Source organism: Buteo buteo, chromosome 3 (assembly GCF_964188355.1).
Source record: "Buteo buteo chromosome 3, bButBut1.hap1.1, whole genome shotgun sequence".
Classification (NCBI taxonomy): domain Eukaryota; kingdom Metazoa; phylum Chordata; class Aves; order Accipitriformes; family Accipitridae; genus Buteo; species Buteo buteo.
The window spans coordinates 46945767-47089527 of NC_134173.1; the positions used below are offsets into that span (position 1 = coordinate 46945767).

At 41.5% G+C, this 143761-nt stretch overlaps 1 protein-coding gene across 1 annotated transcript; it reads right to left on the reverse strand.

The window, feature by feature from the left end:
• Positions 1–26559: 26559 nt before the first annotated feature.
• ZNF704 (zinc finger protein 704) lies at positions 26560–121614 on the reverse strand. The gene is made up of 9 exons (XM_075023490.1): positions 121091–121614; positions 100407–100654; positions 51558–51661; positions 47257–47489; positions 43662–43762; positions 41342–41603; positions 36225–36329; positions 30691–30785; positions 26560–28953 (listed from the first exon to the last, which is right to left on the reverse strand). The coding sequence occupies exons 1-9, from the start codon at positions 121370–121372 to the stop codon at positions 28842–28844; spliced, it is 1542 nt and encodes a 513-aa protein (XP_074879591.1). The 5' UTR covers positions 121373–121614; the 3' UTR covers positions 26560–28841.
• Positions 121615–143761: the final 22147 nt, after the last annotated feature.

Consider the following 143761-nt stretch of genomic DNA (forward strand, 5'->3'; position numbering starts at 1 on the left):
GTGATTACCTCAGCAAACAAGATAGGTACCCTGGACATCTAACCCAAGTCCTGTTAATCTGGACTGTCACTTGCCCTCTAACAGCATAATTTGCCTTCCACGTAAATTTAATTCATGAAACTGAATTGCGTTTTAACTGGGACAGATCAAAGAAGTTGCCAGACACCTTTGTCAGATTTTTAAAAGTCTGTTTTTAAATCAGAAACCAGGTGACATAAAACATCTGGTGGCCTGTCCTCGGAAAGAATAATTTGCTCAGTTTACAAGGCAGAATTCTCTTCCTTCCCTGCCAGGGAAAGATTATAATATCCTCAGAGATGGTTTACACGCATGCCGGCCTTCATTGTGCTGGAACCACGCTGGTTTAAGCAAGCCATGTTTCCTGTCTGGTTCAAGACACAGCCTTTCCACTGCTGGGAGGTTTCTTACAAAGAGTTTTGATGAGTTTTGATCTGCACTTGTTGCAGTCTGGGCAGTGCCAGTTAGCAGCAGCCCTGCAGTGATGAACACGACCTGCTAGCCCTTTGAGCTAGCCACAGCACCCTGTTTTCTCAGTGGAGAACACCCTTTAGTCTCACACATGTGTTCCAACTCCCAGGTGACAAGCCCTCAGTCTGCACAGGAGGTTGGGTAAGTGAGGACAGCACCTGGCTTGCTCATCTGTGAATGCACTGTAAGAGAAGGCAAGCACGAATAGACTGCAGTAGGTTGCCCCTTTACATACTCTGTCAGTGTTCAAAGAAAGCATACATGCAATCCTGGATCTGTAACAGGGAAGGATGCTTCCTAGCAGGGCATGTTATAGGAGAAAAGACATCTTCCACCCTACTGCTTGGCTGCACAATCCAGCATTGGGATAGAGCTTTCTTGCTGTTGTAGTTCTCAATCTTTTTAGAAACTTTGACTTGAGCTGACCTCAGTGAGAGTTGCAGGTGTTTTGCTGAACAAGTAAGAAATCAGAACACTTAAGTTCTAATATTTCAACACTATGTTTTCATCTCAAGTTCAGGATAAAGACTGAAAAATATGACCACCACCCCAATGAAATATTTAGAAATGTTCTCATGTGGAAAGTTTCATTTTGACATTTTCCAATTCAAAACAGTTCATTTATCTCTTTGTTTCACATGGCGATGTATACTCACAGGTAGTTTTAGTGCCTCTGTTTTATAGGCCTCAGGATCTATATCCCATTCAACAGTCCCAGTTCTCTTTTAGTGCAATGTTCCATTCCAGCCAGAGAACAGAATGCATGAAGGGAAAAAACATCTTGAACAACCATCCCACAGAGGAGAAAGGATTAAGTACCTCAGATTACCTCTCCCAGAAATGTCTTGTGGGGCTTAAGGTACAAACAAGTTACTACCAAACTGATCCAGTTTGTTTCCAGTGTGTTCCGGCAAGCCATGTTTGAATTAAGATGATTGAGTCACAGACCAAAACCTTTGTTTTTCTAGGAAGAAAAAAATATTAACTTCCTTATAGTTGCATTTTCCTATAAAAAGTGTTTTGGTGCAAGTTTTAAAGCAACTGTAAAACTTAATATATTTTACAATCATCCTCTTATTTATGGACCTTAATACAGACTAAGGATACCCAGACTCAATTCTTCTTTGGGCAGGAAAGAAAGGAAAGTGTTCAAATGACTACTATAAACTGGATTAATCTCTACCATAGTTTTCCTAGACAGAAATATCACTTCCAACTTGATTCTCCCCTGATGTTGATCTTCCCCTCCAGTAACCGAGTTCCTGCTATCTGCAGCACAAGCAGAAGAACAGTTTTGCTGTGAAAGAAGGAAATCAGCACAGCCGCAAGTTCTGTGTCAGCTCAGAATAAAACTGAACTCTCAGAAGAAGGGCTGAGGTTGATGGATGCCATTCAGACGTTCCAAGAAGCCAGTTTAGTCTGAAATAGACCAAATGGCAGGGAAGTGTTACCGTGAAATTGAAGCAGAAGTCCTCAGTACTGCAGCTTTCACAATATAAAAACTGTATTTTCATCTTCTGTCACAAGTCATTAGGAAAATCAGTTCCTGTTCAGATAACCTCACTGCTGACTGTACCTCAGTCAGAGGTACCGCTTTCCTAATTTTACTCTCTTTGTCTACGCCTTAAGACAGCTGCACTGAATTTCCCGGAGACACCTGCAGTTATGACCCCTACAATGAGAATTCAATAATTCTTCCCGTCTGCCTGGATGACAAGCTACGGTAACCAAGTGTTTCCTCTGAAGTCCATGTGCATCCTTCCCCTCATAGCCTTCATATCTGTGCTCTGACACAGTGTTTGAAGTCAGCAGGTGAACAATACACACTGCAGAGTCTCCTTTCTGAATTGTGGGATTGCAGTTGCCAGCACACTCTCCCCTTCCCCCAGAAGTAACCTGGAGTAACAGGGAGGAGTCACGGCCCTATGCCCTGGCCAGCTTCCACTTTGGATGGTTACACCCTGCTTGTCTACATCCCCTTTGCAGATGTAACTAGACTCGGTGCGCAATTCCCTTCCCACCAGAGCTTGCCATGTAGTTTGCTGGGTGGTTAAGATACAGTTTAGCAAGAAGATGGTGGATAGCCTTTGTGTATCTGAAGTGTTCTGAAGTCAATCTACATGAAATATATAGGCTGTGGGCACCGGAGAGAAAACAGCACCTGAACAGACTGAGCACAGCCTTGAGTCTTTAAGCTATAAAAAACAAAAGCCCTTACATACGCTGCTGAAACCTGATTCCTGATGAAACATGCACCACACAGACTCAAGATCAAACCTTAAGATCAGAAGAGAAAACATCAAAACCTGAGACAGACCTCAGTATCTAGTGGTTCACTTCTCTCCCCTTATGATGGGAGACACCACACTCAGGGAATTGGAGTCTAGCTCACCCTAGGAAAGCAGGCCACTAAGGGATTTTTCTGCACACTGCAACTCTGGGGTCCGGGCAGCTGGAGGCTGCCTATGAAGTTCTGACACCCCAGGAAATCTGAGCTCCTAGCATAGCCTGGGAGAGCCCTTCTACTTTGTGCTGCTAACACAGGTAAGGCCAAACAGAGAACCCCAGAACCCACATCTCGTTGGAGCAACATCAGAAGTTACCCCCTAATGTATCCATCTCCCCTCTGTGAGTGTCAGACACATCACCACATCAGACAAAGAGTACATTTGCACACATATTTCACCAGTGCTCTACATATTCTAGATCCAGCCCCACAACCCATCCACAGCTTCTTGTTCATGTTGTGAACTAGCAGGCTGACCACGCATCATACCTCTTACCAGCTGTGGTGGGTTGACCCTGGCTGGATGCCAGGTGCCCACCAGAGCTGCTCTATCACTCCCCCTCCTCAGCTGGACAAGGGGGGAGAAGATATAACAAAAGGCTTGTGGGTCAAGATAAGGACAGTTTAATAAAGTGAAAGCAAAGATCATGCGTGAAAGCAAAGAAAAACAGATGATGTTATTCTCTACTTCCCACCAGCAGGCAATGTCTGGCCACTTCATGGGAAGCAGGGCTTCAGTACGCGTAGTGGTTGCTCCGGAAGACAAAAATGCCCCCTTTCCGTCTCCCTTTACTTAGCTTTTATAGCTGAGCTGACGTCATATGGTATGGAATATCTGTTTGGTTAGTTTAGGTCAGCTGTCCTGGTTATGTCCCCTCCCAAGATCTTGCCCAGCCCCAGCCTGCCATTGAGGGGGGGCAAAAATGTTGGGGAGACAGCCTTGATACTGTGCCAGCACTGCTCAGCAGTAGCCAAAACACTGGTGTGCTATCAACACCTTTCTAGCTACTGATGCAGAGCACAGTGCTATGAGGGCTGCTATGGCGAGTATTAACTCCATCTCAGCCAGACCCAATACACCAGCCTACTAAGATAACTGCTACCACTATTATTTCAGTAGTAATGCATACAAAACATTATTTCTCTCTGAAAGCCTCGGAAATCAGAACACCACTACCCAATAAAAATAAACCAACAGAGTCCATTACTTTTTTTCTTTTTTCAAGTCAATCATAAGAAACTTGAATCAGCAAGGCAAACAACCTAGTCCTCTCCCAAACTGGAAGCCTTTGAAGTCTGTGAGCTGGGCATCCAGCCCTGTAGAGTCAATTCATGTCAGCTGTGCCCATCCACACTCCCCAGGAGGGCAGCTGCCCTTTGGAGGTCTTAAAGGGCCTCCACAGCCTGTTATATATCCCTTACATGTAATGCTCTCCAACACTTGGTAGTCATTTGTTGGCTCGCTGATGTTAATGTTCTGTGAACTCTTATCAGATATATTTATTACCAGGGTTGTTAATGTTTTGGGAAGGCACAGGCTGGCTTGAGTTCAAAGGAGGACCACAAGAACTGAAAATAAGCCCTGAAGGTGCTTATTTCAGGAGCCTGACTAATGCACCTTACTAAAGAGAAGTTTGAAAAAGGCAATGTGATGAGTGGGTGTTGATACTTACAGCTGCAAAAGGTGTTTTAGCGCAGGGCTTTTCAGTTCTGCGTAGCAAGATCCAGTTTCTTGCTCTTGATGTTAGAACCTCCAAAAATATATCAAGTGAAATATATTTTTGAGGGGAATGTAATCACCAGGGCAGAGCACAGGGGGGCATCAATAAACTCCCCATTGTTTGAGATTTTGAAAAGAGAAAAAGCAAGCTGTGCTGCATCATCTAAGATATGCCAGTGTGTTGAGGAGAGTAGGGCATATGAAGGAAGTGAGGTAGCAAGAACTTGAGGTTTCTCTTTTAACTCAATAATATATGCAAATCGTTTGTGTTTCTGCAGTGTAGTCTGTGAAGGTGGCAGTGGAAAGCTGTTCAAGGTCATGTTGTGATCTAAGTATACTGGAAAATGAGGTACTGCATGTTGCATTATTGCTAGTGAATTTATTTGAATGCAGAGCAGCATAAGAAACAACTGTGGTCCCATTTAATTCCAGAGACACAATGCTGCATGTGCAAGAGCTTAAAGCAAAAAATCTAAATACATTTTGTCATTCCCATCTCTGCAGATCCTTTGTTCAGTGCCTATTAAGTGAGTACAAAACTCACGTGAAGGAAAACAAAACAAAATCACTTGTTGCTCTTTTAAAATCTCAAATAGTTCTCACCTTCAGAAGGAAGGTGACAGTGAAGACAGTATGGTGTTGGTGTTGGATAGAAATTTGTAACTGTGGATGTGGAAGTCAAGGAATGACCGAGAATGAATCTGGAAGGGAACTGATACTCTGGAGGACATGAAGAGCAGATGCTCTTTATAGCCAAGGAGAGTGAAAGTTTGATTTTTCTGGAAGATATGTTGCTTTGTGGAAGATTTGTGTAGGCCAGGATAAGAGTTACAGTTTAGGTGCTCTTCTAGCTCCTTTCTATGGCTCCTTTCAGTGGCTCTTTTTTTCCTGAGCTACCGGGGTGTTTATTGTAGCTGTTTGACAGGAATTCAGCTTGTGTGAACAAGGTAAGGAAGAAATTTTCCATCATGTTCTATGATTCTATGTTCCTTTTAAAATAAAAAGATTTAATTAAGAATATTCATGCTACAAACTGCTTAAATATTGTGTGGGCTTTGGTATTTTTTGACACTCCTTATAGCATTCAGAAATACCATTGACTATTTCAGACCATCCAGACTGTTCCTTCAGTGTTCTCTTTGAAGAAGAATGAAGATGAGACTTTCTTGCCAACCAGGGTCAGCGTGTTTCATACAACTAAAAGAATATGACCTAAAACCAGTGAGAAGGAGAGGAAAGAGAATACGGCTTCACCTGGCCTTGCCTGGTGTCAGCCCTGTGAGAAAGCAGCTGCTCCCGAGCGGGGAGCTGCCCTCTGCAGAGGAATGGGGCCAGGCTGGGCTGGGCAGCTCTGCTTTGCCTCCTGTTTCCCACCAGAGAAGGAAGCACCGGCCCATCCTTTGGAGAAGGAGCATCTTTCCTGTTGAATTTCTGAGTGAGTCTGCCCTGTTCCCTGTCATCTCAGGGCTCTTCTCCTGGCCCTCAGGTCCCAGCCTTCTTCAGTAATATCTCAGCCCTCCCAGCCCTGCTGTCAAGCCTGGTTTGCAGGCACAGGGGACAGGGAAAGCTGTGGTCCCAGGAGAGGGTGGTAGGAGGGAGGCCGTACCAGGAGAAGGTGGGTTGTTTTTTTTAAATGGAAGAGGAAGGATCAAGGGTCTGCCAGTAACAGGTTTGTCTCTTCTCACTGAACTCAGCTTAGCCTTGCAATGAAGGGCGTAATTAGATGTCCCTCTCTGTAGCTTGTGTTCTTTTATTGTATAAAATTATAACTGTAACTTACGTGCAAAAATAAAACAAAGATGTTAGAAGGAGCTTTCTGTTTGTAACATTTTTATTGGGAGCTGAATCCACCCTAACTGAGGTAAGTGGAAAGGATTTTGTGAAGGGGACGCAGTTTTCCCTAGACTGTATAGACTGAAACTGGAGACACAATGGGGAAATTAGGTTGAAAAAATATACGTTTTTACATATATATGCAGCAGTCACACAATCAGTCATATGGCAAGAAGGCGTGTACTGTGCTGGATCAAAGGGGAAGAGCCTAGCATGAGATTAAAGGGGGGATAATTGCAAGCAACCAGAAAGTTTTATAATAGAGGTGATAATAATATACAGCAGAGGAAGGAAACTGCAAGAAACAGAAATTAGGATAAAATGCAAATAAAAGAGATCTTTTGATCCTTCTGGCTTTCTCCCTATATAACAGAATTATTTTATCACCCACTTACTTCATTTCCCTTCCACTTTCATCTTGCTTTCCTCTGATAGCTTTCTAGTTCCCCTGCCCTGACACTACACCAGGTCTGCCTCTCTCCACATGTCTTGTAGCAGTGCAGTGCAGGATACATCTTTATCAAGTGCTGATTCTAAATACGAAACATCTTCAGTAAGAGACTATACTTCTCATTTTGCTGCTGACTTTGGGAAGCAACAGAGCTGGCAGAGGGAGGAGCTCTGAAAATCACCCCATGCAGGGTGGTACTCCACATAGAATAAGTTCAGCCTGAAATGCCAAAACTCCTGACCACCATTGTGGGAGAAAATGTAAACATTTAAAGAAAAGAGAAGGCAAGAAAGAAGCAGACTGGGAGTGGGATTTTGCAGGTATTTGGGGAAATTTCTGATTTTTACCAAAGCTGCGGAAGTAAAAAAACATTTTCCTTCCTCCTTCCATCCTTTACTCTGTATCCTGTTTAGTTTCACAGGTCAAGAGGTCTGTGACCAGAAGGAAGGAACCAGCCCTTTCTAAAGAGGACATCATTTGAGCTGCCTAACAGAAACCCCCACACTACAGCACTTCAGAAAGCCTGGTCACTCCTAGCTTAAAAGCTCAGGCTAAACTTGGTTACGTGAGTCACCACTCTACAAACGTCATACTTCAGGCATGATGGGAAATAACAGCGGTGATACTAATATACAACAGAGCAAGGAATGAGCAAGGAACCTGCAAGGAACAGAAGAGGGAAAAAAATAAAGAGGAGTGAAAACAAAGAGCCAGTTTCTGCTCTAAGGTGGCTAGAAGGTGTGTTGATGGCCTAAAAAGGACTAAAAAGCATGCCTGGCACTGATTTGTGCGGGTGGCTTGCTCTCTGCTCACTGTGAGGGGGGGGAGACTTTAAAGCACAGGCACTTCAGCTCCTGGACTCTCGTGTTCGTGTTGGAGTAGCAGTTCCAGCTGTGTGGGAAGGTGAAGGCATCCTTGGTGCGCTCCTATTTCTGAGGCTGCACTGGGAAGGCCTCCTTTGTATGTAGTGCTTTTTCTGACAGCGCTAAAAGAGCAAGGCTGCAGGAATGAATTTGTTCCCTCTTCTGAGGTAGGACTCAGTGCACCCTTTTTGTTTAATGCTTGTATGAGTATTGTTCGTGAGAGCCTTGCTGCTTTGAGGGCAGGGGATGCCCTGCATAGGCTGGAGAGTGGGCAAGGTGTATCCCGGGGAGTGGGAAACAGATCTAGTGGGACAGGTATAAGTGTAACAAAATGAAAGCATGCCTAGTCCAGGTGGACCTCACAGTGGGGTAAGAATGTGATTAATCTTGTCCTCCTTGTCACAGCCCACAGGCTCTGACAGTTCACTCTTGGCAGAGCTAGTAGTGTCTGCTTCCTGTGACCTTAAATGGGCTCACCATTGAGGGACATATTATTAAAAATATTTGGGTTTCCACTTTTTGACTCATTTTCTGATCCTCTGGTGCCTAAGTAGAAAGGGTAAAGTGATTTGAGTGCTTAGAGGAGTGAATAATGGAGATGTAGAGCATATATGCCTCACTGTGGCTGGTTATAGCATGCTGGTAGGAAACAGGGCAACAAGAAAGAGAACAGAAGAGAGACAGGAGACTTGGACTTCCGTAGATTAATTAGTCAAATGCACTCAACCACAAGTAATGAGAGAGGGATTCTCCATGCCTTGCACACAACAAGGTAGTTCAATATTTGTGATAAAATGATACAAATACAGCTCTGATCTTAAAGGATCTGTGATGCGATTTCTGTTACTCTCCTGCTTCCCAGCTAGAGCTGTTCCAAAAGTTTTGTGAAGAATTTAGATAAATCCTTCTCAAATTTAAGAACTGGTTTTACCTGATAGATTTGCCATGTTTCAGTATTGTGTAAGAAAGATGTAGGATTTTGTGTGCTCAAGAGTTAAAAATGAAAATTTAAAGGTGGGTGTGTTTGCCCTCAGGGATGTGCTCTTTGTGTTCTACCATTTCCCAGCCTTGGTCTGGAGGGCCAGCTTACTCCCATTTCTCCAACCTCGCCGTGGTATTGACTTTTGCCAATTTTTTGGCCACTGCAGATTCGTTGCTTACCACAAGAGGACAGCACTGGATAAGGTTGCACCTCCAATGAATGGTCTTAAAAAAACTTTCCGCTATCGAGAATGTGTAGTTCCCACCTGTTTCAACAAAACTGGTGAGCACCGAGTTGCTTTCAGTGACAGTTGTATGTAATACAATTTTAGCTTGCACATATTTTTAATGTCATCGCTCCTAAAAAGGACTGTTTTCTAGTTCTTTGCCCTTTTTCTGCATGTTCTCATTTTGAAAACTAATTTTGTGGAAAGGGTCTCTGAACCATATATATACACACTATATATATACACACACAAATATATATATTTATATACATATATTTTATATGTTATAATATATATATAAAATGCTGCTTATAGTATTATGAAGGAAAGCTAAAAAGCCTGCAAAGCTAACAGTTAAAAACTCTGGGAAGGAGGGGTAAGTCTGCTTTTAGCCAAAAGGGAATGTTCACGTATTACTGAGAAATACTGCAGTTAAAGTTTGGTGGACCAGTGATCTGCAGAGTCAAATCAAGGCACTTGGAGCTGTGCCATAAGGTTGGTTAAAACCAAGCTTGGTCATTTAACCCAGCCTTTGGTAGTGGTTCCTCCCTGTCTCCCCATCCATAAGTTTTGTTCTGTTTTGTTTTGTTTTTACAACCTGGCAAAAAATCAATGAAGTCTTGTTTTCTTTCAGAGCAAGACACTGTATTATAGTGACCACAAAGCAAAACTGAGACAAAGAGTAATGAGAAATTTGCTTGTCGTTTGCCTTGCATTGAAACAAATGGTTGAAAACTCTTCTTCCCCCAAAATTGTAAAAGAAAAAAAAAAAAGCTGCATCTGTTTATGGTGGCATCATCTGGTTATAAAGCAGGAAAATATAATTCAGGAAGATGCAAATTCTTTCTCTCTCTTTCTCCTCTCCAAAGCTAAATTTAGAACATAAATCTTTCTTAGAATAATGTTTGGGTTTTATTTTGTTAGCCAAAAAGAGAAATGTAGCTTAGTCTCCAAACCAATATGGCAATTTTTATAACCTTCTTGGCATCATAAAAAGAGTGGGTGGGAAAGGGATAAAAAATTTGGCAGTTTAAGCAAATAAACTAGAAAATAATACATTCAATTAAGGGCACCAAAATACTGTTATTGTTCTCTAAGTGGTATTTTCATTGCTAAAAAGTTGCTTTTGGTGCAGCAGGTTCCTAGTAGGACCTCACAGAAGAAGTAAGATTATAACATAATGATTCTGTAACGCCACATTTGGAGAACAGGTCTCAAAGGTAGTGGCATAAAATAAGACGATGGCAGCATTTGAAGTACAAAATGCACAGGACATTTCAACAAAACTTGTTTTCTTGCAGCTAAGAGTATTTGAAGCCCACATTTGAATTTACTGCATTATTTTAGCTAAAAGAAATGAGGTTAGAGGAAGTTATTGATGCAGGCAGAGAAAGAGTCATTCTGTCTCAAAATTTTCTAAAGTACATGAGGTGTGAAATATTTCTAAACCAAATGCACCTAAGGTAGTCAGTTCTTAAAACTGTTTAGAACTGGCTCAAAAAGAGACAAAGCCTGTGCAGGAGTGGAGAGGGGTGACTGTGGGTGTTGAAATTTGGCCTAAAATAAAATCCCTTTTCTTTAATGTACAAAAGTAGAAAACATGTTGTTTGCAAAAAGAGAACTGTAACGGTCCATCTGCCTGTCATCAGAAATATCAATTACAGCAGAGATTATTCTCTCTTAAAGTAGCATTTAATTAGTGGAATTTAATCTGAAATACCACTAAAACGCTTCCTGGCTAATTATATGACTTCAAATCCCTTTCTTTTTATATCTAGAGGAATCAGCTGTGGGATTACCTACTCTAATGATACAAGTCAGACAGCTTTGCCTGGCAGGAGTGGGGCTATGAAGACTCCTCCAACAGAAGCTACAAGTTGCACCACTCGCTCCACCAGTGCCTGGTATCCGCTGGATTACACGCACATTCAGGAAGGGACCGTTTGGACAAGCCCGACTGTGAGTGACGATACATGTTGTTGGGCAGCAGGGCAAGGTCTCTTTGCCTGAGCTGTTTTGCCTCTGGCTTAGAGAACAGATTAGAGATCTTCTTTACTGCAGATGGATGACCGAGTGTGTGTGTGGTGAGGAGGTGTTGCTTGAAGGAAGGAAAATGCGAAGAGAAGAGTGATTAAACCACTCATTAAATTTAATAGCCTTGCTATTTATATTGGAGTTGGCTTTGCAGCAGTGGGTAGGAATGCATTAGCGAAAGGAAAATCTATATACAACCTAATAAAGCTAGAAGGGGAGTTGAGAACTTGGGCAGAAATGGTACTAGTTTATACTTTCTTTTTTTTTAAAGAAACTACTTCCTGTTTGAGGAATGTCTCTCCAACTTGCAAGTTTAAAGCAGTAGCTTCATTAGCTTTACCATGAGAAATGCATATCCTGTTCAAATGAAGCTTCGCCTATCAGGAGTGCTCCTGGTTGTGCACAGGGAGGCTACTCCTCCACTGCCAGGCAAGAGCAGGGCAGGAAAAGAGTTGCTAGCTTAATGCATCAGGAAGGCCAGTTTTATAGCGTGAGCCTGGAAGTGGGAACCACAGTCACTAGCTAAAGGCTGCACTTAAAATTCACAGGGCCAAAACAAAATTCAAGGGCCGCATTCCTGTCCTGTGTGTCTTAGCTCATGTTATGGTGTCTAAATATCTGCTTTCAGATCGAAGGGAAGGAATCAGTCCTGCTTGTAATGAAGTCGATGCAAAGGCTACCACTGACTCAAGGTGGTCCTTGGTTGATGCTCTGACATTCATGGTTGTAAGAGAACTAAAGTTCACATACACAAATGGCAAAAGTTATACACAAGGGTTTTATTACATGAATAATTTGACATACTCCACGGCAGTCAGATACAAGTGCATTTAATTAATGTTTTGTGGACATCATAACAGTCGGAATATTTCAGCAGAACAGTCAGTATTTGGCTCAATTCAAGCCAGTGCAATTCATGACATAACCATAAACAGGAAGTTACAGGTCTACAATGAGGTTAGACTAGATAGCAACAGCATATTTATTGTCACATCAAAGCATTACAAAGTATGAAAGCCCAATATTTCAACTATCTCTAAAATGGTATTTGTACAAACCTGTCATCGATACCTAAATGTAAGGATTCGTCACATCAGTAATGGATCATGACTTTCTCTATTTTTGGGAGTTATTTCAATATTCAAAACTATTTGGGGCAACAAGAAGAAATGTAAACATCTGATGGTCCTTTGAAAGTCCCTTCTGAGAAAATACATTGTGTGCCACAGGAAAAGTGCATTCTAACTGGTGTGTCTGCTATGGCCAGTTTGACTCAAATTCACATAGCACCAGGTATTTATCCATTTCTGCAGTAAAAAGTTAGAAAATCTTTGTATTAACTCAGAAAAGAGAAAACAAAGTCAAAAGCTTTTTTCTTCTTCTTTCTTTAGAGGAACAACAATTAAATAAAAAAAAAAAACAACCAACATTTAAACAGTTACCTCTTATGTACAAAGGAACCAACAGCTAGCAAAGCGCATAGCTGGTGAACAGTCTTTATTATTTTTTTCTTCAGGTTCATGTACCTGAATATGAGATTATTTACAGGTGGACAGGTATCCACAGAAGTAATAATCAGAATACTTCTATTTGGCTAAAAGTTGTATAAAAAAAGACAAAACACTTTTTTCAAATTCTTTCCAAATATATATATATATATTAAAAGTATTCAGTATTTCCATTAGTGCCAGAATTGGAAGCTCTTCCTCATTTTAAAAAGTTAACTTTGTGGTAGTAAGTGACAGCAAAGGACTGATGGTTGCAGTCAAGAGCTTTGATTTGAAGGACTGCAGCTGGAGCTACACCAGGCCCATGGGACAGTTGCAGATTGCAGAGAAATGCAGTAGTGTCTTTCTGTTGCTGTTATAGGCCACATCCTGGTAATGGTGATCTGCCAGCTCCAGGGAGCCTCCTGTACCACGCTGAGCATCCCTACAGCTACCTCTGCGTAACCCTCCTGGGGGCAGGTCCTCCACCGATATAAATGGTCACAGCTATGGGAGATATGGCAGCTGATAACCATTGAAGACCTGCCCTCAAGCACTTTTTTCAAGTCATTGCGTTCTGTGGATCATGTTGTAGTGGCCCTGGTAAGGAATATGTTTTTCTATTAAGCAACATACAAAAAGCACTGCATTTTTTTCAAAAGGACAGTGTTTAAAAAAAAACAACCCCAAAACCTCTGAAGTTGTGGAAATATTCCTTATGCAAATGGACAACTAGCATGGACAGGTAGCTCAATAAATGGGAAAACATAATTTCCACACTAATTCTTGTAAAGAATATAAAATTAAAGGCCTTAGCCCATCAAATACAAATACATACTGCAAAAATATTTTTCAATTAAACATAACCTAGATGAGTGCACATCTCTGGATAGCTAAGAATACTACTGCCTTCATACTGGTATCAAATATTTGAGTAGTTTGCATATAAACAAAATCTTCCTTTGTTGTTGAGTCCAGGCTTGCTTTACTCTAAAGCAAGGATATTCTTAATACTTCTTTTTTTTGGTCTTTCTTCCTGTAGGATAAACTGTTAGAAACACACTTCATTCATTGACCAGGCTGGGCTGAAATATATTACAGCAACAACCCAAAATTTGTGTAAGAAGGTTACACGCAATACCTTTTTCCTTCATTTAATTACACCAGCTACAAGAGCAAGACATCTGTTTTTCATCTTTCCTACTCCCTTCCAACAGACGGTACACTAAAAACAAGGCCTGATCCTTCGTCTCTTACACACCCCAGCCCTGAAGTCCCGTCAATGATTAGGATGAAGGATTGAGAGTTTTGAGCAGTGTACCATCTGGGGCAGCAGGTCTCCGCCGTGTGACCACAGCCCCTAAGGAGCTGCCCACGCCTCCGAAGGGGCGTACTGCAGAGCACCGTGGAGAAGTGGTGGTAAGAACGAAACTGGGCTGGTAGGGTGGCTGAAAAGGCTCTCCCGAGGGGGAGGATCATGGTGGCAAGCCCAGTTTGCAGTGCCTCCTCCTCGGCATGGCTTGTTCTAGTCTTGCTGCAAACTCCTACTGACCCTGTGTGAGAGCAGCTGCTGGTCCCGCTCTGCTGCCTGAGCGTGCAAGATGCTGAGCCAAAGTGCAAGCGGTGCCAGAGCAGCAGCAGCTCTGGCTGAGCGAGCACAGGTACCACACGTCCCTCTGCTTGGCCCAGGATTCCGAACTGGTCCCCTGGAGCGTGCCAGGTCCCTGCCTTGGCCACAGGCCCCCAGCAACCCTGCTCCTGGGGCCCTGCAGCTCAGCACTCTGCTCTTCCGCGCCTCGGGTTTTTGGAGAGCAGAAACAAGACAGGAGACAAATATATGCTGGAGGACATGGGAGCACCTGCAGCCCCTGAAGTTTGGGAGTTGCTAACCTAGGGGAAAAGGCTGGCGTTGAACTGATTCAAGATACAGTGTGCAGCTGTATGAAAATGCATAGTTTGTATGTATACATTCATTTACAGAGATCAAAGGAAGGTTCTTTCTTTGCTATGTAGTTTAATCACCATCTGCTTTCAACAAAAATGCGACCTGACAAAGCTGCAGGAGACCCATTAAGCACACAGCTTGGGAGTTAATGGTAGCTGGATGGCATTTCCCAAATAAAGAATTAGCTTCTTTTTATTCTCACTTTTTGGAGATAATTTAAAGTAGTTTTTAATTCGAAGACTGTCGTTTCTGTAACAATGCAAAATAGATTTGGGGATTTCAGGAGATTCCAGTTCAACCATGGTCATCTGAGTATTGGCATACCCTGCTCTGAGGTTTATTAACAAGTATAAGCCCTGCAAGACAAACAAGCAAACCAACTGAAATAATGTTTTAACTATGGTGTGTGAGCTAGATTAAAACACAATTCTTTTAAAATGCTGAAATTCTAGTTCAGTAGCAAGTAGTGCTTTTTTGCTTTTTTGGCAATAGCTGAGCTAGTATTTAGAAAATTCTATGAGTTTGCTCACTTTTGCTTTTATTTCAGTTAACACTTTGGAACCTAGCTGCTTCCCATGAGGAATGTCTATTGTCCTGAGCATCCCTGAATGTATAACAGTAATGTACCAGGCAGGATGGGCTTAAAGACAAGGAGTAAACCCTGGTTCAAATGATCTGTTTTAATCTTAGTTTTCCATTTATGCTCCTTCTGAAGAAAAATTGCGTTCTCACTTGTGATACTTACTAAAACACAATGGTTTGCTACTAAATGTAACTTTAACAAAGAAAGATCACTGCTTTTTACTAATCAAGATGTTCTATGAACATTCAATTCAGCAATTAATTGACTTGGTTCATGATACTTCATATTTCTTCATGTTCTTAATTTTTACTTACGAAAAAAGTGGTTAATGCATTTATTATATGACTTAGATTCTCCCTCACAATTTTTACTCAACCATATCTACGAAAATTGCATAAAAGCATTTTTGAAGCTAGAAAAAAAAATAATTGGATAATCAGGATTCACATAGGGTAGAGTAAATTTATCAAAGCATATTTTGCAATCTAAAGGAAGAAACATTGCCTGTAGCTAGTGAACTGATTGTTCACTGGGAAATGAAAAAGCAGAAAATACTTTTTTTCCATACAAACAATGAATATTAGAAGTGCAAGAGGATTGGATTTGCTCATACTAAAACCCAGTGACCAGAAACAAACAATTCATTACCTGAATGACTTGAATAACTTGAGAAAAAAACATTCCTTCTCAATTTTTAGAAAAAGTTCCTCTGTCCAAAGCTGATTTAGTGCATTAATAAAAAGCAGGAGCCAGTGCTTAGCAAATCAGTAATTCAGTAGTCTTTCTTTCAAGTTTCAAGTGCAAGCACATACTTCTTTTAGTATTTTAAATAACTCAATTATTTTCATAGACTTTCAGGCATTAATATAAACATTGCTACTTTCACAGATGTTTTTAAGTTAAGAAAAATATTTGAAATGTTTGGAGCATTGTGACTTGTACCAAGAACGACTCCCTACATATCTGAAGCCTATCGGAAGTGCTCTTGGTTCAGCAGGCAGAATCGACTCAGATGCAGGCACAAAGATTTTAACACTTCCTTTCAGCAAAATTCTTAGAGGAGTTTTGGAGAGCCCAAGTCTGTATGTTTTTGATCTAGCACTAAAACATTTTCAGTCCAGTAGACTGCAGAGGCTTTTTGGCAAGTTGTGGCCAAGGTCCTCTGAATTCTGGAGTTCTCCCTAGCTGCCAGTGCTACAGGGAGACAGTGATAGTTTAATGAAGGTCTGCACGGTGGCATTTTGTTGTTCTGTGGGTTTTTTTATCTTAAGTAAAGAAAAAGCACCAGCTTCTAGTAAGAAACAGTTTTTTGCTATCTGCAAGTCACTGGCAGTGGAAGTACCTTATCTAAATCTGCTGTGCTGGCCCACAGACTGCCCCCAGAGGGCAGAATCAAATCAGATTGCGAAGGAGTATCATTGACATGCAAAAGTCTTCTTCTCTTTCAAGCTTTCCTTCAAACGTATACCAAAGCACAGAAACTAGTCAGGCAACAGAACTGTTATTTGTGCTGCCTGATGGACTGTCACCTTGGAGTAGACCTCTTGCTGCTCTTGCTCTTCAGCCAAACACAGAGTTTTCAGACACCTGTCCTTAGTGCAAAGGTTTTAAACTTAATTTTTCCACAATTGCAAGACCTCAGCAGTGCTGTGCAGCACTCATCTCTGTGGTAGGATGTATAGCTAACATTAATCTATGCTTTCTCTTCAGCACAGGTAACATGGTGCTCACCAATGTTAAGCATGAAGCTTGCACTGGTGGTGCGCTTGCCATGCTCCAGGGATGCCTGTTAGTCCCTGAAAGAACAAAACAGCTTTACAGCATGCAGAAATACCTGGATCTTGCACGTCTTTTGTAGGTGAAACTGAAGCTTGATTAAAAATGGGAATATGATATATTTGCAGCTCAAGGTGAGACTGTACTCATGCTGTTGGAGCAGCGGTTAGCTTTTACTTTTACCTATAGATGTACAAATGAAAAAGCAGAATGTCTGAAAGTCTCTTACAAGGAACTGGGGACTCTGGGAGGTGGTTGACAAAACACTTTTACAGGAATTTCACATGGTGGCATTGAGGACTTCAGAGCTGTGGTGGTCTGTGCACACATGCTCATCAGCCTGGGAGAGGGGAGCCCACGGAGGACTCACCCTGGGAAGGAAATGAGAGCATGCCCTCTCTCTCTCTCCTCTCTTTACTGCTGTGGGCTTTGTCTTCCAGTCACTGCAAACTTCCACTTTTCTAGGTGTGATTTGGAACAAGGAGTTTAGACAAAGCAAAAGTAAAAAAGGTCTTTATTTGTCAGTATCCTCCACAAGACTTGAAAGCATTCTGTGCTGGGGTAGAGTAGCTGTTCTTTGCTTAAAATGTTGAAACTGGCATCTAAAAATTCTTAATCTAGACTATGCAGAATAGTATTTTATTAGGGCTGTTAAGTTTAACACCAAAACCAGAGGGAAAATGAGTTCTTCATTAGCTCATTTAGGAACAAGATGATTGTTTTTAGGACAGTAGTTCCCAAAATTTGAGGGGATGAAGGCAGGAAAAAACAAATGGAAATACCATTGTCAACCTCAATGTGGGCCTGTAAATGCAAGAGTTTGGAGAGCTGCTGTTTAACGCAGGAAAATACATACTCCCTTATGGTTTCTGGTGGTGCCTTGTACTTGCATGATTTCAGCCCCTCCAGAGACAAGGGGCTTCTCAGACTGCCTGCTATACAGCATTGCATTAGCATAGTTAAAAATCTGTCTCTTTGGTAATTAAGTGAAACTGATTTCAACTTTTCTGTGAGCTCTTTTCATTTTAACCTGGCTTATTAAATAGCTTTATACTTCTTTAAACTACATTAGGCTAATTTTTTTAAGACCCATAGCAATTAAACTAATGCAGGTTTTGCATATAAGCAAATCCAATGTCTAGACCTTTGTCTCCTGCTTATTCATATTCCATTTTAAACCATGCTATCCATTAATGTATTGAATTTACCAAATGGTAAATCATTTCAGAAGCTATAATATTTCTCAATGTATCATTAAAAATGTCTCTGACCTAAATAGTTTATTATTTGCTGTATTTTATGGAACTTGCATTTTAATAAAAACATCTTAGTTTTATGGTTAACTTCTAGTTAAAACTAGATTAACAAAACCTTTATTGTTTTGTATATCAAAAATACCTGGCCCAACAAGTGAAAAAATATATAAAGTGCAATGCAGAGCAAATTAAAGCTCAGTAATTTTACACTGAGTTAAAGAGGATATGCTGTGGTTCTAAAAATAATAATTCAGAAAAAATGTTTTTGAAAAAGAACTTACTTTATATTCTCTAAAACAGTATTTGATAGGAAACAAAGGAAAAACAATGTATGTGGGCAGATATTGCCCTTTTGTGACTGAAGCCAGACAAAAGGGTGCATGGATCTAAATACTGCCGTCTTAGGCAAGCAGAGTGCATTAGAAATCCCATCTTCATAAAAACTGGGCAACTGGGCTTTTGTTTTCCTACAGCTGCTTAACATGTGCTAAATTCATCCCCTTCTATGATGGAAATACTTTTCTCATATGAAATAATATGAGTAGCAGATGACAAGAAAACATAATTGCTTTTTTCAGAGTTTAAAAAAACGTAGTGCAATTGATGCTGACATTTATCTTCCTTCAGTTACCTTATGAACCGTTACCATTTCCCCATCACTGCTACACTGATGCGAGAATAAAAAGAGGCTGAAAAACTGCGGTAGCAAAGCAGCGGAGGATCTTTCCTATTTGCTCCCAAGTCTGGGTAAGAAGTATACCCTGGTTTTCTGTGGCCCAGAGAACTCTGTACTACAGAGACCACGTCTCCCCACCCCCCAATAAACATTTTATGGCCTGAGATTACCTTGAAAAACATCAGGACACCCCTGGGGTCGGGGGGGAGCAAGGTCCCGTAAGGTTGCTTTTCATGTCCCTTAACTTCTCCAGTATCTGCTTAGCAAAACCATGGCACAGTTAAGATGTACTTTTAAGGCTCACTGCATGTAGGATTATTGATCTAACTCTTCTTTTTCCCCTACAGACTCCATTTCATATCAAAATCAATGCTGTTTTAATGGTATTCTAGTAGTGCTAAGCAACCAGCCGTTAGTAGAGCTCTCTTGAGCTAGCTGCTGTGGGAGTATGTGCAAGTCCAGGCCCTTAATGAGACTGCAGCCAAGACAGGGTGGGATAAAGGCAGTATTATCATGCCTGTCACATGAAGAGCAGAGGCACAAACCCAGCAAGCCATATATTGATCTAGCCTTCAGGCATTTTATACAGACCTACACTTTAGGAGTGCTTCAAGCCAGCATAACCCCGGACACTTCTCTCTAGAAATGCCTCTGCCAGGGGGTAGGAACAGCTCTTTCAACAGTAGCACAAGGTTATGCCAACTTAACCTGCTGTGGAAATACAGTGTTAGGTGAAATGTAGAGATCTGAATCTAGAATAATATTCCCTAAATCCCATGACTCACAAAGATAATGTCTGGTTCCTTGCAAATGCAGGGGTACCTGGTGCTGTGCTAGAAAAGCCACTGGAAAGTGATGGGGCAATGTCCCCTGTATAAAAGTCTACTAATAAAACACTTGCTTGGGAAGTGGAAGAGTTGGGAAAGAGTTGGAAAGAGCCTCCTTTACCTGGGGGGGTCAAACTCACATTGGTGTGGTTTTAGGGTTCTTTGCTGGGTTCCAGCAAGTCTTGGGAAAAGGATTTAGTTAAGGTTACAGGGCTCCACAAGAGCCCAGACAAGAGCATACTCGCACCGGCTACTTGGGGAGCTGCAGCATGGCTCTGGAAGGAGGGAAACCACCACTTCGGATTTCAGCCCTGACAATACTGTAATTTATTCAGTGACCTTCTGTAACATAAAACTTCTCCAACAGTTTTATTTTAATCCCTGAAAGAAAGAATATTCTTTAAAAGAGCATTCTGTACTGTGGGTCACGAATGAATGCAGATAACCACCGCGCTCAAGCTGGACACAACCAATGGAGCACTTGCTGCAGCTGACAGCACACGATTATGGTGGTAACTCCCTCCACAACAGCTTGGCTATCCTGGATCCCATTCTGAAAAACCTCCTCTCCCTGGACCTGGTATCAGTAGGATGGATTGCAGGCTGAATACCATGTGCTTAACAGCCCTTAAATCTGTCACTCAGTGATACATCCAAAGTCCTGCCACTTTGGTATTAGTAAAAACTGAGCCAACATCTGCCAACAGCCAGGCAAATGTGCCTCGCTAAGTATCCATCCCTCTCACAAAGCCTAACAGCAAAATTCTTTTCTCAAGCACTCAGGAAGGAAGATTCACAATTTCATACTCCCAATTACAGTAGAAATAGTCACACAGAGGAAAACCCAAGTGCCTTTGTTCTACAGCTGTTACCTGTGTGAGCAGTCCTAGTCAATGCACTTATTCACGGGAATAATTGCAACTCTCCTGAGAAAACCTGTAATGCTTTGAGGGCTCACCTAGTTGCAATGCTATCTGCATTTTGCTCTTAATTGTGTAACAAGAGTTTTTATCAGGCTTGTAATTTAAAAAAAAAAAAAAAAACAAAAAACTTCTGTAATTGACTGCTTAACACTAGTTTCCTCCTACTCGGATCCAATTCTGAGCAATTTCGTTTCAGGTCTTACTTGACTGACTCAAGCCTCTTCCGACTAATGTCTCTAAATTTCAGTTTGTCCTTTGGCCCTTTGCTAGAACTCAGTCAAACAGGGAAACAACCAAACTGTCTTCTGTTCAACAGATCTGATTATTCTGCCTTTCAGTTAATTCTGGATTCTGAGCATAAGACAAAACCAATAAGAGAGATGGGAAAATGACATGTATGTCATTATTTAACAGCAAAAAAAAAAAGGTGCAAGATACACCATACTTGGCAATCTATATTCTGTTGACCCCACAGTGCAGATGGAGAGAAGAAATATGTGAGTGGAGCTTTTAGTTTAATTGTTAAAACCCTTTTTATAACTGAACAACAAACCCTCAGCATAATCTTTTCCTATATAACCTGCTTGCATGAACTCTCCACATAAGTTGGAGCAGATCATGTTGTACAATTTCATTCAGACTGTACAGGATAATGAAGAAATTTCTCCATTTTAGAAGTTATTTTCAAAAGAATACAATTTCAAGCTAAGTATTGGTAATTTAGGAATATCTTCACAATCAGAATACAAACAAATAAAACCCAATAATAAAAAGGAAGAGACAAAGCAAACACTGAACACTGATGTAGGCATTTTCATGACATCATGGGAAATTTCAGACTAAACTATCTGTAACCAAGGGCAATATATTTTTTTTCTTTCAGTACTCCAGAATTTGTATAGCTTTGTAAAGGTGTTTTATGTTACTTCTGCCATGTTAAAAAAACATACTCCTATCCTATGTGATTTACAATTCCCCCTCTCCTCCTTTTGGTTCTTAGGAAATCCCAAATCCTGTTTCATAATGTGTAATAAATGGTTATAAAATTATACCAACATTATCATTTCAGAGAGGTAATAAGATCCCAGTGCTATAAAAGTCAGTTTTAAAAGAGTGCACGTTTCGCAGTGATGTACAAACACACACCACTTGTTTCCGTAATTTAGCCCTTTGTAAGTATTGCACCTTGTTAATAAGGCTACTGTCTATTTTCTTTTAACACTAAAAATTATACTTAGACAACATCATTTGTGGCTTAAAAGCACACTAAGTTTTTAGGTAAACTTAGTTATTTCCTTGCACACTCACCTCCTATGCCTTCAGCTGCCTGGAGGAGTGTTGAGCGTACAGGGAATACAGATGGAACTATATAGGTTTATATAATGTGACCTGCTTGTCATGCATTTTTTTTTCTGATGTGCTCAAGTAAGTTCCTTTGAGCGTGATGGCAAATAGACACCTTTTACAAACCTAAGCAATGCCTTCACATGCTGAAATGTACAGTTAAACTTGTCTTCTTTCTCACTTTCCCTTTGCAATGCAAAAAATAATTTTAAAAAAAGAATTCTCTAAGTTTGTCTGGTCTTCTAAATACAAGATAAATTGCATAAAATCAGAAAAAGATAGATTGTCTTACAAAGTGCTTATTTCAAACAAAGCCATCAGAGTATCTGCTCTTGCCAAGGCCTCATTTCAGAAGAGTGTAAAATTGTGTGCCTAACTTTAGAAAGACAGTCTCATCAACAAAATCCACAAGTGAAGTTAAACACATACTTGAGTGCTCTGATGAATATGAACCTACATTTTATTATTGGACTATCAGTGGTTCTAACTCTGCATAGCTGTACCTGATAATTCATAGGTTATGTGCACCCCTACCATGACAGATTTGTTGGCATCACTGTAAGAATTAATTACTACAGTTACATACTGATACTAAGAATTCTGATGCCATGTGCTATTTACATTTTTAGGTCCTAATATTGAAGATTCTGATTTTTATTCACTTCAGTATAAATATTTGGGAATTTGCAGAATGGAGTCCCTGGACACAGGAAAAAGAGTTGATAGGAAAAATTATTACGGACCAAAAATAATTTCTTTGCATACAAATAAAGAAAAATTTGAGAATTTGCCTATGTATTTCTTCAAAATACTAGTTAACATGGTTCAATAAAACCTTGGGCTTACTGAAGCTGATACCTCTGCAGATATGAAAAAAAAACCATGGTGGGATGTTTTCTTTTAATTTCACGTAGTATTAGCACTTTGCAAAGTAGAGTACTCAACACCTCCAGGATATCATGCTAACATATTATTTTTTTGCTTGCTGAAGTAATTTGGTAAGAAGTAATCCAATTATAGACAAAGAATGCTTTGAACAAGCAATGCTATGAACAAGAAGCCTTTATATTTAGAGTAGATCCTGAGAAGATTTATACAAATGTATAGATTTATATTATAATTAGATATGGTTCAAGCTCATTTTCTATATTTTTATATCATCTAACATTAATTTTTTTTTCTGTTTGGAACTTCATAAGCTATAGTGTTAAGTAAGACCATGTTCACTAATTAGTACTTCCTTCTAATTTTAGTAATTCAAGTAGTGACATACTGCTTTTTAAATTTTGCCTAGAATACAAAAAAACCCCCAATTTCTTAGCCATCTTCCATTCAAATAAACCTACATCCTGCCTTTGCAGCTCTCTTATGTTCCTTGAGGAAATCTGTATTAACTTTTATTTTTTTGTCTTCCCAAGGCAGTTTTTTACAACCATTTTAGTAACTTTTGTTTATCTGACCATTACACAGCATATACTAATTGCTGCAGGGTATAACATACTAAGATAAGGACTCCAAAGTCAAACCTGATTTTTTTAAGAGGACTGACAAATAGTAAACACTAACATTCAAACATTTTAAAATGTTCAAGTCCATCTTTAGCATCGAATTACATCAAGAATTCGGAATTAATCTTGAAACCTTACCTCGTTAGTATAATATTGTGTATATGCCCAAGTAATAGGAAAGCTGAAGCAGCATTTCTATTGCTAAATTAATCTCCCTCAAGGGTATATTAGAGATCTCACATTCAGATTCAACCACAGTTGGAAAAAAATTCTTGGTGTTGTGTTACAAAAAAGCAGAACACTGGCTTGTTACTAAAATTTATCCATTCCTTTACATTTCATCAGCTGACTGGCCAAACGAATTCTTGCTGCGAGTATGAGCAAGCACAGCAGCAAACCGTATTTTAATTTGCATGGTGCCATCAGAAACAGACTGATTTCTGTTTTCAGGGTTTTTCTGGATTGCTGTTAGAAATGCTCCATGTCAAGCACAAAGAACATGATTAGTGTTCTTATTGAGGAATAAACTCAAGAAGTTGCAAGTGGAAGATACACATCTTCTTTAATCTTGCATTTGGATAGAAGTGAGAGTGTGGTCAATGCAAAAGCACTGTAGTCTTAGACGGAAAAAACAGTTCAAGGGGGCACCATCAACTATAAGTGTACATTGGCTTTTTTGCAATCTTGAAGGCTTTCAAGCTCTACATAGATGCAGACAAGGGCCGCTTACATCTAGCAGATACAGAATGTATTTAAACCCTCAGCTTGATTAATTTTTGCTCATGAATTACTTTCTAGCTATTTTGCTAAAGGTGCCATAAAACTCTCCTGAACTTATACTAGAACAAAATCTACGCTACGGTGCTTTGCAACAGCCCGCAGTTATCTACTAGAAAAATCCTGACAAATGCAGATTAAATCCCATACTCTGTACAGGTTTCAGTTCCAGTGCTGCCACTTTACAGGAAGATTGAATCAAGTATAAATAATAAGATCAAGATCAGACTTTACAAACGTTTCCTTATCAAAATGTTTCTAAGAAAAGGCGCAGCACAACTTTCTCCAACAGATGACTGAAGTTTGAACTAACAGAAACAAGCCTCACTGGCAACCTCTTACATCTCTGCACATGGCTAGCAAGCTTCTAATTTCATGACCCGTTTCTGAGATGGTGTTTCAACATATTTACAGGCAGGGGAAGAAAAAAAATCACTTTGTATTACCACACTTACAGTGATTGTCCTGAATTCTTGGCAGGGCCACTCTAGATGGTCCCAGACCATAGCAGGAAATAAAAAAACATCCCGACTCACTGGATCAGAATGAATAAAAAAATAAGAAGTCAGTGACAAGAACATCTGTGATATTGCATGGAGCTGGAATCTGTTCTTACATGAAGAACTTTGGCTAAAGCTTTGCCTCCTGTTGTGTTGCTTACCTAGTCATTATCTTAAAAAATTGAAGGGGAGGAGGAATGAAGAAAGTGATGTCAGTGATGGCAAATGCGTGCAAGGAATCTGTAGATCATTAGATAGTAACATTCATACCAGGCTAATGATTTGGAAAAAGTAATTCAACAGATAGGCATTCTGCTCAGCTTATTCACACAAGCAGGGCTTACACGTCTGGCTTACATGACAACTGATACCTGCTAGGTGATGACTGGTATTGGTTAAAAGTGTAAACCTGCAAATTGGAATGGAAGAGTTTTTGCTCACTTTGCATCTTCTGTATCCTGTTACATTTGTGCAAGGCACTAGAAAATCAGGCACATTGTTTTGGGTGGAAACCATTTTACGACTAAGATGATCTGAGTTTGTGCTGTCCAATAGCTTCATACAGGAGCAGCTGGAGCACAGTCGCATTTTAAAAATTGCCATTAAAATTTCCCACTTCTAAAATTACCTCCTTTGCCAGATCTTTTGGGAATGGGGTAAATGGGGAAGTGGGAAATAGCTTTGTTACAGCAAGAAAACTCCTGAAGAAAAATATTTGGGATCTATACAGTTGATATCCACTCTGATACTGATGTTGGCAACTTCTGTTACCAGCATCAATACTAGTAAGTGGTTAAACCCGATAAAATAGATCCTTCCATTTTTGTATCTCAGGGGGAAGTTCTGGCTCTTGACATAAATGAACCCATGTCCAAATCCCTGCTGCACACAGAGACTGTGTGATGCATTCAGGCTGTTCTTTCCAACCTCTCTGGGAGGTCAGAGACAATGACCTACCTCCCACAGAGAAACCAAAAATAGGGGAAATGGCGTGTACTGATGACAATAAGTGACTACAGCATTCAGGCTAGCTCTTCCCTGGGAAAACAAAGAAATCTGACTTTCAGAGAGGCCGGTGCAGAAGTATGAGATGAGTCAGATGTTAGGAGGACAGTGATGCAGCTTAAAGCAACACAGAAACAAGAGACCGAAAATTGAAGAGGTTATTCCAGATTACACTCAGTACTGCCAGCACAGAAAAGGCTTTGCTGACATTTCTGTACTTGCTGGGTGTGTTGGGAAGGCGAAGGGGATCTCAGCGGGCGCTGAAGTGCTCCTGCAACATGAAGTAATCTCAGTTCAAAGCACGAAGCAACTGGTGAACGCTTCACGCCGGTCCAGGCGGCTGTGCCGTCCCGCTACTGCAGGCCATGGTTGAGACACAGTAACTCGAGGAGTGCCTACTTTTGAATCAAAATGCCATAGCCATAAGATGCAAAACTGATTTAATATAAACTGCTGATTAAAGGTTGTGTAAAAATACTGGTAATTTAGCTTTGTCCTGGCAGGATTTATCAAGTATCTTTTGTCCTCTGTTCTGTTAACACCAACTTTCTATCCTGTTTTGATGATTTGAGGCTTTTGTGCCTATATGTAATCCATATCAAATTTGTACCAGAGGGCAATCTGGTCTGGAGACAAAACCATTCTTCCGTGCAGAAATTCATAAAGAATAATCTTATTACAATAATTCGTAAAGTGCCCTCGGGAAAGGTGCTCACAATGCCATGACATTATAGAAACAATATACAATCTGATACATTATTTTCAAAAAATCCTCCAAAGCAAGAAAGGAAAATATAAAAGGAGGGGAACAACAAATATACAGGCAAATACTGTCAGTCTAACAAAAGTCAAATTAATTATGGAATGCTTTATAATTAGTCTTGGAGTGCTTGCAAAAATGGGGGGGGGCAAATTGGCAGGAGTATCTTGGAAAAGTCCCAGATTTTCTAAGTTCTACCAAAGTAAATACACCATCAGCAAGCTCAGTGTTTGAAGATGAAATGACTATGAATTACTATGAGGTATTTTACTAAGGAAATTGAAAAAATACAACATCCAAAAAAATCCCATGACCCTCATTTTATTAAGAGGAAAGAAGATAATACAGTGGCTATGTATATCCACTGACCTTTAGCGTCTTGGTTTTTATATTTATAAAGAAAACAATCTTCCTCCTCCCTGTTGATCCCAAATTTTATATATATATAAACCTATATAATATATATAATATAATATATAGTCTTTTATATATATATAAATGCTCATACACACACATATGTTTATATATTTCAGGGTCTTACTAGATTTCAGAGTCTATTTTTCTTCTTTTTTAAATGACTTAGAGAACACAATTGGGCAAAAAATCAAGTAATTGCGTGCACACAAGCATATCTTGCCGCTTGTGCATGTAAATTACACAATTCGTAAACAACTGCAGAAATAGCATGTTCAAATTAGGCATCTGATTGCCCAATTAACTTGTTCAAAGAAAAACAGATGATAATCTTCGGTAGCTCCTATTATAAATTTTACTTCTCAGTACTACTTTACTGAACTCATAGTGTATATTCTCAACAACTGCATTGTTATTTTGTGCTTTTACATAGGCATAAGCGTCAATGCACGCTTAATAAAGCTATCAAGTGAACTTTGGACCAGATTTTAGAAAGCTGTTTAGAAACTTAGAGTCCCCTTATTTCAGTGAGAATGAGCCGGGGCGGGGGGGTGGGGTGGGGGGTGGGGGAGATAAAAAGATCTGGTCTAATTTCAAATGGTATGGAAAAAAAACCCCAGGAATTTGCAGGCCTCCACGCCTCTGTTAATAGGCAAAATTTTGCTTCTGTGTCTTCCTTTGATTTTTTTTTTTCTTTAATAGGAAAGTATTGTTTAAGCATATACATTCATATCCTAGTAAATCCGTATTTTATTTTTGCATTGAAATAATCACTAATTAATGATAATTCAATATAAGTTGAGACAGGACACCAGCTTGCCACATTCCGGTGTATACTCTCTAATGGACAGAGAAACTGAAGTACCCAAATCTATCCAAGTACTGCAAGTAGAGAAACTTGTTAATTCGTATATCAAAATGAGTTAAGAAATGGACTTTTACCATAAATACGTTGCTCCTTTGCTGTTGTACTTCTTTTTCTGAGGTGATGTTGAGGAAAGGGGGTACTTTCTTTTCTCTACCATTTTTTTGTGTCAAATAAATCTTAGCCACTTTAATGGGGGGGTGGGGTGTAAGCTGAGCAAACCATTATCTTAACAACAGTCTCTCAAATAAGAGAAAAGGAAGCAAGAACAGAACTGCTGGGCTGGATCATGTCCCTGAATAGGTACTACATGTAATCCTAGTGGATGCATTTACCAGTTCTTTATAGGTCTCCTGCAGCAACAGACGTGCTGGTCCAACTGTTCATCCTCCCTCAGAAGTGGGAGAGTGGCAAGAAAAGCTACTGGCCCCCCATTATATTCTTACGGGTTTCAATCAAGCGTCACTGGATTTCTTCCCTCAACTTCTTGTTGCGACAATATCTGCTGGTGACTCTCCATTGCTGCTTTTCTTCCTCTAGAGGATCAAAATCCAATTTGGTACTTAAAATTACTTTGTTCCACTCCACTGGTCTGTGCCTGGTTTAAAAATCTTCCAGGAGCACTGCCTGTCCTTCTTGCAAATTCAGACTTTGCTTTTCTCCTATAAACAAACAAACAAACAAAAATCCCGACTCCTCCCCACACCCCCTTTCCAAAAATATAATATAATCATGATCATACGTATCAGGAGAATTATTTAGCAGTCTCCAGTCTTAGTACAGCTTTTTTTGAGAAAACTGTAGCTTATATGACTCTGAAGTGTTTATTAGAAAGCTTTCAAAAGGGATCTTCGTTTCAGGAAAGGAAAAATTGTTCAGTTTAGCAAATACAGGCGTTCACAGCACAGAGACTGAAATGGTTAAAAATGACCCTAAGGAGCAGGTAGCTCACAGAGTTAGCAAAAAAATTAACTTTTTCTTTCTTTTACAGAAAAACACTAATAGCTGCTCTGGTTTCCATACTTAGTAAGACAGAATTTTGTTGTATGTCCTTGGTTTTGCTTTTCTTTTTTTTTTTTTTTTTTTTTTGCTCTATTGCTCCACACAGGTTTTGATTAGTGCTTCTCCTTGGCTACAAGTGCTTCACTTTGAAATACAAAGCTCTTAAAAAAAACCAAAACACCCCAAAAAACCAAAACCCCCAACGCCACATCACTGGAGGGAAAATGGGAAGTGATACAGTGCGGCTGCAGCAATCTGGTTCTGCTGTTGTCCTCCCCCATCCCCAAATCCTCTGCATAATTCAATCTTTAGTCGATGAACCTTTGGCAGGCCTTCTTCCATCGGCAGGCAGTACACCACATATCTCTGTTCTCCATCCCATAGACCTTCCGACACTTTTTCCCCTCCCCTCTAGGCTTCCTGTCAGAGAGAAAGGGAAGCTTGTTAACGAGATGCTTTTGTAGCTTTAGCTTTATCACCCTAAGATCAGGACAACAATCTCAATGGAGTGAAGCAGGCAGAGAACCCCTGGAGTTTCAAAGGGATTTGGGTTGTTTTCGAGTCAACTGGGAGATGACGAAGCAGGCAGACATACGGCCGTGACTCCACAGCTCCGAGCGACCAGTCCCTCTCCTTGCCTGGCTTCTACAGCCCTGACTTCAGCCAGTGACTAAACCCAGTCTAGATAAATGGTACTTTAGCCACGGTTAAGTACCAAGGTGTAACGGATAGTCATCGCTATTCTACAATACAGCCCAGGTCACGTCAGGGAGAAGTCCTCTTTGCTGTAGAGCTGTGGTACGAATATTTTGCATAGCTCTGAGCAGCGGACCGTGACTACCAGCAGGGAGCAGCTATGCAAAAGAGGGGAAAAGCTACCAGCTCCTAAGCTTGCCAGTCCTTCCTTCATGGTTTGCTCTGAGCTCCTTGACTGAAAAACAACAAAGTGATTGAAAACAAGTTTTAACCCTTGCCCTCATTTGCAGCACGTTCATGTGTGCTGCTTCTCTGTCGTCCCCAAGTCAGCAAGGTAGGCAGTATCCGCTTTTAAAGCTATAACGATTGTCATGTTTTCCATCTTATAACCACACACAAAAGGTCACAAGTTTAGAAAATGATCAAAGTAACTGTTAAAATGGAACTTTTTTTATTCAACACATAGCAAGCCAGCAAACCTGAGGAGCAACGCTACAACAAGTAACCCAACGCTCGCTACAGCAACGCCATCTGTCCTGTCATCTTTAAATCAAGTAACTGTACAGACAGAATTGTTTAATACCTGTATTACATGCTGCGTGGCACACATGGGAATTGCCTGGCGATTCCTCTCTTGCGTACCTATATATTTTTTGTACCGAATGTTCATTAATGGGCACAATCCATGAATTGGGAAGATCCTAAGTTTGGTTTGTAGCATATGCAATGATCTGAGAGTCATGAAGGAAATGAAAAGCATGAAATCTTCCTTTTTTCTTGTTTTAGGGTACAGTCACCTTTAGGACTGTGAGAAACAAGGAGTTTCTTTACTGTAAGAAATTTAGCATGTCAGTTTGATTTTTTAACATAATGTTCTGAACGCTTCTAAAGCGGGCTCCATTCAAACATCAGTTAGCTTTAACAGAATCGAATGTAGCTTATGTCTAGGAAGACAAGGTATAAAAAGCTTTGCTTTGATCTAATTTATTGTAAGATACGGTCTCTTACAATTCAGTTGAAGCCAAATACCATACTGACTGAATGGTGATAAACACACAAGACAGCCCAGTCTTTCAGGGAAAAAAGCAAAGCCACATAATGCAGTTCAGGATGCTTCAGCTGGAGCAGTGAATCTGGGCAGCGTTGCTTTACAGGGCGATTTAGATCTGCATCTGAACTCCAGACACGCCTGGCAGAAGGCCTGCAGTTTTGCTACACAGTCTGCCTTTTTCATTTTGCAACAACTCACTTTTCCCCTGAACTTTACCTTTGATGGTAATGAAAAGCAAAACAGGTCCAGAACACTTACTCTAAAGGATTCTAGTAAGAAACTGCCTGACAACTGCAATCACAGTTGGCGGTGTGGTTTTTTTGTTTCTTTGGCCACTGACATCTTATTTACTAAATGCCCTCCAGGTTCTGAGGCTGCTGGTCTGTCAGCAGGAGCTAATGGTCCCATACCTCAAGCCAAATGCTACTCTAGGCGGTGATGAAAGAACTGTGTGGGACTGTTTCTGCTCTCCACTCCCTGCAGGACGATTATGAGTTGGTGAGACCTGTCAATACAGACAAAAAAGCTGCTTATGAAGAACATACACATATGAATGCAGTATAAACACTTTTGCCAGAAAATGCAATTCATGACGCATGGTGGCAAGGATACCCAGGGAAGGTTATTACGTAACATACAACATAAGTATGTTCTAGGTCTATTTAGAAAGATGACCATTTAGTATTAGGTACATTGTATTAGCTCCATTATGTTTCCCTGTATTTCCTGTCATCCAAACAGAGCAAACCAGAATACAGATCGGCATCATTTCAGAATTTGGGAAATACAGAAAATGCATTCATTCTTCTTTAAGAACTCTGAATAGCTCTTATGAAAACTTTCTCCAATTTAAGCAAAGAAAATAACTGGAAAAATAAACTTCGGCCTGTGCTGAGATCAATACCAGTAACCCCCTGTTAAATAAAGGGATTTCACATGTTGCTCCCATCTGTGACTTGGCACTCTTTGTAGAGAGACAGCCTTGGAGCAGGGGGTTTGCTGCAGGGCAGTTACGATGCAGCCCTCAAGGTTTTAATAGGAATGCAAGGCAGCCCCTCTGATCTAACAGCTAACAAGATGTACTGGATTATTTCCTTTATTCTGCACAGTAAACCTTCTCAGCAGGTGTCCTCCTTTGTGAATGTTCCCCAGTGAAGGGTGTAGTTTGGTCTTCTGAGACTTTCCAAATAAGCCTCCTACATGAGCCTGCAGGTTGGCAACATTATTTGAGTAATCACATGGCATAAAGCTTGGCCTTAAATAATTCCTAAATTATTTACTGCTAGGGTCTTATTTTGCTCCTGGGTGAAGGCCACAACCACTTTACATCTAAAACACCAGAAAAAATTTATGAACACTCATTTTTTGTTATGTACAGAACATAGCAAGCTTCATTTGGGCATCTGCCGCACAGAGTCACTGCCTCCTGCAGCCAGGAACTGCAGATACTGTCATAGTTACCTGCATTGCTATGACTTTTCACCCCTGTCCTTTTCCAGTCTCATAATACCTGGAAGAATGGGAACTGACCTGACTTGAAGAGAGTTACTGAATAGGCTTTGATTTTTGATATAAAGTCTATTTTATAGCTACTCCACAGTAGCAAAAAACTAATACTTGTAATGGAGTGCAGTCACTCTTTCAACTTTCACTCTTGGCTGGTAACTACAGAAATTTCTGATTTAACTGCATGTGCAGCTCACACTCTGAACACGTTTAGACCATTACTGACACATATCTCCAAAACTTGAAAGAAGTTTCCCCTCTGTCTGCCTGCTTACCGTAAGTCATGTTTTATACATCCAGAGACCACACTAACTCCTTCTGTCCTATCACTCCAGATTATTGAGGGCAGCTTGTTGTCTACTACTTTTTTCCTATCTTTTATCAACGACTTCTCTTGTTTTACCTAAGAATGATTGAAACACTGAAGATAAAATGCAAAGCAGTAACACTTTTCTAGTCTTTGGCATTTACCACACACTGCATAGTTTTCCAGTCATTGCCAGCAACATCTCTAGTCAATTCTGCTAGGGTTCTTAAACATTTTAAAAACCAGAAAATTTTTATAGCTACCACTACTAACCGATACTCAACATATTCCTCGGTTATTGTTGAACAAAGAAGTACTTTGATGGCCTTCTATGTTATAAGCAATTATCCTGATTGCTTCTAAACATAGAACAGGCTTGAGCAGTAATTGCAGCGTGCAAACTGTGTCTCCCCTCGCATTCTCCAGAGAGGGTGTCTCTGCACGATGGCTTCCACGGATTGGCATACCAAGGCAGCTAAACTGCACTGAAGTTTAGCTTTAGTGTATTTTGATACACTTTGCAGCAGGTCTAAACAGTACCACTTAGCTGTACTCCTTTGTAGGTGACACTAAGAGCAGATTAAGAGGAGGGTGTGAGAAGGCAATCCTTGCCCTCCGAGGCTTTTCACATTTGAAGTGTTGTCTAACACGGAGAATGAATGGGAAACCATAGTGTTTGTTTGAAGTGAGGACCTGGAGTTTCCAGTTACATGTCCTGGGGGAAACTAGGTTACAGAGAAGATTTGTGATCTGTAAACAACAGATTATTGAACTTAGATATCTTCTCTCCTGTTCAACATTTTGGGTCTTATCAGCAGGCAGGTAAAAATCAGTATCACACAGCAGAGATCACTCTGGCATTCAGGACAACTTTTATCCTACATTACATAAAAGTGGAACTATATGGTCATTATGTTAAGTCCTCCAGTAGCAAGAGATACAGACTCCACTGTCGCTCATCCTACTTGCATCATTTAATCCGTCTTCCTCGTCCATCCCCACGCTGTGCCTTATTTTTTCTCCTCGTTCAGTCTCAAGCGGTAGAGCAAACATGAACTTGTCCTTTCTGCTTTATGCAGAGAATCGCACTAGCAATGACTCACAGCTGTGCCAACACTCAACCTTCTCTTGCACCTGCAAAGTTATCTTGGGAAAATGGTAAGAAAAAGCGTATTTCCCATTTGCCTTGGGAATCTAACTTTAGCATGATTCAGAGCACAAAGTATAACAACTTTGGAGGTTCCCCTTATTCTTCCTAGATAAATGCCTATGGTTAGACACTGTGAATACCCCTGAGCCTAAAGCAGCCACATACTGAAACCACTGATCCAGCTGTACATACAGCTTGTTCTGAGGTGCTTAGGAACTCGCTGATAAGCACACTCATGTTCACAAAGGCCTTTTGGTGCTGCTCTGCTAAAGACTGCCCAGAAGTGAGGACTTAATGCAAGTCATGATGTCTGTCTGAACACCCCCATTCCCAGGACAGCAAGCACGGAGTGCTCAGTGTCATCAAAATTCAATGTGCACAGGAATGAATGGGGAAACACCTAAGGTAGGTGTCAAAAAAAACACAAAAGAAAACTATTTTGAAATTTTGTCTCTCTCATGAACTTAACTGCTGACCTACGGGTCTAGAAAGAAGCCTGTTCAAAACCAGGATTCAACAGCCCTCTAATGGGTCAAGGACAGAACGGCCCCATTCCAACATTACTAGTAACGTGAAGAAATGTGTAGAGCTATGCACTTTTGCAAATCTGTACCTAATCCTTTACTGCTCAGTGGTTCGTCCAGGCCAAAAAAGTATCCCAAAGCCATTTTAGAAAACTATTTGAATAAATATTTAGGGTCAGGCAGAAAGTAATGGTTTGGACTTACTCTCTGAAGTTCCCTTGGGTGCTACAGATGTGCACCTAATCTCAGGGACCATGTATGTATACAGTTGCACGAGTTTATAGTATGCTGGCTCTGTCACATAGTCTGGGCTTAAATAAACCTTATAAGAGAAGGAGAAAGTCCCCTATACTATAGCTTTCCTAAAGTAGTTACACTCAGTGTAAGGGTAGGAGTTGACAGAGCCCTGTTTTTATAAGGCAGTATATAATTGACTTTGAAACAGGAGAAATGAAACTTTCATTTAATATAGAGTAACATCGCTTTGCATTTGCACCCTCACACATTGCACATGATTTTCCACTGCAGGCAAGCCTTTGTAATTCATAAATGATCTCACTGATGACAGAACAGTCAAATGTGTGTAAACCTACAAGGTTTTTTGTTGTGTTTTTTTGTTTGTTTTTTTTTTTTTTTTCCTGAACAGCCTTATAAATGTTGTTAGGCAGAGATATAAAGGCAGTTCGTATGGTTCCCTAAGCGGTTTATAATTCTGCCATCATCACTGCTTCCCCAGGTCTTTGTATTGGGATTATTTTTAAATTGTACTTAAATCATTGGCATCTCCATACAATTCTCAGAAAGTGATTTGGCATTTCTTAAATTCTTTTGAGAACTCTCAACTCTACAGCCACAGATCAACATTGTTGCTCGAACAAGTAAACTCAACACATACGTGTCTAATCCTGTCCTCTTAAGCGTCTGATTTACAATGTGGCTAATTGCATTTTTAGATTCCCAATACTCCTGGCACCAATTTCTGCTACTCCACAAAAGGAGCCAGTTTCATAATTACTCCGTATCAACCCCATTGTTGGGAAATCAAATTCTCAAGGAACTTTATGGATAGCACGCTCTGTCAAGGCACTCTTGTTGAAATTGCTGCCAGCATGATGTCTTTCACTGTTAGTTGTTCCTTGATGGAATTTAATAAATATTCATTGGCAGAGTGCAGTGTAATTGATTCAGCCACTTTCATTTTTTTATCAGCCCTGCAGGATGCCACAGCCTCTGCAGAAAATCTCCAAGATTTGCCAAAGGTTGACAGTAAGAAGCTTTAGAGATTCACTTGGTGAAGAAAAGGGAGGGAAACAGTATCTCTTATTGCCATGTCTACTATTCACTGTCAGGAGAAAAAAAAGCTATATGGTTTTTGGATGAGCAATGTGCTGTATATAACACACTTTAAAATTCATAAATTCATAAAGTGTAATATTAAAGTGAGATGTTATGATATCAAAAAGGTTTATGATTAGAGAATATCAATTTATACTGAAAAATGCTTTCCAATAAAAATTAGGATACGCTACATTAATATTTATTTCTATTTATTGTACAGAAGACTTTCCATTACCCATAAATAGTGATTCACATTTACATTTAGTATTCTCCATGCTAGGCACTAGAAGCCTAGTCCCTTTGAACTCTTCGTAAAGGTTTTTAACTCCCCCTACAGTATCTACACTTACATTGTGTGACGTTTAGGACTACTGGAAGTCCATGTTTAAGCAAACATCGCATTTCTGCAGTGCTGTTCATGAAATTAGGCCTTGTACACCAGCTTTTTTGAGGAAAGGGTCAGAGTTGAATTTACATCTAATACATACATCTAATACATCTTCATTAAAAAGTTGTCAAACTGCAATATGTATTAATATCAAAGTACGATATGTATTAAACGTATTTTCTGTATAAAGCAACAATTTTCTGCTATCAGTAGGGGCTACGTATATGTAGCCTCCTAGAATCAGACTTTGCATTTTATCTTATTGTTTCTTTCGGTTGCCTTTCAAATATGCTTCATCTTCAGAGTTCATTTAGGTAACAGCCCTACTGCTTGAATCCATTCAGTCTGTTAACATAACCATCACCTTGCTGATTTTCCATCTAGTTTTGTAAGAAAACTTTTAGTGGCACAAGAAGGAGCATATTATAGTGCCACGCTCTGCACCTACCAGAACAGTCTTTTGTAAGCATATAGTTTAAAAAATGTATACTATAGATCCAATTCTCTGCTTGTAGACACTGATGCAAAAAAAAAGTAACTGTACTGAATTAAAGAGACTGACAAAAGTGTTAAAATCAGCCATGCTGGCAAACTAGGCATATATTTAATTTGTTTCTTTTCAGTATCTGTTATGTCCATTTTACTTCTATGGTGAAACAATGTGAAACAAAACTAAAAGTTCTAAAAACTTATTATTTTTTTCTTTCTCTCTTTTTTTGTCATTCACTTACTGGAATGCCGGTGAAGGTAACTGGAGGCGACTGCCAAGAGATGCTAAAGCTACTGCCATTGGGAGTGAATTTTGCTGACCCTGGAATGTTCACCGGAGGAGTGGCCTGTGTGAAAAGAAAATATTATTCCAGTAAGAAGAACCATTCCTCTTCCAAAGCATTTCAAGGGATCTTTCACTCCTTGAAACTGTAAAGCTATGAGAGACTTTCTGGGGTGGAAAAGAACTGCATGGTGACAAGCATTCTACCCTTATGAGAGCGATAATCATGGATAAGCCAGTAAGAAGGGACATATTTATATATCACTGTTCTTAAAACCTTGTTTAGAGAAAGACGATAGCTCTCATAAGAATCCGTGCAAAACCCTTAAAAGCTAGATCTGATAAAAACCCACAGAAAATTAAACATCACATACAAATAATTTTTAAAATAATGCCATCTAGCAGCAAAAAATATTACAAATGATCACCTGTTCCACAGTGATAAACAAGGCAGTATTTAAACTGATGGCAGCTGGTCTAAACAACTGAAGACCAGTTGGCAAGGCTTCTTGGACAATAGGGTTAATGATCAACCATAAGGGATGGCCATTTCTTGTTTTATTAGATATATATTAAGAATCATCCCAATTAAAACAGTCTTTCCTATTAAAGACAAGGAGCTGAAAATCACCCTTGGGATTCAAAAAACCAGCTCTTAAAAGACTAAGCTAAAGCAAGCATTTGAAGGACCCCTGGGCCCCTTGAACTCTTATGTTCTTCCCAGCTGGGCTGTAATACCCAGTGCTGCCCTGGGGTGCAATACCCGATAATGAACTCAGACTGTTGAGCATCTTTCATCTTGTGCCTTCCCTCTGGCTTTCTCACTGGGCTATGAGCCCTCAAGAATTCTTCCCTGACCCTATTTGAATCCCATTTAATTTACAGAGTCAGGAAATTCACACCTTTGCAGTCACCCTGCCTAGCCGGGGCACGAGTGGCCACCATGAACACAAGCTCCCTTTGATTCTTGAATTTCAAGCTTTCACCACAAAAAAGGCTCCTTGGTTTATAAATAAAGTGCTATTAAAAATCAGCTTTTACTTCTGCCTTTCAGTTTCCTGTGCCTGACAATAATGCAATACACTTATTTAAGTAGTGTTTGTGTTTGAGGCTGCTGAAGTTGTCTCACCACTTCAGGGAAGAGAGCGCTTCCCTGAGCCGCCAGGCAGAGAGAAGTGATGACAAACTACAACCTGATAGTCCCCATTAAAGATAATCTTCAGAGTAAACAAGTGCTGAAGCAATCCCTGGAGTCTCTCCAAGGAAAAGAAACCGAGACCACCGGATGCTTCCGTCTGCGGCAGCGATGCTCTGCGGGCTGCCGAGCCTGCTGACAGTGCCAAGAGAATCCATACAGACGTGTGGAGCTAACGTCCACTGAGCTCCATAAAACATAAAAACCTTGCTGAAAGGCATCAAGAAAAATTTGGCAACTCCAGATGGTACCAGTAGTGCTTCATCACAACCCTGTTCAAACGGGAAGGAGGGAATGACCACAGCACTCCTGCCAGAAGCCACTGGAGGCAGCTGGGTGGCCAGCAAGGTGGCACTGCCCCTCCTTAGCATCCCACCAGGACATCAGCTCAAAGCCGGGTCAGCATGGCGACTTCCTCACGTATTTGAATAAGACCTGCAAGGGAAATCCTCGATGCTGGAAGAGCCCGCCTGTAGTTCCTCTGTAGCTAAATTTAACAGGTACAGGCACTAGTTTCATAATGAAACATGAAGAATGAGAAATTAAAAATTGTTGTAATTTGCAGCTGCCTAAAATACCACGGTGCTCAATTCTTTTTTCTCGGTGCCTAAATATCTACCTCAGACATGATCAGATTTAGACAGTCAATCTAAATTGTTCATTTGATTCCCAGACGTGCATCTTTGCTGATCACAGTCACCTTTTTCAGGCTAACATTTTAGACAATTTCTTCCCTAAGGTAAGCAACCATAACATTACAATGAACTGAAGAGTTTCTATACCTTGATCGCACTTTGCTTAGAGACCTCCATCTGATTTCCAATCAAAATGTATTCATGGTTAATTTATAATTATTTATTTGTGCCAATTGCCCTTATATCCGAGATAGCACATGCTCATTCTCTTCCCCTCTCATGTTTGTCCTCTCACTTTCTTCCCAGGCAGCAATCCCATCCTCTCCTTGCCCCTGCTTTGCCTAAGCTGTCAGTCCCTGGGCTGCAGAGGCCCTCCGTGTCTTCCCTGCCCTCCCTCTTCACTCTGATCACCTTCTTTCTACCTCTTCTAATTGGAGCCCATCCTCCTTGAAGTTGGTTGACCGGAACTCTACTCAGGATCTCAGCTGAAGTTATCCAGGGGTCTTGTAAAATGGCTTTAAAAATCCCTGTCTCTCCTAGGTATTTCTTAACTAAGAAAGCTGACAACTTTTTTTTTTCCTTCACAACTCTATTGTTGTTGGCTCATGATCATTCTGTGCTTGATTAATGAACATAGGTTTCCTCCTCACGTAATTTTCTAACTACTCCAGTTTATAGCAGAAAAATCTCATTAGTTCCTAAGGTGCAGGACTTTGCATGTTCTACCATAAAACTGCATCCAAAACCGATTATTCTTAAGATCACCCAGTCACGTAAGCATGCTATACAAATCCCTGTACTGCTGACATCTCCCAAGTTCTTTATCAGCAAAGTTCATTATAGTATTTGTCTAGTACCAAAATGATTAATGAGATCAGGCCCAAATACAGCTTTTCATTCAACTGCACTAATAACATTCAACAGTCCTTTCAAAATAACTTACCACTGCTCTCCCTGACTCCCCAGCTCTCTCTCCTACACTAAATCTCATCTCTAGCCCAACAAATACGGCCTATATGTTTTAAGATCAAATGCTCTCCTCGAATCCAGAGGGATTTATTCTTCTATACTGCTTCTTTGTTGTTTACAAAGCTACCTTCTCCAAGGAAGATTAGACTGTTCTAGCATACTCTTTCTTTGGGGTTCCTCCATTGCAGTTCACCTCGTTTGCTGTACTTTCCACAATTTCTTCAATTATTCTTCTAAATCTTTCCTCATCCATAGGACTGGGTCAGAGAAGAGAGTCAGGACTAGCCTGCTTACTTCCCCTTTACACCCTTCTTACTACAGGTATTATATTTGCGATTTTCCAGTCATATGGGAAATGGCAGTTAAGAGATCTGTTTAGGATTCTTGCAACCCAGCTTTGGGTTCCATATTTTTTTCCCTTTTTTAACAGGAATCCTGGGATTAACATTATTCAGCCTCCCTTATCCGAGTTCCTTGAGCTGTGAATTTTCCCTCTTCCCTGACAGTGAAGTAATGTCCACCTTCATGTTCTCATTCATATGAGAGATTGTCTTCATCACTACATTCCCATTCAATACTTTCAGTTTTGATACAGATACCAGAAGTAAAAAAAGTTTTAAAATTCTGTATATGGCTCACTTCAGCAAGCAAATGGCAGGAAGTATGGTGGTATTACAGACGCTGTCGTCACCTTCTCTTCTATTGCCTTTTACACCACAGATTACTCCCCAGAATGCCTAAATGCTGTGAGTGAAAGCTGGGCTCAATTCCTCCTCTTGCTGGTGAGAGCTGAATCTCCAGCCTGCCTCCTGGCGAGCGCTCTTCTTGCTGGGCTAGAGGGACCCTCGCACAGGACGCCGCTGCCCTGCCCTGCAAAAGCTGCCTCCTTTCCAAGGACAACCGGAATGCTTGCGCAGGGACTCCACCTCCAGCTTCCAACTAGAGAGCCTTGAACAGCGTGGACTGTGTCACACCTCTCTGATGAAATGACGTATCGAAACCAGAGCAACGTGAAAAGGAGACAGGGATCAGACACTTGCAGTCTTGTGTCGTGGAATACATCAGTTCAAATCCAATTCAAGAGGCTTAAACATTTGAACTAGGATTTCCTTAGGCAAGTGCTCTATGCCAAGGCTGCTTGCTTATAAAAAAGGATTGAGTCTCCAAATTGCAGGGAAGACTGTCATAACTGCAAATCCCAAATGAAGTGAGACTCTTCTCAGCAGGCCTAGATTTGGTGCATCACTCTGAGAGGTAGGGCTTAAGCTAGACTGAGAAGAAAGTCTTTCTCCTAGCTGGCTTGATCAGTCCTGAGGTTGGTGTGCCACTCGATGCAGCTCCCACCTGAGATGCACCCATGCTTTCCACCATGCACAAGACTCCTCAATAAGCCTGTGAATTCTCTGTGGTTCCCTCTGCCCTTTTAGTGGGCCTGCTCCAGACACACAACAAAAAGGTTTCATCTGCACAATGCTGTATACAAAAGTTATTGCATCTGATAAATTTAACAGAGTTCAAGTCTCCGGTGCATATGCAGGTCATGGACCACACTACTTCAAAGCCTCCATTCTTCTTTTCTCATATGGTATCCAGACCAAAACATGTCAAATTTTAGTGTGCTTTTAAAATTAATGCTTTCTGTCTGAACTTAGTTGGAAGATTTTGGAACAGCAGTTTTTGGATCTGATTGGATTTTTGCCATTTGCAAAGCACTACCTCTAAGAGTAGGAGGATACCATATATGCCTTTTCATTCTTCCTGCTCTACTTCACATATGCAAACTGACATCTCGCACTGTACAAATAAAGGAAATTAATTGTTCCCGGCATCCCTTTGGTACTTGCCTACAGACACATCCAGTACAAGGAGGGCTGAAACGAAGACTCTGGGAGGGATTCGGCTGACTGAATGAGAATTTTTACAATGCCCGAGACCATATCTGAGCACATCACCTTGGGCCCTCTTTATGGTCAGTGGAGAATTAACTGCTGTAGGCAGTGGGATACACAGAGCAACTCTTCTCAACCTGAAGTATGCACCTATGTGTGGCTGGATAAATAGCACCCCAAAATCTAAGGGGAGCACAAACAAACAAACAACTAGCTCAGAAGTGGACATCTAAATTTAATTGAGACGAACCCCTTGGGCTACCCTGAAAACTTTTCAACTCATTAAAACTAGACTTAGCTTTTTAAAACCCAAACACTGTGATCTGACATTTCTTTATACATTAATGACATTAGTGTAATCAACAGAGTTCACTCTCACTAGCGTTACCTGGTAAGCATGGTCCGTGTGTACGAGGTAGAGGTTGGTAGGAGCTGAGCGGCTCAGAGGTGTCATCAATTTAGTCTCGGTTTTGGCACAGGAAGTTTCAGGACGGATTGCATCTTGGGTGGGAAAGGAAGGAGGAGATGCTAAAGATGGAGAGACTGGGGAGAGACTGCTTAAGCCATCAGCTACTGAGTCCGTGTTGAGCCTGATTTCTGTATAGTAAAAATCCTCCTCTCCATCGCTGTAATCAGACTCTCCTACACGTCTGTATCAAGACAAAGAATGAAGGACTGATTAAATGAAAGCAAGAACCCCAAGGTAAATTTTAAGTTCTAGATGCATGAGCAAATACATTCATACTGTCAATAAATTAATATTCCCAGTTTCAACCCTACCTACTTTATCAGCATTCTGGCTGCAGGGAAGGACAAGAGGAAAAAAAATCATCTAGTCTGAAGGGAAGAGAAGTAGGAATTAGATTTTTTTTCTCTCTGTGTTATTCTTGACTAATTCTTTGACCTTGGAGTAGATGTTTAACTTCTATCCTTGAGATTAACTATCAGCTTCTCATTCCTAACTATTGAAGTTAACAAGAAGCTCTATGCACTTTGACTTCAGAAATGACAGAGCAGCCACAGAAGGACAGGTAAAGATAACAAACATGGGCAAGATATACTTCACTAATGTTACGGCAAACAATATGTAATCTCATCGTAGGTTACTTAATTAAACCAAATATAGTTATGGCCACGGTTCACCGTAACTTTCCTTGGCATAACAGAAGAAGCTGCTAGAAAACAGTCTCACCATGCAACTCACTTGGACACAGGTAGAGAAAGGACATACACAGGCTGACTTGCCAGTGCTGGACTTTCTGGTCCTACTCTCCAGAAGCAGACTTACTGAAGGAAGAGACGTAAAAGGTTTCATTGCCCCTGCGTCCCTGGCACTACCTGCTGCGTGTTTGAGTGCAAGTGCTAGGAGTGAGGCAGCCCAGTCAAAGCAGTAATTCCCAGTAGGCTACACATTATCCTGAAGTCCAAAACAAACCACTATTTTAGCACATTCATAATCCACATGTTATAGAGGTAATTCACAGCTCATACATGCGTATTTTCTCCTGGATCTTCCATATGGGAAATCTGAGAGCCCTAAGCATCCTCCTGCCTGCATGTCCTTATCATGGCTGTATGCTGGGCCTCTCCTTTTCCAGACATGCACCCCAACACCAGCCCCATGACAGTTCTTCAGCCTGCTTGCCTGTATACCTCTACCTGTGGTCCTCTCATCACCTTACTCAATAGAACTCATTGAGAGAGCGTGGGTTCAGCAGGTTTGAAAGGCTCTACCAGAAGTGCCATCCATCAGACCACAGTCAGTCACTCACCAGAACTCCTCTCTCTGGCAAAGTTACAAACTCCAAATTCCAGGGAAGTTCTGCTGTTTACTTCTCCCTCTCCCATGCCACAAAAAGGATGTCCCCATAATATACAGGACAAAGCAACATTCGTAACTGCATTTTGAGAGAGGTTTTCTCTGTTCCTGATAGCCTCACTCTTCAAAGCCTAACCCCAAAGGCAATTACTATGACCTTTGCAAGACTCTCCTGGGCTCCACACCAGACTACTTCCTCATGGTCACTTTAATTTTTAAGCACTGGTTAACACAGACTTACACAACAGAGATGTATTTCCACATAACTAACAGGTGAAGACTGTGAGTCCCCGCTATAACTATATATGAGACAGCTAGGTCACTCAGTGAATTGCACAGATTTCAGTTGCAAACTAAAGCTCTGAAACAAGCTTGTGTTGTACAAGTTTCATTCACTTTTGCTTCTAGTCCAAGTAACTCATGGAATTGCAGCTCAGTTTCGGTTTCTTAAGTGGTTTGTTTGGGGTTTTTTGCATTAATTTGGCTCAGAACTAGCACAAGCACCTGATCTGATGTGAAACAAGGCTTGGAAAGTATTCACGCAAGACCCTGAAACCTGCTGTCTTTCGCACAGCGTCAGCTCGGATGTGATGTGCAGATAACACATACAAAGTAAATGCCACTGAGTTGTGCGGCCGTGAGGAAAGTGCAGTGTGACCTAGAGCTGTATTTGACCTTCTAGCAAAGTTCACAAATGTTCAGGAAAGAAAATGCCTCGCTGTTGGAATAAGTTCTTGTTCACCTTGACGCACTACTCTGCAATTTCCTCAGAAACCTAGGGATCTGAGACAGAAAAGCCAAGGACAACTCAGTTCATCTCCCCAGCCAAGTGTGACCGCTCCCCTTCTATACCAAATCCTTTAGACTTCCAAAGAGACTGCTCTCTTACCCAAGGTGAATGGTCCGTATGTGTTTCTGAATCCCTGCAGCTGTGCTCAGTACCTTCCCACAGTTTTTCCACAGGCATTTGAACATCACTTTCATGGAGTTCTGAAAATTACGAGTAAAGCAATATTAGTTTTATGGAAGATAGAAAGAAAACCAAACCACCCAAAACAGATATACTGTTACAAAACACTGTGAAGGTTCAGAGCCTCTAACTCCAAATTTGTAATGATGTAATAGTCTCTGTCAACAATGTCATCCTACTGAACTCAACAGAATCCCAGTGAAAAGCTGCAGGAGCAGCTTGTGACAAAACTTTACCTCTCCGCTCTTTGGCATTGCTTTTTCACTTACAAGTTCCAGTTTCTGTCTCCCCACTAAAGGAGGTAGACGATATAAAAATTTCCTACACTTCTTTGGAGCCTTTCAAAGAACAACTGATCAGGACTTCTCATTTAATGCAAGGCATCTTCTTAAATTACGATCTTCCTAAAGCACGCTCTTATGTATACTTCTGCTGATGAATTTTGCAACACATAAAAAATATTGTGCCAGAAAACCATAGCTTCTGCTATGACGATGTTCACCCATGAGCTGGCAAAACCTCCTTTTGTTTTGTTCAGAAGCTGCTGTGACCCTTACATGGACAAGAGAATGAGAAGCCATCTGGCTGTGTTCAGCATTTCTAAAAGAATATGTGTATAATCTCATTTTAATATTCTTGTTATATTCTTTAATATAACTTCATTGGCCTAAACTGAGTTATCATTGATTTCGAGCACAGCCAACAAGGCTATAACCAGCCCAATCTTCAATATTTTGAAGACTCTGGAGAAAACGTCTTAATTTAAAGCACAGTACAGGGTAACAAACAACACAGAAGGTGTAGAACTGTACAGTTTTTTTAAAAGCTAATTTTACCCCAAAATGAAATCTACTTTGTAAATTCTAAATAAAAAAAGCTAAATGATTTGTGCTTCTCAAAAATAATTTTCTCTATTGTTACAGAACACATTATTAAAGAAAACATGAGGAAGAGCTTCAAAATACTGTATTATTATCCTATAATTTCAGTTACATGTAAGATTAGAAGAATATATTCATATAAAGCTCATTTGAAAAGAAAAATAAAAGGGGGAACAAGCATATTCTTAGAGTTAAGTCCATGCTTCACTTTTTCTTGAACAAAAGTTGACTTGGTCCTTTCTTCAATTTGGACCCTTTGGAACTGCATGACAGTAGATGGTAAGTTTCAGCATTTGCTAGAAAGATGATGGTTAGAATATAATTTTTAAAAATCTCAGTTGGTGGGCTTTTTAAAATGTAAGTTGATTGTAGTAGCACATTCTCATATTTACTTGGCAGTCTAATATCTGTTTGAAAGTACGGATGCTAAGGGCTTTAAGATTTGAGGTACTTGATCATGCTGTTTGTGTGAAAACCATCTACTCTGGAATAAATTACACATAAATTCCCTCTATAATTTTTTGATCTGATAATATAACTACCATTCAAATAGACATAGAACTCTTTTTTCCTAAAATTAACTATAATCTATCTAGCAATTCTGATATGATACATTTCTTACTTTTATTATATAATACTAAATACTATCATCAGGTCAAAACCCCACAACCAACCACAGCAACAAGATGAAGACCAAGCTTATCATTTACATCTTAGGAATTCCTACATGACATCATGACACCATATGCATCTTTATGAACACAGAATGGTTTAATACCAATCTCCAGTTTGATGGTAAAACCAATCTCCTAGCTCCACTGTGTTTTTGGCTTTATCGTCAGTGCTAGGAGTCTGCAAAAACCCATGCACTTTAATGTAACCCAATGAAATCTTACTCAGTAGAAATACAGAACATATAACATGCTTCCATTTCTGACTAGTCCAAAAATTGCCTAATCAGGCTTAATGTTTTATTTAAGAAAATAATGGAACATAAATGGTTTGGTGAGGAGTAACTACATTAGTGGAAACCTTTAAGCAAACAACTTTCTTAATGGGAAGTGGTTGCTAACATGACATTTTCCAAACATGAAATAGAAGAAACTTTAATGACTAAAAGTAAGGTTACCAATCACTCTATTTCCAAGTTTATTCCTTCTGATTTTTGCAGCCTGGAAGAAGAAATAACCTGAACATTTTTATTTCAGCTTCTAAAGGTGCAAAGCTGTACTCAGATAAAGTACTATGCTGGGGCCAGACTAAAAAAGCCTGCAGGAAATGCAGTTCCTTTATAAAACAAAGTTTGGCAGGTAGTGTTATTATTTATCTAAATTAAACATTTGCCATACAGGGCAAAATCCCTGCAAACTGGAACAGATAGTGTAATAGATCTGTGGTGGGTACATAAATAGAAATATTTGAAAACAACTTAGAAAACAATAAAGATGGCAGCTGCAAACCCATTTGTCTCATCATAGCTAAGCAATAAGAGTGATGCTAATAAGCTGAACTTTAACTGAGAAGTAACAGGCAAACCAGCACACTTCTGCATTCCTACTCCTCCTGTCCCACACCCCTCAAAACCATCTCTGTCTTTAGTTTAACAGTCACCTCTAACTTCTAAATTATTATAGCAAAGGTTTCCTCCAAATATTTTTTTTCCTTTTTAGCAAGAAGCACAAACATTTTACACCCCTCTTCCACAAACAAGGGCAGAACAGCGTGGGTCGGCAAATAAGCAAATTCTGGAGCAAAAGATAAATCTGAGCAGGTTGAAACAATCATTAAAACTTCTTCCTGCTGGTGATGAAGCAATTAACTGTCTCAGACTGAGCCAGAAACAAAGTAACTATGAAGAATAAATTCTCTGTTTTTTCTCCTTACAAAAAGCCCTTTTTCATCTTGCTATGTAAAATCTGTCCTGTTGCATTGGGAGGGAAGGAAACTTGGACTAGTGCCATCTCTTTGTTTTCTTTTTTCTTCAAGAGGAGCTTGCTTGCTAGCATAACGGTGCTTTTGGGGGGTTAGTTTTGGACTTTTTTTTTTTTTTTTTACGTTGTGTTTTATTTAGTCTGCTTTTGCACTCCTACTAAGGATAAATTTGGCCACTGCTAATACTGTATCAAAAGCCATCAGGTTTGATCTCTCTCTCCTTTTTTCACTCCATATGTTTGCGCAGAGAAAGTTTCACAGTATTAAGGTATCTGACATGCTGTCAGACAAACAGCACTTTCAGGGAACAAGAAGTATTAAGGCCATATCCAGTTTTTGTGATGACATGTAAAGGCTGCCTGTTGCATCCTGCATACAAAGAACTTGCCAAAGTAGGACAGAAATCCCTTGAATGGCCAGAGGCAACACCTTCTGGAAATCACTCTAGTGTTTTCTGAGCAGGAGGCTCTGTAGAACCCCACCATCTGCCAGCAAATATGTGGTGCTGATGGCAGAACGTGTGTGCGGTAGGTGACTAGGTTGAATGAGACATAGTGACTAGGCTAAGTACCTATGTTAACTGGATGCCAACGAAGGATACACATACAGAGCTGTTTGGATGACCTCTTCCTTTCTCATGGCAAAATAAGTCTAGCAACATCCCACCTGCCCGTGCATATGGAATTTAACATGAGGCTAACCTTTCTCTTCCTAGGAATGGGTTCATCAAAGAGAAGGTTGCTTGTTTCAGCTTCATCAATACCATCATCTGGCTGAGAAGGTGTCCGAAAAGCTTTGAAGCTATCTGCTGACAGAGGTGGAGATGGGGTGGATGGGTTGGACTGGTCACTGGGAGCGTTCCAGCTCCAGTATCCACTGCTGCTGGTACTAGAAGGCACAAATCCTCCTTCTTTCCAAGATCCATTTAGGGATTCTGTCAAGTACAAGAAGAGCCATGATTACAACAGCATCATGTGTTAGGGCTAAGGAGCTCTTTTATCCAAGGCTTAGATGCCATGTTGGTAATTAACTTGAAGTTCAATAACAGAAAACAAAAGCATTGGGTCTAGAGAGGACAACCACATCTATCCCACCGCACACCAATTATATTTCCCACACTTGATTTTTCAGGGTTTTTTTTTTTAAAAAATTATTTTTCCTATAAAGAAACGATGGGTTTGGAAAAATAACCCATTCTGGAGCACAAACCGCAATAAGCAGTCAGATATTGCATGCATGATTAAGGGAAAACATTCAAATACATCCTCAACTTTCAACAGGAACACACCACTGTGGTGGGGCATCAGAGCAAGCTCCAAGCCACTGCACGGGCCAACAGGAGATCCCCTGGGAAGGGGACATACACTCTGAGCCCCAGGACACTAAGCAGACCTGCAAAACCATGATTGTCATCCCAGTACTAAAACACCAAAGAAAACCATAATTACACTCTGTCTTCTCATAATCTCCCAGTGCACATGCTTCTGCCTACTTTGAATCTCTAAATGAGGTGGTATGTATCCTTGGAAGGATATCCCTTTTTCTTCATACAGGTGTACTGTTGGGCATCTGGTTTCAGAAGTGGGACGCACAGACACGGGCACACATCCACACCTACTCGCTGGAGGAACCCCCTCCTCACTGCGGCAGTTGCCCTGACATTAGGTGGTAAGCAGACACTCAAACTAAGAGGTTACTCTACAACATGGTGGGTGGGAGTAACGGCATTGCTTTCGCAGCCTGAGGCACGGCTTGAGCCATGCTTCACTTCCTGAGGTCCTCAGGCATTAGACATTGGCGTGTCACTCTTCCCAATCCCTAAAGGGCTTCTGGCAGGAGAGGAGTATGCAGGTCATCAGCTCTGCAAAGGTATGGCCTGAGCGTGTCCAGCAGCGCAACCGTCGGCGGCTCTGCCGAAAGCTTCAGGTTCTCCCAGGGCTCGGGCACACGTGCAGGGATGGTTTAGGTGGAGCAACTCCTCAAGTCAGGCACTGGAAGCTTTTCCCAATGACACTGTAGGTGCCTCAGTACTGTGCAATACCCAGCTTTGGAGCTGGCAAGCAAATAACATCTTGTCTGTTTGTGAAACTCTACAGTGTGAGACAGGAGTCTTTTCAAGCCAGCGCCTGCCTTTAAGAGTTCTGCAGAAGTCAGTCCTTCAATCCTTCTCAATTTCTTACAGATAAATTTAACTAATGACATCAGCAAGAAAATAATGTCTACCACCTGCGACCAAAAGCTTAACCCAAAACCAATGAATTTTTATTTTCTTTCTCCTGATTCAGTTGGTTTTGGATGAAACCCTTAATCATTAACATCAGCTGCTCACAAAACAGAATGCAGTGCTCCATCACGTAAGCACATGCATGAAAATACCCCCTTGTGTAGGCAGCTGAGGGCCACAAAGCATAAATGGAATCAACCCTCCCTCCACCCCCAAATTCCTCTTTGGAAAAGAACATACACATTTCCAGTAGCTAATAAGTTAACATATGAAAATGTCATGTTTGCGTTCATGGTTACAGCCTTCATGTGACTGTAATGGAGGTGGTTTTTGTTTCTTGTAAGTATTTGTACTTGAGTCTTGTGCCAAAGCCAAGAAGTACATCTGGTATCAACTTGTGACCTTAGCATAGCTTAAAATTTCCATTTCTTCAGAAAAACAAAAGAAACGGCACTCTTTAGACTACTACTTTCTGACACATTTATGGTGGCACTTTGTATTCTCAGGGTTTACAGCTTCTCCTCACCTTGCTGAGAAAGAGATGTAAACCAAGAACATTTTTAAAGTAGTATGGAAAAGACTGAATGAGGTTGACAACAGAAAAAAAACCAAACACTGGTTCTCATTAATACTAACAAATCTGTCAATGTAAAGAAGTTTAAAATATAAATAAATGCAACTTACTCTTATTTTGGGGCTCTTTTCACATTGCTGGAGTTGCGTGAAAGAGAACCAGACCAAATATTACTCAGCTGCAAGGAAACAAGGGCCAAACTCTGATCCAGTTTACATGGGTGATCGTCCCCAGTAATTCCAGCACAGATCAGACTTTAATATTAATGCTGATGTTATTTTTTTTACTTCTAGGCAAAGTTCCATTTGTTTAAACAAATGTTCCTGTAATTACACTGCTACTTACTGCCCTTTTTTGGAAAAGCATGTAGAAAGAATTAATCATTAGTACACTTGTAGCTCATATTACTAAGATCAGAGCCTAGACTTGCAATACCAAATGAGCTTTAAATTATCAAATCTTTGCACTTTTATTTAAGTCTTTAGTAAGTCTTCACTCAGGCAAAGCTAAGATATTCAGGGAGAAGGTGCCTAACAACAGCTTCAAAATGTTGTCTGTGACTACTGAAAACATGTGAATTACTTTTTCAGGCTAGTCTTCCCAGGTTTCAGGAAACAAGCAGACAAGCTACCTGAAGAAACATCAAAGAGCACTCAACTGCATGAAGAAATATCAAAGGCAGTTAACAGCTACCATTTACCTATTAGCAATTCAAAAGGACTTGTTTGGAAGATCTTTCCAACTGACAGCTGCCAGCTAATGTGCACTATGGCTCCTGACAAGGGTCAGCTGCTCAAACTGTCAAAGGTGGCAGATTCTGCCTTGCCCCACACCAGAGCAGCTCCTCGTGACCAGGGATGGGACGTGGGACGTGTGCGTGCCTCAGCCACTCCAAATCCCTGCCTGGCACATCAGCACAAATCCATCTTCATCTGTAGTTTTGGCTGAGAGCTGAGCAGCTGGATAGCAGGTATGCTTTCACCCTTCCACTGGCCTTCCCTGGGGGCTAGCAACTTCCAGCCCTGAGACAAGACAGTAACTAGGGATGTCACTGCCGGAGGTTTCCCAGGGCTCCTCAGAGCAGTGGTACTCCATAAATATTTCTGGTTTTCAACATTGGAAAGCACACAAACAGGAGCCATGGGGGTTCATGGCTAGAATTCCAGCTAAATGGGTAAAACTTACATTTTCTGGAAAGAAATGGAAAAAACAGACTATTTGTTCAAAAATCTTTAAAGCTGGGACGTTTGATTCAAATTCCTTTTAAGTACATCATTCAGTGGATCGCCCCTGCTTCCATGAAGAAATGCAAAGACTACTTCCTTATTAATTCGCATCTGTAAGTATTCCTCAAAGTCGTCCAGTTATTTACAGTAGGAGGGCACCTAGTGCTGCTTAACAGTTACAAGCGAGTAAGAAAAGCCAGAGTCATACAAACAATGCTGAGACATCCTAACAAGGGTGTCCTAATTTAAATTATTCCTTAAAATATAACACTGTTAAAAATTTCTTGTAACTCCAGTCAAGCTTGCACAGAATAATTATATTTCATTATTACCACTAACTTTCTAGATTTATTTTTATTTGTCTATCTTCTGCTATACCATGAATGGAGTAGTCTTTCAAGGGATTATGGACCTGATGGTAGACCATCAGAGAGTTACAAAGGGCACAGGAATTGAGGGTCTAATCCTGCATTGGCAGAAACAGGCCTGTCACGGTGCAGACCGCTAGTGCTCGGCCTCTCAGCTGAGGGCTGTGGTCTGGAAGTTCTTTGCCTCGTCGTAGTGTTGAGTAAAATCTGATCCGATTTCCATGGGGTGGGGATAAGAACAACTGCTGTCATGTTTACTGCATATGTGTAAATGCAAATAAGCTGTTTGAAAAATTAGCATTTCAGTGAGGGTCAGTAGACCTTCTGCAGCGCTCATCTCCACTTATGAAACAGGGCATCTCCTGTTTCATAAACTGGAGCCGCTCTACAGTTATGGAAAAGACTCCTCCTCACTCCTGCCAACGCTGCACCAAAGACCTGGACTAGGCCAGAGCAAAGCTCAGGATGATCCCCAGGATGCAGAGGTCACGGCCCGAAGACAGCCACTCACCCTGTGTCCTCCACCACAGCCGCGACTGGAAACAAGCCCCCCCCCAGCCCTGGCACCCCTCCCTGCAGCCCCTGCCCAGGCACTGCTCTGAAGGCTTACCGTTGGGTCGGACAGGAGGGCTGCGGACCAAGGGGCTGGTGGATAAACTGGTGAGTACCATGGCTGCTGTTACTTTATCCATGTCCAGTTCTTCTGAAGATTTTCTGAAACACAGTGAATGGGAGGGCAGGAAACACATTAGCAAATATTTAACTTTTTTCTAGTGGTTTTGTTTTTTTGTTTTTTTGTTTTTGTTTTTTTTTTTTAATACCAGCCCAAACCCTAAGCCAGAACAGTAACGAAAGCAAGGTGCCAAGCAGAGTTCTCAAAGCTTTTGTCTTCTGGCAACCCGAGCATGTCAAGTGGCTACTTTAGGCAAACCATCTCAGTGTAAATAGGAAAAGCAGCAGGAAAAGAGAATCTATCTTTGTTCAAAATTGTCAGGATTATTGTGACCCTCCATAAGTTTGACTCTGTTCCCCTTTTCTTTTTCTTCAGAATTTCAGCTATTCATATCTTTAGAGCTAATTGTGTACTTAAGGTTTTTTTTTCCCTCGGATGAAGACATAGAGATGCAAAATCAGGTAAGATTACTAGTAGCATTAATAACATACACTGCTCTCTGTAGGGTGAGGAACAACTATGAACTGGAGCTAAGGGATGCAATTTTTTCTTTGTTGCTTCTGCTTAACGCTATTAACCTTCCTGTACTCTCTCCAAAAGACTGATCCTAAATTTTTGCAGGTCAGATTATAAACCAGTTATTTAAAATAATCAGCAAATTGGCAGAAAAACAGTGCAGGGGAAAAAAAAGAAAAAAAAAAAAAAAGAGAAGACTTTTTTTGCAGGTGTGACCGGCACTGGAGCCAGCAGGACAGTGCAGCAGGAAGAGAGGGACCCATCGCTGCCTTAGCTCGGTCTTGCTGGGAACCAGCCCCAAGTCAGAGGACAGGGCATGGGGAAGGGTAAGAAGGGAGAGGAGGATGGCCAGCTTTCCAGGGGAGGGAGGAGAGGATATGGAGAACAATGGATGCCACCAGAAACCAGGCTCCAGTGACCCATCACTCAAGGAGTCATGTTTTTTTTAGACAATGCAGGATTTTCTTTGTCTGTAAAAATGTATGTATTATCTTTTTTTTTCCCCCCAAAGTAACTCTATTCCTGACAATGTACAATTTCTGAAGAGTGAATGTACCAAAATAAAACTACTAAAGCCACTAGGTTTAGCAGACTTTTGCTTTCCACCCTTGTGGGACAATGGAATCAAAGCAGACAGCTTCTTGTAAACGTTTGCTTTCAAACATACAGCTGATCATCCAAAACCATCTTCTCATTTCCTAGAGATCAAGTTAAATTTGTTCTTACAAAAGGACGCTTTTCTCCCCTCTATTCTGCATTGTGGGGTTTCTAGAGTTTCCTCTGTGTCTTGCCAGGAGCTCTATTTAACCGATCAGATCAAGTCTTCATTTAAAGCCCAATATGAGAAGTGTTCAGCTACCTAATGTTTTCCATCAACTGTTGATCAGTAAGCCACCAAGAGGAATAGGACATGCTGGCTGCATGTCAGCCAGCCTTTCTAGAATCCCATATTACCCATCAGCTGGAAGGCTCATTAACTGGAAACTGTGCTACAGTCAAAGCTTCTTGATATTTTAGTGAGCAAACCTTGAACTCATCCATGAAATAGTTCACAGCTGCTTTCTGGCTGATCCAAGAACCCACACAGATGTCGATGAACACTCTCCCATGCCACACAACAGCTTAGCCTCATGACTGTCTTCTGTAACACATCAGTGCCTGGAACTGAAACGCTGATGATGGTTCCTGCTGTGTTCTGATTATATCCATAGAAATGATCCTTTCCTTCAGCCAAGGCTTTTGCAAAGAGCACAGCAGCCATATGGCCATCATCAAGTACTGGAAAGGTCCTGGATGTCTGCTGTAATCAGCTAATACCTGAATCTGTCACCCAGCAGGTCCTCTCACCTGAAGAGGAGTTTTTGACTCAGAATGCCAAATTCCTCTGGACTCAGAAGACCTTTCCCTAGGGATGACATGGAGATGCTACATTTTCTGGAGACCAACACTGCCAGATGATTTTCCAATTACCCAATATCTCAGTGTGAAAATCCACTCTCTGAGAAGGATTCAGCTGCTCTGTAGTCCACTCCTGCAAGACTACACTGACTGTCCCTACTCCTTTATCCTGCTGTGGATGAATCACTAATATTTGCACTTCTGCAACATATGAGGAAAAAAATGACCACAGGTTCCTGATAATGCTGGAGAAGCTGATCCTTAGTGTTTGCTATCAGCCTTCCAACAAGGCTCTTCTATATGTGTGGCAACAGGACTAACATGGTCCTGCCCAGGCCCTGGCACAGAATAGCAAAATCACACTACAGCAGTAAGCGTTTGCAAAGTTGGTGTCAAGATGTCAGAGTCTAGACCCAGAGCTAATCCCAAAGTTCCTGCAAATAGTCTGTAGTTTTAACTTCTTCTAGCTCTTCTGTATCAATGTTTCCCTTCACCCCCCCCCCAGCAACTCAGACTGCTGCTCTGAAAAACTAACATTTGCTCCAAATAATTTTGTCAATAATGCCCCCAGCTGTCGGCATTTCATGCCTAAGATGAAAGTTTTCACAGGTAGGCAAAGGACAGGAACAGTCATGAGAATCCCTGCCATTTCTAGCCATGCTAAACCACACTCTTGCAATTACTGACATGCTTTTTTCTACCCGATCCAATTTAACAGGTTTTCAACATGGAAAGCCCTAATAAATAAAACTTTGGACTTTTTGTCTGCCCATTTTGAATCACAGTCATTTTTACCACTTACCGCTTCTCAGCTGCATCCAGCAAACAAGGAATGCTCTGCTCATACTTCCTAGCCACAAGAATTTTAGCAGCTACAAGTGCTGGCTTATGTGACTCTGCTCCCAAACACATTTTTACAGTTTGGCTTACAAATGTAAACACACATATTTCATATATCACTCAGCCAGCACCACTGCAGCAACAGCAGTCTTTGAGAGAGAGGCAAAGCATAAAACTGAAGACAGGAACCACTTAAGCCATCTGCATTTAGTCAGCATCACATGTGAATTGATGCCTTAAGACTGCCCCAGTCTTTCCCAGCTTTCTCTGCTGGAAAGTTGAACCTGCACACAGCTGTTCAACAGTATTTGCACTCAGAGAGGAGAATAACTTGTTTGTTACACATCGATTGTTCACAAACCATTTATTCCACCATTGCTAAGGTGATTTTCTGCAGACTGAAGTTATAATCCCTGATGCTGCTTATACTGTTATTAGGTGTAATTAAATCTCAATAAATTGTAAGATCATCTCCTACATCAGCTATGAAGATTTCTTCTTTCCTCTAATCCCACACTCCAGTCTCCAAATGCCGTCTCCCCAACTTCTGGACGGATATATTTGTGTCAGCCCAGTCTGCACGTGAGACCAAGCAGTTTTGGATCCTTTATTTCAAGTCTTTGTAAATCCAAACACACACCAATAGCTGAATTACAATGAACCAGCTAAGACATAAGCAGCAGAAGTTAAAGGACCTTGGGGACAGATCTTTTACCACCACTACATGTCTCACAGCTTCACGTCTCCCTGCTTCCTCAGCAGGGAGAATGGTTTCCCTTGATCCCTGCACTACCCTAACCTAGCCAGCCTGGTATTTAAAAATTGTCCTTTTCTTTAATAGCCAAACTCAAATTAAACTTAGTTACTACCCTCACTCTTGCTCAATCCTCCCTTGGTTTTGCTGATGAATTTACTGCCTTTTTTATAATCATTTAATGGTGTTAAGAAACTACCACATCTTCCTCAGTCTGAGCTCTCTGCAAGGAAACGCTGGGTTTAAGCTCCAAAAGATGAGCAAAAGCAGGTCCAAGACGAGTCCAAGGCTACGCAAGTGTCCCAAATCAATACAACACCCACTCTCCTACTGTCCTGTTTCCTCAGCCAGCTGCTGACTCCCCCTTAGGACCTGTGTTTCCTTATGGGACTGAATCCACAGTTTAAGCTCTTGGTGCAATTCTGCCCTACTAACAACTTTCTGGTGAGGGGACGTCCTCCTGACCTCTGTTTGGGAAAGGTGCACAGGTCCTCTTCTGGCCACTGTCACCTTCACTCTCCCTATTAAGTGTTACTCCCATCTGGACACACCTATACCACACCTCTGGTTTTTCTTCTATCAGCCACACCATCATCTATGGTTGGAACTATTTTTTCAAACTTTGACTCAAAAAAGTCCTTAGAAATACAGACTTTATTCTACTTTTGAAGTCTGTAGTCTATTCTGTATTGTTTGCCTGGCTTAGATCAAAAAGCCTGCAGTTCTTCCTCTTGGAAAGACCACATCTTAGGTCAGTACTTTACCCAAACATATTTTAAGGGCTCTGGAGAATATTCTTAGAGCAGAGAAACTGGTAGTGATAGCAGGTGTTTTTGATAAAATTGACCTTATTCAAAAGGACAACTCAGTTCATTTTAAGCAAAGAAAAAATAAAAACCGAACAAATTTATTCTTCCTGCCCACAACTACAAAGCTTTCAGTTAATTCCCTGACCAGCAACCTCTAACTCCAGCACGTGATGCTCAAAGCAACGAGGCACGGGTTCACCACACGACGTGCCCTCCTGTGCTCCGGAGCTGCCCTAACACAGCGTGAGCGTGGACCAGGCAGCGTTTCTTCACCAGAGCTCCACTCCTGCCGAGAAGGTGAGATGGGGGAGCCGGGACAGCAGCATCCTGCAGCCAACAGGACCTGACTGCAGCGGGGTAGAAGCTCCAGCACCAGTAGATGAGCCCATGGACAAGGGAAGGGGAAGGGTATTTCCGATTACTTCAAGTGGTGGTTGGCTGCAGAAGTTGACGGTCACAGATCCAGCCTTATTCTCCAGAGCCATGTCCCTCTGCTGCTCCAGCAGTGTTGAGCTTGCCTTTCTTTGTCCTACTTTATAAGCAACAACCACCTGAGGCCCATATGCCCTAAATATTCAGATTTATTAAAAGGCTTACATTTTTCTTTGTTTTGGCAGAGATATGTGCTTACCTATTTCCTACTGCTATCGTCACCAGAGGGACACAGTAAAAATAAAATAAAACAAAAAGTTTTAACTAGGATTGATCAAGAACAGGGGAAGTCAAGCACAAAAATGCTAATATGCTATATTACCTGGCTACTGACCTCCACCCCAAAACCAGCTTATGACAGTGGTTCACAAAACACCTTGATCTTTTGTTAAGAAAGTACCATATAAATACGTATGCATTAATATGCTACAAAATGACTGTATATTGAAATTGCTCTCTCCCTCCCATACTTGTAAATGCTCATAGAGACCTCCGAAGACTTACTTTGACCACCTGATTATAAACGCATCACACTGATGCTGTCCTACTGAGCACTGTATCAATACTGATAGATAAACATGTTGTTACAGGTTTTTGTACACCAAAAATATGATTCATCATATAATGAATCATTGTAATCAGTGCCCTAGTATTAAGAGAAGTACTTTGAAAGAAGGAAAAATCCTAAATTACATTCTACAGGTAAAATAAAAAGATTTTAGGTTTCTTCAATTCATCATTAATGGCAAAGGCAACTTCCTAACAAGGAACCAGCAAGAAAAGCCATGCATGTGGCTGTGTCTCCAGATACCTAAAGTAACTACAAACACTCTCTGCTGTCTTGAGCAAAAATCTAAAATATTGTGCAGAAAATTACTATTAATCCATAAAATACTCTACACTTACAACAGTATTTGATTACCATCTAACAACTCAAAATACTGACAGTACAGATAAATAAATGATCTCGCTTGTTGCTGTTATGTCTGGTTGTTAATTACGAAGATTAAAAATTAACCCACTTGCCAAAGACAAAAGCAAAAATTATAGAGAGAACGATCCATATAAACAGCCCGAGGTCCTCAGCACTCCATGGTAAAAGCTGTAACTTTTCACAATAAAGTAAAAAGCAAAGCAAAGTATTTCCAAAGTTTGTATTAAATCAGTACAATACTATAATGATACATCTGAAAACATAAGGGAGCATTACTATTTACACATTGTCCTGGTTTCAGCTGGAAAAAAGTTAATTTTCTTCTTAGTAGCTGCTATAGTGTTATGTCTTAGATTCACTATGAGAAGAATGTTGATAACACACTGATGTTTTCAGTCAAGGATTTTTCAGCTTCTCATGCCCTGCCAGCAAGAAGGCTGGAGGGGCACAAGAAATTGGGAGGGGACACAGCCAGGGCAGCTGACCCAAACTGGCCAAAGGGATATTCCATACCATGTGACGTCATGCCCAGTATATAAACTTGGGGGGGAGTTGGCCGGGGGACACTGCAGCTCGGGGATTGGCTGTGCATCGGTCAGCAGGTGGTGAGCAATTGCATTGTGCATCACTTGTTTTGTTGTAGTATTATTATTATTATCATATTATTATTATTGTTTTCCTTTCCTCTCCTGTTCTGTTAAATTATCTTTATCTCAACCCACGAGTTTTACTTTTTTTTTTCCCCCCCAATTCTCTCCCCTGTCCCACTGAGGGCGGGGAGTGAGTGAGCAGCTGTGTGGTGCTTAGTTGCCAGCTGGGGTTAAACCACAACACACATCTAAAAAGAGAACTGGTGTCCAATATCTGAAGCAGAGATACAATACTATGATGCACTAATACTAATTAGAAGCTAGGGATTTCAGCCATTGCTCATCATGGCCAAACATAAAATTAACCTTTTCCACACTAACTTTGTGACATTTGCAGACTAATTCATACACAGACAAAGAAAGGCCAGTTAGTCCGTCTCTGCTGTCCTTGCTATATGCAAGCAATTTTTTTGGATACTGACAGCTACTAGAAATTAATTATGATCAAAATCTTTACTATACAAACATAGGAACTTTTCTTCTAAAAAACACATATACCTGAACTTCTCAAGGTAAAAAGAGAATGGCATGAAAGGCCACTTCAAAGCTCTCCACCTCCCCCTGGCCAAGCTGATAGATTTTGCAACTCAATTATTCAAAGGACCTTTGGAAATCTGGCTGGTGTGTTAGATCCCAAGATGAGATGATATAGTCCTCAGTAACACAGATACTGACTTTCTATCTGGACCATAATGGTTTAAAGACAACAAAAAGTCTCTGCAAATTAGTTGTATCAGACGGGAGATAGTCACAGAGTGGTTCTCAGCATCCTGGAGTAGAAAATGCATGTAATAGAAAAACTGAAGAGAAAGCAGTATGTAACGCAGGCATGTTTCTCAAAGTCTTTTATTTTTCCTCGCATCAGACAATGCATCATTTTTCCCCTGCTCCTCAGAAAGAACTCTGTAAAAAGAGGTATTTCTCTGTCCATTATTGCTAAAAGCACTACAACTTGACAGGAAATAACCTATTTGTTGCTACAACCATTTAACAGATTTAGCTAACCAAGAAAACGCAGCATTTCCTTCCAAAGGCTGGCTGATGTACTCTCCTATACACGGGGTCTCGCCTGTCTCTCCCTCTGCCGTCCCTGCCTCCTCCTGAAGCCCCTGGAGGGCAGACGGCCTCCCAAGCCAGGCATGTCCCCGGGAGCACCTGGAGCCCCCTTTCCCGGTGCCCCTCTCCTCCCTACGGGGTTACGACCCAGCGATGCTGCCCTGGCTGCTCTGTAGGCTACCCCCACACCAGACCTCTTCAGGGAGTGCTGGCAGAGCTGCACCAGCAACAAAAAGGATGCGAAATTACAGCGATTTCTGCTGTCTGGTGCAAACACATCCCACGGACACGCTCTGCCGCCCCCGTCCCCTCTGCAGCCCAGCGGCAAGAATAGCTGCTTTGCCCTCTAGGACTCCCCAGAAAAGTTTGCTTAAGGCAAAGCCTGCAAAACAGATGGACAATGTCTTTTTCACAGAAGCCTTTTTATCACCACTTCTTAAGCAACTCGCCTGCCTTCCTTAAAGGCAACTGAAATTTCAAACCTATCCAAATGGGAACAGGACTGAACTCTAGGTCTCGCTCTCTGAGTTACCAAATACAAGATAGAGTGTGCTGGGGGCGGGGAGGGAGAGGATGGGTAGTAAAACACTGCTCTCGTTACTGGTCAGTGATAAGATCTACAGTTTTTAAATGCTCTGCATAAATGGGAACAGTTAAGCAAGCCAAATTCAACACTGGGAGATAAGCTGCAGTTTACAGGAACAATTTATTCTATATATTGAAAAAGTTAATCCAATGAATAATTTTTACTTTTCAAACAGCTGCAACACATCAGGAGAACTTATCTGGCGAACAGCCCTGGGGGCAACGACAGAAGCTGAAGTAGGAATATGACATAGAAATTGTCTGCTTCAAAACAGAGCAATCAAACAAATGGTAATCACTCGATAGAATATGAGTGCAATGCAAAAATTAAATTCAGAAAGGAATAACAGAACCCGCAGAGAACAGTTATCCCTTATGGTCACCCACAAACCTTGAAGATTTTCTGTTCCATCTCCTCTACTTTAAAGGCCATTTCCTGATGTGATAAATAACTCAGTCTCTACAAGTCTTAATAGCACCCTGAAGCAAAAACCCAATTATTCCAAATATCATCCAATATACTCATGTTCATCTCTCTTCTGCCTTTGCCTTAGCTACTGTTTTAGCTTGTTTACAAGGCACACCCCCTCTCATAAATGGGATCGCTTCAACAGGGTACTGTGTACAGAAAGAAAATTTCAGACTTCTGAGCACTGATGCTTTCTTCAGGGAAAGGGGCTGGGCTGCTTGCTACAACACCCAAGAGGTGCTGCTCAACGCAACGCAAACTATCATGCTGGCAATGGAAAAAGATGGAAATTAAAAAAAACCCAAATGTCCCAGCTCACCAAATTTAACAAGAACAGTGCCAAGAAGCGCTGTGATGTGCTAAGGGGACAGCTGATGCTGCCTGATAACACCCAGAGAGGGTAGGACACCTTGCCTCTCCAGGTAGCTGGTGTTCCCATTGCAAAGCTTGCTGCTGAAGAGCAGCACCGTTTGCTGCCCTCACCTGGCCCCGCAGTCAGAGCCACCCAAACACTACTGTGTCTGACGTCTCTTTTTCACAATGCTCTCAGTGAGCCTTCTGCAGAACCGTTTTCTTCATAAATCTTCCTTAACCTTTGAGAATAATTATTTTACTAGTGATTAGCTGAAGATATCCTTATGGCAGATACTATGTCAATTTTGTCTTTCCCAAAGTAAAATACCAAATGCAAGGCCGGGAACATTCTGTTCTTCCTTCTTCTTTCCCCTTTATCTATTGCAAACAGTATGATTCCCACTTGCTACGTATTTAATTCTAACATTCCTAAAATATGTTTTATACTATCAATGCCTATAAACAGTCCTAACACATCTAGATGGATAATTTGTTTAGCACATTTTATCTATAAAAAGCTGCTGTAAGTAAATTCTAAAATAATTTTAACTGCTTTTTTCCCTCCACACATTAAAATACACATTTTTTTCCTAATAAAATATATATTGATGAAACATTTGAAAAAGCCTGCAAGTCTACACCATATTTATCCCATTTTCCTCTCACCAAATCAAAGAACCACAAGCTTACTGTCCCGCTGCCACATATAACTACTAAAGTGAACAAGATGGCAAGCATTTTGCTGAAATCAAATTAGTCTCAAGAATGACCCATGGGGCCAGTTTCCGATTATTGTTAGTATTTACATGTCTTGTCGAGCTTTCTGATCCCTCATTTTTTCAAGCTAGATGTAAACAGAATTGGAATGAAAAAAGCCACGTACAAAATGCTCTAGATCTTCCAATATGTTTTCTATCAGCTATGGCTCTGGGATAGCCTTCCACAGTATCTCCCTCCTCTGTACACTGTCCTTGTGTCTGGGCTTCAGTCCTGTTTGACGGCAAGAAGCACTGTTATGCAGTTACATTATTCAGAAGATGAATATCACCTTTTAGCAGGTTTGATTTTAGCTACTTTTCTGACTGTCCTGTTGTTTTCACACTATCAGACATGAAGAGCGGAAGCTCAAAGTGCAACTTTTGCTCATCATTGCTTTATTTACTATGATGACCCCTCCTCTAAATTTCCTTTTTGACATGAACATACACAGTAACTTCATTATTCCTTTACACCAAGCTCCTCCTATGTTTATCAAGCCACAGTTCAGGATAAGCCCCATTGCCAAGCAAGAAAAGGTAACAGGAGTTTCTGAATGATAATGTCTCAGTCAGCCAGACACGTGGCCACTGTTTGGCATGATTTATATCAAACCACGGTTGCTCCAAATTAAACGTGAATAATATAAAGCAAAGCCACCAAGGTTATTCTAGTGGCAAGAAACTGCCTTCACCAATTCTGTGCCACAACAATTCAGGAGACAAGCTGATGTTCTGACTGATTGGCGATGTGTTGAAGACCAAAAGAAGGATTTGGTCCTTCTGTTTTAGGAAAGAGCATGCTAGATCACAGACTGAAATAGATACCACCACATTAAAAATACATTCTGCAGTAAGTATAACCATATTGCACGCACTCTACACTGTATAATTCCTTTCCACTGTATAATCTCATTTCAGGTGATATGTAGCTTACCATTAGGTCTTTCAGATTTTTTCAGGCAGGTTGTGTTTTGTTTTGTTTTTTTTTTTTTAAATCTCACAACTACATGAGAGGTTTCTGTTGTCCGCTTAGCACCTAAAATTTGAACATTACATTCTGAACTGTGACGTACCACCACCGGAGCATCTCCAGGCCTAACCAACACAGAGTGTCTCAACAAGGGCACCTGGTCTTGAAACAAATAGGGCACAAAGCCACCTCTTCTCTGAACCATCTCTTAAAAAGATGAAATATATTTAAGCTAAACACCAATCTTTCTTCTTGCCTTTAAAACAATTGTTCGACCCTTTCAAAGATCCTTAACAACTTAATTTCTTCCACAGGAACCAAACACAACCTCATGGATGGCCATCCTCTCATCCCATGATTTAAACATTTGCTGCACGAATATGAACTGTAGATATTTTAAAAACGGTGGAGATAAAACCAGACACTACAAAACACCTAAAATCTGCCAGACCATTTGAGGAGCTGCACGTGCAGTAAGGAAATGCCTCTGAGGCCTATGGGCAGAGCAGGACCTACTGGGCACAAGCCGAAGGTGACGGACACCGCAGAGCCCCGCCACAGCATCACGGGGCCGCCGGCCTCCTGCGGCCGACCAAGGCGCCTGCACAGCCAGCGCCTGGAAAGGTCAGGGCCTCCTCAGAGCATCCACCCCTGCCTCCGTGCTGTACAGCGTGGGCACGCGACTGCCCCACAGACCCCAGGCAGGAACGACCTCACAAGCGTGTTTGGGTATCTACGTAAAGCAGAATGATTTCGACAAGAAAATGAGAAAGTCTGGACCATCTGGACTATCTGTTCGAGACGGCAACCAGCGTTCACTGATGTGAGACAGGAGACTCCATTACTATACATACTTCTTCATTATTCGACATTAACTACTATACTGAAGATGCTCCTCCTTAACAATCCCACCGACGATGACTTCAAAATAATCTCCCGTGGAAGGCCCCTCTTTAGTCCATAAACAATTAAAATTGTTTCCATGTTTCCCAGCTCAGGATGTTCTCTTAGGGTACAATTTTCTAATCGATGTTTGCAATGAGCACTGGTGGCAGATGAGTCATTATTTTGTTTCATTTGTGTTAGGATTATTTGTTAAGCGTCCTGCATCTCAAATTATGAGAGTTAAAAATCACAAAACTAGACCTAGAGTTGTGCTTTCAAAACGCACCATGGGCACATGTCCCAGTGTGAAAAGTGATGTTTCACGCACAAATCTGGTGACATTGCAGTTGGGAATAATCATGCCTGCTGGAAAAGCATGAAGTGAAAAGATTGGCCATGGTAGGGCAAACAGTACTATGCACCACTACTTTGCACTGCACTCCACTAAAGACCATCAAGCAAGTTGCCATAGTTCACTTACACTGTGCAATGTTATTTTATCTATATCAGACCTTCAGATCTACCTTAAACTAAATAAGCATTTTATTTTGGACCCCTTCGCCACCAATTAACATAGATTTGTTCATTTATAAACAGTCCTAGTATTTAAAAAACAGCAGCAAACAAGTGGTGATTTGTGACAACTATGGATACACAATAGATTCTCTTTAAAGCCATTGGGAAGTCATGCAAACCCTCGAGAAATTTCAGAGCTCTGATTTTTCACCCTTGATCCCCTTCTTTGAGGGAAGGGAAAGCATTGCCCTTTTATGGAGAGATGGCAATGAAAAAAAAAATCATAGTTTTTATATGTTGATTATATTTCCAAAATACATGCAACAATCCCGGTGGAACAAACTGACCTGAAATTGGAATCTGACCCTGTAACTGAGATGACTGCAACACAGTAATATCAAATCATCAAAAACATACAGGTAGCACAGTGAAGCAGGTGGGGCAGATAACACACCATTTGAGAGCAGGGAAAGACTTATATTTAATAATCTGCAAATGGTAATATATAAAACACCTTCAAAGTGGTAGAGGACCCAGAAAAAGCTGGGGGCAGCAATTACCGCCTATGGTCCTACTGGGGTGGTGGGAGATCTGGGCAAACCCAATCTGCAAATCATTGCTTTGTCATTTGTTTCTAAGTAGTTTACCTATGATCTGTAACATCATTATAGGAAAAGGTAACCAAAATAGATACTTATATTTTGAATGAAATAAAGACAGAAGTTTATATAGGTGTGGAGATATTATGAAAATAAAAGTTGATTAGGAAGTCTTACGAAACTTGTTTGGTTTTCTGATAAACCACTGTAAGCATAAAAGATGGTTAATTTAGATGGATTAAAACTGAAAGGAGGTACCAGGAATATTTATAAGTACTCCTGACCTAAATGTTTTTCCAAGGTGCTTTTAACATTAAACATTCATTGTGCTATAATAAGTTTACTCTGTGAGTCCAGGTGTGGGTTTTTTTGTTGGGTTTTGTTTATTTATTTTTAATTACTTGAATGCTTTGCATTTAAAAGAATGAAACCACTGACATAATACGTGGTAGCAGAAGAATGCACCTGGCTTAACTCTACTGTCATCTTTAGCGTTCTTGTCCAAAATTCAACCTTTTTTTTTTCATTACAAGAAACTAACTGAACTGTGGCCTGCAGATATCAAAGGGAAATTGAGAAGACACTGCCCAGCCTCTGGCTAGTACTAGGTCCAACTTGTTCTCCAGTTTGTTCTGTTAGACGGAAACACTCTTCTTGGTAATACATGTGTTTGTGTTTGTAAACTGTTCATGAAGCCGTAACACTGTTGTACGACTCAGTTACGTGAAATTTGTTCTTGTAGATTTTTAAATAACATAGCAGAGAATGCTTTTGCTTTTTTTTTGTCCAGGAAAATGCTGCTGTAACAAACATTACAAGCAGTAATTACCATGACATAAAACAGCCAGTCACTTACTGCGGGTCTGGTATTATGCTCATGTTATCCAATCTCACACTTCCGTAAAGTCACTCCTGATACTGAGAGGTACATGAACAACAGTAACAGTCACCTGAAGCAATCACAGGAAAAACTTAACTGTGATGAAGATACCTTCTTCAAGTTTAAGATACCATCTTCACCACCTTCCATACTGTCCCCTGGAAACTGTATTCCGCATTAAACTACAGAGGCACAGTGTAAAAATTCACCAGGGTCTTACTGAATAGTTATAAAATGTCTATGTTACAGCTGATACTACTAACCTTCTTTCTACTTCTGTCTACCAAAGATAACAGACAAGATGGCATCATTTTCCATTACAGAATTCAAATTCGCTTCGTACTCCCATATAGAGAAGTGGATTCTTTTCCACTGTTTGTCAACAATGCACAACATTTTCCATCTTTTTTTCTATTTCCATACTATTAGCACTGGCCTAATGGTCTAGTTTCTTTGTCTTCATATAACAAACCTAGAAGCGGCTGAGCATATGCAATGCTCCATAATAACAAAAGAGGGTACTTGCAGTCACAGAGGCATTGACATTTAAAGTTTTCACTAAAAATATTTAAATAATTCTTTTCACACACAACACAGCAAATGGTACCTCCTTCTTCAGAATGGAGGGAAGTTTCAGAGGAGCACTGTTATTAGTTTAGTCTTAAAATCATACCCACTAGAAGCGTAGGCTTGGAGAGTCAAAGGGAACTGCAAATATGAAACATCCCACTTTGCATACCGTCAGGCAGATGGTCCATAATTTCTGTAAATTCAGACATCCTCTCTTCCTCAACTTCTCCCCTGTCATGTTAGTCCCTCTGTCTTGCGATGCTCTGCTCTGGTTTCCCTATCCTCCCCTTTTTGATTGACACTGGACTTCCCCTAGCACACCTGCCTTTTTCTACAGCCATCAGAGAATTTCTGGGAAGAAAAAAATTCTGCTGCAATTAAATGAAAATTCAAAGGTGAAGACAAATAAAGCCATTAACAATAAATACATCTTTTAATCAAAGAGATGAAAAGGAGTCGCTTCAGCTTGTGAGAAGCTGGCAGTCAAGGTTTGGTGCCTGCTTAACATCCACTTTGATCGAGTCCTCTTTGCAGTCCAGCACTACCACAGCCTCCTCCTCACTGCTTTCCTGGAAGCCCCCAGTTAGGATGTTACCTACTTTGGACAAAAGAAATGTGGCCTTCACGGACAGCAGTTACTTCTCCATGAGTCACTGTCTGAAAGCAGCATTCACCTGACAGCACTTTTTAATATAATACAAACATGACATTCCAGAGGCAGATTACACTGCTATCCTGTAGATACACTATGTTTTGTGCAACCTGGAGCACTGCAGCTAAACACTATCTTTGCAGCACATTACTATGTTTTGAAAATTTATCGTTTTTACTTAAGGAATAAGCTGTCTTTAGAATAGCCGTAATTTCTGATTTTTTTTTCCCCAGAAAAATTAAGGCAACTGAAATTATTCTTTCTCCTTTGCACATCTCAATACAGACATAAAAACTGCAATGCAGCTGCGAGTCCCCAGTGGAGCTGACAGCACAGCCTAACTGTAGCCTCTTCTCTTCCATCACCTTTTGGCTTTTCAAAACAGATGAATCATATTACTTCTCTCTTACTTCCCTTCAACAATCTCTTCTTAAACACACACAACCTTGATTCTCTTCCCCTCCTCAGCACAACTCAGCAGGTCACCGATCCCCCCAGCTTGTTTAGGGTAATCTTTGCCTCATTTCACCTCCAGCGCAAAGTCCTTACATAACTTGACATTAAGGCAAAGATGCAGGTAGGGAAGTTTTCCTGGATGCACTACCCATCCCACCTCCTCCTCCCTTTAAAAGCCCCCCTTCGCCCTCCCAACCCTACCGGCATGGTCTGGCTGACACAAGTGACTACGGAGGTGCATCTGACAACTTGCCCAGCAAAGAGCTCCCTGGGCAGCGGGAATTGCTCTCTATCCTCTACGTGACAGGTTTTTGCTGTTTGCACAGCAGATCTTAGCAGATGAGCAAATCTAGGCCAGCATCTTTCTTTACAGCATGCTGTGAGTAAGGAAGCCCAAGTTTATCTTAGCAGGCTGTGCCATCTTCAATTTGTGAAGTTCTGCCTTTCGCTAATGCCAAAGCACTTGGCTCAAACACTCAAGAGTCAGGTTCTCATTCTGGCAGGAGCAAGCTCTGGCAGGGAACGGTGTGAGCTGAAGTGCGTTACAGCAGTAGCGCAACGATAGCTTGCTGATAAAAACATGACCCTGGACCACTGCAGCCTACCGTCCTGTTGTCGATGATGTTGAACATTTTGGAAATTATCCAAAACTCCTTTTTTTCAAGGAAAGAAGATGCTAACTCTTATAACCCTGACAGTTGTGGCTACAGCTTCAGCAGTAGGTTCAACTCACTCCTCAGTTTGTATTATCAGAAAGGTATTGTGCACAGACAGCACACAGAGGAAACCTACCCAAAAAATGAGTGTGCTTCAGGCCCTACTCCACAGGGAAGGAAGGAAAAAAAGGACTTCAAACAGCTTGACATGGGTCTTTGAGAACTGTGGGACTCACAGCCAACCAAAACAGATTAAAACAACATTCATGACAAACAGTTTGGAGAGAGAGTGGCCCTTCTGTGCTGCAGGGGTGACTGCTAATAGTGAAAAAATACAGGGCAGAGCCTGCATTAACTGCAATTGCTGGAAGTTTTACCTATGTTTTCATAACGTACACAACTGAACTGGGGTAAACTGGGAAGAAAGAGAGCGAGTGAGCGAGCACGCATGCGCATGTGCACAGAACACTAGGAAAGCATCATTCTACCATCCACAATTATTTTTGTTTGTTCTGCATCTCACTTTCCATCCTCCTGCGTAGGACCTTAGAGCCGAATTTTTGATTCATTACTTTCATGTAAAATAAGATAAAGAACCATGCAACAGGTGCATATTTGTTCTTCAAGTTAAAGGACTATCTTAAAAGAGAGCCATTAACTTTTAATGCCAGAAAAAAATCATAGTCACACATGTTTGTGTCTGTACATGATCCACAAACAGGATTTGCTAACAAAAGGTATTCAGCTGTAAACAGCAACATGCAGAACATGATAAATCACTTTGAACTAAGCATCTGTAATGTCACAGCCTCCAAAAAACATTTCACAAGCAAAAATATAATGAAAACAGTAACACATGCTTTAAGACTAACTTTTTTTCAGTCTTGCTTTGCACTCAGGGCCGTGCTTTGTAGAACTGAAAACAAACTCAAGGGCAGATTCAGACTGTGATCGTTTCTGTAAGCCTGCTCTCCTGCCTGCCCTCCCCGCTCACCGCCGCGCTGAAGGGACGCTCTGTCACAAGGGATACATCAACCGCCCGACCAGCAAGGCTGTTACGCAACGCGTCCATCTGTGGTCCCTCTGCTGGCTTTAATTGCTCGCCTTGGAACAGCCAGGCCTGTCAGCATCCTCCCTTTGTGTTTAAAAGGCTCTCCCAGTTCTTTAAATAACTCTAAGGATGACGTTCGTGTGACTCCTCACTGCCTTACCTGGCTCATGAGGAGCAGCACATGGAGTCCTGGCAGTGCCACACCGATTACGTCGCCTCTGGGACCGCGGTACTGGGAACTGGCAAAATCCTACCTTTCCAAAGCAGAAACCCAGCAAAAAAACAGAACGGGAGGTGAAAAAGCAAAGGCTTCAGCCTCGACCATTTTATTCTGCCAACTCTCCATCCAGGCTGACACCTGATGACCAAGCACGTTTGTGGTTGAGCTGCACAACGGAGACCCCAACCCAGGAGGAGAAAGAGAAAGCAGCTCCCTCTTGCTCCCACTGGTCTGTCAGGGGCCCAAGCGCCCCGGCACTCGGATGCGCAAGACTCCCACTGGTTTGTACTGGTCTGTTTTCTGCGATTCTGCCCGGATAACAGACCTGTTGGTAACTGCAAAGGTTCATCCCAGATTAAATGGCGTTCAGATAAACATACACCTAAATAACACCTACGCCTTAGCCAAAGAATAACTAGAAAACACAGATTTTCAAATGGATAGTGCTAGGTGCAAACACACAGTCAAATATATTTAAAAAGAAAAAATAAAAGAAAGAAAAAAGCTTTGGCCAATTTCTGCAACTCACACCTTCCTCCAGCATACCTCACTCCCAAACAACATACTTGAGACAAACTGAAACATTTGTCTACTGATGTGAGAAAAGACAACTGTAGCATAAAGCTATGTGTGTTAGGGCTGTTTAAACATACTCATGTGCTGTCAATCCCAGCTGGCAGATGTTATTTTGGTATCCAGAATCAGAGGAGCGCATTTGAACCACCCAAATCACTGTATGGTGGAAGACCTGTCAAAAATATCATCTTTCCAAAATATTTCATGAAAATATAAAGCACAATAAAACTATGTTTTTGCATGTGTCCTTGGAAGGACCTGTTTTTCAGAAAATATTAAGGCAGCGACTTTTTTAAAATAAACAAAAAACTTGTTGCAGCCTGGCAACGTGATCAACACAGTTTCACGCATCACTCTTGAATCTAAGACGTGTAGAAGTAAAACTGATTTCACATTTTAGCCTAAAGGGCATCTTAGTTATACAGGGAAGCCCAAATGTCTACCACAACTTTGCTACAGTATTACTGCCAACGTGAACAGTCAAGGTTTTGGTTAATCCGAATGCAGTAATCAAAAAAGTAAGCACAGCCGTCTCATTTTTTATTCCTCAAGAATAAGCAGTTTCTTTCTCAGCTGTCTTTTTAAACCACCATTACTGAAAAAAAAAATCACAGAAGACTCACTAGAGTCAAAGAAACATGTAATGTTTTAAAAGTTGCCTTGACAAAAATTTTCACAAGTACCTTACAGCTGAGAGTATAATCTAGGAAGCCAAGGGCTGTGTTCTCACCAAACACAACATGGAACAGTATTTCTATAGTAGATGTAAAAGGTTCTCTAACACTGCAGAATGTTTGCAACAGTAATATCCAATATTTGTGAGTTGTTATGAGTGGGTTGGGGGTTATTACAATGTCAGTTCTGAAAAGGGTTATTTGCTTCAAACACTGGGAGAAGAGAGACAGCTATAAAAGAGAGAGACTTTTTTTTAATGATTTCTGGCAGCGATCTGAATAAGTCTGTTCCCAAAACTAGATTGCAGGGACAAAATGTGTGGGGTCAGTATTTATCTTTTTAACCTGAGCCTCTTTTCAGCTTCACCTTCTATGAACAGAAGTTTGTAAAAAATGAACATTTTGAGGAGGTTTTCTGCAGGCAGAATTTTAACTGTACTCTTAAATTAAGCTTTAGAGTATCCATTTTCCACTTTTTTTCCCATGAAAGTTGTGATTTTTACTACTTTATCAGATCGAAATTGTGTATGTTCAAGCCGTGCCTTAGAATATGACATAGCAAAGCTGTATGTATAGACCAGAGGATTTCAGCACACTTACAGACTACATTTTCCCATGTCGGACTGCTGGGAGAATTCATTAGCTGAAATCTTGTTTCAGTAGCCCACAGTCCTCTGTACTAAACAAAAAGCAGACATGATAAAAGGGGTACCCTTTTTCCCCCCTGTATTTGCACTCCAGAAATATTTCATGAAGTTATATGCTGCCTTTTTCTTCTCTTAGGTAAGATATAATTTGACAAGGGAAGTTTAACAGGTTGAACCACAGCTTGTTAATGTGCAATAGCAATTGATTATGTAACGCTTTTTAAAATTCATTTATAGCGGTGACAAGAATACAGTTATTGGTGGAAAGAGAAAATAAATACCTGCTCTACTCAGAAATCAGCTGACAGCCCTGCTGAGCTGCTACTTGATTTAATTTCCATTAATTTTCCATGGGAGAAACTCCCAGCAGGGAACACAAAAGACTCAACAAGAAGTTTCTGCAAATACTTGGCTCCTTCAGCCAAGTGATCATTTTCCCTGTGCTGTTTTTAAGCCAAATGTGCTAAAATCAATGTTTTTGTGCATGACTGGCTATGCCAAGCCTTGTGGAAACCACCAAAAAGCAGAGTACCACCAGCACACTGCATGAAATGGTTTGAGAAGTCCTCAGATTAGAAAAATCAAAAGGTCAGCTAATGAAAACTATGTATTTTTTTTCAAATATTTTAATTATACTTGCCATAAATATCAAGGGTCTAATCTTGCAAAATTCAGTTTGTGCCAAGAATCTTACCAAAACTCAGAATTTTTTTTTCTCTAGAACAGAACCTCCATCCACCCAGAAAATGCCTGTTTGGCATTTATTATAGGATGAAAGCACATCTGTATTATGACTTTAGGCCTATAAAATGGACTGTGATTAATTACTTCAATTTTATTTATTTATTTATTTGGTTTGGAAAATGAAATGCAGGATTAAGCAATAGCTAAGTGGATAAATTGCCTTACATTTCCAAATGAGGGAAAAACGTTCCCATCAATTTAAAACTCAGTTCTGGAAACTGTGTACTAGAAACGGCCAAATGAAAATGTACATGTCGGGTTACTTCTAAATAATAATTTTCAAAATGAGAGCTCCTGAAATAATCAATAACTAAACAGGAGCATGAGTTAAAAAACATCTGTATGGCACAACACAACAGAGTTATGTTACATACAATATACATGCATATATATTCTATGTATATAAATGTGTGTGTACATATATACACAAGTCGGCTCCAAATTAGCTAGCACAGGTCCCAACAGGTAGGATGTTTGGCGCTAGGGAGAAGGCGGCACGATGTTGCTGCTGCTCACCGTTAGCGTGACAGCTCAGGATTAGGCCCAGGCAATGGACCACGGGGTGTGATGCCAGCAAAGGAAGTTCAAACCTGCACCCCCCATCTCCCAGGCACAGCTCCTCCATCTGCAGGAACCTGGAAGTCTTGGCTGCACTTCAGGAAATCAAAATCCAGCCCTGAATTTAAAATCCTCATTCGGCTGACTTTGTTACTACATGAAACCAAGTGGTGGCTTCCCTCCTTCCACCCTCAGACCCATCTCCTCCCACCCTATAGTCAGCAGTATCTTAAAAAATACAGCAAACAACAGAAAACAAAAAATATTCAGAAGGCTTTGGTAACAAATCTAGGACACCCATGCCTGTATTTAAGTTTTTAAATGTAGTAAAATATTGCCTCCAGCTAGATTAATTCAGTTTCTTGGGAACAAAAAGGGTATAGTTGAGAGCCCTGATTATTCTCACTCTCCCGCAAGCCACCTGCAATCATGCTTGATTTGTAGTTTCCATATGCTTCCTTAACTACCATAATTGAGGGATGCTTTTTGGTCGCAGCTCTGAAAACAATTTTGCATCCTTATAAGGGCTAGCAGGAAAGCAGCACTACATCTCCCTCCAAGTCCCCCTGCTCAAAAACCTACATTTTAACCTCAATGCCTAGAACTGTGTGCTTGTCAGTGCAACACCCGGTGCTGCTCCATCTGTAGGATCTGCAAAGGGAAGTACGGGTTTCTGTCAAGAAGTGCTTCTCTCACAGAAGCCTGTTTGCATTTTAAAACAAATAGTCTTTAAAGCATTAGTAAGTTTTACAAACCATTGTCATAAGCAATAAATGTGCTTTTAAAATGCTCCTTTTGAGGATTTTTAAACCAAAAACTTGGGATACATGACACTGAGCTTCAGTTAAAGGACGGGTTAGAAATACAACACAAAACTGGCCAACACAAGGTGGAATTCAGCTCCGGTTTATGACATCTGTACTTACGTATACAAGTGGACTATGAGCCTGCCCTCCCACCACTGTCAACAGAAACCTGGTCACAGTAATTAGCAGAGCACAGAGACCAGCCATTTACCAGCATGGTTAAGACTGGGCTTGCCTAAATTTAGGTATCCAGCATCTTCGAGATGCCCTAGCATATATCCCCTGGCCGTTAGCTGCTGCTCCCAGAACAAGATCTCAGGCCCTTCCCGCGTCACATCCAGAGCTCCGCAGAGGTGCCTCACATACCTGACGGCATGTAACACGGCACTGGATGCTTATGTCTAGCCAACTCCATCTCCCGCGTGGTGCTTCCTTTGGGGTGAGATGAACTGATCTCTAAATCAACTGGCCTCTGTATTGAGGAGATATCCTGACCACACTGACGGCTTACGTGAGACACTTACATTCCACCATCTGAAAGGAAAATCCCATTCTTACTAAGTTTTTCAGAATAAGAAATCTACTGTATTTAATCAACAACTTTTACCAAGGTATTTGCTGTTGAGCGACATGCTTAATCAAAACTACATTCCTAAAATTAAGATATACCCTATTATCCTGTAATATTTAGCTCTTTCTTTAGACCCCCCAAAATACAGTATAATAGTCCCAATTTTACACGTGGAAAGGCAAAAGAGCGAAGGAGTTTGCCCAGCATCAGCTACACCATCAGTATCAGCTGGTGCTACCAATTCAGCAGTGAAACCCAGAGCAGATCCCCCTCCATCATTACTCCTGGAACCAGCAGCATCCCCAACAGCATTTCAAGGCAACTTTCCAAAACAATTAAGCTTTACTTAACAAAACCAAGGTGCGGGTTTGTCTTAACACTTCTAAATTTGGGTAGCAGGCTTATTTTTGCTTTTGTCTCTGAATGCAACTGCTTGCTATCTCAAAAATTAAGTTCATCCCTGAGCACAGCTACACATAAAGTGCTGTAAAATACTGGAAACTAAATGGTGTTTATTCAACATTATGGGTTTTGTTCAGAGGGACATGCTGGGTTGTTAACGCTGAAGGTATTTTGAGTTCACCTCTGAATAAGTGTATTTTGGCACTGCTCCCATTCATGGTGTGAAATTAAAAGATTACTACTTCGAAAGTATACAAGCTAGCATGGTACACAATTTGTCTGTTGCAGATAAAGCTGATTATAAGGAAGCAGGCGCTTAAATTGCAAGTCTGTTTGCTTTACTCCAGACTTTCCTAAAGCTCCCAGAGTGGGAGAAGGACAGGGAACACTAGCAGGCTCCCAGCTGAAGCATTTCATAGGCGCTGAAGAGCTGTTACCTGCTGCCCATGCTTCTAGAATATTTTCAGGAAGATGATAAAACCTGCTGCTTCATCTGTTCCGAGTTATAGAGACTACAAGAATTACACTAAGTCCTTCTACACCTTCAGTAGCAGGAGCCGGGTTTTTTTTTAATTAAAAACCTACCTGTAGTACTGTATACAGAGAATATTATTCTTTTCCCTTCAGAGAACAGGGTGGCTAGTGCAGAATTTCCATACTCTAACTGGCTGCATTGATTTTTAGGAAATGATTATTTTCTTACTGGGCCACTTTTTGGTGAACTTACTGATAAAACCAGTTTGGCCTTTGGATTGAGTTACTTCCCCCAGCAACAAGCTCTTTTAGCATTATTCCCCAGCAAAATATTCAGCTGTTTGTTCACTTTTGGGGTATTCAGCCAGACTCTCCCCAGACCCCAAACCCAAATCTGAAAGGGGGACACAGTGATATTAGAGTAACCAGGTGTCATAACTCAAGCCCAACCTCTACATAATTTCAGATTTCCCTGTATTTGTATTGCTTGCTGTATCACAGTTACTAAGACAGGTGCATCTAAAGGAACTGGCTAAAGTACCTTACATCAGAAGGGTATAACGCTATAAAGCTGTTACAGATAGTAGCAATAATTAGGGCTTTAGAAACAGAGAAGTCCACCCTATCCTCATCTCAGAAGGTGGGTGCTGCACTGAAGGAGAAGGTACCAGATACCTATGAGAAACCAAAATACTGTCGAACTTTTATCCTGTGTTATGCTTCTTAGAGGGGTCCCCAAGTACATTCCAGATTCTAGGCACAATTCTGCTCTCACCATTTGCACCCGACATCTCAACCTAGTATTTTAATCTTTGGAAAAATCTGTTAAACATGTTTCTGAGGAGAATTTCACTGCATGTAAGTATGCAAAACTGCTAACACCTCTAGTCCATGGCAATGCAGAAGCAGAGTACAGTAGCAGCAATGCCCAGGTACTTTATCTGATTTTCAAATGGCTGCTCTGACCCATTTGCAAAATGGCATGGTTTCTGTGAAAAAACCCAGACTGGATCTTCACCCATTTTAGGAGGCCAACTTCTTTCACAGTGGGGGCAGAATTTTTAAAGTCTCTTTTTGAATTTGTGTAAGGAAAATCCTAACTATCATACATTAAATGCAGTCAATTTTGGGAAAACAGTGAAGGGCAAACCTATTTACTTCTCAGATATTTTTAAATATTATTTATGGATTATTTTTAAAAAATTAAATAATGAGTCTAAACATGGCTTCTAGAAATATAAGAATATGCTTGTTTTTTTCTAACAGTCCAAGTTTTAAACTTAAATTCCTATTAGAAATGAAAACCCAGTTATAGAGTGGAATAATATAGCTTTGCCAATGCTACACTGTATCTAAACAAGAAACATATATACATATTAGGTCTACATACCCACCTTCCACAAAAAGGCAACTCAGATTGTTGAAAACTAGTAGCACAAAAATGTTAACAAGCAGGAATGAGGGGAGAAAAAAAACCAAACCCTGCTTATCCTTTTGGGATTGGCAGACATGCCGTTTTCTAACAACACTGTGGAAGCAAAATAGAGAGTTCACTCTTTTGTTTTGCACTGATGCTTGATTTTATTTAGTAGAAGCTCTCATAGGTCTTTAAATAATTCATAACGCAGCGCCTGTTGTTTAGTTCAAGGAGGGAGCTTGGAGAATGTTAATCAAACCAGAGATGAATTGGCACAGCTGTAAATCTGCAAGATCCCTCCCCGATGAGCTCATCCCCTAGCAGTGCAAATTAGAATGACATCATGCTTGCAAAGCCGCGGGCGCGCGCTCACACTCACTCCCTGTCTCCTGCTCCCCACCGAGGATTTCTGCTACTTATTCACATAGCTTTTTTCCAAAAAAGATCATTACATACCGATATACCTAGGTAGAAGGAACAGAAGCTGCAGGACCTGCCACCAAACCATGGGTTTAGTCCTGTTAGATCTGTCACAGCTCCAGTACAGACTAGAAAGATACATCTTTCTGTTTGGAAAAGAATGAAACTGCATATTTATCAGTCCAGCTCAAAAAATACTTAAAAACGTATTAGACACATGCCTTTGAATAAGATCCACAAGTCCTTTTCAAAGGACTACTCAATGCTTTTACTTGATTTTCATTGAGCGTGCAACTTCATGACCTTTAGCTTGCAAAACCACTCTCAAAACCAGGTCTCGAACAGATGTGTTAGTAAAAGAAAATGTTCAAATAGCCATACTGTTGAAATCTCTCATTTCTCTAACCCTGTTTCAGTTAGCCATCAGACACTTAAGGTGCAGATACAAAAATATGCAACATAGGTGAATAGTCAGAACCTATTAATAATGGATAATTTAACAGGCAAACTAAACAGTTACCCAAAAGCCCACAGACAGAAATAATGTATGGGAATGAAATGTTCGGAGAATGATTTTGATACTAACCTGCAGAAAACCAAGGTGTTTTCCTAATTGTCCATGAACAGAAAAGGCAGCTGCATTTGTTTACTCTGATGAATACGCTAGCCCAGGTTCTTAACAAGCTTAGTAACTTCAGAAAGTACAGTAAGCATTAATATTAACAAGCTCATTTAGGTCTATTTCATACTCTTCAATAATTAAAGTTATTATTTAACTGGAGAAGTTCATAAAATTACTGATTGCAGCAGAAAGCACAGGTCTGGTGCAGTCCACACACCACTCAATGAAACAAAACTGGAAACATCTCTCAGTCTCATAGCATCTACTGGTCTGGTAAACAGCCCATGCAAAGATCAGGTTTCTTTCTTTGTGTTGAATAAGGGTATACTATATAAACCCCCATATGAGAATGTAATGGGGAAGAAATATAATCTACAAGAACTTTTAAACCCTATCACTATGTATTTCTCATAAACCACAAAACCCCCATGCTTTCTGCAATTTTGAAATTATAGGGTTTTTTCTGTCCAATTGTAAAAGCCTTTATAAAAAACAACCTAAGTTAACATACCCAAAGCTAAGTAACGTAGCTTTAATGTGCAGTATCACCTCTTGCCTTGTAGTCCAGATCAAAACCAAGGGACCAGGTTTCTGCTCTGTGTGTGTGACAGAATATGGCTGCAGGAGGTTTACAGGCTTGCCAGTCATAATTCCAAATTGCTGGATTTTCTAGGCTTCATGTTGCCTGTTGAACTATGCTATCTAAAATCCACAGTTTGGAGGAAAAAAAAAGGCACACTGGATTCTCGGTAACATCTGAAGAGCTTTGCAGTCAGCAACATACAGGAGAATTAACACAGGCCTCTGAAGATAAAGATCATTGCTTTTTAGATGCACAGGAAAATTAGAAAGTGAGAGGTAACCGAACACAGACAAGATACAGAAGCAGAGCACGTGACAGCGATGAAGGATGTGGGGCAGCAGGATGCATTCAGAAGCCGGTACCACCCAGCATAAGCCAAGAAAAAAGGTGCACCACAGCAAGAGGGGTTTTCCAGTCACCAAGGAGGCATGGCTGCTCACCTCAAAGGGAAACACAACCAGGGTGTTTTGAAAGGGTTAGAAGTGTCTGAGGAGCACTTGGAAAAAACAGCAGAAGAAAGGAATTGGTCAGAGGACACAAGGAGAGGGGATACAGAGGGGTAAAGGACCGTTACAGCCTGACATGACCTGCCTGGTGCAGAAGCAGAAGAGGAACAAGCCAGACTCTTAGATTAGAGGACTTTAGGACTATGACTTTGTAGAGAGTTTTTAGTGTCTAGCACAGTGGTGTCATTCCTGGACTAGGACCTTTTTCAGATAATAACATGAAAACAAAACAGAAGAGGTTCATTGCTCACTGAACTGTGGAGTAATTTTTCCATGAATGAGCAGGAATTTCAAACTAACACAAGTCCCAAATACATTTTCAGATACAAGATTAAGAAAACCAAAATACATATACCCAGAAAAGAATAAATGCATTAACAAAACCATAATTCAGCCATAGCATTGCACAGACAAACGCTACTACAAAACACCAAGTCCAAAGCAAAGGACTGCAGGCATTCTATGATTCTATCATCTCTTGCTGGGGCTTATCAGGTGGAGCAGTTCAAAGCCCTTTTGGTGAGTGGCAAGTGAAACAGCCGAGGCTCATATCACAAGAGGGCACAGTAAGGCAAGGCCTGACCCCCTCAGAGGAGGGGGGCTTTGGGACATGTACAAACACAGGATGCAGTAAAGGAACGCCTGCACAAATGCTTCAGCTCTTCCTTGAATCTCCTTCCACTTCGAGGAATCCGGCCTAGCCTTCCTATGTAAACAGTTGCACATTGACATGCTCAAGATTTCAAAAAGTAAGATTTCAGCAGAGGAAAACAAGTCAAAACATCCCTTCTGATCCAAGCACAGGTTTTGAATCTTGTAAACAGACTTTGTATTGCGAAGAATTGTTTGGAAATCTCCCATCTTAGCATCAAAGTCTTCGGCACTTAGCCCCCAGATCCAAATTCTGTGGCTTGATTCTACCACAGTTTGAGGATACATCCTTATCCTGCAATATTTACTCTTCTTATAATGTCAAACAGCTTGAATCTCTCTCTTCTCCCCCCCCCAAATGGGATGCTTTGAATTAATCTGGACAGCAGCTAAGCAGAAAGTTTGGATGAAACAACAGATCGCTTCATCACTCTCTCTGTGCTACTACTTTGCCCCAGAAGATGCTAACAAAATGCGTCAGCAATGCTACTGAAAAAAAGTAATTTTAGATTTATTTAGAAAAAAACTTTTTACCTAAGCTCTTCTCCATCTTCTTTCCATCTGCACACAGCAGCAGAATGATTTAATGCAATTTAGTGACTAATGGCACACAGTTTCAGTCTTCAGTGCTCAATAAGCCTCTCCAGGCAGAAAATATGTAAATGAAGAGTTACAATAACAGAAAAACTCTATTCACATAGAAGACTTGTATTTCTGCTGCTTTCAGAAGATGCACAGAATGATTCCCATTTGGACAGTCAAAGTGATAGGTGCACTTTGATTACTTACTGTTATTAATTTTTTTAAAAAATAATCTAATTCTGTAAAAGTTATCTGAAAACCTATGAAATATAAAATATCTTTTCTGGGGATTGTTTCAATGACACTGCTACTATATATATATATAGACAGCAAGCTTAACCTATTTACAACTTTTAACTGCATGCAAGACTTCCTTATGTGGCTTTTTCATAATGGTATGTATTAATTTACATTTCTTTGATTTGCATTACACAAGATCAGACCCAATGACTGCTGCCAGTTTCTCACAGGCAGGGATCTAAACTTGATGCAAGATGGGCAGATGCACCATCACCAGCTGCAAAAGAAGGTGCATGCCCGAAAACGGACAGAGGTGGTCAATCTGTTGTGTAACATCAGGCAGAAGAGGCACTTTAGGGAATATCTAAAGACCTGTGGAACAAATAAGGTTGTGCAAACCACAAGAAATGGGCAGCTCGGCACAAGGAAAGTATATGGAGAATAAGCAATAAAGGGACTTTTGGATGAAATAACCAGAAAGACTTGAAGAGCTAAGATGGTCAGAAGTAACTGGAGTTGGACAACACAGAAGGATAACCAGCAAAGAGAGGACTATGTGCCAGGTGAGAGGTGGAAGTAAAATCACGGCAGAGAACAGACCATTCACCACTGATGTAGGTCCCAGTGGACCAGAAAACACATCCAGAGGTGAAAATGGGAGGGAACAGATCCCCAGGGAACAAAATGGGCAATCTGTAGGACACAGCTCAGAGAGATGCGGACGCACCAGCAGAGGCGCTGGAATGCCAGTGGGCAGAGTGGAAGGGCTTCCTGGCTAGCGCAGGATTTCAGAAACCATCAGAGAAGACAAAATTGCACCTCCTCACTGGCTACTTCATTTCTCTGCTTGTACAGTTTGTCTTCGATGTGCCACTGAAGCATTATAAAATATTACTGATAAAAGAGGAGACAGAAAATCAGCCCAGGTCTTGTGCTGGCCTGGTTAAACAGGGAAAATCACCAATTCACCAAAGCACAGCTCTCGTCAATATTTTTAAAAAAGGGTTTTAAAATAGAGCCAAGTTACTGCCTGTTCTAAAAATGCTTATTCTCCAGTTAAACAGCACTGGCATAATCAGGAGAATGCTAACTCTGCTCTTCTAAGCTCCTCCTGTCCCTAACATCTGCTGTAAAAAGAAAAGAACTTCATCTAATGTCTGCTGCTAGATAAACAACAGACAAGAACTGCAGGGCACCAATGTGCTATTTCAGATCATCACATCAGTCATTAAATACGTTTTCTTCAGCTGAACCATGCACTTAAATAATCATTTATTTAGCTCTGTTTCCTTTGACTAACAGCAGACCGTTATATTTCAAACACAATTTTGTTTTCTTTGGACTCAGAGGTTTCCACTATGTGGAACAAGAAAGAGGAGCTTATCATGCTGAGATTAGAGTCTTTTAAGCATTTCCATGCTATTCGATCCTTGCAATGCGATGCTTAGTTTGGAGAGTCTTGCTGAACAAAAGTGAAGCAGTGTGAGAGACTGGCAACGTAAGGTGTAGGAACCACTGATGCTGTACTGAGCCACGTTTACCACTTTGATTGTGATTGACATGTATTTTCTGTAGTACTGTTTCATTTATTTATATATACTTATAAAATACACACACACACTGTATAGCCCATTTTAAGTCTCCCAGAAGCTATTTTTCAGCAAACTAACCTAAAAAATTCTCTCTACAAAGCATTCTTAGATGCTTCGATGCTTCTTCAGTAGACGTTTAAAGCATGACCAAATTTGCAGCTGTATCACAACTGGAGATGCAGCAAACAAAGGAAGATCTGAATAAGCCAAAAGTAAGACAGGAAAATTAGAACAAGAGCTTGGAAATTATTATACAGTTGAGAAATGGCCTAATGCACAAAAATTTATATTGCCCATACAGCTTTGAGAAGAAATTCTTCTTCACCTTCCCTCTTACATGTCTAGCCTTAAGATAACGGTGCACAGTAAGAGAAAAAATATACATGATGCAATCAGTAGATCTCAATTATCTAGACCTTCATTTAGCTTCAACTACCCAACCACCCTGGACCTCCAGCACACTTGTGCTCCTCACACTGCGGCTCGCAAGGCAGAGCAACCTGCGTGGAGCCGCACAGCAAGTCCTTGCAACCACCTTGCAAAAACGTTTCCAAATCAATTCCTGCTTCCGAATCAGTTACACTGATTTTTAAAGGCGATCTAAGAGTAGGGGGTTAGTACCTCCACACCTTTCACGCTTTTGTCCAACTGGGCGCAACAGCAGCATGACTAATGGCTAAGCCAGACTGCTCACTGCAGGCACTGCCTCCTCCTCTTCCTCAGGTATCACCCAAACCCCAATGACAACACTCCTAGAATGACAATTTACTTAATAGGTGATTGGTAACAATTATTTGTGAATCACAAACTCATCTCAAAGTTTCAAAGGTAGCCCACCTCTTTAAGCTCCTCTAAAAAACCTCTCAAACAAATTCACTTTGGCCCAAACATCTGTGAGTTTGGGTTTGACCCAGAGGGACAGGCAGGTTGTTTATCTGGAGCATTTCAGCTAAATCTGTTCAGCAGTTTGAGCTCTACATCGATAAAAACAAACCATTTTTTGACGTATGTTATACTAAAAAATTTTATGTGCATATAAAATCTGCAATGACTGAATGTGACTTACTCTGTCTCAAAGATCTCGTTGAGAATAAACATGTTTGCAAGAAACTAGTGAAGTCTGAGCTCCCACCTTCCTCCTATGAGCACACAAGAAGGCTTTTCAAAGGCTATCAAGAGTCAGGTGTAGAAAGTGGCCAGCCCATCGTGCTCCTCAGAGGTGATCAGCTGCATGTTCCCCCAGCAGGACTGCTTGCACCTCATTTCTGTAATGCATTTCAGTTACAATACACAGTGCTAATTTAGACAGCTGAAACAGTCTCTGGCAGCTGTAACCTCTTCTACAAGCACCATCAGACTCTAAACATTATCAATGTCCACAGGTGTTTCCTTTGTTATTTGTTATTTAATTAAAACAAACAAACTAGATGTAATTAATCATTGGAGCTAAGAGATTATGTGGAGTCTGCTTCCATTGAGGTTTTCCTCAGGAGCTGGAGTGACATGGGAGCCTAAGTCCCATTTTTAGTAATTCTTCATGAGGCTTAGGTTGATAAGCGTTTAACTGCTGAAAACACAGAACAGGTGCTTTGAATGACTTTCTAGTAGCAAAGGAGTCACCCAGCTCATTCCTGTGGCCTGAGCTGTAGAGAACATCAAACTCATGAGCATGTGTTTTCTTACCCAAAAAATCTTCCTTTCTTCTGCTATTCACTTTTATATTTTGGGTAAGTGAGGTATAAGGGTTGGTATCACAGACACTGAGCTCTTCATAAGGTAAGCTACAAAAAAAAGAATTATGGATGCTTTTATTCTTGTTTTAGATCTCTACTGCTGTGAAACACACTATTCTGTTTGAAGACCAGCCTCACTACAAAATCCGCTTTAAACCAGATGAAAAAATAAAAATCTCAGTTCTTCATCCCCAGACCACTATTAAAATTTGCTGTTTAACACCTCATCCGGACTGATCAGAGACTGGCAATAACCTAAAACTGCTAGTGCAGCAGGACAGATAGCTGGAATCCACTATCAAGGCCAACAACTCTGTTGTGTCCATCTAGACAATTCACTTACCCCAACATTTTCAGAAAGCAGATGAATCCCAGTTTGACAAACTTGTGCACAGGTCTCACTGCAAAATGTCCTGGACAACTGCATTACATGACTTGCGTTAATCACCGAAAGACAAAAGGTTTTAAATAAATAAATGACATTTTAAGAACACATGCTTTTGACCATCCTTTGAATCCAAACATGAGAACAGAAAAAGCATTTTAAGATCTAAAAGAAAATATGGGCTGCTTTTTTTTTTTTTTTTTTTGGCTATTAGGCATACAGGGCAAGAATGAAACAGATCTTCTATAAGAGGAGGTGTAAGCTTTTATATGGAGTAGAAAGTATTTTGCTTTGGGTTTGGATCAGAGGTTTTTCCCTATTTTTCAACTCAACTTTGAGGCAAGATTTCGAATGAGAGACCTCAGATAGGAAGTATAAATGGGGCATAAAAGTTAGAAACAGAAGCTGGCTGTTGGGTGTCAGAAGAAGAAGGAGGGCAGGGCTGGCACTGAGGAAATCTCCACTTCTAATCCTGGTACAGCCCCTATCTTGCTGGGCAGCCACTTCCTCCTGCTGTATCACTTCTTGAACATCTTTAAAGCAGTTTTGCTTACTGTTCTCTGTTATTTTAGAACATGTTAGTGTCTGTACAGCAATGAATCATAAAAATGCTGTACTAAGCATTATTATTTTTATTGTCAGCAGAGTTGCTATCCTGCACGCATTGAAGTGGACTTGATAAATTTTGAAGGTATCACCATGTAACTAATTCTTTTTTTATCCCCCAAATAAATTGTCATTTCCCTGTGCACACATGAAGTTCAGTTATAAAGCAGAAAGCATCTTCCCTTCTAAATTATACAGCACGCCAATAAGATGCGCTACAGTACGTAAGTACATAACAGTGCACACACATGGACGAGGGAAAGTACAGGGGAAACCATTCGTATCAAATGTAGTTAGCAAAACAGCCATTCTCAGAGTGATTAATTTTTGGATTCCATGCGTTTCAACTGGATGATGCACCGGAAAACACTCAGTAGGAAACAGTCCTTCACTTTTAACAGAGGGTCAACTGTTCAACCATCCCCAGGTCTAACTTCAACCTAATTCCCACAGCAAACAATTAAAGTATCCTTGGGAGGGGAAGGGAAAATAGAAATGACCTCTGAGACTCATCTAAACCACAGACTTTTTGAATTCCTGTTCACAAAGCTCTACAGATAGGCATATATATTTTATATATACTATGCAAAAATATATACTTATACAAAATGAATGCTTCATCACCACTGTTTTGCAATCTGGAGTTTGTCAAAACCTATCTAGTGCATCACTATTCAAACGAATAGTAATCAAATTTCAAAGCCGCACGGATGGATGGTTGCCAGCCTCCCCCCCCCCCCCCCTCCTTCAGAGCATAAACAAAGGCATCTGCTTTATACCTGCTGTAAACAAATGGCATTCAAAGCACCGAATCCTCAAACCAAGCCTCCATACCTCCAGTGGCACTCTGCTGTTGGGAGCCTACGTACATTTTGGGGAGCACAAAGGGAAGGAGATGCGGGCAGAAGGAGCAGCTGAAGTATATTAAGCATCATAAAAAAGAGACGACTCAGTTTAAATTGCAAAGCTAGCAGTGGCGATAAGACTTGCTTTTATAAGGGAACAACAGCTATGCCTTCTCTAAACTAGTTTTAGTGCCATCCTTCAGTGGACAAAAGTGGCATTTCTGGGCTTCCAGCCATGCATGAACTACAGCAGATTGGGTCGGGTCCAATGCTGAGCCCATACAATGCATTAATGTGGAAAAAATTACTCTCCCTTTCCCAGAAAACAAATGCTGGATTCAGTTTTCAGAACCTGTTACTTCTATTACTACATGAAAACGCCAGCAGTGTCACACAATTATTCTACTCACTAACTTCACAGAGGTACTCGACCAGCTGTGGAGCTCCTCTCACCTTCTTCATCAATATTTTACCTTCTACGTTAAAATTGGAGAATAGAGACAGAGGGGAAAGAAATAATAATAAAGCCACAGAAAATGTTGATGCTTAAAGGGCACGATCCACAAATTCCTCATGAGCAACACAGAAGCCACAGGCACCTTTGGTTCCTGCTTGTGATGTGGTCAAGGGTTTCTACCACTGTGCATCCCTGCTGACCGGCGTCAGCCCCCTTCCCATCCCACCCTGTCCCATCCCATTCCATCCCATCCCATCCCCAAACTGACCCCCAATTCCCCAGAGGGTGCCTCAATCCCTTGCCCTCAGCAAGAGGCCAGAACCTGAACATCTGTGCCACCATGAAATGGGATATTTACCCATGGGATGTTAATTTTCAACTTTATTCATGCAAGCCATATTAAATAGCAATTGGATAAAAGGTGTCCCTTCCTCTCACCAAAAAGAGACCGTCTTCCACTATATAAAATGATGGAGGGGAAAATAAAGGAAGGGGGTATATTGTTCTCCATGCCAACTGGGGAACAGGGAAGAAGCAATGGATGTAAAATGCAACGAGGGAGGTTTTAGCTGTAACTGGAAAAAATTCTAGTCCTTCTGAATGATGACCTGTCAATAGGTACCAACTTGTAAGAACAGATTAGACAAACAGTTATCAAAAGGGATACATACAACTGATCTTGCTGGGGGGCAAGTGAAGACCTATATGACACGTGGAGGACCTTCCACCTGTATTTCTGCTGTTCCAATGCTATAAACCAAAATAGGCCAATATCTATCGTATCTTCTAAACATATCTCTGAGGCAACAGTATTTAAGCTACCAGTATAATAAGTGAGCAATTATTTGGCATAGATGATGATACAGGAAATCTGGCAATACACCAGAAATAAAACACACAGTCATGCATCTTCTAAAAGATAGAGTTTGGGAAAGTATTCAGCATATTTTTTAAACAGAACATGGTATGAGTTTAAGGTTGTTAAAATCTGTTCAAATATTTTCCATTAAAACAACAGCAATTCTATCAACAAGACAAGGCTCTGAGGTAATGACAGCATATCCAGTTTTCTCATCAAGATAAATTCTAACATAAAATAAGAATTTAGTCTATGTACATACATACGCAGATGTTTCAAAGAAATAAATAAATCTTTACCAACCACAGCGTAGCCTTCTGTAACTTCTTTTATAAATCCCACAACTTTTTCTATGCATGTTGGGTACTGCAGATGATGGTCAGACCTTGTTTTCATTGAAATCAGTTAGGGAAGATGTATGGTAGCAGAGCCAATTTGCTTCAGCGGAGCTACACTAGTCGCAAGAGCAGCCCATTGCATGTGCAGCTTGGCATTGCTCACTCCATCGCCAGTTCTTTTCCTCTAGAGGTAGCTGCCCTACTGAGTAATGAAGAAAGCTTTCTGATAGCTTAAAAGGGCCTGGTTTTGTATGCAGGGAGGAACCAAGGTACCCTCAACCCTGTAAAACCTAATTTCCATTACAGGTACCCACTCAAGTTTGTGTAGAACTGGCAGAATGGGGCAAAATACTCCTGTGAACAGGCTCCTGTAATGGTCTAGAGATAACTATGCACATTTTGGGCTCAAGTATAGTGTAAACAAAATCCGACTCATTAGTCTTAGCAATACATACTGACAAAACTGGTTTAGGAGCAGAGAAAATTAGCCACCTGCTTATAATAGTTGTTTTCTGGGCTTTTTGTTGTCTACCTTTTACTTGGCTTGTGGGTTTTTGGTTTGGGGTTTTTTGTTTGGTTGGTTTTGTCTGGGGTTTTTTAGGGGTCTTTTTGTTTGCTTGTTGTTTTTAAACTGGAAAGATAAGCTTCTTCAAAGTTTAGCATTTTCTTTAGGTTGTACTGTTGACAGAAATCGTTAACAATTTGTCCATCATTGCTTATATAAAGAAAATAATGTGTATGTTGTTTGTGGCCTCACCACAGGCATTACTCAGCAAATCTTAATTATCCTGTTGGTGATTTACTGTTGTATAGAAACATATCCTAGCATGTATACACATCTGCCCTTGCTTATGAAAATGTTACTTTTGGCTAGATCACAGAAGTGAAGATATTTACCACCAAGCAAAGCAGATTCTGAACTTCAGTCTGTTGTCCACCGTACCTCCCATCCCAAACAAATATTGGATATAATCAGCTTATACAATAAATCTTGATAACTTCACAAAAATAGTAGTGAAAAAATGACAATGGGGCTCACTTGTTTGGTTAGCCAGATTTGCTTTCTCCCAGGTACTTCCTTACCTCCGTGAGCTTGCACTGCTCTCAGGAGCCTTCCTTCCCAATGTGGTAGGGCAGGCAAAGTTTACTTGGATATTTTCCAGGCACACAAATACACTCAGTGCATAATATGAGAACAGGAGCTTTTAACCATGTAATTCCTTAATTCAGCACAATACAATTTATCCAAAACATTGTTTATAGAATACATCATAGAATCATGAGGAGAGAGTAATTTCAGATTATTTGGAAGTATATCTTTTGGAGAGGAAGAAAAATGTGTTCCTCACTGGAACTGAAGGGAAGGTTTTAGAAGTCCAACTGTGAAAAATGTAAAGTATTTGAAAGAAGGTGAGGTTTGGAGAGTCGCTGGTGTTTTTTAAGGGATGGCTAGAGCAGAGGCATACCCACAGAAGAAACAGCATGAGGAGAACAAGTGGGAGGAAGAGAATATGCAGCAATAGATGGGTAGGTAGGAGGCTGTACAGTACAGTGAGTCAACAGGAGATTTTACAAAGCAGGAGGGCAACGTAGGCCAGATGCTTTGTAAGTTCCCATGCCATCAAGGGATACATTTAGCTCGGACAAGCTTTAATTTAAAAAAATAGGTAAGAAAGGCAGAAACACATAGAATGGCTTAATATTTGCCGCTCAATGTAGGGATGGACAGAAGGACAGGCTGTTTCCAGCTTTGAAGTCTGACTAAAGATTTTATCTTCCATATTTCCTGTTTCTGATAGATTTGATAGCAGGTAAATAAGCCATACTTCTAGGACCACAGAGAGGCAAATAACGATAGAGCCAACAGGACTTTAGAAGGTACAGATGGCACTGAAGGACTGTGATGAATCAGAGCTCCTTTATGAGGGCTGTATTTTACCAGACACATAAAATAAAAACTAGCTGGGAGCCAGGGTCTCCTCAGGTGTACCCGAGCAGTCCCCTCCATCTCAGGGGGATTTCATGAGTGAAACGAGGACAGCATCTACTGCTGCGGAGGCTCAGCTGCAACTATGCAGAGCTCCTCCTCAATTGAGACCTCAATTCTTGTCCTGCAGAAGGAAGCCTCAGCCCTGCTGGGTAGTGCTGGTACACGGGACATCTACTGACCCCTCATGGCTTCTTTCACAGCAACTACATTTCTCCCTGGCTCATATATCCAACTCCCCACTGCAGATATGCTGTCTCTCCAATTTCTGTGCCATAATAATGACAGGCAAACTCAATTAATACTGTGAACAGTTTGGATGTCTGCAAAACAGGTTGCCAAAAAAAAAAAAATTCCCAAGAAAAAAAAAACACCCAAAGATAACTAAGAACATTTGCTGCATAATGTAATTCAAAGCTTCTATCTGTAGAACCAATACAAGCCATATTTATTAATGTTACACATTATGTCTTAAATTAAGATGTGAAAGCTTGGGTTTGCACTGCTTTAATGTTAATGATTTATTATAAGTATAGTACATATCTAGTTTATTTTGGTAAGACCCATATTATACATTCAATGTAGATTTTTCTCTCCAAGCTTCTTACTCAGATCAAAACATAATAAAATGACAAAATTCCCCTGCATATATTTGCTTCAGAGATTAGCAAGAGATAGTAATGTATCTTCCTTTGTAATACTTTGAATTTCTGTCAACATCATCATAAAATTTATACCACAAAATATAAATAAGTGTAACCACAAGCCTTTTTACGTGACATGTTTTAAAGGACTTTCAACATCAATTAGATTTTTACTATTGCTGTTGTTATTAATCCTGTGATCTAAAAATACTCTAGCTAGGTACTAGAAGTAGAAACACTAGTTTAGAAAGGTTAAATATCAGCAAGGTATTTCTCAGGATATTACAGATGACTGCACAAGTATGTCAAACAAACACATGCTTACCCTCTGATTATATATATGTATGTATATACACATAAAAATAATATTTAATAGCTACTCTGCACTTACGATGAGAATTACACATTTGTAATCTTGGAGCCAAGGGCTAAATGAACCCTATAAAAGCAACCGCCATTATGTAAAATAAACTAAGCAACACTGAGAAGCAAGAGATAGCATGAGCATGCCCTATACTAGTAGCCCCACTATTGCCAATTTAGAGAGGAGAGGGAAGAGGGAAGGCCAAATCATTTAATCCAAGAGGACATCAACAAAACAAAGGTCCATGACTTCAGGATGCAGTTCTCAGGAGTTAACAAGCTAGGAAAAAGCAGCCAAAATATACTTTCTAAATCACTGGCACAGACTTATCAGGAAGTAGCATCAAACCTTTTTTCACAGATGCTTTTCCTTAGAAAGAAATATCAAAATAGGCCCAGCACATACATCCTTTTCGTCACCTTTTCCCTCCTCACCCAGGCAGGCAAGCTGTTGGATGCACCGTGCTTCCCGCTCCATACGGTGAGTGGCACTGTGTGTGTGTGTATGGGAAAGCCCTAAATGCCTTTTTTTAAACCTTACTTCACTGCCTGCCTCAGCTTCAAGGGAGGAACCAATCGGACATTCACAGTGAAAACAAAAGAGATGATCCAAATTAAGATAAAGGGGAAAAGCGGACAGACACAGCAGGGAGCTTAAGTTTGGGAGCACGTTATGGGATGAAGAATGTCCTTCGTACACAAAATTAAGTACAAGACTATAAAGTATTTCAACCAGAGTTTTCCGGGGGAAAGCATTACTTACACATAGGTTTTACTTCATTATAAAGCTGACCATAATGACAGTACATCTGCTGCTGGTGGAAGTATCACCCTCTGTCCCTCCTCTAAGAAATGGCCAAGACATTAACTCTTGGGTAACAAACCAAATCAAATGAGGAGCAACAGTATTACATTATAGGAATAACTTATTAAAAGCATCAATTGGGTATTGATTCCATTTACCATCCGGAATACTGCTGTTACTAAAAACATCCATATGTCAACACAGTAAGCGCCCTCAATGCAGTATGCCAATGTTGATGCTGCAGAGGACAACTATTTCCACAGGACAACACAGCTCAGGAGTCCAGCCACATGTGGGCTTCTGGAATGCTCCTGGAGAGAAGGAGGGACAACTCTCAGATACCTATAATGTATAATTACAGAAAAGAAACACTCTGCTGCTGTATTCTGGTAATGTTATTCTATACTTTTTCCCTCAGTTCCCCAAGGAGGCTATTTTGAAGATGTGGTTATCAAACAAACCATTTCACATACACAGCCACTAACAGTGAATGTTTTTATCCCAAAATGAGAACAAAGTTATGCTCCTAAATGTTGGTTCTATACAAAGTGTAAACATATATTTGCTTGGGAACGTTAAATATTTTTAGCAAAATGTCCCATCTCATTTCATCTTTTACTCTATGGATGGATGGAAGAGCAAGGATATACCTTCTCTGCTGGGACCACTAATAGCAGAAGTTCATATTTCACGCACAGCTTCCTCCTGGTCCACTGAAGATGCTACTACCTCTGTTCCGTTCATGGGGTAGCAAGCACAGACTGCCCGAGGTCACTTGTCAGACACAGTATCAGATCACCTGCAGCAATTGCTGTGGCAAAATTTAAAATACAGACCCGTGCAAAATCACAAAACTCCTTACGTAGTGAGTTTGACAAGCGTACTTGAAGAACAAAAACTATTTCTTACTGTTGGCTCAAGAAAACTGTGAACTAGTCATTCAGTATGTATTAAATATATATTGAACACAGCAGGTTAACTCTTGCAAGCTGCCAAAAAGCAGCCATTCAGCCACGTACGGAGCTAGGCTTTCCATAGGGATCAAAAGCTACACTGCAAGTCACATGCAGTACATGTCCAGTGCAATATACTGCCATCGAGTGCTTCATTAACAAAGTCAAAGGATATTTTATTTGGAAAGACTAGCAACTTAGCAAAAATTGTAGCTGCTTCATGCAGACCTTGTGTATCTAGCAACAGTTCTGTTCCACCGTTTTGCCCAAATGATCAGGGAGTAAAAATGGAAGAGTTGGAGCTTATATTAAACCGTGCAGGTTACCAAAACCATAAGAAGATGTGGTTCTGCTTCAAATATAAGTAACCCATTGGAAAAATCTAATTTACGTACATATCCTAATCTAGATATTGATATTTCAAAGTGATTAAGTGTTCCATCCTTTGACAACGCTCCTGTTGTCACAAAAACTGAAGCAGTAATAGGCAGAACAGGTATCTGAGGCCTATATACCACCATATAATAGAGATTAGAAAATCTGTTTTACAGAAATTAATAACAGGCATCTTAAAATAGCCCTTCATCTATACAAACCAATTACACACTTTATGTACCGCATAAAAAAAAATAGGGTTAGATGAGTTTCATTTTAGCGTAGCTGTCCTAGGGATACAAACAAAACACTTAAAAACCCTTGTACACATAATGCAAGCATATTACTATAAATGGAGAAAAGTCACACTTTCTACCTCTTCTTTTTTTTAAAAATGTGTAAAATGAATGTTTTCATGGAGATGATGCTAAAGGAATTAAGACAGAAATTTCTAAAAATATTTTACAAACAACAATCAGCGATACAACTTCTCTCAGAAAGGCAGGCTTCGTGTCTTTACTGACCTCAATGATAAAACATCAAATACCACTGCATAAACTAGAATATTTTAATTTTATAGCATTTAAATAAAATTATAGCTATGAACATAGCTATGATGTATGTAATCCATGTAACCATATACATGGTAGCCCATTCTTGCACATTTCACAGATACACAAGTTAAAAACTACGCACCCATTGACTTTTTCTCAGCACAGATGGCATTTCAAGAGGAATTTTTTTTGTGCCACAGTTAACACAAACCACAAAGAAATTACTCTTATTGAATATTGCCTGCTGTTGAAGAGTGTTTTGAAATTACACTCCATTTTTTAAGGGAACTGAAGAGCTGAGAACAAGCCGTGCATTCACATCAGTGGCTAACAGATAAAGCAGCAATGCTGACTGAATGCAGCACTTCAAGAAGCAGCGCCTAATGGTCACTGCAGATTAAGGACACATTTTTCCTCTACGCCACATTAGAGAATTCATTGAAATTTGCCTGGTAATGAGATCATTGTCCGTTGGCAACTTCCATCACACAGATAAAATTATTTAGCCTTTTGTCTTGGCTACCAGTGAAAGAAGATTTTAAAGAGAAGTAGTTTACTTCTATAGATGAAGACAAATCTTTCTCAGCAGTGCTTTGAATATGGGATTTTCTAGAGAAATGGGAAACTTATTTATATGCATATATATACATATGTATGTGCATATGTATGCATATACGCACAAGCAAAATCTTTTGAAAATAATAATTACCTAAAATAATACAGACTCCAATATCAGGCAGTAGGACAACTTAGCATTACCACATTTAACTGCACAATCAAATTTTTATGCTTTTATTTTTCACTGGCATTTAATTCCCTGGGAACGCCATTGCAAGTCCACAGTTAAAAAACTGGACAATAACACTGGCCAAAAATCCAGATGGTTAAAGACATCAGCTGGTGTTAGAAGTTTCCCTTCCTAATATTAATACTACTGCACAGACCAGAAGACAGGGTGAAATTTGAAAATTATGGAAACCCAGGAACAATGAACTAAGAGGTCCATGTGATGACCAGGTGCTACAAAAAGCCCCACCAAACAGAAAGCCATTTATTCATTAGAAGTAAACTTCATCCGCATTCTTGGTAGGTCCATCATTCTTAAACCGCATCCTGCTCTCACAGGATCAAGTATAGTAAGCCAGGCTCAAAGACCACAACCACATGTAGCTGCCATTATACCAAATTGTGTGAAAATCACTATCAAATGCAAAATGAGTAAAGAACAGAAAAAGCACTTTGCTTTATTAATGAGATTCATATTCCCTCTGCTTTGTACGTTACTGGGGAAAAAAAAAACCCAACAACTCAAGAGTAATGTTAACTCATCCAAAATTCACATTTTAACAAGAATATTATGTTGGCAAAATCCTGCTGGATAGGCCAGCCAGCATATCTAAGACTGGTGATGAAAGAATAAATTGTGCTAGTCACATAACTGGTTCCTCTACAAGCTGCAACTGATTGAACATGATTGTAGTGGGGATGTCAGTAATACAGTTAAGCACGAGGCAACTCGAAACTCTCAGATATGCACACAGTATAACACAAAAGAGAAAAATGGGGCAACTGACAAAAATCCACTGAAAAATAAGGATACATTATGCACACTTTCAGAGTAAATTTTTTCTACAGCAGGGGATGTTACACCTTTTTCAACAAATGATCCTAATCCAACATATCGCTGTTGCTCTCTGGCAGTGGGGACTTCTGAATGCTAATGCCCGAGTCTGTATCACCCAGCTATGAAATCCAACCTTATTTCTAGCAAGCTCAACCACTCCTATGGTCTGTGACCCTTTGAATGGGACAGTCCTACTGAGTGTGTCCTCTGTTCCCGAGCGCTCTCGAGACTTGATCCATCTCACCACTTCAAAGGTGATTTTTCAACAGTTTGCAAGCTGTCACAAATGCTATCATCTGTCTCAGCATCGTGAGAAGCTGATTCAGCTATCGTGGCAACAAACACTACGCATACCCAGGCAAGTAATCTGGAAGATGACGTGCCACTTAAATGAGAAAGGTGACTTTTGGAGTTCTGGTTTGGCTCTGCGGTAGCTACCTGCAGAGTTTTCATTTGCAATTTAACCTACACTTTTTAAAAAAGTTTCTGCTACACTGCTTTTGCATGCTGCAGGCAGATCAGAGGCATCTAGAGCTTAAAGCACATATACAGTCCTTCTAGAACGCAAAGAAAATTTAGTATTCAGTATACAGTATACAGTCCTTCATTCAGTATACAGTTCTTCTAGAACACAAAGAAAACAGTATCAAGAAATATATAGTTTCTTACTTCAAAATGTGCTAACAGACCAATTCTCTGATTGCTCTTTGGATAAGCCTCTTTTTCCCATTAACAGTTATATCCTAGAATGCACCACACCTTTTAGCAGCAGACCATGATGAGCAGTTTACCATCAATATTAAACATAATCAAGCTCTAATGACTGCTTGGGTAAAATCCAATCAAGCTGCACACATATTTAACTAAAGAAGTCTAGCAAAACAAAGCAACAATTTATGACTTCAATAATTAGCTGGTGTGGATATTTGGAGAAACCGCTTTTAAACGCACGGTATTGCCATCTACCAACATTTTTACAGAAGCCCTGGAATACGTGAATAACTCTAGGAGTAATTCTCACTACATAAAACCCAACCACATTTTCAAAGTTTCTAACTATCATGGATGCACAGAAAATGAAGCGTAAGAAACAGCAGCACTCAACCTATAGGATGGTGAAAAAACTTGGAGAAAAGTGCTTTTGGGCTAGAAGGAAAGCTAGAGAGCTCAGAAGCTCGCAGGACTACAGTCAGTAAATCTGAAGCACAGCCTGGTTTCTTGGCCTTTTGTTTTCATCCAATTTGACTGAAAAGCCTCAGCAGCCAACAAATAGTTGATGCCCTCTGAAGCTGCCCCATCAATCCCCTCTGCCAAAACTGTGAGAGATACGGGAAAGGAGCTCCCCCAAGGAGAACTGAGGAGCCTTCTAAAACAGATGAAGAAGAATAACAGAAGACAATCTCTGAATAAACACCACCTCTGGATAAACAGAAAAGCACAACTTGATCATCAGGTTCTTCCCTCTGCAAGCAGATTGGGAAGTCCTCCTAGTGAGGATATCATAGTTAAGCAGATACTGCTTTTGATCTTGCAGTCAGGCTCCTGGAGAGTTTTGGCTATGAAAATATGCAAATGTTTCCAGTGAAATGCACGGTGCATAATCAATCACGCCCAGCAGGCCTTACGGATCAACAACACATTCACTAATCAGAAGGCTGCCCAGAGCTACGATACTGGAGAGACCAGGCAAGAAAATCATTTAGGGATGAAAATGCAGCACTGCCTGTACTGTTTCTTTATAATGATGGTCAGAAAACACAGCTACAATTCATTTTGCCCCAGTTTTCTGTAGCTATTCTAGAAGGACCTACAGAGGCAACGGGGGTGAGAACTTCTAGAGACATTTCATTTACTTTATTTCAATTATTTCACATATTCTTTCATTAAATTATAAACTAATTAGTAGATAAAGTATAGGTACATGAATAAAAATTAATTTCGCAGTAATTGAGCAACTATTTTTTTATATGAAAGAAACAGAAGATAGCAAAATCCAATATATTATTATCATGGCAAATGTCACTGTTTAATAGCAGTGAACCAGAAGGGCACAGGAACTAGAAGGTTTTATTGCACAGTAGCTATTTTCACAGTATAGGAAGTGCTTAAGCAGCTGAGGTTTAGCTTTGGCTTGTCCTTTAAGAGCACAAACTTAAGGCAGAAAAAGGCAGTTAGAAAGTTTATATTTCTTCTGGTTTTTTAGAGAAGATAGGATACAGGAGGACTGGGGAAAAGGAGGATGATGTGGCAAGGGGATAATAACAAATTTCACAGTATTTTGATGTCATCTAGCAAGAGGCTAACAAAAGCAAAACTGTTCAAACACTCCCACCCATCAGAGGGGTAGGAGCGATGCCTGCCTAGTTCCTTCTTTGACTCTCTTAACCTTCCGGATGTTTCCAGTTACTCCTTTCTGGGACACCAGAAAGGACACCACTTCTGACACTAATGCATGTAAATTTTGAAGAGTTTCCGGCTACAGCTGGTCAAAACACATCTGTCCAAAAGGACCTTTAACCCCATCACTATTTCCAGACATTTATTCTCACATTTTACTCAAAAAAAGGAAACTTCACCCCTTGCTCTCCATTGCCCGCCGTTCCATCCTCATCCTCCAAGAGGCAGAAGCCATTCCCCATGTGCCTGACCTGCACTGGGTTCCTACATCATGACTCAAACCCACCATATCAGCAGCCCAGGCTTCTCATCTTTCTTGTTGACTTGCTTTGGGAGTAAGTATGCATTACGGTAAGTAACTGATGAAAATATAAATGAGCAAAAAGGCTCTGTTGATTTCCACGCCGCTGCCCACTGGGGACATCATCTTTGATTGTATCTGACCTCTACAGATGTAGCTGCCTCAAACACTGGTAGACCTGTGCTTGCTTCTTCCCACAAGACAAGGCGAATAGTCCCTCAGCGACACCGCTCTCTTTTCAGAAAATGACCTTTCACTACTCAGATCCTAGGGATCTGGGCTGTGTTTGATCACTCATGTTTGAACTGGAGGTCAATCTAAAGCGTATTCTCCTCCGTTGTACGGATAACAACTCAATTCTCAGAGATAACTGCAGTTTATTATAGTTGAGTGGCCAGACCCCTTTCTCCAAGACAGCAGTCCTTTATGCACCAAAACTACCAATAAATTTAAACTTTAAAGGTAAAGTAAGGAATTCAAATTTCCTTATTATATTAAATAATTTATCTACTCAAGCTGAACAGTTTCATTTATGCTCATCCTAGTTTCAGAAGTAGGAAAGCTATTTAACTCATATAAATTTTGTTCAAAATGACCAAATGAAGAAATCTGAAAAGGGAAAGACTTAATGCTGTTAACCTCTCATTTCATTTTTGCATTCCAAAACAAAAAAATCAGTAAGTGGTAGTTATGGTCTCCTCCTATTTTAATCCAAAAGACACTTCCAGTACAGCACGTAACATAGAAAGGTCTGCAGTATTTTTGCAAGATGAAATAGCAAATGTAAACAATGAACTTTAAAATTTAATTTCATTTCACTATTAAAATTCTCCTGCATGCAATAAAATATTTATTTCAGGTCTGCTACATTTAGGCTGAGACTATTACTTCGAAGAGCTGCCCTGTGAAGCACCTTGAATATGCCAGGACTTTGATGGTTAAGACACCTCCCTTGTACACCACAAACCCTAGTTCAGGTCCTTGCTCCAAATACAACAAAAAAAGAACCTGAACCCACAACCCTCCACGCTCCAGGCAAGTGCGTAACTGTTGGGCTATCAGTTAGATCTAATTAGCCCAACAGTTACATACTTGCCTGGAGCGTGGAAGGTGTGGGTTCAGGTTCTTTTGTTGTTGTATTAATTAATTAGATCTACCCCTTCTTTCCAGATTTCATTAACAAACACAATTCTGAAGTGTCCACGATTTCCATGAGTTTCCCATTTTCCTAAATGTGCATGTGAGACAGCCACCAACCTGTCCCTGCTCTACAGTTCCATCTACTGTAATTTCATTGCACCTGAGTACCAATCACCTGAAATATCAGGGACTCAGTTAAGACATTTTCACATTTCTAGAATTTCAGAGTCTATTAAGTAATAATGAAAGCCCTGCGGCTGAATGCCTCAGAAGCAACAATTATTATGCTGGTGTTTTCTGAACTGTCAGTTATTTTGGATACAATGCCTCACAAAGATTTTCATTCTTATTCATTGAGATCCTTAAAAACAGGTAAAATGGGATGGACTTTGTTTCATTTTGTGGTCAAAGTGAAGTATACTTATCCATGTTACCAGCTCTTTTGCACACACTTTTTCAGAGCTCTTACGGAGATACTCATATGGCCTCATTAATAAGGATTCTGCAGTATGATAAACTTCTGTCTCAAAATCCCTTACATATTTTCCTGAGTTTTCCTGAGTAGGATACAGCAAATTTTAACATTACCCTCTACCTTGGCAATTGAAGTAAAGTGGGTAACCTTCTCAGTTCCACTAAGGTTTAAAAAAATAAAAATAAAAAAATAGCAAGCTTCATTTCCATAGCATTTTTCTGCTTCAAAATGACAGCTGAAAGTTTTTTGAAAAGAGGGATTATGTAGCAATAAGAAACTGAAGATCATATTAAACTCCTTCTTTCTCCCATGCATTTGTAAACATCATCTGATCAATTCAAGATTACCCTTCACAACTGGATACAACACATCATCTGTGAAGGCAAAGAAAGCAAGCTGCAAAGGTGGATGGACGTTCTCACCAGAGGAGAGGACAGTCGACCCAACAAGTCCTGGCAGTAGGAGAACAGAGAAGGAATTCACCGTTGGGGAACACGCAACTCCATCAGCGCAGTCCTAGACAGAAGACTGGAAAGGACTTATAAAGAGGCAGGAGAACATCAGATGCCTAGACTCTCACTTCTCAGAGAATATGACTTAAGAGATCAAACCGTGCTGAAGAGGAAGAGAGACGTGGCATTCCCCTCAATACAACAACAAGTATTTAGTAAGATCTCCAAGCAAAGGTTTTAGTGCTCATCCTGTTCCATGTGGACAAATGGTGCAACAAATCACCTCACATTTAAAGGGAAACTTAAACTTGTCCACAGAACTGTAGCAATAGTGACTGAGATGTTTATCATACTACCAAATTTAAACTCAAGGTTTGTTTTCTACTTTGTTCTCTAATTCTGCTAATGTAGAACCACTCAACCTGCATGTCTGAAAACATGCAACAAGATATGATCATTTATCTGTTCACAACAAAACACAGGAACAGTGAACAATTTTAGAAGATACCTTTGCAAATGAACATATTTCCTATCATCTTAAGCATCTTGTGCTCACAACTGGTGTCACAATTAGTCTTAAGGTGGCATTAAAGATGTTTATTCACTCTCTTCCACCTTGTTGGGGAAAAAATGTCCATCCCTCCAAGGAGGGATATCTTGCAGTTACAGAAAAGGGAGCCCGACGCCTCCTTCAGGTGGATTATCTGCATGAAGCCACACAAAGAGGCACTTAAATCCTGTACCTTGGCTGCCTGAATTGTAAAATGAAAATGCTAACATATGGTTTGAGCAGGAGGTTGGACTAGGTGACTTCCTGAGGTCCCTGCTGACCTCCATTTTCTGATGATCCTATATGCTTTGAGAGACATAAGCATGAATGAGAAGGGCACTCAGCCATTACAGGGTTGATTACTGGTGAGAATCTCAAATAAGTATCCTAACATTTTCAAGCTTTTAATGCATAGCTTTTTACTAGATATGTGTGTATGGGGGGAAATCCTGTCAAAATGCTCATGAACTTTGCAGTTTTCACAAGCGTCATCTATGAGAGCCAGAGGAAAATGACAGTCATCCTGTTCTGGATGATGTGGCAGAACCTGCTGGTTTATGTTGGCTTTTAGAAAGCAAACAAATCAAAAAACAACAAAACATCCAGTTTGACTACATATTTTTTAAGTGGCACTATAAACTTGGAAGGTGTTTCACTAAATATTATGTGCAAGTGAATTTATCAGGCAGGTTAAGGAAAAAATCTTTGCAGACAGACTGATGCCAACATGAAATCACAAACAACAAAAAGAAAAAGCACTTGTCACCTCGCAATGCAGAATATTCAATTTGTTGTCAGTTTTTCACAATTGATACAAGTGCGTGTTTAGCATTACTGGATATGTTTCTTTTATAATAATGTTCAGCATTTCCTAGAGGAGTCATTCCCTTTCCCTCTCAAAGTGAAGTCCTTCCCCAAAGTTCAAGGTTCTAGACTCTGTATTTTCAAGCCCCTTCTCTTTAAATCACTAGCCAGTATGAAATTCTCGGTTTCTCCTTGTCTTACTATTATTCCACTTAAATAGCAGGAAGGAAGAAAATAGACAAATAAACCCTGAATTTCTTGCTGTGATATACGTCAAGTCTCAGATAAAGAACAATTATTTTTCTCAGAATAATTCCCTAGAAATAGTTTATAATTAAAAGTGTAACTGCCCAGATGCGAATGCTGAAGATGCAAACATTTATGTGCATTTACAACAGATCCTCAAGGGACAACAAATTAAAAAGCGATACCAAAATCCCCAAATCCACGTTTTGTACAAATTTTATTTCTCTGCCTTGGCTTTTCTTCACTACTTTTTTGTATTAATTAATTTCATAGACCACATCATGATTCAGCTCTATACCTATCCAGGGATATAACAGAACATAAGATACTACATCCTCACTATGCAACGTAAGTCACTGCATGAGTATAAAGTGGCTGCAGGTATGACAGTAAAAAAAAAACAAAACAACAAACCAAACAAACAATTGCTAGCAGGTAAGATGACTCTGTGTCTAATTTAGAAGATTACTTCTCAGGGTAAAGCTGGGTCAACAATCTCTTCCTGTTAAGACACATCCCCTTCTGGGAGTACCTCAGTTGCAGCATGTCAGAAAAGCAAAAACATTGCAAAAGCAATACAAAGTCCTACGCTGCAGATGGTCCCAGTTTCTGCTACTAGTGTTTTCAACTTTCTAGCAGATCTCTCAAATAGTGGAGTTGTAATTGACTTTGGACTGCTTAGAGACGAATACTAGTCTTATCAGTTCATTATACTGCTTACCAAATTTGCCTCTAATATCCTATTTTAAAAAAAAGAGGAAGAAAAAAAAAAAAAAAGCTTAAAACAAAACACCACAAAACCAGCCAACTTTCCTTACCTTGCTGGAGGCACATCAATATTTGAAGAAACAACCTTGCGCTTCTGTTCCAGAAGACAAACAGAGCGAGTGTTTTCCTTTTCATATTCATGAGCTCTGTTTGGTTTTTTGGTCTCTGCTGTTTTTAAATCTTCCTCCTTTGTGGTGAACAGGAGAAACTGTTGGTCTGGCAGTTTTTGACTGATGTCACTTTTTACATCGTCCTGTTGAAATGCAGAGAAGGTCATTTCACGCTTGATGCTGGCTGCCTGTAAAATTAAAAGCAATTATTAAATTTTCATCTAATTCTCCTAAAATGTAAGGGGGAGAATCCAATACCCACAGGCATTTACTTCTAATTAGTTCTTTGAAACAGAGAATACCATTTCTTTGCCCTTCATAAAGTCTGAAACTGCCATTAATTTCTCAACAGTGTTGAAGACTATCCAGGAAAATAAGCAATTCTTGACCATTTGACAAAGCAATCAGTTACCTCTTAATGCTAAATCAAAAAGGTACGCGAATTGGAGTATCAGAAACCACAGCATACACACATGTATTTAATGTAGATACACCTGCACTGCATAACTACATAAAAGAAATCCTAGCTGCCCTCCTCCTAAAATTCCAGGAAAAAAGGCAGAATTTATCCAGATAAAAGGCAACCAAGAAATCAAAGCGCTTCTGACAGCCACTTACTGGGTTCTTTAACAGTTGTATTTGTAAAGAGGGTTTCTTGATGAGCATAAAAATAATTCACTATGATCCAACTCAGCTGCCAGAAGGCAAAGGGGAGCAAGTGATGCTGGCAGGACCTTTGCAAGGAGCCCGGCCAGCTCCACCACCGACAGCCAGTGGTGAGGACCATGGACACACACAGAAGCAGTGTCAGGTTGCCTCTTTGGCTGCCAGCGCTTCCCAGATCTTCAGGCCTGCTGATTCCCATAAGCAAAGACTTCCCAAGCAAATAGGTATCTTAACAAATACCCTACCTCTCTGGAATACAATGTGTTGGTGTTTATAAAGCAAACTACTGCAGGCTTGCAGTGAAGAGCATGGAAAGCCAACGGAACCAAGCCACTCCGCCTCCCCAGCAAGCAAAACAAAACCCAGTATCTTCATTTTCCTCTGAGATACCATTCCCTGGCGAGCTAGGCTTCCCCAGCTTCACGGGGGCTGACCCATCTCGCAGGCTGTCACGAGCCTCTCATCCTGCCGTACATCGGCCGAACTCCTCCAGCCCTCACCGGTTAGCTTCCTCGCGTCCCTACAAACACATGTGGAAGAGACAAAGCCTACCAGAAGCATCTGCTAACAGAGTAATTTCTAGATATCTGTGTTTTTAATATCAGGAGCTTCAACTACTAACTCGCCGTAAGTCCAGGAGATGCACTAGGGTGGCAACCCCTCCACCCAACCCAAACAGCGGAGCAAAATACATCCCAACAAAATGTCTGCTTGTCCCACCTTGAGCAGAGGTACTTCCATACCACACGTAGCACCCTGGAGAAATCCAGAAGCCTTCTAGGACTTGCAAACTGGATTTTATATACTTGTAAATTATTGATGATCTTTACAGTGGAGAAATCCAGGGTGTGTCACCCTCAGATAGTAACAGCACCAATAAGCTGGAATTCCTGTGTAAACTCTTCCAGGTTACTCCTCCTCCTTTTCATCGTCCAAAAAAATTAATGAATAGGATGTGTATATATTTATGCATAAAAATAAATAAAAATATATTTCTCTCCTCACAAATCTCCCCTTTTATAGCTTTCAAACCTTGGCAAGTATAAAAATGCTGCAAACCATTTTAAGTTCACAGGAAAGTCAATCTTGCCAAGGTAATTTTGTTCTGTTCAGTAAAGTACATGTCATCACTAACACATAAACACTTAGGACCGGTGATTTAATTGTCTCATTCTAGCGTTTCCACAGAAGGCCTTTTAGCAGTTCCTTCAAGAACAAAACCAGAATTGTTACTTTATGAATGTAAAAAGTAGGAAGAATTAGTCATTTTACACATCTTCACACACAAACAGATGACACATTACCAAGAAAATCTGAATGGAAGACAAAACAGTCAGCATGTGGTCACACAGAATTAGAAGACATATAAACAATATAAATTTAATTCTGATTTAATGATTAATTCTTTGAAAACTTAGATTTACAGTAAGCCCTTTTCTGAGCGTCTGAAGATCTTAACAGATGCTGAGTTGCCTTCAATTTTCATCAAAATTGACTTAGAAGTGATGCACTAAAGCAAAAAAAAAAAAAAAAAAAAAAAAAAAAGAAAAATCCTGAAAACAGCCAAGTTCCAATATCCAGCCCCTAGAAATTACATAATGCCAAACGAAGGTATGTATAAGACTTGAATTCCACTTCCTCCATTGCATGACCACACATCTTTTTCTCTCTTCCCGGGACTTTCACCCTATCTGGTGCAGAGGACGGTGCTGCACAGGGCAAGAGCAGCTCCACCCTCTGTGCACGGTAGGGTGCTGGTGCACACACGGATCGGCAGGACTCGGCAGTTTCCTTCTTGCTCTGCATAACCCTTATTGGAGAAAGCATGGGAGAGGAGCAGCCTCCCTCCTTCCCTACTCTCCAATGCCAGACTGAACAAGGTATTCATCTGGATGATTTTTATCTTTTTTTAACCCAATAAATCCATGATTCAAGGTATTCATCTGGATGATTTTTATCTTTTTTTAACCCAGTAAATCCATGATTTTACCAAAGGAAAAAAAAAATATTTTTTTCCCCTCAATTTGTGGAACTGTAATATTTTACTCAGTTTTAGCAAACATATTGTGCCATATATTATTAAGTTTTCTTTACAGACCTAAATAGTAATGACAAAAGGTCGCAGACTCAGACCACAGCTGTACAAATAAAGCCTAAAACATAAAGAGCAGAATACTTGTACGGTGATACCAGATAATCTAATCATACAGATCAAAATTATTCACATCCAGTTCAGATATATTCAGATAACAGCTTGGTTTTCATGTATCAATGCGCCATAATTAATAGCCAGCCCTGTGCAAGCGTATGGAAGTGAGGAATGACAAAACGCACAGAAGCAAGCGCTCAGGTTGCACAGCTGCTGCCAAGCAGTTCAGGTCCTTTGGCTGAATGGCCAGAAACAGCAGAAGACCATCTCCAACGCTCAGACTAACCCTCTTCCTCTCCTTCCATTTTCAACAGATGTTTGGAAATATTAACCTCTTTCTAAACTTTACCTTGAGAGCAACTGCAGATAAAGAATCTTTTCTGCTTTAAAAGCAGGTGATCATGAGAGAAAGCCAAGAGTTTCCCTTGGTTCTCCCGCTCTACAGGCAGTTCTTCTATTTTAATTCATCCATGTCTACGGGAGCCATTTCCACTTGAGACACCTGCCCTATCTGGAAGGGTATGGGGTCTTTTGCTGGAAATCCAACCACCTACACAAGCAGCCACTGATGTGGGGAGCGCCGAGGGCCACAGTCACTTGACTGATCAGGTTCCTTGCTTTGTGGCAAACACGTTAACTACCAGGACCCCTCTGCTTTCAAGCTCTGCTTCACGGTCACTCACAGTTCGGAGGTAACACAGACAACTTCCAATATATCTTTCTAGATAAGTTAACTGTTCTGTCATATCTAATCAGGAACTTTTTTTTGTTGCCAAAGATCCTTCATATTCTTTTAACCACTTTGAGGCTTGTGGTGGTCCTCTAAGTCCATAACATGTTTCAGTAAAAAATATCATGGAAGGTCTAGTCCAAGCAGATGCAGCCTGTCTCACAGAGAGCCAGATGTTAACACTGCAACATCAATTTATTTCAGCTTACTTCCAACACTTCGCTTTTCTCTCTCCTTAGTTGTTCTCAAACTCCGTGATTATGTTGTTCCCTAAAGGTTTGGCTTTTCTTATCATCGTACCTCCATATTTGCCACCTTATTGCCTCCACTATCAACTGCAGATAAAAACTTACAGTTTTTTCCATACACTTGATTAATCATTGCTCATACAAGCCATTTTTTAATAGGCTCTTTTTCTATGCAATTAATTGCATATTTTCACCCTTAAGCCATTAGCAACCTTCAGCTTACTTTCAACCGAGTCCTTTGCAACCTGGCCTCGGGCAACGAACGTTGCTTGGAAGTTCAGTCACGGAAACAGGAGTTATAAACCATTTGCAAATTTTAAAAACTAGCTTTGTTTCTGTCTGCAGTTACCCTCATCTGCCTTTGACAACTTCCCTCCCATCAGCGTTGGGCAAGGGAAACTTTTGATACGCTGCTGCCTGGAAACGACAGCTCGGTATTACCCGCACCTTCCCCCCATGGAGCCCAGCTCTGGCACTGCCCCGCACTTGGGGTCTGACCTGGCTTTACTCCTTCCACTGCTTCTCAGCAAGCACTGGCCTTCCCCTCACTCTCCTCCAAGTTGTCAACACCTCATAGCACGACCACTTCCATTAACTTCTTCAAAAGCTGGGTCACAGAGTGGTCTTCCCTTGCTCATTTTGAAATATTCTCGCTCGCACGGTGCTGTGGTAGCCCTACTCCAGCAGACTGAGACAGGTGCTGCTCCAACCAGGGAGTTTGGTAATCTTCCTGCAAAAACTGAAAGTAATTGCTTGCTTTGGTTTCTAAGCAGAAACTTTATTAAACAAAAAAAGGAAAGCATTTTAGTTTCTGTTTTGAAGGTGTCAATGGTATATATTTAGGTTGAGGGTTTTACTTTTAAGTTAAAGTTCTTGTTTGACTCATTTTTATTATTTAAGTGATGAAGATTAATACTCCACACGACAGCTAAATGATTACCACAGTTAATATTTTCATCAGTGTATTAATATTTTTTCATAGCAAAAGCCATCTTAACCAGCCTATAGGAACTTGTATTTGGTGGTATCTTGTCATAACCAAGTTGCTAGCCCTGAACTCCACATGCCCCAATCAAGATCATGCATTGCAATGGAAGTCCTGCCCAAATTAAAGCATGCTCAACATCCACAAAAATTTTGAGGAATTTAGAGAATTTTTTCTTTATTCTTTACAGAGGATGTACAGACTGCAATTTTCCAGTAGTTTAGGCCCTAACTTATCTGCAGTCAATTTTTGTTATGCCGAAAAGCACATCCTGATAAGATGCTCACGTTGCAATCAAACTTCAGTCTTCTCCAATTTCAGTTAAATTTCAGCTTGGATTTTGCCCTGAACAGCAAAAAAATTATTGATCAAACAGACAGCTCAAGTATTGAACCGCCTAGTCAAAGGATCAGCAAACACTAGAATAAGCAGACCTATCATATTTATATGCAAATGCAGAGACTTACACTTGACCGACTATATATGTCATCTCTTGAGTACAGCCTGACTGGGCTTTAGCATCTTCCCTTGCTTCTGGTGCATTGCTGCCTAAAAACTGAAGTTACTTATTTTCAAATAGTTCACTAGCATTTAACAGGCATCAAGATGTCTGTGTTTGCTATACAATGGCAAGTATTAAACTCCCAAGAATATCATCATCATTTACCTGTATGTGACCCAAACGTATAGAAATATGCCTTCCAATGTAAAAACTGACTCCCACCTATGTTCTTTCAAACTTCCTATTTTTTTGTGCAGCACCTGTGGATCCAGGTGGGCGCACCAGGAGGACAGACCTCGTTTTTAACAGGCTTTGTAACGGTCTACACGGAGAGGTGGCAACTGAAAAAGCCACTGAAAGAACTGCCATGCCACATACCACGCCTCCGTTGCCGACGGTGTCATAAACAGTTCGGGGGCTGATTTACCGACGAGGAGTCGGGCAGCGGGCGCTCGCCGTGACGAAGGGCAGAGGCAGAAGGCAGCTGCCCAGCGCAGCGCATCGCTCGCCCGGGCGGCACTGCCTCCCACCCTGGAACTCGACACAGCGTCGCCCTCGACAAAGCTACGCCGATGTCCCATCAGCTGAAGACGACGTAGCCGCACGTGGGATTGCGTCTGCCTGCCGAGGAGCAGGGCAGCGAACGGAGGCTCGGCGCAGCGCGGCCTGCGTCGCGCTGTCAGGCAGCGGGACGGCAGCGAGAGCGCCGCAGGCTCCCCTGATCTTCTGGGGGGGACGCCGGCTAATGCCTATTTCTCCTCACGCTGTTGACTGGGATTCTGGAAGGACTTAGATGTCTGAGAACGTCCCCTCCCTGCACAGTTTGAAGCCTAGAGGCCGGGATAAATTAAATAATCTCACAACTATGGACTATTTTGTGCCATTATGTTTTCTTCATACAGATAAAAGAGCTCATTTTACAACGACGGCATTAAAGTACCTCTAAAAACCACTAAAAATACTTTACAAGGGCAGAGGGAAGTATCCGTACAAAAGCTGACTGCATCCAAAACTCCCTGCAAAAAAAAACCCATGCGAGTGGGAATATGCTTTGGGAAACTAGCTGCTTAAAAAAAACTTAATATGCTTATCTTAATAATCCTGATGCCACTGCCATGTTTCCATTTTTGTACAAACTTCCTTTTCTCCCTCAACCCGTAAAGCTGTACTTCCTTTACTTCAGCCACAGGCCACCATAACTGGACTCAACCCCAGTGTCACTTCATTCCAAAAACAACAATATTCCTCACAAGCCACACTGGCTGCTTTCCAGATTGGGGGGGAGGCAGGAGAGGGAGGGGATATGCTAATTTAAAAACACATACAAAAAAAACCCACCCCAACAACAGTCACCGAACACACTGCTCCAATTCTGGATCAATTTGCATTGCCAACAGATAAACAATTTTAACTTAATTGTGCAATATTAACACTATATAGCTGCTAAAGAAGACACAGTTCAGGATGAGGATTTCTGATTTTCATCTGATTTACTATGTAATCAGTTGGTGCAATTCCATCAAAAAACTTTTGATTAAACACCAATTAAAAAACCACCAATAGCTACAAGACAGTTTAGCACCAGCCAACCTGCCGTATAACTCTGTTGTTCTTTATAAACAATTTTTTCATTCTGACTTTGTGATCATCTCTTTCCATTTTCTGAAATAGATGTAAGCATGCTAAGTGTTAGGGACTGCCAACAAAACTTCCATCTGGTAAGAAAACAAAAGTCACAGGATTTTTTTTTTTAAACAAGGTTTTAGCAACATTTTTGATCCACTACAGAACAAATATGCAGCTCAATGGGGGAAGTGAAAGAAGGAATCAGTATATTTCAGCCTAGTTTATTAATGGAAAATGATAATGAAATGTATATATTTAAGATGATACACATTTCAAAAGTTCAGCCAAAACAAGAGCTCAATAACTGCAAGACTCTTTTCAGGCCAGTCTGAACAGCTAGGCTATGCTCTAGGGACAGGAATAAGCCACTTTTCTGAGCAAGAAAGAAATCAGGAGTAAAGTTCACAGCAAAATACAACAAGCAGCAATGAGAAACACCAAACTTATTACCAAGATAACATCATGCAAGTAAAAAATATTTAAATTAAATCCCCGGAAGGACAAAGGTTTTGGTTTATTTGTACTACTTCATACAGTATTTCCAGTTCAAGTTCCTGTAACAGAGTTTTTTTACATAAAAAGGCTCTAATTTTTGCCATCCCCAAACGGCATCCTCACTGGAAGGAAAGAATGCATTGAATTTCCATTTCGCCAGAAATCTCTATTCATACTGGAATACAAAGAGATAAGACAGATTCTCGTAATGATGCTTGGAAATAATCTGCCCTGAATTTCAATGTATTATTACATTTTCAAGTATACTTTGCATTTAATTACTCACTTCACCAGTGGTTGCTCATTACACATAAACCATGTCAATCTAATCACTCTAAGCATTTGTAAACTGCTGCTCTCGTAACAATACAGAAGATAATGCATTTTAAGGTCACTGTATGTGTTCTTTACAATATATAGTATGCATTGATGTATAGTAATGTAGTATTCATTTTCAACCAGACTAGGACAAAACCCTTATCTTCACCATTTCACTGAATATACAAAATGATCCATAGAATATATTTTCTAGATATTAAAATACAAATCTAAACATTTATGTTGCCAGGATTCACAATACGGTGTTAGGCAGCAAGAACTGGAGTCAGCAAGAAGTTTCTATGCTTTCATCATCACGTGCACATCAGTGCTTATCTGACTAAATATAACGCATCTACAAAAACCATGTACCCCAGCACCAGCCTAAGGTGTTTCTGAATTATACAGCATCTATCCAGATGAATGACAGAAACTTTCACTCCCACATTTGAAATTCAGTACCCATCCAGGTACCTGTTGTACCCCAAATAAAACAACGACCAACTTGTGACATCTGTAATTCTGCACTAACTGGCAGAAAAGCATAGATGTTAAAAAGGGACAGGGAGGTGTTACTAAGATTACCAGGTAAGACAGTGAGGAACACTGGGAATCCATGGTCCTTCCCATACACCATTTTCAGGTCTAAACAAAAATGTCTCAAAGATATCTGAGCCTTTTTCTCTCCACCACATGAACAAAGGGATGACGCCGTGAAAGTATGGCAGCTTCCCTTCCCATCCCATAAACAGCCACAGTAAGTTCCTTACAGAAAAGTACATGACATGACTTCTAAGGTAATCAGACACCAATTAGTAACAATTACCAAATATTAATACTAATTATTGAATGCGTGCATCTTCAAAATTTGCTTGCAATGTTTAAGTCTCAACGAAACGACTCCACGCTCTGTATTCTGGGTATGCTGTGCATGCCAGTGGACGACTTGCAGTCACCGCTCTGCAAACCTGGCTAGCTGGGTTCAACTGGACAAGGGCCCTGGGCATGGCATCTCTGGGAAGATCTCAGCAGAGGTCTTTCAGCCTTGTTTTCTTAAATAAAACAAGACCTTGAGAAACACATTGCCTCTAAACATCTAAAAATTAAGAAGCTAGCTTGGAAAGCCTTAAATAGAAGGCAAGTGGAGGATCACAGTTGCTAAAAACAGGTTTCTTTTTCATTTAGCAATCCTGTTGCCGCACTTCAAGCTGTGCTAAACACGCTCACCACTGAGCACTCGCGTAATCCACCAGGCTAAAAAGGACTTGGAGGGCTAAGAATGGGCAGCCATAATTGCCTTCCCAATTATTGGTTTCACAAACGGTGAGTTTAAAATGAACTCAAACAATTACCACCTTTTCTCACAGCGACGTACGTGCCTGGCCATCCAAGCGGGAAGGGTGCCTGCCGGGAAGCAGGTTCCCCTCGCCTCTCCTGCGGCGAAGGCAGCGTGAGCAGTGCCCAGTGCCACCGGGGCAAGCTGTGGCCACGCACAGGACAAGAGAAGGACTGGAAACATGTGCCCTGGGCTGGCCAAGGAGCACTGAAGGACAGAAGAGGAGGACACACCTGGGTGCTGCTGGCCACCTCTGGGAAAGTTTAAAAAGACTAGAATTGGAGATAAAAACGAGCATGCTAATGCAGGGTAGCAGGGAAGTTCAAACAAACTTTTTTGTTCTTATTTCTATTACGTTACTGGTTGTAATTACAAGCTGTAATTAGTGAGAGCCATCAAATCAGGTGTTCCTACTGCACTGGCTGAAGCTCCAAAACCTCACATCAGGGTATTTCCTATGATATGCCTATGAACATCTGTTTTCTCTGAAATGACAATTTTTCCTACTTGCCAGAGATGCAAAGAGGGACCTAGAAGCCAGTGGGCAAGTATCTACTGTCTTTGCTGTCCCTAATTTTGATTCTGTCTATATTAAGAAGTTGTCCACAACAGCTTAAGGTTTAAGTAGCTTAATACAGCCTTGTGTATAGACTGTCTTACGGACAGAAATATCAATCTGGCCTGTATTTCCCAGATTTCATGTGCAAATAAAATATCTTTAAATTCAACCATTTCAAGACCATTGCTGAAGATGTATGAGAAACTCCACTTGTTTCTCTTTTCATTTGTTGGTGATTTGGGATTGGCAAGGATGGCAGTGGTTCAAAGCAGAAGGGAGAAATACCATCACTTCTTCTACCATCTCATTCAGGATCAAGCAAGCAGAGCTCCCAAAAATCAGACCACACAAGAGGCAGTGGGGAGCTCCCCACAGTTGGTAGAAGACTTTGAAATGCTGCCTCACTGCTTCTCAGTAAGAAACCCTTGATCAGTTCATCTGCATTTGAAAGCCCTCCTCCTCTGGCTGGATACAGATATACAGTGGAGTGTGTCTAGTGAAAAGAAAAACAGATTAGCTTTATTTTCAAGATCTCCTGCAAGTAAGGTGCAAAGAGGTGCAAGACTTCTAAGGTCAGAAGCTATCGTCTGACTTTGGAAGCAGCCAGCTGAGATGAGATGCTGCAGATCCTAGAGCACTTTAAAAGGGTATGGAAATGGAATCCATTTGCCTTAACATCCTGGGAATAAAGAGATTTTGCTCGTTTGTTTGTTTGTTTGTTTAAATGATGGGATTTCAGTGAAATTAAACCAAGGTAGTTCACAGATGTATTCAACTGCTGTAACTTCTGAATGAAATAGGTGCTGTGAATGAAAGCTTCAAGGTCCTGTGCTGATCCTTGAAGCTGAGAGCCTGGAGGAGGTATTACAAAATCACAATTAAGTGCACATCCTTATCTCCTCTAACTAATCTCAAACTTGTAAGTAGAAAACATGGTCCTTCAGAGGAGATCAAGAGGCAAGGAGTGCTGTCCCCTGTTAAGAGATTCTCCCAAATCTATGTTCAGCTCCAGACAAAAACATTTAGCAGTTTTCCTGTTCAGAGTGGGAGAGGTGCCAAAAATGAGTTTATTTTTGGGTCTGACTACACAGAGAAGTAGTATCACAGAGTTACATCTCATTATCCCTGGAAGCAATGGAGTAACACTCGTAGAAACCTGCAGAGGCCAAACGTGACCTTCTCCTCCTCAGCCACTCCAGAAACCAGCCCTCTCCCAAACCACTAGAGGGATGCAACGATGTCTCATGGGAGAAGAGCCTTCACACAGAACCTGAAGAACAATCAAGTCCGAAGTCAAGCCCGGCCCAACCAGCAGTCAAATGGCTGCTGGCCTCTAAAGGAGGAAGGCTTGCTCCCTTTCTTGCCTTTCTTTTCCTCCCTACTATGCATGCCCTAGCTGTGATATCCCATCTTTTTCTCTGCACTATCAACATGCTTGACAAGACCTTCCCTGAGTCACCCTCACTTACTGGAGTTACAGAGCCTACAGACTCTCTGCTGCACGTGTTTCCCGCTGTTTCACTAGCCCACAAAAATGCACAACGAATTCTGGCGCAAGCCCAAGGTAGCTAGTGCATGGTTGGGAGCTGGAGGAAGGCCGGAAGGCCAGAGAGGGGAATGCTTTACCCTTTTTGGAACTGACAAAACATTAAATCATTTCACCATGACTCCACAAACGCCGCCTGGTTTTACCCAGTGCCCGGGCACAAAGCGTGCTGTGCTGCAAAGGCTGCTGCTCCAGCAGAGAGACCTACCAGCATGGAAAGGGAACACCTGCAAGAACAACCACTTCTCTCCTGCCCTGACAAAGTAAGGACAATTGTCCAGAACGGTGGTGGCCACGCATGTTGAAGCAAAATATCACTATAAACCCTTAGCAGTCACCTGTTCACCCTTATTCATTTTTCTGCTTTTTCCATATAGCTCTAAGCCAGATGAGGACCACTTTCCATAGCCTTATGAACCATAAGCTAAAGAGGAACTACCACTAGCCTAGACCTAAGAGCAGCAAGAACTGCATCACAATTTTCTCTTTACAAGTATTTTAAAGCAGAAAAATCAGATATTTTTTTTCCTTTGGCAATACTTACATTTCTCACAATTACATTTAAAAAAAAAAGAGACTTCTTGAGAAATATGAGTTCGAAAGCATTTTTGATCCAAAGAGAGTTCTTACCGCCATTTCAAAGGCATATGCATGTATACATAAAAGATCAGGTTAGCTCAAACATTTAGCTCGCCAACTTCACAAAGTCCAGTTTATAGAAGGTGATTGTACAGTTTGTTCTCTACGTCAATATGATGCAGGCATTAGCCATTTTATCTGCTGAAGCAGAAAAAAAAATTAAGTAACCATCCAGTCTTATGACTGCTTGTCATAATTGCTCTGCCTATCTAAAGTTCAAGTAACCTTTTATCCACTATGTTAAAAAAATACATTAAAGATGGTAAAACAATAAACTATATCATTTCACACTTGAGTATCTAATCACTGAGGCATTTTATGTTCCCTCTGTTTCTGTGTCCAGTGATCATAACGGTCTTCTATAGTCTGAAGCAATACTTAAAAATTATTAGGACCACTGTGGAAAGGTTTTAGGAGACTAATGGATTCACCCTTGTGGTTTACCTAATTCGGCTGAAACCCCAAATCTGCTTAAACTTCCAGGACTTCTCCATCAACTTCAGCTGGCTCAGGTTTTTATGGAAATTTGATTCTTTATGTTTTGCAAAAACACCAACAAAAAGATCGGTATTTTTATCCAAAGTTCAAGCAACAGAAGTTGTTCAGTTTCCTGTCTTCATTAGTTTTGTTGTCAAACAACAAATACCACCCACACATGTACTTTTAATACAATGAGACAAATGTCACTGCAATCATCGTTTGGGACTGGAAAGTTTGGCAAGGTGCCAGAGCGGTGAAAGTGATCCCATCACAGATTGTTCAGCAACACCAATAATACTAAATTCCTACATGCTCTGTTTGGCAACATGCTACAGTGAGAAACAACACAAGTTCGTGAAATTGAAGCTGATCACCACAGGAGCTAATGAACACTCTTTCTATTCACTTCATATTTCCTGTTCAATTTTTACAAATAAACAAAAACACTAATAAGAGTGTCTCTCTCAGCCTGCCGTCCTTCTGTAGTCTTTGGGCTGGCCTCAAGCAGCGGGAATGGTTCAAGCTGCTCACTATTTTTAGAAATAAGCAATTCAGTAAATCACTTGAAAGTATTACAAAGCCAATGGGCTCTCTCATTCTGAGGGAAAAAAAATATAAAAGAGCATCATTGCTCAATCCACAGCAGTATTTACAGAGCAGACACCAGCCAGGTCAAAGCTCCCATCCTTGAGATGGCCAAATAGCACAGTCTGAGGCACAGATTTATCCCACAGTCTGCTAAGATCCCTCTGGTGCTCTCATATCACTGGCATTTCTAATCTAGCAGCTGGGAAAACAGAGAGTAGGACTCAAGGGTTCAAAGCTGATCTACAAGACTGTTAGGCTTCTCCCTAACCTTGGGTCAGAAGCAAGGTTGGAAGAGCACAGGGTCAGGAAAGGCATAAATGGTCCGTGCATCTGCACTTGTAGGACACATTACAAATGTTAATTACCAGACCATAAAAAGCATTTTCTGAATACTTAAGTTTTCAGATAAAAAAAAAAGTCACTTCTATCTTCAAGGAGGAGAACCCAGGGAACTACAGGCAGGTCAGCCTCACCTTGATTCCCAGGAACATGATGTGGCAGCTAATCCTGGAAACCATTTTCAGGCATGTGAAGGACAAGAAAATCATCATGAGCAGTCAGCATGGCTTCACCAAGGGGAAGTCATGCTTGGCCAGCCTGATGATCTTCTAGGACGAAACGACGGGCCTGGTAAATGAGAGGAGAACAGTGGATATTCTCTATCTAGACTTAAAGAAGGCTTTTGATGCCATCTCCCGTAACATGCTCATAGACAAGCTGTTGATGTATGGGCTGACTGAGCAGGCAGTGATGTCGGTTGGAAACTGGCTGAACGGATGGGCCCTGAAGGTGTTGATCAGCAGCACAAAGTCTAGTTGGAGGCCAGTAAATGGTGGTGTACCCCAGAGGTCAATCCTGCATCCAGTCCTGTTCAAGATCTTCATTACTGAACTGAACGATGGGGCAGAGTAAATCCTCTGCAAGTCTGCAGGTGACACAAAGCAGGGAGGAGCGGCTGATACACCGGATGGTCATACTGCCATCCAAAGGGACCTCGACAGGCTAGAGAAAGGAGCCAACAGGAACCTCATGAAGTTCAACAAAGGGAAATGCGAAGTCCTGCACCTGGGGAGGAACAACCCAAGGCACCAGTAAATGCTGGGGGCTGCCCAGCTGGAAAGCAGCTTTGCAGAAAAGGCGTGGGGGTCCTGGTGGACACCAAGTTGAACTTGAGCCAGAAATTTGCACTTGTGGCAAAGAAGGTGAATGGTAGCCTGGGCTGCATTGGGCAAAGTATTGCCAGCAGGTGGAAGGAGGTGATCCTGCGCCTCCACTCAGCACTGGCGAGGCCAGACCTGGAGTGCTGGGGCCAGTTCTGGGATCCCCAGTACAGGAGAGACACGGTGTCCTGGTTTTGGCTGGGATAGAGTTAATTTTCTATCTAGTAGCTGGTATAGTGTTATGCTTTGGGTTCGGTATGAGAAGAATGTTGGTAACACACTGATGTTTTCAGTTGTTGCTAAGTAGTGTTTACACCAAGTCAAGGATTTTTCAGCTTCTCATGCCCAGCCAGCAAAAAGGCTGGAGGGGCACAAGAAGTTGGGAGGGGACACAGCCAGGGCAGCTGACCCAAACTGGCCAAAGGAATACTCCATACCAGCTGACATCATGCCTAGTATATAAACTGGGGGAAGTTGGCCCAGGGGGATCACTGCTCGGGAACTAACTGGGCATCGGTCGGTCAACTGGTGAGCAACTGCATTGTGCATCACTTCTTTTGTATATTCCAATCCTTTTATTATTATTGTAACTTTATTGCTGTGATTATCATTAGTAGTTTATTCCTTTCTGTTCTGTTAAACTGTTGTGTCAACCCATGAATTTTACTTTTTCCCCCCCGATTTTCAACCCCATCCCACTGGGTGGTGGGGAGTGAGTGAGCGGCTGCGTGGTGCTTAGTTACCGGCTGGGTTAAACCATGACACATGGACATACTGAGAGAGTCCAGCAAAGGGCCACAAAGACAATGAACGCACTGCAGCATCTGTCCTGTCAGGGAAGGTTCGGAGAGCTGGAACTGTTCAGCCTGGAGAAGAGTGGGATCTTACTGATGTCTAGAAGTACCTGAAGGGAGGGTGCAAAGAAGACACAACCAGGCTCTTTTCACTGTTGCCCCATGACAGGACCAGAGCCAATGAGCACACACTGAAACACAGGAGGTTCCCTCTGAACATCAGGGAACACTTTTTCACTGTGAGGGTGACCGACCACTGGCACAGGTTGCCCGGGGAGGTTGTAGAGTCTCTGTTCTTGGAGATACTCAAAAGCCATCTGGGCATGGTCCTGGGCAGCCTGCTCTGGGTGTCCCTGTTTGAGCAGGGGAGGTGGACCAGATGACCTCCGGAGGTCCCTTCCTACCTCAACCATTCTGTGATTGTGTGATAAAGACTGAGCAGCACGTCTCTATCTACCAGTAAGTACTGTACACCTGAAGGCAGCCAACTGATCATTCTCAACTGAACTCATTCTAGACTGAAAACAGTCCAGCAAATAAGGATCAAAACTTTTAGTGGCTCCACTGTACCTCATTACTCTCACATAGTTACAGTTTTCTAATACAATTACTTTTAAGGGCAAAGTGGTGATGTTTGGTCAGTGTCCAACAAACAACAACGAGACTACATCAAAAATCCTCAGCAAATTACTCCCATCCATTCTTTTTTATGGGCCAGTGGAGAAAAAATACCATCTTACAATCTCACCACGCCAAGCTCTGCCTCCAGTAATGCATACTACATATAAACTTTTTTTATTTTTAATGAGGAAGAAAAAAAATCCCAAGTCTAGTCATGAAGTTTCCACACCAACTTCACTAGCCAGGTTTTCGCTCAAAGACTGCAAGAAACTGAATGAAGTTTGAAATTTAAAAATTAATTATCTAGTTACAAAAATATGGCTAAGCTGCTGGTGTTTATCTGCTGCTTTTGTCTCACCCTTTGGTTATTCCCTACAGTCCATCAGTATCCATTCATTATCTCTCGTGTTACTCTTCAACTTCACAGAAGAGGGTAGAGCAGGATCACGCTTGTTCTGAGTTTTACACAGCCTAGCTTAACAGGATCCTGCTCCAAGATCAGAACATGAGTTCTGGTGTTCTAATAACTAGTAGTATTTATAAAAATATCTTTATCGTTATTAGTCTGAGCAGGAACATATCAGTTTACTCTTAGGTTAGCACGCAAATTCCTAATGGGTTTTGGAGATCTCTCCACACTAAGCGAATGTGGTATCTGAAGTTTGCGTTTTGCAAATTGCCTGTTAAAATATATTTGCACACACGTATGAAAGCTAAATTAAATAGCACTTTGCTAATCAAGCAAAAAAAAAGTTTGTTTTGCCCAAGATGAGCCTATAGCCCATTCAAACAGTGAAGCTGAAAGTTTGATTTAAAGGACAACAATGAATTAACACCTGGCTTTAGAAAGAATGCAGAGAAAAGGAGAAAAGGAGCAGAGAGCAAATTCAACCCAGCCAAACAATGCACGTAAGGAACAGGCAACTGATTTCTTCCAGACAAACTCTGAAAATTCTTCTACATCCCATATACCACACAGATGTCTATCTTTTTAAAAAAGGCAGAAAATCAACCCAAAACAAAACAAACCACAAAAATCATGTCCAAAAGCATACTTTTTCCTGGACTGAGACTCCTATCAGTATCTGCCATCCCCGTGCTGAAACCTCTGGCACAGACCTGCATGTGCTCCATACTTCATACTTGTTGCAAATTCCACTTTGCAAGGTGGGCAAAACTGAGCCCAACGTGCATGATGTTGAAGTCTTGCTTACGCAGCTTGGGCCTTCATATTCCTCCAGCATCACAGCACAGCTCTCTGGGCCTTTAGTTTTCAGACTCTTCATCTGCCCGTTTCCCATGATCCTGGGAGCTGCATATTTGCAGGAACAAATCCATTTGCAGGAAATTCACCATTCTGAACTACCAAGAAGTGCTGACACACAAGCCAGTATCTCAAATGGATAATTTCATGGGTGGTTATGTTAAGGTAAAGGGCAGAGACCACGGAAACATAACGCTTGAGGAACAGGAGCAACCCCCATAGTCAGCTGGGTTAGAAATGTCCTCAGTCCATACTCTGAGCCTGGCAACAGAAATTGGGCTGGAGATAAAGTGGCAGCGCAACTGGGCTAAACAGAAGAAAGCACTAACCCATTTACTGTTTATCACAGTAGAGAAAACATTGCAACATGTTGGCAAGTTATCACAAGCCCGTGTTCATTACCAGCCCAAATCCTCAATCACAGCGCTCTAGTGATTTACAGGAAATTAGCATAGCTCTGCTACTTGCAGTGGGGCTTGCTTCTAAATACCAGATAAACTCAGCACTGCAGACTGCTGATGGACCCTACTTCAAAACCTTCTCTCTGTATCACCAAAACCAGCAGTTTCCACAGAGTGAATTAACCCCAGCACAGCACTAATGTGGCTGCCTGTGGTATCTGAACCAAGCTCCATACAAAAGATGAAATAAACAGGACTGCAAATTAATCCACGCTTCAAGACAATGTACTGGTAATTATGCTATTTATTCTTTTTTCATCTAATTTCAGATGGCTGGAAATCTAGATGCAGCTAAAGCAGCAAGTATGGGTTGCACAGAAAGAGTTTCAAGTGCAAAAGGAGTCTGTATAATCAGCACTTTGGTGTTCTGACAAAGCAAGAAATCCCAGCACTTCTCAACAAGGCTTTACAGGCTCTCAAAGTCTCTCTGGCTCTCCTGCCATTAGCCACCAGCTACACACAGCACGCTCATGCCTCTTCCAGTATCGTGTTAGAATAGCAGGGGGAAAAAAGAGCAAAAAAAGTGTTCTCCAGTGTCCTCCACTTGGACATCTATATGGCTACAGCAATATAAAGAAGCAATTTTTATATCTTCCCCATGACCAACAGTCCCACTCGCTCTCTTTTTTGTCATATCTGTTCTCTCCTTCCAAGACTTTAGAATTTGGAGAAATAAGATTTGTCTTTATAAAGTACTTCTTCCTCTCTCTCTCTCTCCCCCCACGCTTAAGAGCAAGGGTCAAAAACAGACCACCTGCGGTGCAACCACACAGTGGACTTCTTTCTGGTGGAGACAACATAGCTATAAGCTCTGATGGTGCAGGTACTTTTTTTTCCACTTGACTAGTTGACCAAATTCTCAGGCACTTTTAAAAAATATTCATTCCATTGCAGATCCTATGATGCATTCATCCACGTATCACAGGCACTCCACGGAAGTGACTTTGTGAAGAGCCCATGAAACCTCTAGCTTTAAAATGCCGTTCCAACCAAGGGCACAGACATCAAGTGGATGTGTGCATCATCTGTATCTATACCACATACCAAAATATTGCATGCTGCTTTTTAATTGCATTATCTGGATAGCATATACTGCAAAACCAGCACCCAGGCTACTTTGCTTTCAAGTCTGATTAAATTCTGAAGATCTTCTAGGACATTTCTTGTTCTGAAGAGTGCTAGACACCACAACAATTTATGCTCTCTCTCATCAGTGGACACCCCTTCAATTTCCTTTGCTCCCAGATCCCAATTCTGAAGGCCAAGTCAAGGAGTCAAATGCTCCTGACCCCACACCAGTTCTCCATTTGGCAGGAGTCCTGTTTTACAAACCACAGCTAGATCGTGCCAATCGTATTACCCTCCCACAGTTTTACAGTTGGACCTTGCATTCATTTTATGTCCACTTCTCTCATGTTTAATCTGTTGCTTTAAAATTACTTGGAAGAACCCTTAGATTAAGCTTTACATACTCCTACACCAACGACCCCTAAAGAAATATACAGAAGCCAAAGACAATTTCTTTAAAATGTTAAATTATAAGAGTTTTCTGAGTTTCTAGCACTCAAAAGTATAAATAGTGAAAGCAAAAACCGAGCAGGTCATGACAGTTAGAAATTATTCTTCCAAAGTGGGTAAATACCTGCACCTGGTTACTGAAGAGGACTTGAGAGTTTATTACACACACTAAAAGTAGCCAAATACGCATTACTCCACTCCATCTATGAGGCAGATTTACTGTCCAGGGAAGTAAATACATGCAAGTACAATGTTCTTACACGCACATATAGTCTTAAATGCAAAGCAGAAATACCAGCAACCTTTACTTACATTAACAGACCTACTACTCAAAAGCATGTTGAGGGCTGACAAAGAGAATAACCAACATTATATGCAGATTATACCTATGTAATTTGATATTTCAGATTACTGTGCTCCACTTGAGAATTTCACACTTTCTTCCTATTAGGCACAGAGAGGAAGCTTCTCTAAGCCTCCTCTACCACTTGGAGTTTCAGTGCGATGAGGAGACTGGTGGGACCAGAAGCCCATTATGGTACCCTTCATCCTTAGGCTACCAGTCAAGTGCCAAAAGGTTTTGTAGCAACAAAGTTGTCCCAGCCTGTTGGGCCTCAGCAGCACGGACAGTCTGACCCAGCCAGACCGTAACCACATCTCGTGGCCTTTGACAGACTGACTGAAGAGCTACACAGACAGGGTCCAATGACTCAAGTGGGTCAGATATATCCTGTCACTGCTATAACAAACTTGCTCTGAAGCAATATGGGGATAACTTGTAATTCTGCTGTTACTTTCCTTTAGGGATTTTTTGTTGTTGGTTGGTTGGTTTGGTTTTGGTTCCCTTTTTTTTTTTCTTCTGTGGATACAAGGAAGACCCCAATGATAATATGCTACTATGGCACTACCATTAGGCCAACCCTGATCTCTTGTTAAGTAAAAATCATTATCAAGATTTAAAATAAAAAAAAAAAAATCAATCCAAATGGATACCCTTTAGACTTCCATAGACATTTATTTTCCATAACCAGTGCACATCTATCACATGAATCCTCCGCAGACCTACACACAGACTTAACCCTACTGTCAGGGTTATCCCAAGAGAAAAATAATTACAGGAAACCCCTCACGATAAAATAATTTAGCCTAAGTCCGCAGGATTTCAGCCTGCGAGCGTGTTCAGCAGGTTGCTCCAAAACACACCAAATTCAGAGGACTGCCTGAGCGCGCTTCGACGGGATTTTAATAGGGCCTCTGCACAGTATTGCTCCGTTCAGAAACTTTTCACGAACCGCCCATCCAGGCCTCCTTACCGTAGCCACCTGCCCTCGCAGGAGCCCTCCAGCGCCCTGCCCAGCACCGTGTAACCCACGCACGCCGCAGGCACGACTCCAGGTCTTGAAGAAACCTCTGTGCAAGCGGCCAGCCCGCACAGCCTCCACTCCCCCCCCCCCCCCCCCCCAGCAGCCCCGCTGCCGCGCACTTTACCCAGGAAAACTCTTTCATTCTCGACACTCAAACTACTTCAGGTACCGGTGACTCCCCGCGCACGCCCCCTTTTAGCCGCGCAGCTGCCCGCCCCGGCCGCCCCCGGGCTCCGGACCCCCGGGGCCAGCCCGCCGCCGCCTTCCCGGCGGGCCGCAGCGGACACCCGCTTCCTCCGGCACTTGTAGAGCGCGGGCCCGTCCGCGCCCGGCCCCCCGCAGCCCCTCCAGCAGCACCCCAGCCGCGCCGGGGGCCGCCCCGCCGCCAGCCCGCCCCCAGCCCCGCCGGCAGCCGCAGGCCGCCCGGCCGGGACGGGCCACGGCGGCCGCCCCCCGGCCCGGGGCACCGGCCGGCCCGGCACCCCCGCCCGGGCCCCTCCAACGGCGCCGCGCCGGGCCGGGCCGGGCGGCTGCCGCCACCGCCCCGCTCCCGCCCTCGCCCTCCCGGGACGCACCTTCAGGCTCCCCCGCAGGGGGCCCTTGCCGTGGCCGGTCGGCGCCGGGGGGGGGCTCCCCAGGCCGCCCTCCTCCTCCTCCTCTTCCTCCTCCACCTCCACCACCACGTCCTCGTCTTCGTCCTCCTCCTCCAGCGCCGCGGCGGAGCCCTCCCGCCGGGGCGGCCTCCAGGCGCTCTCGGCCTTGGGGGGCCGGACCCCGTCCGCCTGCGCGGCCGCCGGCCCCGCGCTCAGCCGCCGGCTGCCCATGCTGGAGCGCTTGGCCAAGCGCCGCGCCTGCATGGTGCCGCCGCCCGCCCGGCCCGGCCCGGCCCGGCCCGCCTCCCGCCGCGCTCAGCCCCGGCTGCGGGCTGCGGGCAGCGGCCCCGCCGCGGCAGCGCCGAGCCCAAGGGGCGGCGGCGGCGCTCACCGGGGGGCGGCGGTGGGTGTGTGCGGCCGGCGCGCCGCGGCCATGGGGGCCCGCGGGCGCGGCGAGGCGGGCCCGGTGCCGGCGCGGCCGCCCCGCCGCTCGCCCACCTGCTCCCGCCGCCCTTCCTCCTCCTCCTCCTCCTCCTCCTCCTCCTCCTCCTCCTCCGGCGGCCTGCCTGCCTGCCTGCCCGCCCGGCCGGCCCGGCTGTCGGGCGCGGCGCGGGGTCCGCTCCCGCTCGCCCTTCCCCGCCGCCGCTGGTCCCCGGCACCAAAACCCGGACTGGATTCCCGCCGACCGCGGCTCCGCCAGGCGCTGCGCGGGGCCGCGCTGCCTCCGCCCGCAGCCGCAGGCGGGTTTCCCTGCGGCGCGGCGCGGCGCGGAGCGGCAGCGCGCCGGCCCCCGCCGCCCACCTGCTTCGCCCCGGGTACGCCGCGGGGAGGGGGGCGCCGGTCCGTCCCCGCCGCCGCACCCCCGCCGGCGTTTAGTCCGTTCAAACGGCAGGAGGGCCGGGGGTGCCCGGCAGCCTCCGCCCGCGGGACAGGCTGCCAGATGTCTCGGGCCTGGGTGAAAGAAAATGATTTCACCCCTCCCCAGAAAACACTGATGGAAAAAATGGAACTTCTGGGAAAAAAAGCTGAGAAGAAACGGGTTTTTCCCAGACGAATATTCGAAGCAGAGCTATCTATGCTCTGTTGTGGAGAAAACTCTCCAGGATGGCTAGGGAAATAACTCCCAGTTTAAATTGCAGTACTTCTGCACTTTAAGCTTTAAAATACCTTTCTGAAAAGTTTTTTAAATTAAAATAGTTTCCAAACAGAGCTTTAAGTTATTGCAGTCACCATTTAAATTTATTACAGGCTTCTATACCATTTATTAAAGCCTCCTGAAATTGAGTTATACTTAAGGTTGTCACGTGCTTTTCCTAACCTCTTCCTCTATAAGTAAGTTTCAAGTCTGCATTTACATGTTATTTTTGAACCATATATATACTCTTCTCCATTTACAAGCGAATTACAGTAATTCCCTTTTCAGTGTTCACTACCTTTCTCCCCACACACTCTGTTTTAGAGACATGCCAACAGGCCAAATGTACACGTAATATGTTGGCACGGGGCCAAGCTTCACCTCTAACGCTAGGTTAATTTGTCCCTGTCAAAAAGTAATTACATTTATTCATTTTGGAACATAGCATGCAGCGCTTTCTATGCAAGAAATTATAGATCATACAGTACCCACTCTTAAAGAAATAATGAAGTTACTTTTCATGTCAAACTATCGAAGTTGTTTCAACTTTCTCAACTCAGTCCCACAAACCAGTTGTTTTCGTTTCCGGAGACTGTGCATCTCCCAACAAGATCCGCAACAGAATCGCTGGCAAATTCTGGCCTATCAGGCCTTCCAGCAGTATTTCCCCATCCAGCTAAAAATGACACTTCTAGATGTTTTACTCCGGCTTTGATCAGCTGCACTGCAATGTCAGCACAGCCCGTCTCGCAGCAGAACAGCAGCCAAAGCCCCTGGTGCGCGCCACCACAAGATGTCCCGTCTTTTTTCCTGCCACTGCATGAGTATTTAGCTTCTTGATACCTGGTCGAGTGGATCAGTCATGGTTTTTTGAAGCTGATGTTGCATAAAGGATAGATTTGTGGAAGAAAAAAAAAAAGGATAAATGCTTTTTAGTTTTATTCCTACACTGAATGTTCAGAATTCAAAGGTTTAGATTGGACAAAATAGTTATGCTTAAGTTTTGCCTTAAACATGAATTCCACCATTAATTTAAATGGTATTCTCAGTTCCTTCATACTTGCACCTCAAAGGCATAGAAATGGAATCATTCCAATACCTCCTAGTACTAAAATTATTTTAAATATTTTGTATCATTTGAATACCACCTAAATCTAATTGTGATCTTCTGTAGTGGCCTGTGTTCACAGTTATCTGAATGATAATCACCATACTGAAGGTCCTATTCCTATATGCTGCACACTGGGATACGTGTTGAGAGACTTCCTCGAGGTTTTCAAAGGTCTGTATGTTTTAATTGTAGCAAAACCAGAACCAAAATTAGAAATTATATGCACCGAATCTGTTATCACTGAATTGGATAATAGGTGCTAGCATGGACACCGCAAATAACAGAATGGAGACCAAAGGATCTGTTGTAGAAAATAGTGATGATAAAGGATAGTTGGGCTTGCACAGACATGTCTGTCAACTTCCAGGACAGCTCACGCTTCAGCCTGTATTTGAACTCTGTATTCAGCTCTTTTGTCAGGTTAGTTCCAGGACCCGCTCTAAGATACAGCTGACCAGACGCCTCTTGCCCGGAGGTTTTGGTGGGTAAACGTAAAAGCAGAGATTGTTAACCAATAATCAGGCTTTTAGTTGTCAGTTCAGCAACAATCATTTCAAAAATTACTAGCTGGGTTCTCTGGTTTGGGAGCATGGTGGCAGGATGCAGAGAAGAGAGGCTCAGACAGGTTCTTAGGGACAGGTAAAATGTCCCAGGCTGTCCAGCCTGCCTGCCTGCTGGCCTGCCTGCCTGCAGCAGGTTGCTCCATCCTCCAGGATGCTCCCTCTTCTCCCCCGGGACTCTGGCAGGTCATGGCCCCTCAGCTCCCAAAGCAGAGCAGGACAGCAGGTGAGCCCTGGAAAAGGTGGGCAGGTTGACAGAGGAAGAGTGTAACCAAATTCTGGTGGAGGGAGAGGAGGCAAAATAGTTTTGGGGTCAGGAGGAATAAGGAATGGCAGTCCAGAGTTCACTGGGCAGATGGGCAGGGCAATCCCGGGAAGGGTTTTAGAGAATACTGCTGACTTTTGATTAGTAATCTGAGCTGCTAATGCTTTTTACTCCTGCTAGGTTATCAAATGCAATGAGAAGCCAGTGTTGACAACTCTACAACAGATTGGTTAAAGATTTCTAGCACTTCCCAGGCGAGCCAGATTGGAGCTCTAGTAAGAATAACTTCTCTCACAATATTTGATACAAACAAAAGATAGAAATGACTGTTTGCTCCATTTCTTCCAGTCTGTCTGACTTGCAGTATGAATGGAGCTGAAGCTGAACCCATATCGCCTTTTCAGTGCTTCCCAGGGGAGTTAAATTGTGGTGAAAGTTTTCTAAGGACAGTCAGGGAGTCCTAGACACAGTCCTCTTCAGTATCTTTACATTCGCTAACAGTTAAGAGTCAAACACAAGCCATAATCCCCTACCACCCATCAACATTTTTTCCCCGAGACTCAGTCTTGGCACTCTTGGGGTGAACTGCTGAACAATTCTGGCCCATAGCCACATCCTGACATCGAGTAAATTCTTGTGATATATGGGGTAATATGGTATCACTTAGCTAAACAGAGCTATCTCATATGTAGTACAGCATAATATGCCTCTAACGAAAGTACAGGCTCTGGCTGTAATGATAGCTGTTTACATGTCAATGATTTCCAAGCTTATTAAAAGTTAATGTGCACATTTGCACTCCCTGTGTGTATACAGCTTTCCAACACAGCAGAAGTGTTTCAGATGCTTCTTTGCCTCTAATCTTAGCAATCAGTTCGTAATTCCAAAAAAGAAATGCCTCTCTCTCTAAAGACATGAGACAATTCAAATTATAAGTATATATAAGCATATATATCTCCCTCCAGAAGTTCTTCTAGAAAAATCTGTGAAGGTGAATTACAGTGACAGCTTTGCAGTTCATCTTGAATAATTATTGTCTAACTTCTTTCATTAAATCCACTGGGCAGTTCTGTGCACTAGCCACAGAAGAAGATCTAGCTTTCCCTAGCACAGCCTTAACTAGTCTATACTGATTAATGTCTGGTGGAGTTTTCTTATGATACATACTTTTTCCAAACATTTAATACAGTCCATCTCTCAGTGAAGTATTCCTCTCATTTTTATTACAATTATTTACTGATCTGTTTGACACTTTGTTCCATTCAGCCACTGCTACTTTATACTGTGATCATGACTGCAGGCAAAGCTTACCTGACACCACATTGCGGAAAGAGTTCCTTTTGCTTCCAAAAGCAGAGATTCTTCCATAAAGCTCAGGGAAGCACTGCTCTGTAACCACCTGGCTTGCTGGTCCCAGAACTGCTTCCATCAGGGACAATCAGTCAGCAACGCACCTCTGCTAACAACCAGTAGTACAGGTGTGCTTTAGTTTGCCTCACAGGAGCAGGCGAATACATTGCAGTGTGCATTTTGCTGGACCACCCAGAATCCTGCCTAGGCTAGCTCTGCTTTTTTTTTTTTTTTTTGTCTTTTTTTTCTGATGTGCCTGCCAGGAAAGAATACATTTCTTGATTTATTTTCTTTAGTCTCTGAAAACTTCTTCCCCTTGTCCATGAGTGCCAACTTTTTATCACTAGAGGCAAGATCCCCTCTGCTCCAACCTCCTCCCAGACTGATGCTATGCTACCGTTCCTCACCTTTAAAAAAAGTCTAGCAGCAAAAGGAAGCAAAGAACCCTCAATTTTCTACGCATTTAACCACTTTTTTTTTTAAAAACATAACCTGCTCGAGTAGTCTTTCACTTTTTAGCGTGCAACAAATGCATTTGTTTGAGCTTTAGTATTCATACCAGCATGTGCACTAACCATGTGTGTGTTCCACTTCTCTCATAATCCCAGGCATTTGAGCCCCTGCCAACTTCTTTATTTGGGGACCTGCCTTCTCCACACCCCCTTTGTAAACTTTGCATTTGTTTTGCTTTATAGTGATCATTGAAGTTCTCACTCCAGCTGGGAGGACAGTCAGGCACCTTCAAGAACAAGGGAATGATTGACAATATTAGGCAGAAAATTGTCTACCAGATGCTGCTCAAAAGGAGAGGTGGCAACCTTCCGACCCCCTTCTCAGTAAGTGAAATCGTCGCTTCTGTGACATGCCTCTGCCCCACTCATCAACTGAGCGGGGAACACAAGGTCACTTCTGCGTCTGGCTGTTGTGCAGCAAAATGCCACCCTGCAGACAAGGCTACGCCTTCTGCTTGAAGGAGGTTCCAGTGCCAGCCATGCATTGGAATGAAGTGGCAAAATTCATCAGCCATTACGCATTACTCTTTTCAATTACCGCTCTGAAACATTTACTAGTTCTGAATAATCTTACTGGTATGGAAAGGAATTCCGGATAGTCTGTCCTTGGACTGTGAGAGAAGGAACATCAACCAGAACTGCACGGCTTTTTTGAAACCCCTCCCCAAAGTTTCTGCTGTTATCCAGAAGTAATTTAACGCAATTTACATGTTTATGTCTCTCAGAAGGCTTTGTTTCCCAGAAAAACAGGTCAGCTTATTGCAGTTTCATGCTAGTACTAATACAATGGTTACAGTTCCCCTTTTTTCAAATTAACTAGTTTGAGGAAGACAAAGGGATGAATTTGAAAAACAGTAAGTAACATTTTACTACTTAATTAGCCCAGAGTGACCACTATGGGGGTGGGGAGGTGGGGAAGGGGGGGGGGGGAAACACTTTTCCTTAACAAAAGAAGCACAGGACCAAAAAAACCATAATCAGTCTACACTGAGGGCAGACACACAGAAAACATAGGCCTCTGTCATGTGAATGTTTGAGCACATAATACAAATATTTTTTCTTTTTTTTTACACAAAAAAAACCTATTTGGGGGCATTTCAAAGTTGTTTGTGCTCACTCATATGTGGTAACAGCAACATGGTGAATAATGACCCCTAAAATGACACCACAATTAAAGGAAGGATATAGAAAAGGAAAGACAATCATTGAAATATTATTTTAAGTAAGTGTATTCATTAATTGTCTTAATTTAGGTGGAACGTCCTCTGTAAGTTAGATTAAACATATATTAAGAAAAATGCAAGCTTGGCATGTCAACTTCCTCCTCAGTGAAGTGTCAAAGAACTCAGCTTGATTCTTAGAGCCAAGGCTGAATTTGCTGAGGTAGCAATTACAAAGAAACTAGCTGTTCCTTTCAAAACGAACAAATTAGATCAGGCACTCAGGAAAACATAAATATTACAGGACCACATAAAACAGTACTTACAGACTCACTTTTTACACGGAAACTCCACTGTAAATCTTGTGGAACTGAGAAAAAAAACTATATAGCTGTCAGTCAACAGCAGCAATAAAAATATTTACTGTAATAAATTAAGCAATGGCTACAATTTTATTTTGATCATCTTGCTACCCATCATAAGGTAGTACAGTTTTATTTGCATAAATTCTTAATGTTGGAGATGAATACTCTGCTTTGCAAACGGCACTCTGCTTTTTTTTTTGGCTTGCGTACCACACTGACGTTAACCCTAAAGGCTCTGTAAGTACATAGCACTGTAACCAAAATTTAAGGGAAACACCAGATAGCCAGGTAACTTGAGGATCACCCACACCTCGAAGATTTCTTCATTAATCAGCTGAAAGCCAGATCACTAGCTTGAGATGTAAGAGACATTTTCCACGTTGTACATGTTCCCATTTTCCAGCGAGTACAGAGGTTCGTTAAAGCTTTTTTTTTTTGGTTTTGGTTTTGCAGGGAAGCTCCCTGATGGAAGTTTCTCCGGAGGTGCTGCTTCCAGTCAACTCCTTAGGAGTCGTCAGAAAAACTGACGGTTTTGACAGCCTGTTTTTCCCTAATAAAAAAGGCTGAAAGAGACAACTCTAGACTGCTCTGCTTTTCTCCTCCGTTCTCTTTCAGGAACTAGCCGCCCCGTTCTCCACATGGAAACCCGGCTGACCTCTTCCTGCCTCTCCCACCCTGCTCTCCTCCATATAAAAACCCAAACGACGCACCCCACGGACCTGGAAAGGCACAGATAAAGCGGACTCGTTTGGAAAACGGACGCTCCCCCTCCAGGAGCATGCATGCCCTTTGCTGTCACACCGAGGAGGAGCGGAGGCAGGCGCCCGGGGAGCCGACAGGCGCCCCTCTCCACACAGACCCGCCCGCCAGCCGCTGGCAGCGCTGCCCCCGGGGCGTGTGAGAGCCGGGCCAGCTCCCACAGCGCTTGCTCCATGCTCCCGCCCGCGATCCTGTTCAGCTTTTGCCTCAGATTTCTCCTCCTGCCGGCGGAGCGCGGCCCGTAAACATGTGCGGCCCTGTCAGCGGGGTCCGCCATGCCCGCCCGCCCCGCCGCCCCCGCCGCCCAGCTGCCGCCGCCGGGGCGCTCGTTGCGCAGCGACGCGGAAGGGGAACAAGGGGAGCAGGGCGGGAAAGGGGGAGGGGGGGCGTCCGCCGCGCTGAGGGGAAGGCGGCGGGACGGCCCCGGCGCCGCCCGGTCTCTCGGAAGAGGAGGCGTTAAGGCCTGGGCTGCCGAGCGGGAGGGGGGCGCGCCCGCCCGCCGTGCCTTGTGCTCCCTCGGGGTGCTGTCCCGCCGCTGTTCGTAACTGCGTATTTCCTACGCGATGGCGGGGGGAGCGGGCGGGCTGTGCTCCTGGCCGCCGCACACCACCCCGCTGCAGAGCTCGTGCCTGTGAGCCCTGTCCGTTTCCCTTGTGAGGTGCGGTCTCTGCCGTAGTCAGGTTTATAGTTGGTTATAAATAAACATCTCGAAGCCCCCGCTACTGGAGTCGGAGCATTGTGTAAGACTTTCAGCTTCCTTAAAAAAAAACAAACAAACAAATAAAGCCTTGGTAATTTTCCTCTGTGGAAAAAAAAAGTTTGGAAACTTGATACAGCTAAACAGCTCAGAAAACAGCAAATACTTAAAATGTGGCTCAATCACACCTCATGACTGTTGAGCTAAAATTGACTAACTGGGAACCTATGGCTTGAATTAGGTTGGGACAATTTGTACTCCAGCAGTTACCTGTTTTACAGGCATAATACAAATGTAAGCATGTAATATTAAACACGTTGTGGGTTTTGGGTAGAATACATTTAGTATAAAATGCAATCAAGGTCACGCTAATTGCTGTGGCAAGTTCAGTTTTTCAACTGCAGTCTCCCCCCCCCCCCCCCCCCCCCGCGCCGGGTATAGCAAAAGCTCTTAAATTTCATTTACTAAATCTCTTTTTTTTCTCTGGCTGGTGGTTAGGGCTTTCGTTTTGTTTTGAGGCAGAAGATCTAGCAAAACTGAATTTTGAAGTGGCACTGTGTTAAGTGTTTTCTTGTGATTATTTTTTCAAGTGTAATGTTTTGGCTTGATTTTCTAAGTTCCTTTAATTAATTTTTGGTTTCTAAATGTTTGGGTTTTGTTTAGAAACACTAGAGCTGTTCTGTTTTGCTGGCTTCCTTTGGTAGAGGTGTGTTGTATTTTAATCTCATTTGTGTAAGCGAAAAGAAAACCTTGCAGGAACTGAAAGTGTTACTAAATACAAAGGGTTCTTTTCCAGTGTTTATAGAACAAACTTATTTGTGTATGAACTTTTTTTTTTTTTAATATGAATGAACAGCTATGCCAGGTCTTGTTCTGGGAGGAATGGAGCAGCAGGGAAAAGGGGAGCACAGGGAGAAACACACCCGAGTCCTCCTGGAGGCTTTCCCTCCTCTTGGCGTTAAAGATATTTGGTCAAAAGGTGCTAACACAGTGCACAAGTTTGGTGTAGATGGCAAGATAATGAGTTTCACTTGAGCTACAGTTTAATGAAGCATCTACTGCCTTGTCTGAGTTAGTCATTTGGAACATGTTACTTAGATAAACAGTCTGAAAGCAGAAAACAAAGGCAGAGTGAAGCAGCTCAGGGAAACACAAAATAGAGAAGGAGCAACAGGAATAGCAGAGGATGGCTATAGTCACAGCGGAAATGCAGCAAAAGAGGAGGGGGAGGCAGGGGGATCAAGTAGTAGGAATGGGAAAGTAGCCCTGGGGCAGTGAATGATAGCAGAGATGTTGATGAAACCAATAATTTTTTTCAATTTTCCCTTGAACACAACTCTTCTCATAGGCAGTTTACTGGGACAGAGGAGAAGTAGGTAATCAAACTGACATTACACCCTTGTGAAAGAGGCTTGGGATAATTACGCATGGCACAGGTAAGTGTCCTGAAGATACCCGATACAGCTCTTGTTAAAATTTGGATAATTTTCTTTCTGCGTCTCCATTTCTGTGGTCACATTGCCCCTCATGCTGCTCCCAAGTTCAGCTGTCTGCAAAACCCAAACTTAGGAGACTTGGGACCTAGATTACCATTTTCCTACAGTAGCATGAAATTCTTCTTACAGAATAACAGAGACTGATTTTAGAGGAGAATTAACCTCTTCTGCCACAAAGCATTAGGTGAGCAGCCTATCATGTGAATTATTATTTTGAGTATTTTAAGTTTAATAACTAAAGTGTAGCATAGTTCTTTCAAAAAGGAGATGAGTTAACCGACACCATCCATCCCTGCTAGTTATCTGCAACGAGATTACAGAGAATGATACTCCATTTGCACATGCATTTTGCAAACTTACTCCTCGGTTGTACTCTTTATTTTGCAAATTGCAGACATTGAGATGAAGGGTCTATAATTTCCTAGCTTGCCTTTCTCTTGGAACACTGGTGCTGCACTGGCACGCATCCACTTTGCTGTGACTTCATTTGAATACAGCAAATTCTTTATTATGATTAACAAAGGGTTGCTCTCTGGTCTGCTTTGAATCTCAGTCTGCTCATGGAGATTAGTGGGGTTTGAGCAATGCCAACTCACTAAATATCTCCGCTTCACTGATCTCAAAGACATTTGTGACAATGGATTTAGTAGTCATTTTCATGCGTGTTCTTGCCTTTGAATGGATAATACCTTAGTAGTTCTGCTTTCCATTGCTGTTTGATTCTCCATCCCATTCAAAAGGGTTTAAATTCAAAACTTCTCTTTCTTCTTATGTTGCTTCTTTGAGATACATAAACACATCTGTTGGTGGTTTTAATCCTTGAATGCAACCCCCCCTCTTTGATTTTATTTTGGGTGAATACATTGCAAATGTCTATGTATTATCTCCCTCTTCACAGCAGAAACAAATAAAACTTTCTCTCCCAAGGAAAGATTAACAGAAATTGTTCTTCAGTTGAGCAGGAAAAGGCCGGTGGTTTTAAAGTAGGGAGGTCCCAGTTACATGTCCTGATGTGGCCATATGTCTCATTTGGCCACAAAAATTAGAGAATGGGCAACAGTAAAACCTTAGGTGACATCACATCAGCAGACCCTTCTATTTTTTCATGCGGATGTCTCCACTGACCTCTTCACATGTTAGCAGGTAACACATACAGACCTCATTTAGCCGTTAAGTCTGACCAAAGTATTTGTGCCGAGCATGCTTTTCAAACTGGGATCTTTTATCTTCAAATCATCTGTTTAGTGTTGTTTTCTTGTAAAGGTTTCTCTCCACTGCAACATAACAAATTCATCTTCCTGCCCCAGATACACGCCTCAACTTTGTCTGAGTTACTCAGAAAGAGAGATATTAGATGGGTATTTATTTTTTATGATGTAATAATAAATGCAGTGAAATCTAGAAACATTAGAGACATCCATCATCTTAATTTCTAATTTTCCGATTATGGTCATGGGCATGAGCCACATTGTATGTTGCCACCTTCAGAGGCTTTCTTTTATACATGTAGTCCCTAGTCTTCTCTAGGGACTCCTGACCACTAGAACATTTGGGTTTAAAAGTTCTTCTTGCCCCCAGTTTTAAGATGTATTTCTTTTCTGAAATGAAGATATTTAAGAGGTAAAGCGCTCTTGTGTAGTCAGAGCTCAGCGGTTCTGAATAGCATACCTTTAAAAATAAAACAAGTATTTCACAAACTCATCCTTGTTTCATACTACTCACTGCAAAACTGTCACGCAGGTAAGATTTTCTAATGAGTAATGATGGTATAGTATGGTGGTCTAGGTATGAAAAGATCTTCCATTTGTGTATTTCTCTTAATCCAGCTGGAGCAGGGTATCACCATTATCATCACCTAACTCATGAAAATGTGTTCATTTAGAGAAAACCCTTGTGGAAACACGGCCTTATGTTGTTCATTTATTTCAGTGAATAGAACTAGGCAGCAATAGAGAAGTATATCCAGGAGTTAAGCTTTTTTGAAGAAGGAGTATTTGCAATTTGGGGTTTATTTTTGTTCATGTTAGTAAGAAATACCACGTAGCTAAACAGTATCTTATATCGGTTTATCACATTACTTCTGTCAATGCGTTGAACACAACCTTGTATAATAAAGCAGGATCCTGGAATGACAAATTTTAAATTTTCTCAAAGAAAGGTGATCAGCCTCTTTCTCCTTCCCAAAAATTTCTTAAGTCAAGGAGTATTATTTTATCTTGATGTATGAGACAAAATTATAAACCCTTCACAAATACTAGGTTAAATTTCTGGAAGCAAACAGACCCCAAAAGCCTTGTGTTGCTGCCAGGTCAAGCTGTAGACTTGTCTTTTAATTGCTGCAGGAGAACAGCAATTAATCTCCAAAGCTGGGTTTCATTTCAGAAAATGGATGAGCACAGTGAATTTCTTACTAAACTAAAGAAATTTACTAAACCAACTTTCTCAAAAGAATAAAAGCAAAAGTGTTCCAAGCTTTTAGTTTATAGAAAATCCAGAACAACCAACACAGACATAAAACAGGTAAGAGAAGTAGCGAGTATTAAGCAATGCTGAAAAAAAACCCAAATAGACCTTGATGGTAGTTTCTTTACAGGGAAGTTGCTCCCAGTTCAGGATTTGGCTGTTGTACTTCCAATCCGTGTGCAGCAAAGAATATAATTTATTCATAGTATTTCAGAGGCTTCTTCTAGGCCAGTCTTTGAAGATCTGTCCTACTCAGTATGTTTACCTGCATTCCAAAGGCCTATGCTGTCCTCTGAGATACAGTTTCCCACTGATTAATCCAATGGATCAGTCAGGGCATTTGCTTCTGTATATAACACACACTCTGACATCAGCAGCCTAAAACCAAAGGTGGTGGCATAAAAATCTTGCAAGAAAGCTATGTCAGTGCTGTGCTACACTCACGGCAATAAGCCATGAAGAATGTGTTCACTGTAGCCACCTGCCTGGGATAATTGCTGTCACTTCTCTCTCGCTTCAAGTGCCCGATCAGCCTGAGCTGTGAGCCACTGATCACTTCCACCAGGTGCTCAAGATGTTGGGTGAGAAAGATACCATAGCCTTGGGCTGTTAAATCTAGGGCAAGGTTTCACTAAAGGCAGTGTCTGAAGTGCCACCCAGCAATGCAAGGTTGCCTCTGCATCATTACTTGCCCAGGGATGTAGTAAATCTTGCTCAGTGGGATTTATATCATTACAAAGTGTTAAAAACCTGGCTTTTGGGTTTGTACTCAAATAGACAGTTTCCTGCAGTGTGACCCTGGTCTTTGCTACTCAGGTAGCCACCTCCAGCTCTTCTTACCAGACCCAGCATTTCCACGTACTTGTTTTGGGCTGTGCTCCACTGGAATCGCATCACATTTACAGATTTACATAGCTTCCAGCACAAGTCACTTTGTAGCTAAAACATCTTTCAGCTGTCAGCATTTCCATCCAAGGTAAAAAAATACAGATCTCTAATTCTTGAGTTCTAATTATGCTCCAGCCACCTCAATTCTGGTATGCTGACTTGGCCTGAAGATACCAGCAATGGTAAGAGATACTATTATTTTGGTGCATTTGTTCCCTCAAAGCATAATTAAGCTACAAGTTTTGCATGTAGACATGCACCAATAGGGGCTGGGCCTATTGAAATTTTTCTGTTGATCAAACTTGAATTCATTCAGAGTTACAATCAGGGAAGCAGCTTCCAATGCATGCACAGAACATTTGCTTGATAATGAAGAATTTTAAAACCTGTCCATGAAACTTGGTAGCTTTAGATGAAGCCAGAAGGATTGTTACTGAATCTGTCCAAAATTCCCACTGCTGAAAAAGAGCAAGACGATTGAATAAAAGGCAAGATTTTCCAGCTTCCCTGTCAGCAGTTATGAGGAACAGGAGATGATGAGAAAGAACTGGTATTATTTGGGGGCCAGAGCTAAAAAAAAATAGTGCATTGTTCATCAAATGGCTAATACTGTACAATGATTGATGATTCTGTAATCAGAGCCCACACAGAGAGAAACAGGCTGTAAATTAAATGATGGAGTATTTCACAAATGGCTTGCAATTGTAATGTAATGATCAAGAATTTACAGAGAAAGACTTTATGCCCCTTTTTTAACAAGCTGAAGCATTTCTAAGAAATAATTAGGGTTCTGACTATGTAGTCATTTGAATGAAGGACTGAGTTTGACAATAAAAAATAGCCTGTAATCTGCATGTCACATGCAGCTTTCTGCTGACATACAACCTCATGGTCTAGTGCACCAGCATTCACAGTGAATTAGTCTCAGTTTTACTGTATTCTTTAACCACACCAAGTGGTACCTGGGGAGATAAAGTTCTCTTACTATGTCACTGCTAGTTAGGTAGCTCTTACAACTGAAAAATTGGAGAATGACTCAATGATAGACTTAAAATCAGTGTCTTACTGTGGTTAGAAGTTTCTTTTTTTAGACTCAGTAGTAAAGAAAAAGGAGGAGGAGTAATCCATTTCCCTTGCCCTTTTGAAATCCTCAGGTTGGGAAGCCAACTGACAAGCCAATGGCTTCCTCAAGCAATTCACTGCAATTTCTTCCTGGAAAGCTTCCTCCTCTAGAAGCAAAGCATCCCCCTTAGCTTTCCATAGAAGTGGAAAAGTGCATATTGAAAGTAAATTACAGCATGCATTTGGGGAGATGGGTAGAATTATGGCTAGGAAACTGGACTAACATGAGCAAACAGGCACTGAAGAATCCATGCCAATTTGAGGTAAACAAAACATCTCTTCTTTTGGTCAGTCAGCTATATCTAGCACATATTCAGATCAGCAATGCAGTACACATAATGCCTCTGACACCTCTAGAAAACACAGGGTCTCTTGCAGCTTTCTAGAAAATGAAGATGTCCATGAAGTTTTGAATTTATCTTGCCTGTGTTCCACATAGCATATGTACATACTCTATTTGGGAAATGCCATCGGCAGCAGCCCTCATTTTTTCTAACATTAGGTGTCAGAGTGCAGCTGACCTCTTTCTTGAGGCAATCTAAGATGCACTACAACTGCCAGTTCTCAGAGGTTCTGGACACAGTTTTTCACCAGCTCATCAGAAAACTGGACAGTGTTATTAACTATCTCTTAAGCAATTGGTAAATAGAAAGGGATCTTCTTTTCTGTGATGGCTTGCATGATCATACACTCTACCAAAACACCATCTCTGAGTTACTTAACCATATTTGGGGCCAGCCTAATTGTTTCAGATTCAGGAGGATGTAATTCCAGCAATGACTATTTCTGGGCATTCAGAAACTGCTCTTGAAGTCTGAGAGTATGTTCAAGTTGGGGCAGCTCTTATCTTGGGGACAGTGGCATCCATCCTAGTGAGAAGTTTATAAGAGTTGTTAATACCTTCCTTTGTCATTCTGTTTTAATAATGGCTTGTAACAAATTTCCTAGCTCTTAAATACATGACAGTGTTCTTGTCTGTTTGTGTCAGATTTTTCTCTGACGCTGAGAACAAGGTGCACATGTTAGCATGTGGAGGAGATAAGACACCCATTCACAAGAGCTGCATTTCTTGGCTAACTTTTACATAGTGTGGTTATGACAACAAATGAAAATGTGTCTGTGCAGTAGCCATCAGTGAGGGTTTCAGAGGCTGTCCCCAAGCCTGCAAGGATGAGCATGTGACAACTCTAACTGTGAAAAGGGGCACACAGGAGAATGACACCAGCTCTTGTCTGCTGGCCCCTGATTTTGGTCATGAAGGTAGTAGGGAGAATTTACAGTATAACTGTATGCTTCAGTGCTCTAAGGATTTTTTTTTAAATATTATTTTGTGCAATATTTTTCTCTTAAATCTCCCTTGTGTTATACATATACACTTGCATGCACATACCAAATTTTCTGTTTAGATACTCACTTAATAAGAAGAATTAGAGCTGTCACTGGTCAGAATAACATATCCATTAAGCAGCAGTCCTCTTCATGTAGAATGGCTGAGGATGTGTTCTAGACCACAATCTTCAAACTTGAAGATACTCAGCAGTTCACGTGTGGTCCTTTCATGGACAATTTTTCCTTGCATGCTTGTTTTTATCTTTTTTATTATTACTGTATTCAGCTTTGTTGTACCACACACACAGTCACCAAATAATAAGTATGCCATAGAGTTAGGGAAGTGAATGCCATTAATGTTCATGAAACAATCAAATGCTCTAATGATGGGCAGGACAGAAGCACCCAACAAGGGACTTAATCATTAGGTTTTCATAGCAGGATTTGCGAAGCATGTGGTAAACAAAGGATGGGGCCACATGCTAAGCAGCAAGCAAAAAATAAAATAGTGACTAGCTGCTCATTAAGTGAGTATTGTCCATTCTACGCACTGAGTCAAACAAAGGCCTAGTGGTTAAAGACAGCATGTGACTATAATTAAAGACTTTTATATGACATAGGCACACAAGGACACCAAATTAAGGGTGCACAGGCAACCTTACCTCAGGCTTTTCCTGACTTGCTAGTGTTCAGCTTAGAATCACCACAATGCTCTTCTGATACAAGGCTGTGTATGATGCCCTTAGTACACGTGGATCCCTCAGCAATATCCTAGCTGGAGTTTTCTGCTAGCACTGCTAGCAGTACTTGCAGTAAACTGCTAGGTTTGCTTCGCCTTGGATTTGTTTGTCTGCTCACCAGTGGCTGAGTGGCTCACCTGGTTGGAGGATTAGGCTACAAGCCACAGGCATGAGTGGGTGGTGAAGAGATAGGAATGATATGGGACCCGCAGCACAGCATGTGAAAATGCATGTGACATGATGGGCAAACCCAATGAGAAAACAGCAACACTGGCATCAGGTGCAACTGACCCTGCCCTTACAGCCTAGGCGGTAGGTTTGTCCAGCCACAGATTGACCCTCTTTGGCGCTGTATTTGGTACATAGATTGGCTGTGTTCATTACAGTGCCTTCCAGGAGCTGTTTTATGCAGTGAAAAATGGCTAGCAAGGGATGGTCCTAGCCAAGGAATGGTGCTTGCTGGCAAGTATTACAGTAGTGGGGGGGAGCAGGAGCATTCAGTAATTTGTATGTGCACATTGTGAACCACTTCACGAACTGTCCTTGGTCTCATCTTGGTCTTTCTGAAGCAAGAAGACGAAAGTTCTTCAGTGCAGCTTACTAAGTTAACGAGCACCGACTTCACTGTGCTTTGAAGCCCAAATCCTGGCAGCACACCAGAGCTAATGATGCAGACAGAATCCATGTGCCACCTGCAGAACCATTCTCTGGAGCTGCAGTGAGGGAGCAGCTAGAAAAGAGCAGCTCGAGATGTACATAAACTGCCCTGTTCAGTTCCTGGGAACCACCTGTGGGATATGTTGTGGGAGCTGGCCTACTATCACAACCAATAACTGATTTACTGACAGTGTGCTGTTAGCCCAGGGAGATTCTTCTCTTCCAGTCCTGCAGTGTCCTCACTCTTCTTCGGGGCTGGGAAACATTTTTTTTCCCCTTTTAAACTTCAGACAATGGTTCTTAAAGCTTTTCCTTGCACAAGTGGTGTCTGATGAGGGGACCACCATGCAGGACTGGGCTGGTGGAAGTGCCTGATGTGTGTGTGGTAGATTATATGGCTGGGGAGATGCTGTGCTGTAGCCACCTACCAAGCCATCTTTGAGGTTGAGGGAACAGATAGAAGAGCACTCCCCAATGCTTCACTCTCTGCTTGTTTCTCCAGAGAACCCACATCACAGTGAGATGTTGTATTGCTTACTATTTCCTCTTCCAGGAAAGTTTAATAAAAAAGTCAGCAAACTACCGGATTTGTCTTAGGACCATAAGGCACTCCCAGGTGTGTATCATGTGAGCTAGGTAGACCTTTTGGGGAGAACATGGAAGCACAATGGTACAAAGCACTTCTATCCCTTATTAGCTCCCAGATGTGGCCAGCCGGATATGGCTGCCCCACAAAAACAGTTTCTGGCTACTGCAACTAAAAAGTCTCCTCCAGCCCTGAAATCAGTGGTCTCAGTCGTGTCAGTGGCAACAACAGCTGTGAGCACAGTGAGCTCAGCAGAGCCAGAGTGAAATCTGGGTAACCACCAGAGCCTATCCTAAAGACACTGAAATTAGAGAAATTTTTTCAATTCCAGCTTTGCACAAATAAAACAATCCTTTAACATTGAATCCAAATAGGTACCTAACTGTGCTTTTGACTTGTCATGAGTGTTTCATGCTCTCATGACAGTTTTAGGGCTAGAGACAATTTTGAGGGGTGTTGAGCCAACACTTTTCACACATATTTGGTTTATTTACACTGTGGCTTGTTTTGTACGTTGCCTACAAAATTATGCTTCATAGAAGAAAAGCCTGGCAACATGAGGGAAATAGTTGTAAACAACCAGAGTGAGTGCTCCAGCCTGTGTACAATAGACACGCTAGAACTCAAAATAGCACCAGAGGACAAAAAAACCCCCACCCTTAACAAACAGTAAGAACATTGTTTGTTTTTAAGAAACACTGAGCATTGTTTTCAGTGTCTAGATTAAGCCCAATTGCCAAAAAAGCCTTTGTTACTGCCTAAACCAAACTCAAGTTGGGAAGCGTAGTCAATAATTATTTCACTTAAGAATGTACAGCAAAAACCTAGGGGTGGGAATGCAAGAGGTGAACAGTTGTTTGAAATGAAGAGCCTCATCCTCTCCTTGTCCTTTGTCTCTCTTCTTTTCCAGGTGTAGGAATAGCAGCTTTAATGAACAGCAGTAGAAACTGAGTTTGTGAGAGAAACTAAGATTGAAATGGGGAGCTTTTGGCAGCAGTCCCATCCCCCCCCCCCCCTTTTTGAGATCATTAACACATGCCAAAGCTTTCCTCTTAACACTTGCCAGGGCTATTGAATACTGAAGTCACTGTTTTGAACTTAAAACCTCCCAGAACTCTGAGACATCTGTATGGAGGGTGCTTGCTGCCCTGCATATCTGCCAGAACCCAAGACTGAAATTTTAATCATAGACTCAGCTTTGGAATCTTAGAAACAAAAATTAATCCTGACCGTGTTCTGTCTCCCGTTCTTTTCCCTCCCCTCCTGGCTCTTTCACCCCATCAGGCACAAACAATAGAGTTTCTTGTACCCTGCAGTACCCATTTCTTCCCGTTAGGAACAGAAGACTTGGCAATCTCCCTGGATGGCTGTGCTGGTCCAAAATTGTCTCTGGGATGCATGCTTTCTTTTATACTCAGTGGAGTGAGGGGTGCATCCCTTGCAGCACAGATATTGCTCACAATAAAATGGGCAGGAGCAGAAGTTGTTCACTAGTGGCTGTTATTACAAGTGGATGTATGTTGTATAAACAGTAAGTACACTAAAGTGGTCCAAGACCATGGACTCTGGAGACTGCCTCTCTTATCCTTTCGCTACAGAATCTGTTCATCAGATACAGAAATGCGTTGGGGAATTATTGGCAGCTTAATGGCAAGCTTTTTATTTCTGACCCAACATGGAATGCAGTTCATGAACGAAACAGTCAAGGTACCTTTCTAGTGCCTGAGGAAAGCTATGTGGGGGCCCCAAAATGTACATAACAAGGACTACAGCACCCTCAAGAGTGCATTGAGAAGAGCATTTGAAGTCCTGGACCCTGTGGAGACCACTGATGGATTTCAGAGCCAGTCATGCCAAGAGCTTTCAGCTGTCTGGGAAAGACAGAACACTTTCAGTATGGTGAGGAAAGGCAAACATACAACAGCAGTTACTGGTTAGGCCTTTGGTGTCAAATCCACAAGCTGGATGTAGTAACATGGCCCTGTTTCAACAGGAGAGGTGAAGCATTCCCTCATGTCAGGTAACACAATGGTTGAAGATCTCTTCTGGAGGCAGGGAGGTGGTTTTAAAGCCTCCTGGGAGGCTTTTGCCTGGGAATAGAGCACATCGCCTTGCCTAGCATTTAACAAGAAAATGTCCCACCTTCTCTGAATGTGCCTGTGGCTGTTTGTTTTTATGCTGAACTCCATGATATGGAGTTGCAGTAGGTATGCTCAGCACGTGCCTGCTGGATCACTGCCGTCAGAATAGGATCTGTCTAGTTTCTGGATCCCAATGGCACCTACATAATTACTTGAATTACATTGCTGCTGGGATGGTCCTGTTGGTGTGCAAGCAAGTGCTCAGAGGACTTGCAGGTTATAGAGGGGAGCGTGTAGTGAGGTCACATATTTCTAGGGCTAACCAAATAGCTGCTAAACAGCAGTGGGTCTGGATTGCAATTCCAGATTTTGGGTGATTTTTGGCATCTAAGTCATCCCTTGGCTCTAGCCCCAACCCTAACATGACTGCATTCTACCAAACTGGATCTCTCAAGCCAAGAACAGGAGCTGCTGGGTTAGCAGTCCCCTTCAGTGAATGTGTACTTAAAAAATAAATATAAATCAATCAGAATACGGCAAAGTCTGTCTGAAGAAAATTCCTGTAGTTCGTTCACCTACCTCAAACTGTCCTCTCTGGCCATGAAGAGTAAGTGTAGCAGTAGCAAGAACCCCTTGTGATGTGCTAGCATTCTCATTCTTTTTCCTCCGTTGAAAATGTCTTTTACAGAGCAACAGGTGAATTAACTTCGTGAATTAACTACACTTCAAATGGCACTATTTGACTTGCCTGGCTTTCAGTGCTGTGACTTTCTTCTTCCTGAAGTATGAAAATTGCACACACATCACTGGAGTCAAGTCCCTCAATAAGCAGTTTCTGTTGTTAGTTCTGAAACACTAGAGGGAAATCTGGACTTCACTGAAATCAGTGAGGGATGTCCTGGCCTGACCAGATCTTAATCTCAAATGAGTTCAAGCACTCCTCTAATCAATTCTGAATGCAGTCTAAAGTGTTCCATAGCACTTTACATTTCTCAGTATACTATAATGGAGATGACACGTGCTTTAAAGCGTTGGATTTATGCAGATTTGCCAAGAGGGCAAGGGTGCACAAGTAGAGACATTTTTAACTGAAAGGACGTGTGCTCCCCATATGGATGCAGTCATGGCTGCTTAGTCTCTGAATGAGTTCATACTTGCATTTCTCCAGAAGAGAACATGTTCTAAGTATTTCTTCAGGCTAATTTTTTTTTCATGCTACAAATAGTAGTTGTCATCGTCTCACCTAACACACAGGCTTCAAGACACAAGCTGTCGGAACAAACTGGAATGGTTTGTGTCTGTGAAAGATGGCTACAGGAAGTACCTGCCTATTTTAGGTTGGTCCCTGAAAGGGGCTGGCAAACCCTTAATATTGTCCTCTGTGTTCCTCACTGACTACCTCAAGCAGTTTGTTCTCAGTACATTGCGTGTTTGAGACTCCTTTGAAGGCACGTAACTCCGTTAGTGGTACAGGGGACCCAGACACTTAACTCTTAAGTTGTGTTAAGCATCTAGGGCTATAATATCCTCACAAGTATCCTCCATACATGTTAAAGTTGTTGTTTTTTTTTTTTTAAAGCAAATGGAAAGTTGCTCAGCTCGGGTCCAAAAAGGAATAATTTGTATTTTGAAGATTTTTTAGGTTAACCTAAAATTACTTAATTTATTAAGAACATGCCTGTACAGCCACTTGAGGCACCAGGATAGTCATGTTTGTTTTAGTTTTGTCATATGTGTGGCTGAAAGGTGCAGGATAATCCCCAGGCCTTCTTCCCTTCATGAATGGTGTTTCTGTTGCTGTAGCACCTCATAATGGCGTTGCCTCCAGCTCACACATTTTCAGTGGTAGAGTTCTCTGCTTCCAAACTCTCTTCTGTGAACCACATTGAACTGATCACGAACAACTAGAAATCTTTCTCAGAGTGGGAGGCTCTTCCCCCATTTTCATGCTATCTTGATTTTTCTGACAATTTTCACTATAGGCCATTGCTTGGACAATACAAAGTGGAAAAGTACGTAAGAAAAGCTTTGAAAAGGGAAGTTACATGATATCAAACCTGTGATTCTCTGTCTTCTCCCCTCCCCCTTGACATACACGCACACACATAATTAAACAAATAAAACCACCCAATTATCTCCCTTATGTGTGGAAATTACCTAGTTTGTGGCCAAACCATGGTGCTGGTGCAGAGACATACCAGTTCCCTCTGCACAGGCTTGCTTGGCTCCAAGGAGGCTCATTAGCTGGGGCTTGGTGCTAGACCTGCGGGACCACGGCTGGAGCTGTGCTGAGGCAGCTCAGGAGATGTCAGACTGTGTGCCAGAGCCAGCTGTATGTTCTGTTAACGTGGGCTGCAAAAGCAGGCTGTGTCTGAGCTAGGAGCCTCTCTAGACACCACATGTATTGGAGAGCACCGTAGATGAACCCAGGAGGACCTAGCAGGGATTTGGAAGCCATGGAAAAAAATAATCCCACTGTCCAGTGTATCATAAGGATCCTATTACAATGAACAACGGAGAATGGCCTTTCTTCCCACTCATCTCTTTGCACTCATCTGCCCAATGAGTATTTTAGTTGCAAATTACAAAGGACAGGATCCTTGTCAGCTTACCTTTCCACTTAGCAGTCTTTATAGTGTCACCTACAGACATGTCACAGGCATGTGGCAATCAACATCTTTCAGTCATGTACCAAACCTTTAAGTGTTACCTAGGCTTCAAAATCTGGAGGGAAAGAAACCTCAGATTTACAAATACCTTCACGTACTTCATACTGTTTCTTGCTATGTGCTTAAAACTCACTGAGACAGTTTCTGTGCCGAAAAAAACCCACATCTGATCAAGCAGTTAAAGATGAAGTCATTGAAAATAAGGTCACAATACTACTTTTCCACACGAATCCTCTTATTTGGTGAATGAGGTGGCTGGATGGGTTCTTCTTGAAAGAGTCCAATGGGATAAGGCCCTGGAGGAAAGAGGGGTCCAAGAAAGCTGACTGATAATGCAAACCTCACCTCCTCCAAGGTCAAGAGCAGTCCATCCTAAGGAGCAGGAGGTCAGGCAAAAAAGCCAGGAGGCCTGCATGGGTGAACAAGGAGCTCTTGGCAAAACTCAAACACAAAAAGGAAGCCTATAGAAGGTGGAAGCAGGTCCATGTAGGACAAGAAAGTGATTGGGAGGAGTTTGCAGGTGACACAAAGCAGGGAGGAGTAGCTGATACACCGGATGGTCATACTGCCATCCAAAGGGACCTCGACAGGCTAGAGAAAGGAGCCAACAGGAACCTCATGAAGTTCAACAAAGGGAAATGCGAAGTCCTGCACCTGGGGAGGAACAACCCAAGGCACCAGTACATGCTGGGGGCTGCCCAGCTGGAA

What these genes read in the sequence shown, in the direction of transcription:
- ZNF704 (XM_075023490.1), bottom strand. Translation starts at nt 121,372, where the DNA reads ATGCAGGCGCGGCGCTTGGCCAAGCGCTCCAGCATGGGCAGCCGGCGG. An exon ending in CCATTCCTAGGAAGAGAAAG is followed by an intron (nt 43,763 to 47,256) that starts GTTAGCCTCATG and finishes CGTAATTTTCAG; the next exon opens with AACTCCATGAAAGTGATGTT. An exon ending in ATACGGACCATTCACCTTGG is followed by an intron (nt 41,604 to 43,661) that starts GTAAGAGAGCAG and finishes GTCTTGATACAG; the next exon opens with ACGTGTAGGAGAGTCTGATT.